Raw genomic sequence first — 144,179 nt, 5'->3', positions numbered from 1 at the left:
TCCAAAAGACTTCTCAACAGCTTCTACCCCCAAGCCATAAGACTCCTGAACAGCTAATCATGGCTCCCCAGACTATTTGCACTGCCCCCCCACCCCACACCAAGCTGCTGCTACTCTGTTAATTATTTATGCATAGTCACTTTAACTCTACCCACATGTACAGTGAGGGAAAAAAGTATTTGATCGCCTACTGATTTTGTACGTTTGCCCACTGACAAAGAAATGATCAGTCTATAATTTTAATAGTAGGTTTATTTGAGCAGTGAGAGACAGAATAACAACAACAAAATCCAGAAAAATGCATGTCAAAAATGTTATAAATTGATTTGCATTTTAATGAGAGAAATAAGTATTTGACCCCCTTTCAATCAGAAAGATTTCTGGCTCCCAGGTGTCTTTTATACAGGTAACGAGCTGAGATTAGGAGCACGCTCTTAAAGGAATGGGCTACAAGACCATCGCCAAGCAGCTTGGTGAGAAGGTGACAACAGTTGGTGCGATTATTCGCAAATGGAAGAAACACAAAAGACTGTCAATCTCCCTCGGCATGGGGCTCCATGTAAGATCTCACCTCGTGGAGTTGCAATGATCATGAGGACGGTGAGGAATCAGCCCAGAACTACACAGGAGGATCTAGTCAATGATCTCAAGGCAGCTGGGACCATAGTCACCAAGAAAACAATTGGTAACACACTACGCCGTGAAGGACTGAAATCCTGCAGCGCCCGCAAGGTCCCCCTGCACAAGAAAGCACATATACAGGACCGTCTGAAGTTTGCCAATGAACATCTGAAAGATTCAGAGGAGAACTGGGTGAAAGTGTTGTGGTCAGATGAGACCAAAATGGAGCTCTTTGGCATCAACTCAACTCACCATGTTTGGAGGAGGAGGAATGCTGCCTATGACCCCAAGAACACCATCCCCACCGTCAAACATGGAGATGGAAACATTATGCTTTGGGGGTGTTTTTCTGCTAAGGGGACAGGACAACTTCACTGCATCAAAGGGACGATGGACGGGGCCATGTACCATCAAATCTTGGGTGAGAACCTCCTTCCCTCAGCCAGGGCATTGAAAATGGGTCGTGGATGGGTATTCCAGCATGACAATGACCCAAAACACACGGCCAAGGCAACAAAGGAGTGGCTCAAGAAGAAGCACATTAAGGTCCTGGAGTGGCCTAGCCAGTCTCCAGACCTTAATCCCATGGAAAATCTGTGGAGGGAGCTGAAGGTTCGAGTTGCCAAACATCAGCCTCGAAACCTTAATGACTTGGAGAAGATCTGCAAAGAGGAGTGGGACAAAATCCCTCCTGAGATGTGTGCAAACCTGGTGGCCAACTACAAGAAACGTCTGACCTCTGTGATTGCCAACAAGGGTTTTGCCTCCAAGTACTAAGTCATGTTTTGCAGAGGGGTCAAATACTTATTTCCCTCATTAAAATGCAAATCAATTTATAACATTTTTGACATGCGTTTTTCTGGATTTTTTTGTTGTTATTCTGTCTCTCACTGTTCAAATAATCCTACCATTAAAAGTATAGACTGATCATGTCTTTGTCAGTGGGCAAACGTACAAAATCAGCAGGGGATCAAATACTTTTTTCCCTCACTGTACATATTACTTCAACTACCTCAACTAGCCGGTGCCCCCGCACATTGACTCTGCACCGGTACCCCCCTGTATATATAGCCTCCCTACTGTTATTTTATTTTACTTCTGCTCTTTTTTTCTCAACACTTTTTTTGTTGTTTTATTTTACTTTTTTATTTAAAATAAATGCACTGTTGGTTAAGGGCTGTAAGTAAGCATTTCACTGTAATGTCTGCACCGGTTGTATTTGGCGCATGTGGCCAATAAAATTTGATTTGATTTGATTTGAATCCAATTGAGAATCCGTGCTATGACTTAAAGATTGCTGTACACCAGTGGAACCCATCCAACTTGAAGGAGCTGGAGCAGTTTTGCCTTGAAGAATGGGCAAAAATCCCAGTGGCTAGATGTGCCAAGCGTATAGAGACATACCCCAAGAGACTTGCAGCTGTAATTGCTGCAAAAGGTGGCTCTACAAAGTATTGACTTTGGGGGGGGTGAATAGTTATGTACGCTCAAGTTTTCTGTTTTTTTGTCTTATTTCTTGTTTGTTTCACAACAACAATAAAAATGTTGCATCTTTAAAGTAGTATGCATGTTGTGTAAATCAAATGATACAACCCCCCCAAAAAAATCAATTTTAATTCCAGGTTGTAAGGCAACAAAATAGGAAAAATACCAAGGGGGTGAATACTTTCGCAACCCACTGTAGGTTGGAGGACGTCCTCCGGATGTTGTCATCATCTAAAAAGGATAACTTTTTTAATGTTTCACTATTTTTATTTTGTATTAAATTCACTGAGGAGGATGGTCCATTGATGTCTGCATAGCATTTTGTCTTCATTTTCTGAATATGAACTCATGTTTTTGCTCATTTTATATTCTTCTCTGAAACCAGTCAGGCAACAACACATACTGTATTGGTGGTAGGTATCCCAGCGGCTAAGGAGTTGGACCTGTGTCTGAAAGGTGGCCAGTTCGAATCCTGGGTCTGGGCATGTGCTCGTCTCAACTGTATGTGTGAGGTCTGCTGTTTGGGGGGTTGAGAATGGAGCAGAAGACACATTTTTGTTGTTCACTGTAACTAATGGACAAAAGTTGTTTTCATTGTATTGTATTGTATTGTATTGTATTGTATTGTATTGTAAAGAAGTCAGCCAGAGTTGACGTGGGCCATCATTCAAACAAAGACATGCCTTCCTGCCCACCAGTACATATTTCAAAACTATTTTTGCATATAATGACAATACATTCTAAAAACTATGCTGGTATTCTATTATCCATTATTTAAATTGTTTATTCAATTATATTGTTAGCAAAACATATTACTATTTAATAGTAGTAGCCATAATTCATAAATGGCACCATGCAGGGTTCTGTATGGAACCATTTTGGTTTAGTGAAAAATAACATCTAGGGTTCTGATCCATATATGAAGCAAGCAATATAACCCTTTTGGGTTCTTTAAGGAACTTTTTTTTCTAAGAGTGTAGGACACAAAAACAGACAACACCAACCTGCCCTTCAAGAACCTCACTTCTCATAGGTCCTCATTTTGGACCATAGCAGCAGAAAACAAGTGCTATCACCTATCATAACATTTAGCACTTTAGGGCTGGCTATACATAGTGTCAATCTAGTTACAGCTTTAAATGCTGTATCTGAAAAAAAAATGTACCCACTGTTTATAATCAGTCGATACAGAATGTGGATGGAAGCCTAAATTCAAGGTTGAACTACAAAGTTTCTATGTCAGTATCCACAAAAAAAAACAACCCCCGTGGTAGGTTATTGATTTGGTATCAATTTACCAGTAGGCTATATCAGGTTCCTGACCTGCTGCGTAAAGGGAGCATGGTGGAAGATAATTAACATTCCTACCACACCGTGTACACATGTTCAACCAAGCGTGTCCTCGGGACTTTGAGCAAATCTACACAAACAAACCTAAGATCATCAATGCTATTTCGACAAATTAGACAAATTAGAATAGTATAAGTGGCCTATATTAGCCTATGCTAGAAGAGGTTTTGAGGCGTCCCACGCGGGGATCAAAGCGCCAGAGAGATTACGCCCTGCCTCTCCTGCTCCTGGCGCGCTTCCATAGTGGTGCTGATGTTGGGAAGCACCGAAGGAGAGAAAGAAGGGGGAAGAGAGGAGGGGGTGGGGAAGGGGCGCCGCACTGCTCTGCTACAAGTTCAACCCAGTGGCTCTGTTGCTGCAGCGTGAGAAACAGCCTTGACACACGGCCGGTTGCGGAACAACACATAGGACACAAACTCACTTTCTCTGTTTTTGGGGGTATATTTGAGAGAAACTCATCTGTATTCCGTCCTTCTTTATTATTTTGAATGAAAAATAAACGTTTATTTAAGTGAGATATAAAGCTGGTAATAATAGAGCATCGCGGTGGGATTGAAAAGGCAGGCGACAGGCGCTTCACTGAGTGATTTGTTCTTTGGCTCTGGCGTTATAGATGGAGAGAGGGAGTGCATATCTCAGAGATCGCTTTCTGATAGCGCGTGTGGATTGAGTGGAACTGCGGAATTGAGACGGAAGGCATTATTGTTGATTCTAGAGGAAGAATGATGCGCAAATCCAACGGGGAAATACTACTAAATGTTTTATCTCTAATTGAAAGGGGTTGACATAGCCTACCTAAATGGTGCATTAGTATACATATCAACTTGCCACGCAATTGGTTACATTGGGTAGTCTTAGTCTTAGTTTATTGTAAAATCGAAAGAAATTGAATAATTAATCTTGGCACGATTAAAATAAAACAAATGTATCAGGTCAAATAATGGGAATTTAGCACCACTATAACCAGTCTTAGTACTTTACACGAGTAGGCATTTATTTATCCTCTATTGGAAACTAATTTAAATATTTGGGATTTTGAAGAAATGGCAATAAACACTGACACTGAATTCGAGAAATCTAACCTGGGAGAGAGCGGCGGCGCGCCCGCCAACGAGTCTCAGGAGACCGAGAAACTTCTCAGCCCCATGACCACCGAGCCTGCTGGCAGCAACCGTATGAAAATGTCCTCCTCCTTCACCATCAACGTGGGGAGCGAAAAGAACCTGGATGCGGACCAGAACGGCCACAGTGTGCCCTTTAGGTCGGGTTCTGCAGGGCACCTGGCCGCTGCACCCCCCTCCCCATCACGGGTCAGTTTGAGTCGCAGTTGCACCTCTTCCATCGGGAACGCCGCGGTCCAAGAGGCGCAAAAGCCCAAAGACTATCTCATACTGGTCATATTATCCTGCTTCTGCCCTGTCTGGCCCGTCAGCATTGTTGCTTTGGTATATTCAATTATGGTAAGTGGATATCCATCGTCTGTCTAGGAAAGTGGGGTCTAAAAACACCTGTCGTTTCTTGTCAATTCACTGTTCATCATTGTCCATGCTGTATTAATATAGAAAACATTGGGGGATAAGGGAATCATTATTTGCAATTTCATAATAAAATAGATTTAGGATATTAACAATAGTAATAATCTCAAACAGCATAAAGTCTACGACCTTTTGCCACTAAATCGTAGCCCTATAGCACAGTTGAATTCGAAAGCACCTTTCCCATTCCTGATCAAGTGTAGGCATAAGGGCTCTATTCAATCTGTATCAGTGAAGCGCTAGAAATGCAAAGGTTATTTCCGATTTTGCCAACATATGCAGTGTTTACCTTGAATGCAGTCTCCGCTAACACGGGAACATTGCCTTTAAATTTCAATCATGCTGTAACGCTGAATTTCCGCGATATGGATTGAATAGAGCCCTAAATCTACAACACTGGTCAACAAATAATGTTATGATAAAGGGAAAAGGACAGTATATCAATCACATTTCTGTTCCCAGTATTTTTTCAACTGTCTTTAGCCTACCTAGTGGGAAGGGAGGGATGGGGGTGAGCGCCCACTCAATTACAGCCCTCCCTGCTGGTTCATTCAGAAAAGATCTGCAGCATACCTGCACTTCCTGTACCGGGTGCCATGCAAGTGCCATGATGTCCCAGCTAGACAATAATATGGCCAGTGTTGGCAAGTTGATGTAGCCTTTGTTGCAGCAGATTTATCAATGAGGATGCTAACCAGAATGATATTGTTTTTAAGCATCAGTGTTTCTGGTGCCACATTTTTCAAACTGTGCGCAAAGGGGGCGATTTACAGGCCATTTACACTAGGAAGCGGCATCGTGCGGTGAACCATCGGAAGCCATTTGCTTTCAATGGAAGCAAAGCGAAATATCGTGACCAGAGTGACTAATCGAAGCTCACCATAGCTTCCAACCCCTACTGGATTGGCTGACAATGGCTGTTGATACATAGCACTACCTAGCTTTCTTGCTAACTTGTTACCACCCACATGAGGGCGAGGCTAGCGTGAGTAGGCGAGTGCTGCTTGTAAAGTGTAAATGACCGGTTAAGTCCTGACTTGGCAAATATTGGAAGGATAAAAACGAGCTCACAGAAAAAGTGGTTGTAAACAAAAAATAGCAATATTCTTACCTCAATTGATATCCAAGGACAATGTATTCTGTAGCAACATACATGGACAACAACATCATTTGGTGTTCTAACGCAAGCACAACAATAACCGCATCCAGTCTGCTTAAATTCTGAGGGATCCCGAAAACTGGCATCACCTGACATATCCATCCCCCTCCAATTAATTACATTCCAAAGTGGGTCACAAATATGACAACTGAGGAATGTTTTTTGTCTTTTTTTTTTCTCCAATTAATTAAATAGCACATGAAAAGAGGCTAGGGCTGTTGCGGTGACCGTATTACTGCCACACCAGCAGTCATGAATCATGACCACAGTGAAATTATGTTACCGTTGAGTCATGGTAATCTCCTCTTATGCACTCTGGACATGTATTAGTACCCAACTCGCTAATGATTATCAGGTAACTATTGTCCCTTAACCACTCTGACATCAATGCAAATGCAATCGAAAATCACATCAAATACGTATCATCAAAACAGTATGTGCTTTTAAAACTCACTTCACTGTGATTGATCCAACCCAGTATCACATAAATAAACACGAATTGCTTATTAGAAATTTGTGACAGGCACATATATTTTCGTGTGCAGTCCACGATTTTGTATACAGTGCATTTCAATCACAGATAAAGATAGTAGGTTACTTAAGACAGAAAGGATAGGAAGGAAGTTGGTCTTGGAGGATGGGGGGGGGGGGGGCATATAAAACGAATGATGGGAGGGAGGTTGGTCGGGGAGGATGGGAGGGAGGTTGGTCGGGGAGGATGGGTAGGTGTATAACATTCCAAAGTGGGTCACATAACATGAACATCTAGCAACCCAAAGGATGTGTGTTCGAATCTCATCATGGATAACGTTAGCATTTTCGCTAATGACTTTTGAGCTACTTTGCAACTACTTAGCATGTTAGCTAAACCTCCCCCTTCCCCTAACCCTAACCCTTTAACCTAAATAACATTCCAAAGTGGGTCACATAACATGAACATCTAGCAACCCAAAGGATGTGTGTTCGAATCTCATCATGGATAACGTTAGCATTTTCGCTAATGACTTTTGAGCTACTTTGCAACTACTTAGCATGTTAGCTAAACCTCCCCCTTCCCCTAACCCTAACCCTTTAACCTAAATCCTAAACCTAACTCTTTAACTACTTAGCTAGCATGTTAACTAGCCATAACCTTAACCCCTAACCCCCAAACCTAACCTTAACCCTAATCTTAACCCCTAGCCTAGCTAACGTTAGCCACCCAGCTAGCCTAGCTAACTTTAGCCACAACAAAGTGGAATTAGTGTAATGTATATGAATGCATTATGAAGAAAGAAATTGTGTAATACACACGAAATGCGCTGTGATGAAAATTGTGTAATAATGTGTTGGATTGATCAATTTGAAGAAAGAAGTTCAACAACAGGTTGAAACTGAGTGGAACACATGGTGTTGTAGATTTTGTTTCAAAGCCTAACACAGCCAAATGGACAGTGCTTTCTAAGGTGATGATTAATTCAAAACACCCATATGCATATTAGAGCTTATGCATATGCATAGACCTATATATGAGCCCAAGCCCGAAAAAACCCTGAATTAAAATAATTATTGGGTTTTATACAATACATAGGCTACCCCATATTACACATGGCAGAATTACATTTAAAAAATACTGATTTAAGAGATCTTTGGTACATAATTGGTCTAGCGTGAGTTAGCATACAATTATAGTGAATTTGATTTTGAATAGCCTAGTAATAGGGCTTTTTAATAGGCTGACACATTACCTTTAGCTACAGAATATCTCACCACGCTAACAGAGTGGAAGTGACCTTCCACAGAGCTGCATTATTTTCAAGGGGAACACATAGAGCACCGAGTTGATTATCTCTTTTATACCATGGCTATAATTTAACACATTTGCCACTAGAAATGTGTTCATTTGCCGGTAGAAATGTGTTCAACATCCACTGAAGTATCAAGCAAGTTTACTAGATAGCTATAGTGGTTGCCATGGTAACCAAGCAAACAGACTTGCTAGTTTAGCTAACCAAACTATCAGTCCTAGCTTGCTATTATGAAAATCTAATTCAACAATACCAATACTGTTTTCAATTAGACTTTGCTTTCAAAAGCAGCTCAAACAAAACTTGTAAAAATGAACCATAGCCATTGAATTCTACCGTGCAAATATACCGTGCGTTAGAATCCCTTTCAAGCCAAACAGAAAGGACTATTCAACAATGCCATTGTATAATTAAGGGATAAACACAGACGTTCAGTACATTACCTTGGAAATAATGGACGAGGCATCTGCACGAGGCGGAGCTGAGTCCCTTTGCAGAGTTCATTTTTCCAAGGTAATGTACAGAACGGAGGCGTTTATCCCGCTTATACCACATTGGCAAAGAAAACAATATGAAAGCACACATTTACCGGTATTAATACTTTTTGTTGTTGTTATTTTTACAAGTAACTTCATAGTTTCTCATCTTTTGGTTGCTAGAGATGCGACCCATTCGTTCGATTAGTTCGATATTTATGTTTCTTTAGACCTGCCTAAAAAATATAATGGTATTATTGTTATGGTGTATATTCACTTGATTTATTCGAGTTTGTATGCGTGGATGTCTGGAGATGCTAAACATGTTTATGTTAATTACGGGTCAATTACCGTGAGACCGGCAGGATTTTGCATGACAATAACCGGCTGACAAAATGTCATGACTGCCACAGCCCTAAGTGAGGCACAGTGTAGGTAGGCTAAGGTGTTAAGCCTCGTGCACACCGATTGTGTCAAACTGTATGCGTTCTGGCGGAAGTCCATTCTTTTCAATGGGAGGCAGTCCGCACTGCTGTGACTCTTCTGTCGGAGTTACAGTGTGTGGCACTGCGTGCAGTGTGCCGCATGCATTGGATTTTCAACTTGTGTGTGTTGCTTTGCCGTGCGGTATCAGACACGGAAGTAGATCAACCACCGAAGAAATTGCTAATATGTAGTGTGATTCTTTTTGTTGTGATACACCGCTTGGATTTGTGAATACTAGTAAAATATACCATACAGCAATGTAATGATGCAACCTGTGTAAACACTGCGTTAGGGTGGCCAGCCTCTTATGCTGGACACAATCAATGCTGCAGTCATGTGGTCAAAATTCAAAGCATTTAAAATCTATACTTATAGAGTTCATAGAGACCTTTGAGAACGGGAATAATAACAAACCTCATAAGCAACAGAATGACAAAAGTCTTACCAGACTTATAATAATATGCCATTTAGCAGACGCTTTGCGACTTACAGTCATGCCTGCATACATTTTTACGTATGGGTGGTTCCGGGGATCGAACCCACTACCCTGGCGTTATAAGCGCCATGCTCTACCAATTGAGCTACAGAGGACCTCATACATGTCAATCAAACATGGTTTATTAAAAATAGACACTTACAAACAAATACAAGAACATGTTTCAGTTTAATACATTATGATAAAAAACAAAATAATAATGGCTGTTGATGCCAGAGACTTTCGACCGTCTTGAATGGCCTGTTCTATTCAAAATTTTGGAAGCTTTCAACTTTCCAGCTGAAATAATACATTTAATAAAAATATTACGTAAATGTCTTCAAGCAAAAATATACACAAATAATACATTATCTAACGAAATTTCTTTAGAAAGGGGCACAAGACAGGGATGTCCTCTCTCCTCCCTCATATTTGCACTGGTAATTGAACTACTTGCAGAAAGAATTAGACAGGACCCAAACCCAAAAGGTATCAGTATTGGTAAACATGAATATAAACTAAACTTATTTGCAGATGATCACCTGATATACGTGACCAATATCGAAAACTCAATGCCCACCTTGCTAAAAATATTTTCAGAATACTCTTAAAACCCTGGGAAATAAAATAAATAATGTCAATAGGAAAAAATATAAATAATACTCATGATCTACAGAAATCCTTTAAGTGAACCACAAAAAATATGAACTACTTAGGATGCTTAATAAGTGAGAACAAACAACAAATATGTAAAGATAACTTTATCGCATTACTCAACAATATGAAAGCAGATCTAATTAAATGGAACAATATTCCCATAAATCTTACAGGTAAAATAAACCTATTCAGAATGGCATGGCTCCCAAAGTTTTTATATTTATTCTCGGTAATACCAATTTCCCCACCGAAGACATTCTTTAAATAAGTATACTCATTCTTAAAATACTTTATATAGGCAAATAAAACTCATAGAATAAAACTGAAGGTTTTACATCTTCCTAAGTCTGAGGGTGGTTTTAATCTTCCAGACTTGGAATTGTATCAACTCGCCACCCAAGGCTTTTACTTGCGACATATAGTTAATTTTACTGCAGTGGGCTAAATCAGGGTCACACAGAGTGATTATTGGTAGTTTTAAACAAGTCTACTTTGAAACAAAAGTATAAACCTCACTCACATGGTTATGGGCTTAAAACAAAGAAGACACCTGTACCATGTCAGATATAGATTGATTACATTTTGAGTTTGCATTCCAATATTACACTTTATATACATCACAGAAGACTGAAATATAACAAAATTTAACAAAAATTATGAAAAATATTAATATCATTCCACCCATGAGACCAAGGAGGGCGCTTTTGGTCATTGACTGCAGGAAAAGGCTACATGCACTAAAGAGGAACAATGGGTACATATTGAAGATGTGCATGCTCATACCCAGAATCTTTTCACGTGTCTATTTTCAAAGGATAAAGCTAAGAACATGAACAACTTCATAGCTATAACAATATGGAAGAAAATGTAACGTATTCTACAAGAACCAATATCACACCCTAAAAACACAACCCTATGGAACAATCCTTGGATAGCTTTTCAGAATTCACAGATAAATTGGTCCACATGGAAAACTAAAGGCATAGAAACTGTAAATGACTTGGTAATAGGACATGTATTTATTTCCATTACAGAATTAAAAAGCAATTTTGGACTGATCAATGTAGATATTTTCAAGTACAGTGGGGGAAAAAAGTATTTAGTCAGCCACCAATTGTGCAAATTCTCCCACTTAAAAAGATGAGAGAGGCCTGTAATTTTCATCATAGGTACACGTCAACTATGACAGACAAATTGAGATTTTTCTTTCCAGAAAATCACATTGTAGGATTTTTAATGAATTTATTTGCAAATTATGGTGGAAAATAAGTATTTGGTCACCTACAAACAAGCAAGATTTCTGGCTCTCACAGACCTGTAACTTCTTCTTTAAGAGGCTCCTCTGTCCTCCACTCGTTACCTGTATTAATGGCACCTGTTTGAACTTGTTATCAGTATAAAAGACACCTGTCCACAACCTCAAACAGTCACACTCCAAACTCCACTATGGCCAAGACCAAAGAGCTGTCAAAGGACACCAGAAACAAAATTGTACACCTGCACCAGGCTGGGAAGACTGCATCTGCAATAGGTAAGCAGCTTGGTTTGAAGAAATCAACTGTGGGAGCAATTATTAGGAAATGGAAGACATACAAGACCACTGATAATCTCCCTCGATCTGGGGCTCCACGCAAGATCTCACCCCGTGGGGTCAAAATGATCACAAGAACGGTGAGCAAAAATCCCAGAACCACACGGGGGGACCTAGTGACTGACCTGCAGAGAGCTGGGACCAAAGTAACAAAGCCTACCACCAGTAACACACTACGCCGCCAGGGACTCAAATCCTGCAGTGCCAGATGTGTCCCCCTGCTTAAGCCAGTACATGTCCAGGCCCGTCTGAAGTTTGCTAGAATGCATTTGGATGATCCAGAAGAGGATTGGGAGAATGTCATATGGTCAGATGAAACCAAAATATAACTTTTTGGTAAAAACTCAACTTGTCGTGTTTGGAGGACAAAGAATGCTGAGTTGCATCCAAAGAACACCATACCTACTGTGAAGCATGGGGGTGGAAACATCATGCTTTGGGGCTGTTTTTCTGCAAAGGGACCAGGACGACTGATCCGTGTAAAGGAAATAATGAATGGGGACATGTATCGTGAGATTTTGAGTGAAAACCTCCTTCCATCAGCAAGGGCATTGAAGATGAAACGTGGCTGGGTCTTTCGGCATGACAATGATCCCAAACACACCGCCTGGGCAACGAAGGAGTGGCTTCGTAAGAAGCATTTCAAGGTCCTGGAGTGGCCTAGCCAGTCTCCAGATCTCAACCCCATAGAACATCTTTGGAGGGAGTTGAAAGTCCGTGTTGCCCAGCGACAGCCCCAAAACATCACTGCTCTAGAGGAGATATGCATGGAGGAATGGGCCAAAATACCAGCAACAGTGTGTGAAAACCTTGTGAAGACTTACAGAAAACGTTTGACCTGTGTCTTTGCCAACAAAGGGTATATAACAAAGTATTGAGAAACTTTTGTTATTGACCAAATACTTACTTTCCACCATAATTTGCAAATAAATTCATAAAAAATCCTACAAAGTGATTTTCTGGATTTCTATTTCTCATTTTGTCTGTCGTAGTTGACGTGTACCTATGATGAAAATTACAGGCCTCTCTCATCTTTTTAAGTGGGAGAACTTGCACAATTGGTGGCTGACTAAATACTTTTTTCCCCACTGTACATGCAACTTAAAAGTTTCACATCACAAAATTTTGTTTTGAAATCTTTTGGACATAAAAAGCAATCTTGAGGGAATCCTATTTGAGTCAGAAAATAATATTCATATGATAGGTAAGATATACAAAACCTTGCAGAGAGCCTATCCAACGGACAATCTCTTAAAAATATATATAAACTATTGGACCAAGACTTAAAAATAACTGATATTGGCACAAGATGGAGGGAATGTTGGAACATAACTAATGAAATTACAGTTAACGTAAATTTACGCTAAGTCCAGCATAAACTAATGTATAGAATTTATTATACAAGAGACCAAATTCACAAATTCTACAGCACAACAGCAGAGTCATGTCTTAAGTGTAAAACTAACAATGACTCAATAATCCATGCCTTCTGGGAATGCTATAAAGTCCAGAAGTTATGGGTGGAGTGTCAGAAGCATTACAATGTAAATGTACTTTTAATCCGTCTGTCTGCATATTTCAAGACATGGCATATGAGGGTGCAGTGAGATACCCAATGGGTTGGAAGATACTTTTCTCATCAATCATCTTGAAAAAGCATATACTTAAAAACTGGAAATCAACCAATCCTCCATCGTTAACACAATGGAAAGGTCAAATGCTTTATTATGTTGAAAGTGCGTGGGCGACTGAGAGAAACAAACTGTTGCAGTTTGAGGCCATGTGGCGGAGAGTGATGTGGGCGCTGGAGATGGGAGTGTGAGCAGGTGGGTCTGGGCAGGTGTGATATCGTTGATGTTTGTGTGAGTCTGTATGCTGTCGTTTGTATGTGTATGTTTTGTATTGTAAAAAAAAAAAATATATATACATGTACACTACCAGTCAAAAGTTTGGACACACCTACTCATTCAAGCGTTTTTATTTATTTTTACTATTTTTTACATTGTAGAATAACAGTGAAGACATCAAAACTTTGAAATAACACATATGGAACCATGTAGTAACCAAAAAAGTGTTAAACAAATCAAAATATATTTTCTATTTGAGATTCTTCAAATAGCCACCCTTTGCCTTGATGACAGCTTTGCACACTCTTGGCATTCTCTCAACCAGCTTCACCTGGAATGCTTTTCCAACAGTCTTCAAGGAGTTCCCACATATGCTGAGCTGTGTGTGTGTGTGTGTGTGTGTGTCTGTGTGCTCATATCCATACAGTAGCTGTTTCTTATCAGTGGTACATGTTTGATGGTGCTTTATGTGACTGTCTACATTTGAATGTGATGCACGTGTATATCTCCATATAGGCTATATACAGTTGAAGTCGGAAGTTTACATACACCTTAGCCAAATACATTTAAACTCAGTTTTTCACAATTCCTGACATTTAATCCTAGTAAAAAGTCCCTGTCTTAGGTCAGTTAGGATCACCACTTTAGTTCAAGTCCGGGCTCTGGCTGGGTCACTCAAGGACATTCAGAGACTTGTCCCGAAGGCACTCCTGCGTTGTCTTGGCTGTGTGCTTAGGATTGTTGTCCTGTTGTAAGGTGATCCTTCAACACAGTCTGAGGTCCTGAGTGCTCTGGAGCAGGTTTTCATCAAGGATCTCTCTGTACTTTGCTCCATTCATCTTTCCCTCGATCCTGACTAGTCTCCCAGTCCCTGCCGCTGAAAAACATCCCCACAGCATGATGCTGCCACCACCATTCTACACCATAGGGATGGTGCCAGGTTTCCTCCAGATGTGACGCTTGTCATTCAGGCCAGAGAGTTCAATCTTGGTTTCATCAAACCAAATAATCTTGTTTCTCATGGTCTGAGAGTCCTTTAGGTGTCTCCAAGTGGGCTGTCATGTGCCTTTTACTGAGGAGTAGCTTCCGTCTGGCCACTCTACCATAAAGGCCTAATTGGTGGAGTGCTGCAGAGATGGTTGTCCTTCTGGAAGGTTCTCCCATCTCCACAGAGGAACTCTGGAGCTCTGTCAGAGTGACCATCGGGTTCTAGGTCACCTCCATGACCAAGGCCCTTCTCCCCCGATTGCTCAGTTTAGCCGGGAGGCCAGCTCTAGGAAGAGTCTTGGTGGTTCCAAACTTCTTCCATTCTTCCAACAAAATGTGGAAAAAGTGAAGGGGTCTGAATACTTTCCGAATGCACTGTATCTTTTATGACCACCAATGGCCAACTCATGCTGATCTGTAGGTAGAAAAGCAAGGTAGGCTTAACAGATGTAAATCAGATGTGTGGATGGATATTGGTATTGAGACACAGAAGACGTGGAGTCAATTATGTGCAGTGGAGAGACAGAGAGAGGCAGGGTTATAGGCTTTTATTGGTCGTGCAGATCTCTCCAGGTAATGGGACTGACTACTAAGACCAAACTGCTACTGCACGCACGGCACATTCACTGGTGAAATATGGGCTTCAGGCTTCAGCCCAATGGATATTTTTCTCTTTCTGTTCAGGTGTGGGAAGGGGGAGCCTTGTGTGTTTGTGTGTGTGTGTGTGTTTGTGTGTGTGTGTGTGTGTGTGTGTCTAAATGGCTTATTAGTAATCTTGTGCAGCTGCTACGTTGGGTAGTTTTGAAGTCAGTGTTCCCTCTGAAAGCTTGGAAAGGACACCTGATGTTAACAGATGGGGTGTGATACTGAATGTAGAACAATGGACATATGGTAAATGCACAGAGGAATCAAAACAATGACAGTGCATATACAGGAAAATGGGTATTCAGTGCTTAGGCAAAGCTTGATAGCAGTTACAGGACTTAGGCATTAGATAATTTTGTATAGATATACTCATAACATGCTGCAGCATTGTAGCAGCAATTTAGCTTTACTGAAGTAGGCCTGCTGATAGTGTTCTACACCCTACTACATCGTACTACATTTTTCAACAACATTTAACATTTAACCTGGACATTTAACCTGGACTAAAAAGCATTTTCAATGGTGATTTTCCATTGAGCTTTCTTTTTAGTCCTGAACCTGGCTTAATCTGTCCCCTGGAAACAGCCCCTTAATGTTGTATGTTAAGGATAAAGCAATCTACCATTGTCATTTATGTTTCCTCGAATACATGACAGTGGGTTTATTGGATTCCCATTTAATTACCTTTCACTAAGAGAGTGTTAAACTATGTGAATCATCAGTCTATCTCTGGAATAGAAAAATTGAATACTCTCTCCAGCTCTTCTCTTCCTTAGAGATACAGTCTAGCCTCATGCAAGCCTTCTACGCACCATCCAACTTACTGTTCACATGCACCACCTCCCAGCTCTTTCACAATTTGCCCTGGGGGAAGACAACCATTGATGAGGATTCATGATGCCCTATGTGAATACTTCAAAGTTGTATCTATCCATCCTTGAGGAGATATCTGATTTGACATAATGAGGTATTGTAAGCAGAAGGGTAGAAATATTGTTTTCACCGATCCAACTCGGTCAGATCAGTGATGTCTTAACATGGCATCCTATAAGTTCAGGTACCAATCACAAACAATGTGAATATGTGAATAGTAAATTCATTGCAAAAATCAAACCAATTGTTTTTAGACATAGACTGACCAATAGAATGTGGTTAAGATCAGTGATATTTTCATGGACATAACATACAACTGATGAAGGTGTGAAGTTGTTGAATCAGGTGTTTCAGTGAACTCTTACACACCAGGGTTTCCTACCCCTGCCCTGCCCTTGGGCTCCGTTCCAATACTGTAGAAATGTGTCCTACTGTCCTTCCTCCCTTAAAGTGGTCACTGATCTGATGTGACTGGATTTCTAGAAGTTAGGTTGTAATGGAACTCTTGATCTCGAACTCTCGCCTATCAGATCATGTTAGATCAGCGATTACTTCAAGGGGGGAGGAAAGGAAAGGAGATATTCTAGAGTTATCTGAATACACACGGGCATACACGCACACACACACCAGGGTTGGGCTCAATTCGAATTGAAGGCAGTCAATTCAGGAAGTGATTTGAATAAAACAATTCAGACGTAAAAACGTTTGAAATAAATAGCTTCTACATTTCAGTTTATTGAGAAGTCATTGAAAATAAATGCCATGTATTTGATTATTTAATTGTAATTTTAGTTTACTGCCTTCAATTCGAATTGAGCCCAACCCTGACGTAAGCACACACACACACACACACACACACACACACACACACACACACACACACACACACACACACACACACACACACACACACACACACACACACACACACACACACACACACACACACACACACACACACACACACACACACACACACACACACACACACACACACACACAGACACACACACACTGTCCTGGCAGGCCCTCCCTACAGTACAGTAGCTCTCCTCCAGGCTACTCCCATCCCTGGGACCACACTCTTCATTATTAATGACAGCAGCAGGCTGGAGGGAGGGAGAGCACTTTTTTAGAGACTCACAGCTCTTCATCTCCTCCTTCTTTCTCTCTTTCTCCCTCTCTCTCTTGCCCTATCCTCCCTCTTTCTTTCTCTTTCTCTCTCTCTTCCTCCATCTCTCTCTCCATCTATCTGTGTGTCTCTCTTTGTGTCTCTCTACCTCCATCTTCCTCTCCATCTCTTTCTTTCCATCTCCAATTCTCTCTCACTCTCTCTCTCTCCAGCCTCAACTGCAGTGGGAACAACCGCAGGGCTGGGGAGGGGATGTGATGTTTGTGTGTTTGTCGTGTGGGCTTGCCGGGTTGTACTGCAGAATGACAATCACATAGGTGGGACGAGAGGCCAGGTTTTTGCTGAATTTCACATTCATAAGAAAAATATGAGCAGGTCTCCCTCTCCCTGTAAATCAATACAACCATTTATCACCTAGACTGAAGGCTCCCTCACACCTACCCCCAGCTACTAACACATACACATACATACATACACACACACCAGAACCTAAGCTAATTATTCTTGACTCTTTCTGAGAATACAGCCGATTGGCTGGTGGTCTCTGACCCAGACTGTTCTGACTACCAGTGCACTGTGTGAGTTCCCGCCGCACTAGAGACAGCGTGGAGACTCATGGGTAGAGGGGGAGGGGGAGGGGGGAAGGACAGGGGAGGGGGAGAGGGAGGGAGGTAGAGGAATGAAGGGAGCGATACACAGAGGGTAAGAGGGATTGAGAGGGAGAGAGAGGGAGGGAGGGGGAAGGGCGGGAGTGTTGCTCCCTGCAGTGATAAAAGTGTAATCTCATCCATCCCCCATGGAGGGAGTCTCTCCCAGCGCTCCATCCCTCCCCCTCCTGTCTCCCTCTCCCCCTCCCTCCCTGTCCCTCCTCCCTCTATCCTCCCAGCCCTGAGCATACACACCTGTCATCCAGGGAGCTCTCCCCTCACACACACATAATAGAGAATAACCAGGGAAACACAATGGTTTAAAGCTCTATTTCACAGAAACAATGTCTCACTCACACAATGCTCTACAGTACCTCCGAACAACAATTATGTTCTACCTGTGAACTACAATGAGAACATTTCATGTTTGTGTCAAAGGCTCCAGCTTCATGAAGATGCTCTATTGTGTTTAGTGACATTTTTTTTAGTGATCCAATTGACATTTTAGTCATTTAGCAGACGCTCTTATCCAGAGCGACTTCCAATTAGTGAGTGCATACATTGTTCATACTGACTCAGCACTATAACTCTATTCTGAATAGAATACCCGTTTCATTTAGTTTTGCATACAATTTCAAACGTGTTTGACTTGCTTCGTGTATCAGCAAAGTTGCTTGAGATTATGTCATTTGCAACCTGCAACTGCAACAAAAATTGTGTCCAAATTGCTTCGTTAGAAAATTTGAATATCTACATGAAACTGCCAAAATAAAGGAAACACTTGAGTAAATGAGGGATACAAAGTATATTGAAAGCAGGTGCTTCCACACAGGTGTGGTCCCTGAGTTTATTAAGCAATAAACATCCCATCATGTTTAGGGCCATGTATAAAAATGCCCAGTTGTCCATTATTATGGCTACAAGAAGAGATCTGTGACTTTGAAAGAGGGGTCTCAAAGGAGCATAGGGGGTTTAAAGTGTGTGTGTGTGTGTGTGTGTGTGTATGTGTGTGTGTGTGTCAGTCACCAGATCTCAACCCAATTAAACACTTATGGGAGATTCTGGAGTGGCGCCTGAGACAGCGTTTTCCACCACCATCAACAAAACACCAAATTATGGAATTTCTCGTGGAAGAATGGTGTCGCATCCCTCCAATAATGTTCCAGACAATTGTAGAATCTATGCCAAGGCGCATTACATTTTTTTACATTTTACATTTGCATTGAAGCTGTTCTGACGGCTCCTAGTGACCCAATGCCCTATTAAGACACTTTTTGTTTTGGCAGTTACCTGTATATTATACATTTACATTTGGGGTGTGCTATTTGCACATATACTGTTGTGTATATGCCTTTTTGATGTATTAGTCAACCCTTGCAGATTTGTTACTCATACCACCCAGCATATTGAAACAGTAGACTATGTTACTGTACCAGACAGTAAATAGAGTATCACTGGTCTAAGCAGAAGTAATGGGTTAATTTGAAGGGTTCTGTGCCGGATCAGTCCTGATGAAGACCTACAGTATCAGAGGACGTTTTAAAATTCATAACTGAAATAATGACAGTGTTCTGTTTAAGATTATGATTTGTATTCCTCCCTGCCCGCTCATAAACATAACTATCACCGCCAGTTCTGAATTTCAATGAGGCTGCCGCTACGCACACAACACAGCTACTAGCATAGCTAGTAGCTGCTCTAACAGCAAGCATTGAATCACATCTGGATGTCCCGCCTTGTTAAGACACACAGACACACATAAATGCACTTATGCACACAAGTGCACAGGTACACATGCGCACACACACACACACACACACACACACACACACACACACACACATGCACTCAAGTACCGGTGCCATATACACACAACAGCAAATGAAGAATCCTAAGACACACACGCACGCAAGTGCGTGCACACACACACACACACACACACACACACACACACGCATCACTAGCTAAGAGTGAGTTTTTCTTCAAATGTAATATCGTTTTCATCATCCATAGAGAAAAATGAAGGGGTATTATCAAGGAGATGGGGAAGAAAGTGTCTAGAAATGGGATCACCATTACGGCAGAGCCTCCAGTCATCTACTCAGGCATCATGGTTTAACCTCTTAAGGATCTGACCTTTTTTTCAATTTTCGCCTACCCAAATCTAACTGCCTGTAGCTCAGGACATGAACCAATGAAATGCATATTCTTGATATCATTTGAAAGGAAGAACTTTGAAGTTTGTGGAAATGTGAAATTAATGTAGGAGAATTTAACACATTAGATCTGGTAAAAGATAATCAAATAAAAAAACATGTGTTTTCTATTATTGTTTTTGTTGCATCATCTTTGAAATGCAAGAGAAAGGCCAGACAGTGATGTAGGATTCTAGATGTAATTTAGATGTTGTCCACCAGATGGCAGGTGTGTGTGCAAAGTTTTAGACTGATCCAGTGAAGAATTACATCACTACACAATATTTTGTCACAAGTCTGCCAGGAGTTTTCCCAAATGTGCCGAATTGGTTTTCAATTACATAACTATAGAGAACATACAAAAATGCTATGGTAATACAACATTTAAGTTTGCACACTCCCAGGAATGTCATAAATGATGGATCATTAGCTTCCCTACATCGGTGCCTCCAGTGATGCTATCTCTTTCACTGTTACCCAACGCTTAGGTTTACCTCCACTGTACTCATATCCTTCCATATCCTTGTCTGTACATAATGCCCTGAATCTTTTCTACATGCCCGGTTCTTAAAGCCTTTAGCCGTATCCTTATTCTAGTCCTCCTCTGTTCCTCTGGTGATGTAGAGGCTAACCCAGGCCCTGCAGCCCCCAGTATCACTCCTACTCCCCAGGAGCTATCATTTGTTGACTTCTGTAACCGTAAAAGCCTTGGTTTTCTGCATGTTAACATCAGAAGCCTCCTTCCTAAGTTTGAGTTATTCACTGCGTTAGCACACTCCGCCAACCCTGATGTTCTAGCAGTGTCTGAATCCTGGCTTAGGAAGGCCACCAAAAATTCTGAAATTTCCATCCCCAACTACAACATTTTCCGTCTAGATAGAACTGCCAAAGGGGGTGGAGTTGCAATCTACTGTAGAGATAGCCTGCAGAGCTCTATCATACTATCCAGGTCTGTGCCCAAACAGTTTGAGCTTCTACTTCTAAAAATCCACCTTTCCAGAAATAAGTCTCACACTGTTGCCGCTTGCTACAGACCCCCCTCAGCCCCCAGCTGTGCCCTGGACACCATATGTGAATTGATTGCCCACCATTTATCCTCAGAGTTCGTACTGCTTGGTGACCTAAATTGGGATATGCTTAACACCCCGGCCATCCTACAATCCAAACTAGATGCCCTCAATCTCACACAAATTATCAACGAACCTACCAGGTACAACCCTAAATCCGTAAACATGGGTACCCTCATAGATATCATCCTGACTAACTTACCCTCTAAATACACCTCCGCTGTCTTCAACCAGGATCTCAGCGATCACTGCCTTATTGCCTGCGTCCGTAACGGGTCTGCGGTAAAACGACCACCCCTCATCACTGTCAAACGCTCCCTAAAACACTTTAGCGAGCAGGTCTTCCTAATTGACCTGGCCCAGGTATCCTGGATGGATATTGATCTCATTCCGTCAGTAGAGGATGCCTGGTTGTTCTTTAAAAGTAATTTCCTCTCAATCTTAAATAAACATGCCCCATTCAAAAAATACAGAACTAAGAACAGATATAGCCCCTGGTTCTCCTCAGACTTGACTGCCCTTGACCAGCACAAAAACATCCTGTGGCGTACTGCATTAGCATCAAATAGCCCCCGCGATATGCAACTTTTCAGGGAAGTTAGCAACCAATATACACAAGCAGTTAGGAAAGCAAAGGCTAGCTTTTTCAAACAGAAATGTGCATCCTGTAGCACTAACTCCAAAAGGTTTTGGGACACTGTAATGTCCATGGAGAATAAAAGCACCTCCTCCCAGCTGCCCACTGCACTGAGGCTAGGAAACACTATCACCACCGATAAATCTACAATAATCGAGAATTTCAACAAGCATTTTGCTACGGCTGGCCATGCTTTCCACCTGGCTACCACTACCCCGGCCACCAGCTCTGCACCCTCCGCTGCAACTTGCCCATGCTCCCCACCCCCGCTTCTCCTTCACACAAATTCAGACAGCTGATGTTCTGAAAGAGCTGCAAAATCTGGACCCCTACAAATCATCTGGGCTAGACAATCTGGACCCTTTCTTTCTAAAACTAGCCGCCGAAATTGTCGCAACCCCTATTACTAGCCTGTTCAACTTCTCTTTCGTAACGTCTGAGATCCCCAGAGATTGCAAAGCTGCCGCGGTCATCCCCCTCTTCAAAGGGGGTGACACTCTAGATCCAAACTGTTACAGACCTATATCCATCCTGCCCTGCCTTTCGGAAGTTTTTGAAAGCCAAGTTAACAAACAGATCACCGACCATTTCGAATCCCACCGTACCTTCTCCGCTATGCAATCCGGTTTCCGAGCTGGTCATGGGTGCACCTCAGCCACGCTCAAGGTCCTGAACGATATTATAACCGCGATCGATAATAGACAGTACTGTGCAGCCGTCTTCATCGACCTGGCCAAGGCTTTCGACTCTGTCAACCACCGCATTCTTATTGGCAGTAGCCTTGGTTTCTCAAATGACTGCCTCGCCTGGTTCACCAACTACTTCTCAGATAGAGTTCAATGTGTCAAATCGGAGGGCCTGTTGTCTGGACCTATGGCAGTTTCTATGGGGGTGCCACAGGGTTCAATTCTTGGGCCAACTCTTTTCTCTGTGTATATCAATGATGTCGCTCTTGCTGCTGGTGACTCTCAGATCCACCTCTACGCAGACGACACCATTTTGTATACATCTGGCCCTTCATTGGACACTGTGTTAACAAACCTCCAAACGAGCTTCAATGCCATACAACACTCCTTTAGTAGCCTCCAACTGCTCTTAAACTAAATGCATGCTTTTCAATCGAACGCTGCTGGCAGCCGCCCACTCGACTAGAATCACTACTCTCGACGGGTCTGACCTAGAGTATGTGGACAACTACAAATACCTAGGTGTCTGGTTAGACTGTAAACTCTCCTTCCAGACTCACATTAAGCATCTCCAATCAAAAGTTAGATCTAGAATCGGCTTCCTATTTCACAACAAAGCCTCCTTCACTCATGCTGCCAAACATGCCCTCGTAAAACTGACTATCCTACCGATCCTTGACTTCGGCGATGTTATTTACAAAATAGCCTCCAACACTCTACTCAGCAAATTGGATGTAGTCTATCACAGAGCCATCCGTTTTGTCACCAAAGCCCCATATACTACCCACCACTGTGACCTGTACGCTCTTGTTGGCTGGTCCTCACTACATATTCGTCGCCAAACCCACTGGCTCCAGGCAATCCATAAATCACTGCTAGGCAAATCCCTGCCTTATCTTAGCTCATTGGTCACCATAGCAACACCCACCCGTAGTATGCGCTCCAGCAGGTATATCTCACTGGTCATCCCCAAAGCCAACACCTCCTTTGGCCGCCATTTCTTCCAGTTCTCTGCTGCCAATGACTGGAACGAATTGCAAAAATCTCTGAAGCTGGAGACTCTTATCTCCCTCACTAACTTTAAGCATCAGTTGTCAGAGCACCTTACCGATCACTGCACCTGTACACAGCCCATCTGAAATTAGCCCACCCAACTACCTCATCCCCATATTGTTATTTATTTTGCTAATTTGCACCCCAGTATCTCTATTTGCACATCATCTCTTGCACATCTATCATTCCAGTGTTAATACTAATTGTAATTATTTTACACTATTGCCTATTTATTGCCTTACCTCCATAACTTGCTACATTTGCACACACTGTATATATATTTTCTGTTGTATTTTTGACTTTATGTTTTGTTTTACCCCATATGTAACTCTGTGTTGTTGTTTTTATCGCACTGCTTTGCTTTATCTTGGCCAGGTCGCTTACCTGGTTAAATAAAGGTGAAATAAAAAATTAAATTAAAAAAAGACACTAACCTTCCCATCGTGTGTGGTGTCAGAGGTCAAACTGTAGAACCCAGTTCCTACATTTGAATATAAAAATAGATTTTTCAAACAAAACTACACTACATTTTATCTCTGGGACCCTCAGGATGACAAATCAGAGCAAGATTACTGAATGTAAGTACACTATTTACCTTCAGAGGTGAATGTACCAAACCAGTTTGTTTTGTTGCTGTGCACTATCCTCAAACAATAGTATGCCATTTTTTAGCTGTAATAGCTACTGTAAATTGGACACTGCAGTTAGATTAACAAGAATGTAACTTTCTGCCCATATAAGACATGTCTATGTCCCGGGAAAGTTGTCTGTTGTTTACAAAACCATTCTAGTCACATCGCATATTGAGCAACAACCGTCCCGTATAAGGGACACCGATCCCGTAGAGGTTATGAATTCAGTTATATGTAATTTCCCCCCAGTTAAAATAGTTTGAAACTGTGTCCTTCTTTCATTCCTCCATTATGTGAAGTTATAACTGATCTGACTTTGATATAAATGAAAGCAATGCAGTATGGTCTCATAGAGCCTCATAGAGGCCAGTTCAGTTCAACACCATGGACAGCACCCACATGCTTCTTGAAGTGCTTTTGTTTCATGTTAAAATACACAATTTGCTATATGCATTTTGTAGTCTTCCTATATATTTTTTGAGATGATTGGTTACATTTTGGTTTACAAGCTGTTGCATGTGGTAGAGTTCTGTTTGCAGCTATTGAACTCCGTAATGCAGTGGAGTGGAGTGGGGGTTGTGAGTGTGCGTGTGTGTGTGTGTGTGTGTGTGTGTAGGCTAGAGTTGTATCCGTGGGAGCACTGAGGGGTTAATGGGAAAATGCGGTGTACTAGGGAAGCCTGGGTAATTGCAACCTGGTGACATCATCAGAGGTTAGTTGTCTTTTGTGTCTCTTGGTCAGTCAGGATGGCAGCGAATCAGGTCTCACCTCTGGGATTTCTACTAGACACTTGTCACGATCATCCAAGGAGAAAAATGGGGGTGTATTATCAAGAAGATGGAGAAGAAAGTGTCTAGGAGTGGGATCACCATTACAGCAGAGCCTCTAGTCATCTCCTCAGACATCATGGTTTAATAAAGGCTAATAAAGGCTAATAAAGGCTAATAAAGGCCTATGTGGTCCTCTGTAGCTCAGCTGGTAGAGCACGGCGCTTGTAACGCCAAGGTAGTGGGTTCGATCCCCGGGACCACCCATACACAAAAATGTATGCACGCATGACTGTAAGTCGCTTTGGATAAAAGCGTCTGCTAAATGGCATATTATTATATTATTATTATAATTGAATTCTGTTATATGTAATTTCCCCCCAGTTAGAATACTTTGAAACTGTGTTCTTTCATTCCTCCATTGTGTGGTTAAACCGATCTGACTTTGATATAAATGAAAACATAAACCCTCATAGAGGCCAGTCCAACACCATGGACAGCATCCACATGCTTCTTGAAGTGCTTTCGTTTCATGCTAAAATATTACTGTACAGTGGGGGAAAAAAGTATTTAGTCAGCCACCAATTGTGCAAGTTCTCCCACTTAAAAAGATGAGAGAGGCCTGTAATTTTCATCATAGGTACACGTCAACTATGACAGACAAAATAAGAAAAAAAAATCCAGAAAATCACATTGTAGGATTTTTAATGAATTTATTTGCAAATTATGGTGGAAAATAAGTATTTGGTCAATAACAAAAGTTTCTCAATACTTTGTTATATACCCTTTGTTGGCAATGACACAGGTCAAACGTTTTCTGTAAGTCTTCACAAGGTTTTCACACACTGTTGCTGGTATTTTGGCCCATTCCTCCATGCAGATCTCCTCTAGAGCAGTGATGTTTTGGGGCTGTCGCTGGGCAACAAGGACTTTCAACTCCCTCCAAAGATTTTCTATGGGGTTGAGATCTGGAGACTGGCTAGGCCACTCCAGGACCTTGACATGCTTCTTACGAAGCCACTCCTTCGTTGCCCGGGCGGTGTGTTTGGGATCATTGTCATGCTGAAAGACCCAGCCACGTTTCATCTTCAATGCCCTTGCTGATGGAAGGAGGTTTTCACTCAAAATCTCACGATACATGGCCCCATTCATTCTTTCCTTTACACGGATCCGTCGTCCTGGTCCTTTTGCAGAAAAACAGCCCCAAAGCATGATGTTTCCACCCCCATGCTTCACAGTAGGTATGGTGTTCTTTGGATGCAACTCAGCATTCTTTGTCCTCCAAACACGACGAGTTGAGTTTTTACCAAAAAGTTATATTTTGGTTTCATCTGACCATATGACATTCTCCCAATCCTCTTCTGGATCATCCAAATGCACTCTAGCAAACTTCAGACGGGCCTGGACATGTACTGGCTTAAGCAGGGGGACACGTCTCGCACTGCAGGATTTGAGTCCCTGGCGGCGTAGTGTGTTACTGATGGTAGGCTTTGTTACTTTGGTCCCAGCTCTCTGCAGGTCATTCACTAGGTCCCCCCGTGTGGTTCTGGGATTTTTGCTCACCGTTCTTGTGATCATTTTGACCCCACGGGGTGAGATCTTGCGTGGAGCCCCAGATCGAGGGAGATTATCAGTGGTCTTGTATGTCTTCCATTTCCTAATAATTGCTCCCACAGTTGATTTCTTCAAACCAAGCTGCTTACCTATTGCAGATTCAGTCTTCCCAGCCTGGTGCAGGTCTACAATTTTGTTTCTGGTGTCCTTTGAAGGCTCTTTGGTCTTGGCCATAGTGGAGTTTGGAGTGTGACTGTTTGAGGTTGTGGACAGGTATCTTTTATACTGATAACAAGTTCAAACAGGTGCCATTAATACAGGTAACGAGTGGAGGACAGAGGAGCCTCTTAAAGAAGAAGTTACAGGTCTGTGAGAGCCAGAAATCTTGCTTGTTTGTAGGTGACCAAATACTTATTTTCCACCATAATTTGTAAATAAATTCATTAAAAATCCTACAATGTGATTTTCTGGATTTTTTTCTTCTCAATTTGTCTGTCATAGTTGACGTGTACCTATGATGAAAATTACAGGCCTCTCTCATCTTTTTAAGTGGAGAACTTGCACAATTGGTGGCTGACTAAATACTTTTTTTCCCCACTGTATATCTGCGGTTAGCATTTTGTTGTTTTCCTATATCTTTTTTGAGATGATTGGTTAGATTTTGGTTTATAAGCTGTTGGATGTGGTGATGACAGAAACAGATAATACACGACCCTACCCCAGTCTAAGAGGCTGAGGTTGGCCACTGAGTGTCGAGGAGTGTTTTTTGGGTCATTTGGAGAGATGCCTGTTGAGTAGCGATCTGTTTGTAGCTATTGATCTCCATAATGCAGTGGAGTGGAGTGGGGGTTGTGTGTTTGTGTGTGTGTGTGTGCTAGAGTTGCATCCGTGGGAGCAGTGAGGGGTTAATGGGAAAATGTGGTGTACCAGGGAAGCCTGGGTAATTGCAACCTGGTGACATCATCAGAGGTTAGTTGTCTTTTGTGTCTTGGTCAGTCAGGATGGCAGTGAATCAGGTCTCACCTCTGGGATTTCTACTAGTCACTTGTCAGGATTATCCAAAGAGAAAAATGAAGGGCTATAACAAGGAGATGGGGAAGAAAGCGTCTAGATAGATGGGGAAGTTCTACGGAAGCCTGGGTAATTGCAACCCGGTGACATAATCTGAGGTATTTGTCTTTTGTGTCTCTCAGTCACCTCCTGTGGTCACGTGTCACGTCACACACACTGTCACGAGTGTCAGTGTAATGCGGTGGATCGAAGTCAGGCGCAGGACACAGAACTCAATGAAAACATACTTTACTAACAAGTAAAGAAACAAATACAAAATACCTCCACACAGGGAGGAGTAAACCCGCTCACCAAACGACACACGAAACGAATAACAAACATGCACAAAACACAATGGGAGCCACCGGGTAAATAGGGAAGGAGTAATTGCCTGATGGGAAACAGGTGTGTGACAATCAGACAACAACAGGTAGAACATAGAAACATAGAACATAGATCGGCAGCAGCTAGTACTCCGGTGATGACGAACGCCGAAGCCTGCCCGAGCAAGGAGGAGGGGCAGCCTCGGCAGAATCCGTGACACACACACAATATATAGTACAGGAAGGCCCTCACTACACTATTCATCAACTTCAACCAATAACAACCTATAGGCTTGGCAGACAAACTTTCTCAATCAATAAATAGGCCTAACTGTCATTTTCAAATATTGGATATACTTTATACAACATGATAACCTCTTGGTCAAGTCGTTATCGTAAAATGTTTACTAAAGTACCTGGCAAAAGGTTAAATAAATAAAAGGTCTGCAATGAAATTGTCCCAAATTTTGTCGAGCTGTAGGAAATCTCTCAGTTAGTGTTCGTGTTCATTTCTCTGTGGATTAATGGACTAGCAGCTGATAAATATTTCACAGTGAAACACTTAGTGAGACTGAGTGAAATTCAAACAAGTCCAGGTATGTTTGAGAAAAAGTTTAAAGCTGTAAATTGCGGTTAAACCGTGTTCCCGTGAATCTCTATATGGATTTAAGGGTTTCAGTTGTTGTAAGATTCAGTTGTCCAACAAGGGCACAAGTCATACAGATAGGAAATAAGACATCAGACAGTTTGACTATAAGATAACTAAAAGATGACATGAGAAAGGCAAATGAGATTCAAGATTTGAGTTCAAGTTCATAACTTGATCATCATTCTGACTGTAAGTTGCTCTGGATAAGATTGTCTGCTAAATTACCAAATTGTGTCATGACTGTTGTGTGTCTCTGTGAGGGTGTAAATGCGCCTGGCCTTATGTTGTGTGTCCTCTCCTCTTCAGTCCAGAAACAGCCTGCAGTCGGGAGACATGGACGGAGCTAAGAGACTGGGTAAACTGGCTCGACTTCTCAGTGTCACTTCCATAATCCTGGGTGTGCTCATCATAGTTGTCTACATAACAGTCTCTAGTAAGTAACACACGCACACACACACATACACACACACTGCTGCAATGCATAACCACATGCACATACACACACACATGTGGTCCTCTGTAGCTCAGCTGGTAGAGCACGGCGCTTATAACGCCAAGGTAGTGGGTTCGATCCCCGGGACCACCCATACACAAAAAAAATGTATGCACGCATGACTGTAAGTCGCTTTGGATAAAAGCGTCTGCTAAATGGCATATTACATACTGCATAACAATTCCAAGGTAATATTTTAACATACATAAACATACACCAGTCTGTCATCAATCACGTTGATGCCTGGAAAGTGTGCGTGTCCGTGTGTGTGTCTGTCTGTGTGTGTGTGTGTGTGTGTGTCAGCTCAGCAGATTTCTGAGCTCTGTGTGGATTGATTAAAGACTGCAGCTATAGCAGGCTGGCTGTGTGGCAAGGAGTGTATCCCTCCTGCGGTTTCAGCTACAGACCAGTCTGCCATACTGTAGGAATGACTGGACCTTAACCTTTCTCTCTCTCTCGCTCTCTCTTCCCTAACAGCAACCAAGTGACCAGTGTATAGACCATGAAACAAGAGCACTGCTGCAAGCCAAGCAGAGGATGCAGCATGGAAAAAATCATAAATTCCGTTGATTCCGAGATGAAAAATAGAAAATCATCATCACCTGCTCCACACTGTAATTAGGATCAAGGCAAACAATTAAGAAGTTTAAAGAAGAGTAGGAAATACAGTAGCAAATGAATCAAACAAACAAAAAAGATCCAGATATGCATGCGTTAGATTCCAGTAACATTTGCTTGACGAAGAAAAATAAAATCTTTGATATAAAAAGTGTATTTTAAAAGAACGTTGGACGATTGACTTTAGGTTTGAGGGATTCTCATTGGATTCTCTGTGGAATAAAAATACTCTTAAGATGAAGAAGAGAGGGATGAACAAAGGAATAAAGTGATACAAACTTTTCTGTATCAAGAATGGAAGGAGACCTTGAAAATGGACTCCAAGCTTTGGACTACAAACATCAAGACAGCTGAATAATAACCTGAATATATACCTGGTTGACCTGACCTCCTGCATTGAAAGCATATACAACAATACAGATATATTTGCAATATAAATATATATAGATGAATATATCCATTTACATTTTATAAAAATTGTGTATGTTGGGCTGAGCTGCGATGATTGAGACTTAAGTTAAGATGGCTGCCAGACCGGCAGTGGCTGTCGCCTGATATAGTTTCCCGAAGAGTGTAGTATTTGACCAGGGAACACAATTCAGAGAAGATGTTTTTGAATTTATGTTGTTTATTTTGTAGATTTTTTTTACAAAAAACAGAGACCACTTGCATGCAACCTTTTTCATTTTGTTTGTGAATTCCTATTTGTTTGTCTGTGTTTTTACATTGGGATCAAACGAGCAAGTTGCTTAGAGACTTTGGAGAGTGAATTGTACATAATGTGAGCGTTTCGGCCCCATGTGGGTTGACCGTGGGTAAGGACTCCATAGAAACAGAAAACCCCCTCCCCCTTTCTTCTACCCCCCTCTCCAACCCTCCTTTCCCCTGCCTTGCTGTGGGAGGGGTCTGACTATATTGATGTGCATGCCTACCCTCCCCATCCCCACAACCTCTCTCCAAACATCCATGCCAGAGGATGGGCATAAGTCTGAAGATATGCAATTTGTCAGAACCATCACTCTCCCCTTACCCACTGCCCCCCTAGCTCCCACTCCAACTCCAACCTACCCTACCGCAGTACCTTGCCTCATTACCTGGACTGTTAATGTAACTTGTTTCACAGAATTTATTTTGTAGTACTACAGAGAACAACACAAATCCTTAACCTATTGCCACCCTGCTGTATCGGTATGACGTATTTATATGAAGAATATATATGCAATATTATATAGGCATGCTTTGGGCTAAACAGTACCCAGGTTTGTGTATGTCCCGCTGTAATGTTAAAGGAACATTGTTTTGAGGTTTGATTAATTGATTGGCAGCAGTTATCTCTGTACATGTACTGTAGCACACCAATTTGTCTGTATTCAAATGTGCCTCCATGCCATCTGGAATAAGTCACACAGTTAGTTCAGATCCAACTATGGTAACACAACAAAGGACTGTTATATTGACACACTTCAGATGTTTACTGCAAGGTCATAACACCTCTTATAAAACCTTCATAACCACTACATAATATCTGGCCTCAATTTAAAATCTTCAAAGAGATATGAAGTGATTGATAAAGCACCTGTAATTGGTGAAATGGGTCATCATATTAACATTTTCTAGGTCTCCTTTAGAGGATTAAAACTATGAACACCTACTGGTTAATTCCTTGCTGAATAAAAACCAATACTTCCCCTGTATAAGCATGCAAAGCACTTGATCAATCCAGATCTAACCCAAAGCGAGCATTGACAAACCATTTCCAATCAGAAAGTCACAGCAATTAAAACCTAAAAATTCTGACAATATAATGTTAACATTTTTGGCATCTGTACTGTATTTCTAGAAACAACAAATATAGCAAATAGAAATAGGACCACAGCTGGTGAATGACTCAACATGGTCACGATGTTTAAAGGCACTGAACTCAAGACAGCCTTACAGTACATATTTGGGTATGATAACCAAAAGGACAGCAAGTTTAAGTTGTTATACAAGTTATATTGTACAGTAGGAAGCTCCTGCAGCCACAATGTGCTTCACTGGACAGATGGGCTGAAGAGACATCCCTGTCTAAAGAGCTCTAATGTCTATCTCTGGGCAACAGGCATGGCTCAGTCTGGAAACTTCTCACACAAACTAACTTCCCACACACACCTAAAGGGCTTTTAGAAACCTGATTTAGGGGAGAAAGTAGATGGCTGTTCTTATTTCATACAGTAAGAGCAAATGGCAGAGAGAGAGAGAGAGAGAGGGTGACCGAAATAGAGCAGGGGAGATTCACTGACTCAGTCTGCCATTGAAGAGCCAAAATTCAACTTGATTCCCATAAGACACATTTTAATGGTAATTTCTCTGTTATCACTTGAAGTATCACACTCACCTTCCACACTGTTCTATCACATACTTCACCTGACCATATTTCTTCTGCGAGATGCATACGTGATGTTCTGTGTCAGTAAAACAGTGACTTTCTATTCATGTCCTGATTTTTTCCCCTTTGGATAGCATATGTATATGCTGGTTTCCATCTCTCTGTTGTGAACATTCTGCATGTCTGGAATAAACGTTACCATGCATGGTCTACAGTGAGTTGGACTGATTTATGCTGGTTGGTTTGGCATTGATGGATGTGTATGTGTGCTTGTGGATGGACAGTGTGTATGCCATAGAGGAATGGTCTAGGGGGGAACTGCTGAGTAGTGTGTGAGGGGGGCGTAAAGGGTCAGACAACTCCGCCTTTAAAGTGATGTCTGGAGTAAAGCAGCAGCAGCTCCACTGACATAATGATCAAAGTTAATGTTTCTGTCTGGAACAGGGAAAGGTGTGGAGCTAAACCCTCATGTCAGCACACACACACCCTTTGACAACCTCACTCCTTTTTTCTCTCACACATAACGTATAACAGAACACTCAAAGCACAGGGCTTACAAACACGCACGCACCGACACACACACCTCCAGTTCTCTCATAAAACCCAAAATGCAGTCCGCACAAATGACTACACGGAATGAACATTTTTTGTAGTATTTTTTATTGATTATTAAAGAATAAGATTGGGTCTCTTTACAGCAGTAGCCCCTTGGTATGTCCTGCTGCACTGGAAAACTTACCATGGGGATGAAACCAGAAATAGATTGAGACTCGCAAGTCAAGTGTGCTTGAAAGGTCTATGGACCCACAAAAACAAAATGTTTGCTTTATTTCTCAAATAGTCGTCTTCTGTTTTTTGGTGTCGCCACCTTTACTTCTTTCTTGTTTGTGGTTCTCCTATACGCCATTAGACTCCCTCCTGTGTCTTGCATCTGTGTGCTGTGCTACAATCAGCTGACTTTTTACTTCTTTGTGGAAGAACTTGAGTTACAGTGAAAGTACACAATACTTAGTTCTACCCCAGTGATCTTCAAACCAGACAAAAGGATCTGAAATATTCAGAAGCTCTACACTGTAGCACCAGAGTAGGCTAGCTGTGTTAACTGTATGGATGTTTGTTGAACCAGTTATAGACCGATAGCAGTACTGCACTCAGATGACAACATACAGTCCTCCATTTGCCCTCCAGAGAAGAGAGAAACCTGAAAATAGAGATAAAGGAATAAAGTGGACAGTGACACATCACATGAAAAAGGGGAAAATGGGTGTACTTAGAATGGTTTAAGATATTTCCACTTCATGTACCTATACCAATATACCAAACTTCAATATTTCACCGTCCACTGATAAAATGTAATCAACTTAGTGACTAAAACATCCCTGTCTAGTTACCAGATGATAAATGGTGAGATGTAAGGTTTGACAAGACAGAAAGACAAGGTAATTCATGTAAAACTCAGTAGTTGACTATGGAGGTGACAGGGGAGTGATGACAGGTTCCTGTAGAGTCCTGGGGGGAAGCCGTCACCCCCCGCAGACTGCAGTTACATCTCCCGTGCAGTGTGGCTGTCACGACACATACACTTGTGCACTTACGTACGTACGCACGCTCACAAGCAGGCAGGTGCATTCAGTTTTACAAAACAGACGTCTGAGGGAGTGTGTGGAGGTGACTCTCATCCGATTGTCAGAGTGAATTAATGTCAGAGCACCTGATTTCCCCATTAAACAGTAATCTAGCTGCTGCAGCCTTGTTTACTGTAACATCTGCAGCCTCTTCCACTGTAAAACCACTTAAAATGCCACTGACAATTTCAAGTTAAAAAAACAAAACTCCTTCCAACTGTAGCATCTTTCAAATCAACGTTCATATTAGGGATGTTAAATGTTAGTCGAATAACCAATTATTCAGCTCAGAACTGGGGGGGATTACTGGGAATGAACCAGAATGATCAAATGATTTGGCAAAGACTACTGAACAGAAGCTTTCCTTTGTTAAGACTGATCTCAATAGGGTTTCTACTACAGCCACTTACACTGTGAGACACAAACAGACTGGTGTTTCTCACAGCACGCTGAGCTACAGTAGGATAGGCTTCTATCCAAAACTACAGCCAAGCCTTTGGTGGTTAGATTAGTTAGCACTTAGCTTAGTTCTGCTCAGTGTCTACCTCCCTGCTCACACAAACAGCCTTCATCTCCAGTGAGCTCCTTTCAGTTCGTATTATCAAACACTGGCTGGGAGTTCCCTGTGAACTCATGCTTCACTTTATCTTCTCCAGGAGGCAGAATAGGGTGAGGCAGAATGGGAGACAGAGGTTTGAGGCTCTGTATCATGATGGGCACATAGGGTAGAATAGAATCACAACTTTTAAAATCTGTTTGGAAATTAAATTTGAGCACAGATTTCCAGTTGACATCCATGTATGATTTAAGGTTTGTTGACTTCTGCCTATCTCAAGGTAGGACTTAGTAGGTCCTAGATCATGAAGAAGCACAGACACAGACTGCTGGTGAATCTCAGATCCACCTCTACGAAGACGACACCATTTTGTATACATCTGGCCCTTCATTGGACACTGTGTTAACAAACTTCAATGCCATACAACACTCCTTCAGTAGCCTCCAACTGCTCTTAAACACTAGTAAAACTAAATGCATGCTCTTCAATCGAACGCTGCTGGCACCCGCCCACCCGACTAGAATCACTACTCTCGACAGGTCTGACCTAGAGTATGTGGACAACTACAAATACCTAGGTGTCTGGTTAGACTGTAAACTCTCCTTCCAGACTCACATTAAGAATCTCCAATCCAAAGTTAAATCTAGAATCGGCTTCCTATTTCGCAACAAAGCCTCCTTCACTCATGCTGCCAAACATGCCCTCGTAAAACTGACTATCCTACCGATCCTTGACTTCGGCGATGTCGTTTACAAAATAGCCTCCAACACTCTACTCAGCAAATTGGATGTAGTCTATCACAGTGCCATCCGTTTTGTCTCCAAAGCCCCATACACTACCCACCACTGTGACCTGTACGGTCGTTGGCTGGTCCTCACTACATGTTCATCATCAAACCCACTGGCTCCAGGCCATCTATAAATCATTGCTAGGCAAATCCCCGCCTTATCTTAGCTCATTGGTCACCATAGCAGCACCCACCCGTAGTCTGCGCTCCAGCAGGTATATCTCACTGGTCATCCCCAAAGCCAACACCTCCTTTGGCCGCCATTCCTTCCAGTTCTCTGCTGCCAATGACTGGAACGAATTGCAAAAATCTCTGAAGCTGGAGACTTATCACCCTCACTAACTTTAAGCATCAGTTGTCAGAGCACCTTACCGATCACTGCACCTGTACACAGCCCATCTGAAATTAGCCCACCCAACTACCTCATCCCTATATTGTTATTTATTTTGCTCTTTTGCACCCCAGTATCTCTATTTGCACATAATCTCTTGCACATCTAGCATTCCAGTGTTAATACTAATTGTAACTATTTTGCACTATGGCCTATTTATTGCCATAACTTGCTACATTTGCACACACTGTATATATACAGTGGGGAAAAAAAGTATTTAGTCAGCCACCAATTGTGCAAGTTCTCCCACTTAAAAAGATGAGAGGCCTGTAATTCTCATCATAGGTACACGTCAATTATGACAGACAAAATTAGAAAAAAAAATCCAGAAAATCACATTGTAGGATTTTTAATGAATTTATTTGCAAATTATGGTGGAAAATAAGTATTTGGTCACCTACAAACAAGCAAGATTTCTGGCTCTCACAGACCTGTAACTTCTTCTTTAAGAGGCTCCTCTGTCCTCCACTCGTTACCTGTATTAATGGCACCTGTTTGAACTTGTTATCAGTATAAAAGACACCTGTCCACAACCTCAAACAGTCACACTCCAAACTCCACTATGGCCAAGACCAAAGAGCTGTCAAAGGACACCAGAAACAAAATTGTAGACCTGCACCAGGCTGGGAAGACTGAATCTGCAATAGGTAAGCAGCTTGGTTTGAAGAAATCAACTGTGGGAGCAATTATTAGGAAATGGAAGACATACAAGACCACTGATAATCTCCCTCGATCTGGGGCTCCACGCAAGATCTCACCCCGTGGGGTCAAAATGATCACAAGAACGGTGAGCAAAAATCCCAGAACCACACGGGGGAACCTAGTGAATGACCTGCAGAGAGCTGGGACCAAAGTAACAAAGCCTACCATCAGTAAAACACTACGCCGCCAGGGACTCAAATCCTGCAGTGCTAGACGTGTCCCCCTGCTTAAGCCAGTCATTGTCCAGGCCCGTCTGAAGTTTGCTAGAGTGCATTTGGATGATCCAGAATAGGATTGGGAGAATGTCATATGGTCAGATGAAACCAAAATAGAACTTTTTGGTAAAAACTCAACTCGTCGTGTTTGGAGGACAAAGAATGCTGAGTTGCATCCAAAGAACACCATACCTACTGTGAAGCATGGGGGGGAAACATCATGCTTTGGGGCTGTTTTTCTGCAATGGGACCAGGACGACTGATCCGTGTAAAGGAAAGAATGAATGGGGCCATGTATCGTGAGATTTTGAGTGAAAACCTCCTTCCATCAGCAAGGGCATTGAAGATGAAACATGGCTGGGTCTTTCAGCATGACAATGATCCCAAACACACCGCCCGGGCAACGAAGGAGTGGCTTCGTAAGAAGCATTTCAAGGTCCTGGAGTGGCCTAGCCAGTCTCCAGATCTCAACCCCATAGAAAATCTTTGGAGGGAGTTGAAAGTCTGTGTTGCCCAGCGACAGCCCCAAAACATCACTGCTCTAGAGGAGATCTGCATGGAGGAATGGGCCAAAATACCAGCAACAGTGTGTGAAAACCTTGTGAAGACTTACAGAAAACGTTTGACCTGTGTCATTGCCAACGAAGGGTATATAACAAAGTATTGAGAAACTTTTGTTATTGACCAAATACTTATTTTCCACCATCATTTGCAAATAAATTCATTAAAAATCCTACAATGTGATTTTCTGGATTTTTTTTCCTCATTTTCTCTGTCATAGTTGACATGTACCTATGATGAAAATTACAGGCCTCTATCATCTTTTTAAGTGGGAGAACTTGCACAATTGGTGGCTGACTAAATACTTTTTTTCCCCACTGTATTTTCTGTTGTATTCTTTTGACTTTGTTTTTTTACCCCATATGTAACTCTGTGTTGTTGTTTTTATCGCACTGCTTTGCTTTATCTTGGCCAGGTCGCAGTTGTAAATGAGAACTTGTTCTCAACTGGCTTACCTGGTTAAATAAAGGTGAAATAAAAAATAAATTAAAAAAGGGCTAAAGGCTGATCACTCTTACAGATCTCTGGACTTCAAGCGATCTTGTGTGGCTCAGTTGGTGAGAGCGTGGTGCTAGCAACACCAAGGTCGTGGGTCCGATTACCACAGGGAAACACATACACACACTAAAAATGTATGCATGCACTCACTGTACTGCAAGTTACTTTGGATAAGTGTCTGCTAAGTGGCATATTAAGTAAGTTGAGGGAAACACGTAATGAAAGAAGTCAGAGACTTTCAGAGTTTTGGTTTAACCATACACCTGTATGTGGCCATTGTTTAAAGTACTACAGTGATTATGAAGTCATCCATGCAGCACAACAGAATTTGCAGCACTAGAGTTCCATCAATGGTCTTCAATGAAAAATACAATTTCTCAATACATGTCGAAGTTCAAAAAAATATATATTGAAAAATAAAATGTTAAGTGCCTAGTATCACATACTGTATATGAATAATTTATTAATAATGCACATTGTACAGGCCATGATGATGATGATGAACATCCTGAATCTCCCGTCACTAAAAAAGGACCATTCAACTAAAAATCCTTCCACCTCAGAAATCTACAACATCGACAGCAAACAGTCCCCCTCTTTCGTTTCCGCAGTCTGTCTTCAGAGCCTTTAACTCCTTCTTGAAGCAAGTGTTCTTTATATATAATTCTTTAAAATCTAGTCATATTAGTACATTTGGTCTCCGTTCCCTTAACCAGAGTTGAACAGCACATTCACTTTTGATAGGAAAAAAAAAAAAAAAAGATGCTGCTCCATCTCCCCATCTCCTTCTCCCCTCCCACTGCTAAATACAAATCAGGAAGTCCATGCTGGCTTTGATCAATCCTGTTAACTGATTGGGCCAAGAGGATGTCTGTCTGTCCGTCCGTCAGTCCGTCCGTCCGTCCAGCGGCCTCCAATCACTCAAGCCCATTCTCCAGAGTTCTGATTCCGATGTTACAAACGCAGAGTACCGATTGTACGACCGGTCTGTCCGTCATCAGTGAAAGGCGTAGAGCAGCAGGAGGATGGTGCAGACGCCGATGACTCCGCCCAGGATTAGGGAGTCCCGCCTCTTCCGCAGGTTGATTCGCTGGATGAGGTTGTTGATGGCTGGGAAACGATCTGGAGGAGGAAGTTAAGGGAAACAGTGAACCACCTCTTATTACAAGTAATGTTCAGATAATCATTACATTGGAATTATAAACTGGGTGGTTCGAGCCCTGAATGATGATTGGCTGAAAGCTGTTGTATATAAGACCGTATAGAACAAAACCTTTATTTTTACTGCTCTAATTACATTGGTAACCAGTTTATAATAGCAATAAGGCACCTCAGGGTTTGTGGTATATGGCCAATATACCACGGCTAAGGGCTGTATCCGTGTTGCGTCGTACCTAAGAACAGCCCTTAGACGTGGTATATTGGCCATATACCACACCCCCTCTGGCCTTAATCCTTCATTACAATCTAAAAAAGCTAAACTGCCTGCTTTTCTGGTGTCATTGCTAATTATTTTGTCTGTTCTGAAATCTCTGAAACAGGCAACTGATCTTCTCTTTTGACAGCAAAGTGAAATATTATCCTATATGTTGTTCACAGAACCCTAGCAGGAGTGAGGAATGGAGCAATTTAAGCCTCTCAATCCCCCCAGTCAGTTAAATGGACCAGAATGGATCAAATTGCTCAGCATGCTCAGATATTTCCTTAGAGGCTGGTGTTGGTGCCCCGTGTGAGGAAGATATCGAATCGCCCGGCCGGAAGGCCTGAAAACAATGCTCTGAGCAAAGAGAAGATGCCAGGCAGAAGAGAAGTGACGTGTACTACACTATATTTATACTTGGGATATCACTTTTCAACAGGAAAAGTTCGAAAACCACTGAAGGACGTCTTTAAAGCTGGCTGGGATGGATACATTTTGGATACACCCACAAACTGAAATTGGAGCCTCACACTGAGATAAAACGTTCTAACTGAAACATGCCCAGTGTGCCTTTTAAGCAGTTAGGATGTGTAATGTGTACCGACAGGCACTCTGGCATTCATTGTTTAAGGGACTCTATTGCTGTCTGGTTTCAGCTCACATGAGGTAATAGTATGTTAAATAGAGGACCTAACGAGTAAGAGAATTGCACCAACAATGCCAAGGTCGTGGGTTCAGTTCCTGCGGAGATCACTTAACATGTACACTCTGTAAATTGCTTTGGATAAAAATGTATACTAAGTGGCATTAAAAGACAATTATGATCTAATAAAAGTTGTTAAAAACACATGATACCTGGACAATTTCCAGAATGTATTGTCTGGTTAAAACGCAAAATAAGTATATTTGTGAATATTTTTTTCATGTGAATTTGTTCTTTCTCACACATATATGAACATAGGGTTGGCTTCCCAGACACAGATTAAGGCTAGTCCTGGACTAAACAACATGATGTTTAATGTAGAACCTCCAATATTCATAAGGTTTGCTGGGTGTTGTAAAGGATACTGGCCAAAGTGTTGACCCTGCTCTGTATGGACTTCAACAGCCCTCTCTGGGATGTCATGTTCTCCTTGGTCACCATGGCAATACTGCAGGGAGAGAAGAAGAGGAAGAAGACAGTGACATACACAGGTTAAATCAGGGGAGAGGTGACCCACCCTACAATATCACCCTGTAAGACTTCCGCTTTGTAATAAAACATATTTCCTCCAACCGAGAATATAGGCAACCCTACAATATCACACCTGTAAGACTTGTTATCAAACAGCTTTTCTCTAGCAGAGTACGAGGCACGATAGTGTGTGTGTGTGTGTGTCCCCCAGGTGCAACTACCGTGACAAACAGAAGGCAGGTGGAGGCGGAGACACCCATTAGGGGGGGGGGGACCTTCACATTAATTTAGAATGCAGAGAGAGAGAGCGAGAAATAAAGGGGGAGCTGAGTCGCTCTGAGGCCCTGTGGATATTAGCGCACAGACACACTGAGGCGTGTAATGCTAACACACAGAGTTTACCAGAGGATTTATTTCAGGAGTGGTGGCAAGGGTAGCCGTGGTGTGGGCCCACAGCCACGCATACATCGAAGCGAGAGCGCACACACACACACACACATACACATATACAAATACACACATACGTATACAGTACCAGCCAAAGTTTTTTCTTTATTTTACTATTTTCTACATTGTAGAAAAATTGTGAAGACATCAAAACTATGAAATAACACATATGGAATCATGTAGTAACCAAAAAAGCGTTAAACAAATAATATATTTTATATTTGAGATTCTTCAAAGAAGCCACCCTTTGCCTTGACAGTTTTGCACACTCTTGGCATTTTCTCAACCAGCTTCATGAGGTATTCACCTGGAATGCATTTCAATTAACAGGTGTGCCTTCATAAAAATTCATGTGGAATTTCTTTCCTTCTTAATGCGTTTGAGCCAGTCAGTTGTGTTGTGACAAGGTGGTGGTTGGGGGGGATATATACAGAAGACAGCCCTACTTGGTAAAAGACCAAGTCCATATTATGGCAAAAACAGCTCAAATAAGCAAAGAGAAACGACAGTCCATCATTACTTTAAGACATGAAGGTCAGTCAATACGGAACATTTCAAGAACTTTGAACGTTTCTTCAAGTGAACTCGCAAAAAACATCAAGAGCTATGATGAAACTGGCTCGCCACACGAAAGAAGACCCAGAGTTACCTCTGCTGCAGAGGATAAGTTCATTAGAGTTACCAGCCTCAGAAATTGCAGCCCAAATAAATGCTTCACAGAGTTCAAGTCACAGACGCATTTCAAATTCAACTGTTCAGAGGAGACTGCGTGAATCAGGACTTCATGGTCGAATTACTGCAAAGAAACCACTACTAAAGGACACCAATAATAAGAAGAGACTTGCTTGGGCCAAAAAACACGAGCAAAGGACATTAGACCGGTGGAAATCTGTCCTTTGGTCTGATTAGGCCAAATTTGAGATTTTTTGGTTCCAACCGCCGTGTATTTCTGAGACGCAGAGTAGGTGAACGGATGATCTCTGCATGTGTGGTTCCCACCATGAAGCATGGAGGAAGATGTGTGATGGTGTGGGGGTGCTTTGCTGGGTACGCTATCAGTGATTTATTTAGAATTCAAGGCACACTTAACCAGCATGGCTACCACAGCATTCTGCAGCGATAAGCCATCCCATCTGGTTTGTGATTAATGGGACTATCATTTGTTTTTCAACAGGACAATGACCCAACACACCTCCAGGCTGTTTAAGGACTATTTGACCAAGAAGGAGAGTGATGGAGTGCTGCATCAGATGACCTGGCCTCCACAATCACCCGACCTCAACCAAATTGAGATGGTTTGGGATGAGTTGGACCGCAGAGTGAAGGAAAAGCAGCCAACAAGTACTCAGCATGTGAGAACTCCTTCCAGACTGTTGGAAAAGCATTCCTCATTAAGCTGGTTGAGAGAATGCCAAGAGTGTGCAAAGCTGTCATCAAGGCAAAGGGTGGCTACTTTGAAGAATCTCAAATATAAAATATATTTCGATTTGTTTAACACTTTTTTGGTTACTACATGATTCCATATGTGTTATTTCATAGTTTTGATGTCTTCACTATTATTCTACAATTTAGAAAATAGTAAAAATAAAGAAAAACCCTTGAATGAGTAGGTGTGACCAAACTTTTGACTGGTACTGTATGAATTTACAGTCATGGTCAAAAGAGAATGACACAAATATTAATTTTCATAAAGTCTACTGCCTCAGTTTTTATGATGGCAATTTGCATATACTCCAGAATGTTATGAGGAGTGATCAGATGAATTGCAATTAATTGCAAAGTCCCTCTTTGCCATGAAAATGAACTTAATCCCCCAAAAACATTTCCACTGGATTTCAGCCCTGCCACAAAAGGACCAGCTGACATCATGTCAGTGATTGTCTCGTTAACACAGGTGAGAGTGTTGACGAGGACAAGGCTGGAGATCACTCTGTCATGCTGATTGAGTTAGAATAACAGACTGGAAGCTTTAAAAGGAGGGTGGTGCTTTAAATCATTGTTCATCCTCTGTTAACCATGGTTACCTGCAAGGAAACACTTGCCGTCATCATTGCTTTGCACAAAAAGGGCTTCACAGGCAAGGATATTGCTGCTAGTAAGATTGCACCTAAATCAACCATTTATCAGATCATCAAGAACTTCAAGGAGAGAGGTTCAATTGTTGTGAAGAAGGCTTCAGGGCGCCCAGGAAAGTCCAGCAAGCGCCAGGACCGTCTCCTAAAGTTGATTCAGCTGTGGGATCGGGGCACCACCAGTGCAGAGCTTTCTCAGGAATGGCAGCATGCAGGTGTGAGTGCATCTGCACGCACAGTGAGGCGAAGACTTTTGGAGGATGGCCTGGTGTCAAGAAGGGCAGCGAGGAAGCCACTTCTCTCCAGGAAAAGCATCAGGGACAGACTGATATTCTGCAAAAGGTACAGGGATTGGACTGCTGAGGACTGGGGTAAAGTCATTTTCTCTGATGAATCCCCTTTCTGATTGTTTGGGGCATCCGGAAAAAAGCTTTTCCGGAGAAGACAAGGTGAGCGCTACCATTAGTCCTGTGTCATGCCAACAGTAAAGCATCCTGAGACCATTCATGTGTGGGGTTGCTTCTCAGCCAAGGGAGTGGGCTCACTCACAATTTTGCCTAAAAACACAGCCATGAATAAAGAATGGTACCAACACATCCTCCGAGAGCAACTTCTCCCAACCATCCAAGAACAGTTTGGTGACGAACAATGCCTTTTCCAGCATGATGGAGCACCTTGCCATAAGGCAAAAGTGATAACTAAGTGGCTCGGGGAACAAAACATCGACATTTTGGGTCCATGGCCAGGAAACTCCCCAGACCATAATCCCATTGAGAATTTGTGGTCAATCCTCAAGAGGCGGGTGGAAAAACAAAACCCCACAAATTCGGACAAACTCCAAGCATTGATTATGCAAGAATGGGCTGCCATCAGTCAGGATGTGGCCCAGAAGTTAATTGACGGCATGCCAGGGCGGATTGCAGAGGTCTTGAAAAAGAAGGGTCAACACTGCAAATATTGACTCTTTGCATAAACTTAATGTAATTGTCAATAAAAGCCTTTGACACTTATGGAATGTTTGTAATTATAATTCAGTATACCATAGTAACATCTGACAAAAATATCTCAAAAACACTGAAGCAGCAAACTTTGTGAAGACCAATACTTGTGTCATTCTCAAAACTTTTGACCACGACTGTACAGTTGAAGTCGGAAGTTAACATACACTTAGGTTGGAGTCATTAAAACTCATTTTTCAACCACTCCACAAATTTCTTGTTAACAAACAATAGTTTTGGCAAGTCGGTTAGGACCAGAGCATATGAGCGGAGTGGAGCGGTGAGAATCTCAGCTCCTCGCTCACGGAGCTGTTCACCCCTCCGCTCCCCCCGCTCAAAGCCACATCAGGCCAGTCCGCTCATTATCGCTCAGCGCTCAACGCAGTTTGCATCGCGCTCCACTCAAATCGCCCCCCGCTCACTCCAAAAAAGGAACGAAATCTGCATGTATTTCACTTTTAGCTTAAACCACAGCCTTACTTTATCTCCCCGAATTTGTTGCATACAGACTCATCTCGGATTATCCATTCTGTCTTGAAACGGGGATCTAACACTGACGCTAAAATGAGATGTTAATCAGTATAGTATATTCCATAGCGAATTGACACGTTGTTTGCCAATGTTTCTGCAAAAGCAGCGATGCCCATTGGAAGTGCAGCGTGAGTGTAATCGGTGAGCAGGGATTTGATTTCTGTGACAGCAGGGAGGATCATCCCCAGGTTCCCCAGCTCCTTCTGCATTTTGTCTGTGAGGTCTGCTAGTGGTGTCAGCACACTGACAAGGTGCGTCAGCTGCCGTACTTGATTCAGGGTGATGTTAGCAACATTAGACTTGAGTTTGTTTTACCATAACGGGTCTTTTTGGAACAACCGGATGAACGACTGAATCATCCGCAGCTGGCTGCTCCATCGAATGGCGCAGGCATTTGTGGGGCGGACACCTAATTGGTCGGTTTCCTCTGTGCTCTTGCGTACACTTTTCACCAGGTGCCCGACTTTCACTAACAGCCTATTAATGTTGTCGTGCTTGTTAACGGCGTTTTTGATCGCCAGCTGAAGCATGTGAATGGGGCATCTCAGATGTAAATTTGACAAAGTAAAGTACTGATTTATCATAGTTTCTTGGGGGAGTGTAGCCCGGTTGAGCTGCGCTGGCGAAGTGTTGCATCCCTTCGCGTTCTCCTTTCCTCAGCGGTTCATAGTCCATGAAAATCATTTCAAAAAATGCTACATCCAGCTCTCTTTTTCTCTCCCTTGTTATGGTTGGGCCTTTGCGTGCAGTGAATAAACTTTTGAATTCCTCAACCCTTTTCTCTTGTTGCTGCTGCTGCTCCTCTCGCTCTATAAAATACAAATTAATGGACGACACAAATTAAATTAAACAGATGGATTCTGGGTCAGGCTTGAGCATGCTTCAGACTCGTGGTGTGAGCGAGCGAAATTGGAGCGGGACATAGGGCGACGCTCCGTCCTTTTAAAAATGCCGCTCTGCGCTCTGTTCAAAATCCGTCCGCTCACGCTCCACGCTCGCTCCCGCTCCACTCCGCTCATATGCTCTGGTTAGGACATCTACTTTGTGAATGACACGTAATTTTTCCAACAATTGTTTACAGACAGATTATTTCACTTATAATTCACTGTATCACAATTCCAGTGGGTCAGAAGTTTACATACACTAAGTTGACTGTGCCTTTAAACAGCTTGGAAAATTCCAGAAAATGATGTCATGCCTTTAGAAGCTTCTGATAGGCTAATTGACATAATTTCAAATCACTTGGAGGTGTACCTGTGGATGTATTTCAAGGCCTACCTTCAAACTCAGTGCCTCTTTGCTTGACATCATGGGAAAATCAAAAGAAATCAGCCAAGACCTGAGAAAAAAAATGGTAGACCTCCACAAGACTGGTTCATCCTTAGGAGCAATTTCCAAACGCCTGAAGGTACCACGTTCATCTGTACAAACAATAGTATGCAAGTATAAACACCATGGGACCACGCAGCCGTCATACCGCTCAGGAAGGAGACGCGTTCATCTGTTCCTAGAGATGAACGTACTTTGGTGCGAAAAGTGCAAATCAATCCCAGAACAACAGCAAAGGACCTTGTGAAGATGCTGGAGGAAACAGGTACAAAAAGATCTATATCCACAGTAAAACGAGTCGTATATCGACATAACCTGAAAGGCCGCTCAGCAAGGAAGAAGCCACTGCTCCAAAACCGCCAAAACTGTGTGTGTGTATATATATGCACCTCAGTACCGTCAGACGGTCCCATTCAGTTAGAGTCCATTTCCTTCAAAGGCGTAAAGCCTGGAACAAAGCCTGAGGGCTTTAGCTAATTTGAGGTCTTGTGGTGTTCTTCGGTGTACATGGACATCCAGCACTTCATGTTCGCCCTTCTCCTTCAGCTGAGTGCTGCCTTGCCATTATTGGAAGATTAAATGGCAGTGATATCGAAACTTCCGCATTCAAACATAGGCCTCGGCAGCTTTGGGGAAGTGAACTACATCTTGGCAGTTAGCACCCAACTCCTTTTAACCCCGCACTGGCATCTGATATAGTTAACCCTGCACCGTCATCCACAGCCCAAAACCCCTCTCCTAATTACTTCCCTTATAATGTGATAAGCCCTCATATAAGACAGTATTTGGCAACATACTGATAGATTTTTGTTTTTCATTGGAAAAATACAGGTGTATTAAAATGTATTCCCTGGCATCGTGCTCTGGATACAGGCAGCCTCTTTTTTTGGGCAGCGAGGTGAAAAAAGTCTGGGATCAAGCCGATGTAAACATAATTTAGCTCTGGTTGCAAATATGGGAACAGATCTGGTGACACTAATTGCCTAGCTGCAGGTAGGATTACGCAACAGTCAGCCCTGGCCTCAGAGACTGTAACAAGGTAACAACAGTAAAACATGAAAGGGTCCCCTGGGGGCCACCTAGGAGAAAAAATAAGCTTTATTATCTTCTGGCTTTAGGCGTGTTCAAGACGGGCAGAGAACCGGTAATGATCGTGGCTTTCTCATCCAGTGTAATTTTCTGATTGACTTTAACAAGAGGGAGGAGAGTGGGAGAGGGAGGGAAAGGGTGAAGTCCACTTAATGAAGCACTTGTGCCAGTAGCCTCCCCTACGGGCAGCGATCTGTGGGTGGGCTGTGGCAGGGAGAGAAGATGGATGGGAGGGATAGAGGCAACAGGGAGGCTGAGACGGTGGGAGGGATAGAGGCAACAGGGAGGCTGAGACGGTGGGAGGGATAGAGGCAACAGGGAGGCTGAGACGGTGGGAGGGATAGAGGCAACAGGGAGGCTGAGACGGTGGGAGGGATAGAGGCAACCGGGAGGCTGAGACGGTGGGAGGGATAGAGGCAACCGGGAGGCTGAGACGGTGGGAGGGATAGAGGCAACAGGGAGGCTGAGACGGTGGGAGGGATAGAGGCAACAGGGAGGCTGAGACGGTGGGAGGGATAGAGGCAACAGGGAGGCTGAGACGGTGGGAGGGATAGAGGCAACAGGGAGGCTGAGACGGTGGGAGGGATAGAGGCAACAGGGAGGCTGAGACGGTGGGAGGGATAGAGGCAACAGGGAGGCTGAGACGGTGGGAGGGATAGAGGCAACAGGGAGGCTGAGACGGTGGGAGGGATAGAGGCAACAGGGAGGCTGAGACGGTGGGAGGGATAGAGGCAACAGGGAGGCTGAGACGGTGGGAGGGATAGAGGCAACAGGGAGGCTGAGACGGTGGGAGGGATAGAGGCAACAGGGAGGCTGAGACGGTGGGAGGGATAGAGGCAACCGGGAGGCTGAGACGGTGGGAAGGATAGAGGCAACAGGGAGGCTGAGACGGTGGGAGGGATAGAGACAACCGGGAGGCTGAGACGGTGGGAGGGATAGAGGCAACCGGGAGGCTGAGACGGTGGGAGGGATAGAGGCAACAGGGAGGCTGAGACGGTGGGAAGGATAGAGACAACAGGGAGGCTGAGACGGTGGGAGGGATAGAGACAACCGGGAGGCTGAGACGGTGGGAGGGATAGAGGCAACCGGGAGGCTGAGACGGTGGGAGGGATAGAGGCAACAGGGAGGCTGAGACGGTGGGAGGGATAGAGACAACAGGGAGGCTGAGACGGTGGGAGGGATAGAGACAACAGGGAGGCTGAGACGGTGGGAGGGATAGAGGCAACAGGGAGGCTGAGACGGTGGGAGGGATAGAGACAACAGGGAGGCTGAGACGGTGGGAGGGATAGAGACAACAGGGAGGCTGAGACGGTGGGAGGGATAGAGGCAACAGGGAGGCTGAGACGGTGGGAGGGATAGAGGCAACAGGGAGGCTGAGACGGTGGGAGGGATAGAGACAACAGGGAGGCTGAGACGGTGGGAGGGATAGAGGCAACAGGGAGGCTGAGACGGTGGGAGGGATAGAGGCAACAGGGAGGCTGAGACGGTGGGAGGGATAGAGACAACAGGGAGGCTGAGACGGTGGGAGGGATAGAGGCAACAGGGAGGCTGAGACGGTGGGAGGGATAGAGGCAACAGGGAGGCTGAGACGGTGGGAGGGATAGAGACAACAGGGAGGCTGAGACGGTGGGAGGGATAGAGGCAACAGGGAGGCTGAGACGGTGGGAGGGATAGAGGCAACAGGGAGGCTGAGACGGTGGGAGGGATAGAGGCAACAGGGAGGCTGAGACGGTGGGAGGGTTAGAGGCAACAGGGAGGCTGAGACGGTGGGAGGGATAGAGGCAACAGGGAGGCTGAGACGGTGGGAGGGATAGAGGCATAGTCCAGTTCCTCTCTCTTCAAACTGTGCTTGACCACATCAGCCCACTTAGGCCTGAAAGCTGGTCTCTATCTCTGGGTTAATGGTGTAATCTCCTCATCTAATGGTGTCACAGAAAAGAGGTGGGGTCAGAGGCAAGGAGCTCCACACAGACCAAGGTCACCATCTAATTTGTCAGGATCACTATTGTCCCTGTACTGGACTCTTTAGACATCACCTCATGCCCATGGAGATGTCTAACGTCCAGTGTAGCAACTAGCTACCACCCTCTCGCCACACCAGCCCCCCAAAATCAAATCAAATTTTATTGGTCATACACACATATTTAGCAGATGTTATTGTAGGTGTAGCGAAATGCTTGTGTTCCTAGCTCCAACAGTGCAGTAGTATCTAACAATTCACAACAATACACACAAATCTAAAAGTAAAAGAACGTGAATTAAGAAATATATAAATATTAGGACGAGCAATGTTGGAGTGGCATTGACTAAAATACAGCAGAATAGAATACAGTATATACCAGTGCATTCGGAAAGTATTCAGACCCTTTGACATTTTGTTACGTTACAAAACATTTCTAAAAACCTGTTTTCGCTTTGTCATTATGGGTTATTGTGTGTAGATTGATGAGGGAAAAAATTATTTAAGCAATTTTAGAATAAGGCTGTAATGTAACAAAATGTGGGAAATATTCAAGGGGTCTGAATACTTTCCCAATTCACTGAACATATGAAATGACCAAAGCAGTATGTAAACATTATTAAAGTGACCAGTGATTCCATGTCTATGTATATAGGGCAGCAGCCTCTAAGGTGCAGGGTTGAGTAACCGGGTGGAAGCCGGCTAGTGATGGCTGTTTAACAGTCTGATGGCCTTGAGATAGAAGCTGTTTTTCAGTCTCTCGGTCCCAGCTTTGATGCACCTGTACTGACCTCACCTTTGGATAGTATCAATCAATCAATTTTATTTTATATAGCCCTTCGTACATCAGCTAATATCTCGAAGTGCTGTACAGAAACCCAGCCTAAAACCCCAAACAGCTAGTAATGCAGGTGTAGAAGCGGGGTGAACAGGCCGTGGCTCAGGTGGTTGATGTCCTTGATGATCTTTTTGGCCTTCCTGTGACATCGGGTGCTGTAGGTGTCCTGGAGGGCAGGCAGTGTGCCCCCGGTGATGCGTTGGGCAGACCGCACCACCCTCTGGAGAGCCCTGTGGTTGCGGGCGGTGCAGTTGCCGTACCAGGCGGTGATATAGCCCGACAGGATGCTCTCAATTGTGCATCTGTAAATGTTGGTGAGGGTCTTTGGGGCCAAGCAGAATTTATTCAGCCTCCTGAGGTTGAAGAGGCGCTGTTGCACCTTCTTCACCACACTGTTTGTGTGGGGTGGACCATTTCAGATTGTTAATGTTGTGTACGGCGAGGAACTTGACGCTATTCACCTTCTCCACTGCAGTCCCGTCGATGTGGATAGGGGCGTGCTCCCTCTGCTGTTTCCTGAAGTTCACGATAAGCTCCTTCGTTTTGTTGACGTTGAGGGAGAGGTTATTTTCCTGGCACCACTCCGCCAGGGCCCTCACCTCCTCCCTGTAGGCAGTCTCGTCATTTTTGGTATTCAAGCCTACTACTGTTGTGTTGTCTGCAAACCTAATGATTGAGTTGGAGGCTTGCGTGGCCACGCAGTCATGGGTGAACAGGGAGTACAGGAGGGTGCTGAGCACACACCATTGTGGGGCCCTTGTGTTGAGGATCAGTGAAGTGGAGGTCTTGTTTCCTACCTTCACCACCTGGGGGCGGCCCGTCAGGAAGTCCAGGACCCAGTTGCACAGGGTGGGGTTCAGACCCAGGGCCCCGAGCTTAATGATGAACTTGGAGGGTACTATGGTGTTGAAGGCTGAGCTACAGTCAATGAACAGCACTCTTACATAGGTATTCCTCTTGTCCAGATGGGATAGGGCAGTGTGCAGTGCGATGGCGATTGCATCATCTGTTGATCTATTGGGGTGGTATGCAAATTGAGGTGCGTGTCAAGTAAGGTACAGGTGATATGATCCTTAACTAACCTCTCAAAGCACTTCATGATGACAGAAGTGAGTGCTACGGGGCGATAGTCATTTAGTTCAGTTACCTTTGCTTTCTTGGGTACAGGAACAACGGGGGCGGCCCATCAGGAAGTCCAGGACCCAGTTGCACAGGGTGGGGTTCAGATCAAGGGCCCCGAGCTTAATGATGAACTTGGAGGGTACTATGGTGTTGAAGGCTAAGCTATAGTCAATGAACAGCATTCTTACATAGGTATTCCTCTTGTCCAGATGGTATAGGGCAGTGTGCAGTGCCTCAAAGCACTTCATGATGACAGAAGTGAGTGCTACGAGGCGACAGTCATTAATTCAGTTACCTTTGCTTTCCTGGGTACAGGAACAATGGTGGACATCTTGAAGCAAGTGGGGACAGCAGACTGGGATAGGGAGAGATTGAATATGTCTGTAAACACTCCAGCCAGCTGGTTGACGCATGCTCGGAGGAAGGGGCTAGGGATTCCGTCTGGGCTGGCAGCCAAGCGAGGGTTAACACGCTTAAATGTCTTACTCACGTCGGCCACGGAGAACGAGAGCCCACAGTCCTTGGGAGCGGGCCACGTCGATGGCACTGTGTTATCCTTAAATCCCCCATACACTTTCTGATGAACTCAGTCACCTTGTCCGTGTATACATCAATGTTATTCTCAGGGGCTACCCAGAACATATCCCAGTCCATGTGATCAAAACAAACTTGAAGCATGGATTCCAATTGGTCAGACCAGCGTTGAATAGACCTTAGCACGGGTACTTCCTATTTGAGGAGCAAAATGGAGTCATGATCTGATTTGCCGAAGGGAGGGCATGGGAGGGCCTTGTAGGCATCCCGGAAGGGGGAATAAAAGTGGTCGAGCATTTTAGCAGCGCGAGTACAACAGTCAAGGTGTTGATAGAACTTCGGTAGCGTTTTCCTCAAATTTGCTTTGTTAAAATCCCCAGCTACAACAAATGCGGCCTCATTTCTGGAGACAGTTTAAAGACAACAAAAAAGTCCACACTAGGGAGTAGTGAGTGTGTGTGTGACTATCCCCAAAGTCCCAACAAGGATAGTAAAACAAGAAAAGTTATCTCGTGGGGACACGAGGACAAAAGCTATTTTAGGCTTAGGGGTTAGGTTTAAGGTTAGGGAAAATAGGATTTTGAATGGATTTCAATTTTAGGTCACCACAAGGATAGTAAAACATGTGCTGTGTGTCTGTGTGTGTGTGTGTGTGTGTGTGTGTGTGTGTGTGTGTGAGAGAGAGATAATGTCTGTCTGCATTAGGCTTACCTTATTGTGTCATCCATCAGCCGGTCAGAGCTGCAAGGAGAGGGAGAGAGATGGTTAGTTTCTGTGTTGAGGCAGCAGCAGTGTGGTGATATGGGGAGATTGAATGACTTGAGCTCCTCCACATCTCTCTGGGAGTCAGGGTGGCATCAATCTATGCCAAGCTGCCCAGAATCCTGAACAGGTCCCTGGGCGGGCTGGGCTGGGCCGGGATAACCGTAAAAGAGCGTAAAAGAGGGGGATGGGGTGGGGGGGCAGTGCAAATAGTCCGGGTAGCCATGATTAGCTGTTCAGGAGTCGTATGGCTTGGGGGTTGAAGCTGTTAAGAAGCCTTTTGGACCTAGACTTGGCGCTCCGATACCGCTTGCCGTGCGATAGCAGAGAGAACAGTCTATGACTAGGGTGGCTGGAGTCTTTTACACATTTTTAGGGCCTTCCTCTGACACCGCCTGGTATAGAGGTCCTGGATGGCAGGAAGCTTGGCCCCAGTGTTCTGGGCCGTACGCACTACCCTCTGCATTCTCCCGTAGGTGTTCCTTTTGTCCAGGTGGGAAAGGGCAGTGTGGAGTGCAATAGAGATTGCATAATCTGTGGATCTGTTGGGGCGGTATGCAAATTGTAGTGGGTCTAGGGTTTCTGGGATAATGGTGTTGATGTGAGCCATGACCAGCCTTTCAAAGCACTTCATGGCTACAGGCGTGAGTACTACGAGTCTGTAGTCATTTAGGCAGGTTACCTTAGTGTTCTTGGGCACAGGGACTATGGTGGCCTGCTTGAAACATGTTGGTATTACAGACTCAGTCAGGGACAGGTTGAAAATGTCAGTGAAGACACAATTTGGTCAGAGCATGCTCGGAGTACACGTCCTGTTAATCCAGCTGGCCCTGCGGCCTTGTGAATGTTGACCTGTTTAAAGGTCTTACTCACATTGGCTACGGAGAGCGTGATCACACAGTCGTCCGGAACAGCTGATGCTCTCTTACATGCTTCAGTCTTCCTTGCCTCGAAGTGAGCATAGAAGTAATTTAGCTCGTCTGGTAGGCTCGTGTCACTGGGCAGCTCGCGGCTGTGCTTCCCTTTGTAGTCTGTAATAGTTTGCAAGCCCTGCCACATCCGACGAGCGTCGGAGCCGGTGTAGTACGACTCAATCTTAGTCCTGTATTGACTCTTTGCCTGTTTGATGGTTCGTCGGAGGGCATAGCGGGATTTCTTATAAGCGTCTGGGTTAGAGTCCCGCTCCTTGAAAGCGGCATCGCTACCCTTTAGCTCAGTGCGGATCTTGCCTGTAATCCATGGCTTCTGGTATGTACGTACGGTCACTGTGGGGACGACGTCATCGATGCACTTATTGATGAAGGCAGTGACTGATGTGGTGTACTCCTCAATGCTATCGGAAGAATCCCGGAACATATTCCAGTCTGTGCTAGCAAAACAGTCCTGTAGCTTAGCATCTGCGTCATCTGTCCACTTTTTTAATTAACCGAGTCACTAGTGCTTCCTGCTTTAGTTTTTGCTTATAAGCAGGAATCAGGAGGATAGAGTTATGGTCAGATTTGCCAAATGGAGGGTGAGGGAGAGCTCTGCACGCATCTCTGTGTGTGGAGTAAAGGTGGTCTAGACTTTTTTTCCCCCTGGTTGCACATTTAACATGCTGGTAGAAATTAGGTAGAACAGATTTAAGTTTGCCTGCATTAAAGTCCCCGGCCACTAGGAGCACTGCCTCTGGATGAGCGTTTTCCTGTTTACTTATGGCCTTATTGAGTGCAATCTTAGTGCCAGCATCGGTTTCTGGTGGTAAATAGAAAGCTACGAAAAATATAGATGAAAACTCTTGGTAAATAGTGTGGTCTACAGCTTATCATGAGATACTCTACTCAGACCCTTTACTCAGTACTTTGGGAGAAACTCCCCAAATACAGGTGTGCCAAGCTTGTAGTGTCATACCCAAGAAGACTCGATGCTGTAATCACTGCCAAAGAGCCCGGAATTGAACCCGATCTAACATCTCTGGAGAGAGACCCAAGAAAACTCGATGCTGTAATCGCTGCCATGTATTCAAGGCACCTTTGGCAGCGATTACAGCATTGAGTCTTCTTGAGTATGACACTACAAGCTTGGCACACCTGTATTTGGAGAGTTTCTCCCATTCTTCTCTGCAGATCCTCTCAAGCTCTGTCAGGTTGGATGGGGAGTGTTGCTGCACCGCTATTTTCAGGTATCAACAGAGATGTTCGATCGCGTTCAATTCCGAGCTCTGGCTGGGCCACTCAGAGACTTGTCCCGAAGCCACTCCTGCGTCATCTTGGCTGTGTGCTTAGGGTTGTTGTCCTGTTGGAAGGTGAACCTTCTCCCCAGTCTGAGCTCCTGAGTGCTCTGGAGCAGGTTTTCATCAAGGATCTCTCTGTACTTCGCTTCGTTCATCTTTCCCTCAATCCTGACTAGTCTCCCAGTCCCTGCCACTGAAAACATCCCCACAGCATGATGCTGCCACCACCATGCTTCACCGTAGGGGTGGTGCCAGGTTTCCTCCAGACGTGACGCTTGGCATTCAGGCCAAAAGTTCAATCTTGGTTTCATCAGACCAGAGAATCTTGTTTGTCATGGTCTGAGAGTCTTTAGGTGCTTTTTGGCAAACTCCAAGCGGGCAGTCATGTGCCTTTTACTGAGGAGTGGCTTCCGTCTGGCCACTCTACCATAAAGGCCTGATTGGTGGAGTGCTGCAGAGACGGTTGTCCTTCTGGAAGGTTCTCCCATCTCCATAGAGGAACTCTGGAGCTCTAGATCAATGAAAACTGGACGCACCTGAGCTCAATCTCGAGTCTCATAGCAAAGGGTCTGAATACTTATGTAAGTAAGGTATTTCGGTTTTGTATTTTAATACATTTGCAACAATTTAAAAAAAGAACTGTTTTTGTTTTGTCATTATGGGGTATTGCTTGTAGATTACTGAGTTTTTTTTTTTTTAAGTAATCCATTTTAGAATAAGGCTGTAACGTAACAAAATGTGGAAAAAGTCAAGATGTCTGAATACTTTCCGAAGGCACAGTATGTCATCCATTTGCAATAAATAAAAAAAATAAAAATAAAAAATAAAAAACTTCTCATAGGCGCATAAAACAGTGTTGAATAAATCTTAATTCTTTAGAAAGTCATTGTCAGGTGGTTTCAGGGGAGCTGAGGCAGACGTGTAGCTATACTGTGATCTTATCATAAATCTCCATCTCATAAAAAGGAGGGATGACTGTCTGGCAGACTCCAGCTCCATTACATGTATAGTATGTAGGAGCAAGAAGAAGGCTGCACTTAGCTCCTGAAGTGCTTTTCCTTCGCTCTCCCTCCATCCCTCGCTCTCAACTAGCCTAGTGCTAACACCACAGCTAACACCTTGCATGCTAATGCTGCATGACCAGACAGGAGGGAAGGAAGGAAGGAGGGAGTGAGGGACCCTCTCCTGAATGTATATCTGAAATCATCTGACAGATGTGTCTTATGTCCTTTTCACTGTCAGTCAAAGTCAGGCTTACATCATAGCTTTCACCTAGATTCACCTGGTCAGTCTGTCATGGAAAGTCTGCCTCAGTTTTTATGATGGCAATTTCCATATACTCCAGAATGTTATGAATGAGTGATCAGATGAATTGCAATTAATTGCAAAGTCACTCTTTGCCATGAAAATGAACTTAATCCCCCCCAAAAAATTCCACTGCATTTCAGCCTTGCCACAAAAGAACCAGCTGACATCATCTCAGTGATTCTCTCGTTAACACAGGTGAGAGTGTTGACGAGGACAAGGCCGGAGATCACTCTGTCATGCTGATTGAGTTAGAATAACAGACTGGAAGCTTTAAAAGGAGGGTGGTGCTTGAAATCATTGTTCTTCCTCTGTTAACCATGGTTACCTGCAAGGAAACACGTGCCATCATCATAGCTTTGCACAAAAAGGGCTTCACAGGCAAGGATATTGCTGCTAGTAAGATTGCACCTAAATCAACCATTTATCGGATCATCAAGAACTTCAAGGAGAGAGGTTCAATTGTTGTGAAGAAGGCTTCAGGGCGCCCAAGAAAGTCCAGCAAGCGCCAGGACCGTCTCCTAAAGTTGATTAAGCTGCGGGATCGGGGCACCACCAGTGCAGAGCTTTCTCAGGAATGGCAGCAGGCAGGTTTGAGTGCATCTGCACCCACAGTGAGGCGAAGACTTTTGGAGGATGGCCTGGTGTCAAGAAGGGCAGCGAGGAAGCCTCTTCTCTCCAGGAAAAACATCAGGGACAGACTGATATTCTGCAAAAGGTACAGGGATTGGACTGCTAAGGACTGGGGTAAAGTCATTTTCTCTGATGAATCCCCTTTCTGATTGTTTGGGGCATCTGGAAAAAAGCTTGTCCGGAGAAGACAAGGTGAGCGCTACCATCAGTCCTGTGTCATGCCAACAGTAAAGCATCCTGAGACCATTCATGTGTGGGGTTGCTTCTCAGCCAAGGGAGTGGGCTCACTCACAATTTTGCCTAAAAACACAGCCATGAATAAAGAATGGTACCAACACATCCTCCGAGAGCAACTTCTCCCAACCATCCAAGAACAGTTTGGTGACGAACAATGCCTTTTCCAGCATGATGGAGCACCTTGCCATAAGGCAAAAGTGATAACTAAGTGACTCGGAGAACAAAACATCGACATTTTGGGTCCATGGCCAGGAAACTCCCCAGACCTTAATCCCATTGAGAACTTGTGGTCAATCCTCAACAGGCAGGTGGACAAAAAAACCCCCACAAATTCTGACAAACTTGCATTGATTATACAAGAATGGGCTGCTATCAGTCAGGATGTGGCCCAGAAGTTAATTGACAGCATGCCAGGGCGGATTGCAGAGGTCTTGAAAAAGAAGGGTCAACACTGCAAATATTGACTCTTTGTATAAACTTAATGTAATTGTCAATAAAAGCCTTTGACACTTATGGAATGCTTGTAATTATACTTCAGTATACCATAGTAACATCTGACAAAAATATCTAAAAACACTGAAGCAGCAAACTTTGTGAAGACCAATACTTGTGTCATTCTCTAAACTTTTGACCACGACTGTACACCTGACTTGAATACGAACACACAGACAAAATAGTACCACTCCTAACTTCCTACTGCCCACGGTACCCCAACCTATTCTTCAAACAAATAGCCTTGCTATCGTCCCTAGTCCCCTTCTCTCAGACACAGTACCAATCACCTCAGAGCTCGTCTCTTCACACACAGCTAATAAGTAGCCTGTTGTTTAGCTGGTGTGTAATCTCACTGTGTCAGTGCAGTGGCAGACCTGGCCCTTTATTCATCTGCAGCCTGAAGCCAACCTGTCGATGAAAATATATTAAGCCTGTGAGATTAGCACTGTTAGCAATGTGCGGCTAATCATTATAAATGGCCTCAGTTGCTGCTGACGAGGCCCTTTACGTCCCTCCCTCTTCCGTCTCTCTTTCTGTCCTATAGCAATTAGCAATAGTATCTTATGGCTGTGCAGAGCCTTACACACACACACACACACACACACACAGGGTTTTCCATACGGTATGGAGCTTAAAGAAACGGAAACATTACTACTAGCTTACCCTAGACTCATTCATCTACATTAAGCCAAAGGGATAAAAGGATAGGCTAGCCTCTCGCATAGGGTGGGAGTTCTGTAACCAAGTATGTATTGATGAGCCAAACGCAACAAACAAAAGTCTTTATTGCTATTATCAAAAAATGTTGTTACAGAGCCCTCTTTAGGCAACAGCATGAAAATGGCCAACTCCCTCTTTTCCCATTAGATCCTCTCTGTTATTTGATTGCTGCTTATTGCCTTCTCTCTCTCCTCAGTTTAACTTGAACACATTTTCCGGATGGCTGTCCTTCCAGTGTAGGTGTGACGAGATGGTGATTATAAATGGCTAACGTGGTGAAGTGATTGAACAGACAGAAATAATAATGTTGTGAATCTGAACTACAGTGAATGCAACACTTAGCCAGCTGCACACAGAGACCAGGCACTGCATCACAGTATGTCTCAAATGTGACCCTATTCCCTGTATAGACAGTGAACTACTTTTGACGGGCCCTGGTCAAAAGTAGTGCACTACATAGGGAATAGGGTGCCATTTCATCATAGTGGAAGAGAGGAGAAAAGCCAGGAAGCATCTGCACTTCCTATATACTGTTGAAGTCGGAAGTTTACATACACTTAGGTTGGAGTCATTAAAACTTGTTTTTCAACCACTCCACACATTTCTTGTTAACAAACAATAGTTTTTGCAAGTCGGTTAGGACATCTACTTTGTTCATGATACAAGTAATTTTTCCAACAATTGTTTACAGACAGATTATTTCACTTATAATTCACTGTATCACAATTCCAGTGGGTCAGAAGTTTACATACACTAAACTGACTGTGCCTTTAAACAGCTTGGAAAATTCCAGAAAATGATGTCATGGCTTTAGAAGCTTCTGATAGGCTAATTGACATCATTTGAGTCAATTGGAGGTGTAACTGTGGATGTATTTCAAGGCCTACCTTCAAACTCAGTACCACTTTGCTTGACATCATGGGAAAATCAAAAGAAATCAGCCAAGATCTCAGAAAATAAATTGTAGACCTCCACAAGTCTGGTTCATCCTTGGGAGCAATTTCCAAATGCCTGAAGGTACCACGTTCATCTGTACAAACAATAGTACGCAAGTATAAACACCATGGGACCACGCAGCCGTCATACCGCTCAGGAAGGAGACGCGTTCTGTCTCCTAGAGATGAACGTACTTTGGTGCGAAAAGTGCAAATCAATCCCAGAACAACAGCAAAGGACCTTGTGAAGATGCTGGAGGAAACAGGTACAAAAGTATCTATATCCACAGTAAAACAAGTCCTATATCGACATAACCTGAAAGGCCGCTCAGCAAGGAAGAAGCCACTGCTCCAAAACCGCCATAAAAAAGCCAGACTACGGTTTGCAACTGCACATGGGGACAAAGATCGTACTTTTTGGAGAATTGTCCTTTGGTCTAATGAATCAAAAATAGAACTGTTTGGCCATAATGACCATCTTTATGTTTGGAGGAAAAAGGGGGTGCTTGCAAGCTGCAGAACACCATCCCAACCGTGAAGCACAGGGGGTGGCAGCATCATGCTGTGGGGGTGCTTTGCTGCAGGAGGGACTGGTGCACTTCACAAAATAGATGGCATCATGAGGAAGGAAAATTATGTGGATATATTGAAGCAACATCTCAAGACATGAGTCAGGAAGTTAAAGCTTGGTCTCAAATGGGTCTTCCAAATGGACAATGACCCCAAGCATACTTCCAAAGTTGTGGCAATATGGCTTAAGGACAACAAAGTCAAGGTATTGGAGTGGCCATCACAAAGCCCTGACCTCAATCCTATGGACAATTTGTGGGCAGAACTGAAAAAGCGTGTGCGAGCAAGGAGGCTTACAAATCTGACTCAGTTACACCAGCTCTGTCAGGAGGAATGGGCCAAAACTCACCCAACTTATTGTGGGAAGGCTACCTGAAACGTTTGACCCAAGTTAAACAATTTAAAGGCAATGCTACCAAATACTAATTGAGTGTATGTAAACTTCTGACCCACTGGGAATGTGATGAAAGAAATAAAAGCTGAAATAATTCATTCTCTCTACTATTATTCTGACATTTCACATTCTTAAAATAAAGTGGTGATCCTAACTTACCTAAGACAGGGAATTTTTACTAGGATTAAATGTCAGGAATTGTGAAAAACTGAGTTTAAATGTATTTGGCTAAGGTGTATTTAAACTCCCGACTTCAACTGTATATTACAGCATTATGGATGCTAACTAATTAGAACGGAGCTAATGGTGTGGAATGGTGGTGGGATGGGATGACTGTTACAGTATATGGGCACTGGGCAGCATCTTACATGAAATAATGATATGATGGAAATACTGTACGCATACTGAAGACAAGGCAATCTGCTACTCCTGTAGCTCTGTGTGGCTTTTAAAGGAGCACCCCCACTCCACCATTTTCCTGAACAGACAGAGAGAGAGTGTGTGTGTATGTATGTGTTGACAGGTTAATTAAACCCGAGGTGTTGTTGTTGTGATGTTGATGAAACCAGGCAGTAACATCTAAGCTGGAGATAATGAGGTTTAGCTGCAGTCAGTCAGTCGGAGTAAATAATTTGTTTGGTCTTTAAGGGGGAAGCTGGGCTCAGGAGACCTAGGAGCCTGCTCCCCTGAGTGGAGGAGTCCCCAGAGTCTACCGCCCTAACCTGGAGGGAGAGGACATGGCGAGGACAACTCTCCTCCATCTAGTCCCACAGAGCCTAATAACCTCACAGCACATACGCATACTCTCCTAGTGTCACGATCTGCTTATGCGGCTCAAGTTGCTCATCAAAAACAACGGTCTCAGCACTTTATTTCCTAATTAGAATCAATACAGATAATGTTTCAGAGAAAAGGAGGAAAAAACAAAACAAAGTAGCAGTCAGTAGTGAGTTCAGTCCTCCCTTCAGGGATCAGGACACCAGAGAGTAGAGCTAGGTCATTGGTGGACAAATCTGGAACATAATTTCCAAATCTCTATTGTTGAAAAAATTATGATTTTATATTCTGCCAGACAGGACGTGATTGTGATAGTCAAGCCAATTTGAATCATGTCGTACACAACAGTACTATACAACGGTGTCTCGGCGTAGCGCACACACACACGGATACCCACGGACACACACACTTCATCCCCTATCCCCCCCCAGTGATTAAAATCCTCTGGGGGGCAGTAGGGGACGCGGGCGCGGCCATCCTTCCATCTTGTGCCACCTAGCTTTACTGAGAGAGACAGATATATGACTGGCAAGGTCCTCTTGTTACTAATGGGCTGACCAGTGCCTGGAAAACACATATTTTATGGTTAGGACAGGAGGGAACAGCATGACTCACGGAGAGGCAGAGGAGGGGAGAGTGAGAGAGGAGGGGGGTGGACAAAGGAGGGAGAGAAAGAGTGGGGGGGGTGGGTGGACAAAGGAGGGAGAGAAAGAGAGTAGGGGGGGGGGGGGGGGGCAGCACGACAGAGGAGGCCAGGGGGGAGGGGCAGCACGACTCAAAGAGAGAGGGAGAGAGAGAGGAGGGGAGGTGAGAACAGAGCTGTGCTGGCACTTTAAGTTGGTCTGGCCCGTGTCCATGGGGAAGAAATATGGAGGTCTTCAAAAATGATGTATCAAAAGAGGGCTTGATAATCAGGGTGGAGAGAGTGAGTTGACAATACAGTAGGAGGGGAAATAGTGTTATTTAGTGAGGTGTTTTAAACTAACATCATCCTCCTTTCATATTTTTTATCACTTCCAAAAAAGTACTTCTGTAGCTGTGTGTTCCCAAAGGAAACAGTTGTATCTGCTTATCAAACCATTACGGGTACAACTGCATTTAGTGAGATGGTTCAACTAACCATGGTTTCGTCTTTTCATCGATTCAGAAAATAACATGTCCATTATGATGTCTTGATTCCTGTTTGTATGATTTGTGTTCCTGTTTCAAACTTACTAGAAAATAAAAAAGGGGTTGTTTTGGGACATTGGCTGCGTTCCGATTCTCTACCCTTCTCCTGAAGTGTGCACTTATACACTCCCCCTCATGGATTTAAAAAGGAATGGACTGGTGTGAGGAATACGGTGGAAACTCCTTCAGGCCATGCTTGCCCCAATCCAATGCTTTCATTGCACCAATCCAATGCATGATTGGGAGTGAACGAGTGCACACCTCTGAAGAAGGGTAGAGAATAGGAACGAAGCTAAGGTGTCCATGTGAAGGGGCCATCTGGACATTAGGTGTCAGGACAGGAGGACCAATAGGAATGCATCTTATGAATGAGGAGGAGGAAGATAGTGGGTTACTCTGGCAGTCATTGGTGGAGGGACACATAGACAAAAGGCTTTGTCCTCATATGGGACCTGACCACAGTCACACCTCTGAAGACCAGATGGGTCACACACACACACACACACACATACACACACACACACACAGGTGTTCCATTCCCAATAGAAACTGTTCCTAACCTCGCACTATTACAACAGCCAAAGCAGCACATATGTAACTCCAAGACATAGCCCATGGTACAAAAAGTCTGGATACTGCATTATGAATGAACCATATTATATGCGGTATTTACCCCTATGTTCATACAGTTTTCACATTTTGTCATGAAAATATAAATGTTGCCACAAGAGGAGATAAAACATTTTTTAAAGCTTTGAAAAACAACAAAACGTCCGCCCGTCACTTGTTTTGGTAAAAGCCTGACGGATGGGGCTGGAGAACTACTCTCACATTCATAAACTGGGTTTCTGTATTGCACTGCTGATGTAAAAAGGGCTTTATAAATATATTTGATTGATTAATTGATTGATTGATTGATTGATAGACCGAGCTATGGATGTAAAGACTGACCATCCATGAATTCAAATTGGTATTTTCACCATGTTTTGAAGAGTTCTGATTGGGTAAGAAAGTTTAACTAAGCTCATGTGGCATAAGTTATATTCTTCAAGAATAGGGCTGTGGTGGTCACAACGTTTTTCTCCTGGCTTCCACACATAGCCTACAAGCCACTGATGCAGACCTTTGGAACATCTACATTAAACAATTTCTAATAAATCCATGTAATATAGCCAACACCTTCACAATAAATCCATTATTTATTTTAGACAGGTCTAAAGAAACATGATATGAATAAAATGTAGTCTATTAGCATACTCTGAGTTGTCCTTATGTTATTTCCTGATGTGGCTATGCCATTTGGCTGTGGGCTACACTAGTTCATTTTGCAGACAAGATTTGCTTAGAATTCCGTGGCATTATTTTATATAATTTTATAGTATGAAGAATACAATTGAACAAAGCTGAATAAAATAGAAAGGATATTTTCTCCAAATGATTTGAGGGAGTGCGCAAATGCGGCTATTCTGTGTTGAGCGGTTAACAAAGAAATAGGTTTACATATACCTTAGCCAAATACATTTAAACTCAGTTTTTCACAATTCCTGACATTTAATCCTAGTAAAAATTCCCTGTCTTAGGTCAGTTAGGCTCACCACTTTATTTTAAGAATGTGAAATGTCAGAATAATAGTAGAGAGAATGAATTATTTCAGCTTTTATTTCTTTCATCACATTCCCAGTGGGTCAGAAGTACTTGGTAGCATTTCCTTTAAATTGTTTAAAAGCACTAGCCTATGTCAATCTACTATCCCCCATAGTACAAAAGTTGACCTATTATATTCTGTGCCATCAATAAATATTCCAAACATAGTCTGGGACAGTTGTGGGATTTGATAGATCCCAGATGAGTACATTTAACTTAAAATGTTGATAAACTATTAGGCTATTTCTTCATATTATAAGCGCAGCAATGCGCACACAGCAGTAGGCTATAAGCGCGAATGTTCCATTAGCGGGAAAACACAATTATCAAAAGTGACCACAAATGCGATTATGCATGTAATGCTTTAATTATAAAGGTGCATTTTTATGGTGAAAATTATCTTCCCCAAACTTGAAACTCACGCACTGCTTATGTATGCCAGTTAGACTCTACACCCCTTGTAATGCGGATTAATGTGCTTAATTTTAAGAAGTTATTTGGACACTTTAGTTGTGATACAAACCTTATCAAAACATATAGGCCTATGGGCTAGGCTACATGAGGTGTGCGACTATGATTCAAAAATAAAAAAACAAGGCATTGTTTCCTGCCTTAAGCTGGGCATCATTCACAAGTGATAAGCTAATATTGTCACCCATCAGACTATTCTTGATTTAATCTTGTCTTTACATATACTAAATAATATGTGTGAAATTCGTTTTCATTTAGAATGGACCATTATCATGCACCAGTCTCGAAACAGGGGCATGAAAAAAAATTGCGAATGGAGGACGCTTTTCCTGTGGTTCATTTTCATGACAGCCAGGTAAAGATAAGCAATGTGCTTAACATTTGCTTATTTTATGAAAGTTGAGAAATAAATATAGTAGGCCTAGCCTATAGAAAGCTGATGGGAACCTCCTTTTTAATAGAGGCCATCACTGTTTTCTTGCGCAATTTCATAGCCTATAGAAATGTTGTGCAACATGAGCTCTAAGTGTTTGATTTGATTTCCGATTACATTTGCATTGATGTCAGAGTGATTAGAGGGACAAGAGTGCTGATAACCAGGCAGTTAGCAAGTTTGGTAGGCTACTAATGACCATCAGCCTAATTACCGTGACTAAACGGTCACGTGGCATTTGACTGCAGTCATGACCCGTGACCGCCGGTGTGGCAGTAATACGGTCACCGCAACAGCCCTATTCAAGAATCAATGGCTATATATCAGAAAAGTCCCAAAAATGATGTACCAATCACAGACTGTAGCTTTAAAAGTTGCTACGACCAAATGCTTCCCGGGTTTAAGGCAACAAAATTGTGAAACATTTGCAAATCCACCTACATTCAATATCAAATTGTAAATCTGTTTTTATAAATCTTAGCATGCACATGTTGGTTCACTCCAAAATGCAGTACTGGTACCTTGACATCACTGAACACACAGCTACAACATTTCCACCAAGTCAGCAGAAAAAGTATATTGCACAGTTGTTAACTCCATATAACCATAATGTTGATCACATGTTATTTTGGGGTCATCACAGGCATAAAAGAGTCAGAGTCGAGCAGAAAAACCATCAGACAGAAAACGAGACGACACAAATCCACGTGAAACAGCTCTCTCTCAGGTAGTGTTGCTCTTGGCTCCTGTGGCCGTCCACTCTCAGTAAAACCTGCCTTTAGACTGTGCTGACATCTACAACTATGACAACACCCAACCCAGCAGCATCTACCCAATTGGCCCAACGTCCGGCGTGCAGGTGTGCTGTGACATGGCCACTGACAGCAGGATGGACAGCACGGTGAACTTCTACAGGCGATGGGATCACTACAAGAGAGGGTTTGGCAATGCAGATGGAGAGTACTGGCTGGGGCTGGAGAACATCTTCCATCTCACCCTGAGGAGGAAGTATGAGCCGAGGGTGGACATGGAGGACTTCGGAGGGAAACAGAGCGTTTGCCAAGTACTCCTCCTCCTCTGTGGGTCCAGGAATCGAACGGCTACAAATGAAATCAATTTATAAAGCCCTTTTTAGCAGATGTCACAAAGTGCTTATACTGTACATCGCTAAATTCACCAATGGTGGAGCAGATGACTCGATGTCCTATCACAGCGGTAAAAAATTATCCACTTTTGACAGAGATCAAGATAAGACTAGTGATTTAAATTGCGCTAGAGAGTTAATGGGGGCGTTCTGGTATAACATTTGTGCTCTGACAAGCCCTGATGGTGTGTATGTATGGGGAGTTGATGATTACTTCCTTCCAGTTGGTGTTAACTGGCGTTCCTGGAAAGATGACTACTCTTTTAAATCTATTAGCATGAAAATCAGACCTGCTGTCTCTCTGGCCACTCTAGAGGAGTAGTCTTACAGGGTCTTCCCATCGGCCCAACACCTGTTAATGACCTAAAGCCTAATTTATACCCTACACAAGTACTCAATGAAAGATCGCAATTAGCTACTCTGTGGAGCGTTAAAGCTTGAGTAAAGCTCCAAATCAACTATAATATAATCACCCAAATCAAACATCATGAGCTTGGAAACTATTTAGGACTAAGTATTTGGCTAGAGACAAAGACATATAGGATGTAAGCCATATACAGGTGCCAAAATCAACATAAGTGTCTTAATAGGGCGTTGGGCAACCACGAGCCGCCAGAACAGCTTCAATGCGCCTTGGCATAGATTCTACAAGTGTCTGGAACTCTATTGGAGGGATGCAATTTTTTTTATTAAAATCACACAAAATGACGGTGAGACATTTTAAGGAATCTGAAAAACGACATCGTAGTGCAACATGGGTAAAATGAATGAGCCAATGAAAAGGTTTCATTTAAAGGTCCAATGCAGAAGTTTTTTTTATCAATATCAAATCATTTCTGGGTAACAATTAAGTACCTTACTGTAATTGAGTTCCATTCAAATGGGCAAAAATAGCTTTTTAGCAAAACTTTCTCAAGCAAGAATTTTCCAAGGACTGTCTGGGAGTGGTCCTAGTGGGGAGGGGAAAACTGAAAACTATGCGGTTATTGGCAGAGAGGTTTGGAATTATTTGTTATTGGTCTATTAACCATGGTGACAGCGGGGTGAGGAAAGGGGTGAGGGGGTAAGGAGGACAGCTGGGTGAGGGGTAAGGAGGGGATGAGGGGTTGACAGCCATCTGACACAGCTGTTATGAGAGATTGGGTGAATGAATAAAAGGCAAGGTGGCAGATGGAGGAATGGAAGGGAGGAAAGGATGACTGCTCAGCTAGTAAATCATCAGGTGCAGAAGAACTGTTGAGAGCTGCAGCGGGAGCTGATTCATGGCATTTTTATATGCGCCAATGAGACGGGGGATGGATTTATGTGTTGCGCACTCATTCTCAGGCTTTATGGTTCTGTTGTAGAGGGGGCGGAGGGGAGCTAGGACAAGGTAGGGATGTGTGTATCCTCGCGGCGGCAACAGCTACGACTAGGGTGTTCTCCATCCTGCCTCTTAGCTCAGTGCTGTGTTGTTGAGGTCATTAAAAGCCATCAGAACAAAACTAATTCCCTGTGGTATTGTGATTTATCCTCTAGAAACCTACCTTTTCTAGGAGCAAAACTTCACAGCAAGTGCAGAGATCAATGACTCAGTGAAGAACTAACGTAAAGTAACAACTGCATTGTGGAAGGCATCCACACTACTGCATACTGTCACACACTACTGCCTCCTAAATCAGAAAGAAACTACTGGGGTTAACCATAACTTTTCAGATAGAAACTACTGTACTGTCTTCATAACTTTTCTGAGACAATGGGGGTGAGTGAGAGGATCGATGCCAGATTAGAAAATTAGATAGCTAATTAACAGGCATAGCTCCAAGGATCAGTGGAGCTGTCAATCACCTCTGTAGCTCAATTGGTAGAGCATGGCGCTTGTAACGCCAGGGTAGTGGGTTCGATCCCCGGGACCACCCGTACGTAAAAATTAATAAATAATTAACACATTCATGCTGCATCATCACATGTAGTAAGTTGTAAGAGTACTAACGAATATAATGTTACCAGTTATGTTATAATTTGTGTGATATTATAAGCCAAAAGCTTTAGCAAAAACAAGTGCTCTGCTATGAAAGGCAAGCCTGGTTAACATCAATATCAACATTATAACTGGAGCGACACTGTCGAGGTGTACGTGCAGAATCTGCCAAGGCCATCACGCAAACACATACACAGGTGTGTATGCATGCAAACATCAGCAAAAACATACAAGGACACCTTGCCCTCCCCTCCCACAAATTAACACCTACACAGCCATACCCAACACACACATTTAAAACAGTCACGCCCATGTACAATCTCACCCATAAGCACAAGGCAAGCACCTATGCTGAGCAATATAATGCATTATGAATTGGATCTAAGGAATTATAAAGTGCTATTAATGCATTATGAAGAGAGTATCCACAGTTAAAACATGTTTAATTCTGAACATTATGCCATAGTGGCAGGTAGATTCTCAGCACAGAGAATCTGGGTATGGGGGGGGGTGACGATGATGCTATTGCTAACTCCAGTACAGGGTGGGACTGGCTCTTTCTCTACCCGCTCCTGAGCTGTTCCTGGGCAGAGAGGAGGAGCAGCTGTCACTCCCTCTCTGGTTCCCCAGGGCTCTCCCCACTCATGCTGAACACATTAGCATATCTGGAGCTAGCATAACGTGCACCAGGACAGCCACAGGAAGTGCAGGAGAGAGAGAGAGAGCGAGAGAGCGAGAGAGAGCGAGATTAAGCAATATAAAAGGAAAGAGAGCACCAGTGGAAGACAGAGTGTATGAGCTTGCGTGTGTGAGTGAGAGAGACACAGAGATAAAGAGGGTGAGGGAGAAAGGGAGCAGGACAGAAGATAACAGAGCAGAGTGAGAGAGAAAAAGAGAGTGTGAGTGGAGGGAGATACAGAAAGAGATAGAAGCGGGAGGGGAAAATGGAGTGAGAGAGAGGGAGAGGAAGAGCATGGAGAAAGAGAATATACAGATAATGAGATGGGATAGGTTGACGGAGAGAGAGAGAGGAAGAAAGGGAGAGGAAGAGAAACATCTGAGCCATATGTCTGTTTAGCCCTGAGTCGATACCGCAGACATTCATTCACCAGTGAGAGAGAGAGCATCAATGACAGAAAGAGAACAAGAGAGAGGGAAGGAGAATCTCTCATTGCTAGTCTCTACTTTCATTGAAAAACTGAGTGCTGAGTCATTGGCCTGCAGGCCCCCAGCTAGGGCTGTTACGGTGACTGTATTACTGCCACACCGGCGGTCACGAGTCATGACGGCAGTCAAATGCCACGTGACCGTTTAGTCACGGTAATTAGGCTTCTCCAAGCTCTGATGCTGCTGATGGTCATTAGTAGCCTACCAAACTTGCTAACTGCCTGGTACTCAGCACTCGATTGTCCCTCTAATCACTCTGACATCAATGCAAATGTAATCGAAAATCTAATCAAACCCTTACATTTTACATTTTAGCAGACGCTCTAATCCAGAGCGATTTACATGAGCAATTATTATTATTTATTTTTTAAATGAGCAATTAGGGTTAAGTGTCTTGCTGAAGGGCACAGACAGATTTTTCACCTAGTCGGCTCAGGGATTAGAACCAGCGACCTTTCGGTTACTGGCACAACGCTCTTAACCGCTAAACTACCTGCCGCCCCACAATAATCAAACACTTCATGAGAGCCCATGTGCTCATGTTGCGCAACATTTCTATAGGCTATGCAATTGCGTGAGAAAACAGCGTTTTGATGGCCTCTATTAAAAACAGGATCCCATCAGCTTTCTATAGGCTTACTATATTTATTTCTCAACTTTCCTAATATTAAGCACATTGCTTCTCTTTACAACAGGAGTATAGCCTACCTGGCTGGCATGAAAATGAACCAAGGGAAAAGCGTCCTCCATTCGCTATTTAAATGCATAGATTACATGTATTTTTTCCCACTACCCCCATTTCGAGACAGGTGCATGATAATGGTCTATTCTAAATCAAAACAAATTTCACACATATATTATTTAGTATATGTAAAGACAAGATTAAATCAAGAATAGTCTGATGGGTGACAATATTAGCCTATCACTTGTGAATTATATATTATCATTTGTGAATGATGCCCAGCTTAAGCGCATGCTTTTTTTTGCGACTTTTTAAAAATTATAGTCGCACACCTAGCCCATAGGCTTAAAGTGCATCCGGAAAGTATTCAAACCCCTTAACTCTTTCCACATTTTGTTATGTTACAGCCTTATTCTAAAAAGTATTGAATAATGTTTCCCCCTTATCAATCTATACACAATACCCCATAATGACAAAGCGAAAACAGGTTTTTAGAAACTTTTGAAAATGTATAAAGATAAAACAGAAATATCTTATTTACATAAGTATTCAGACCCTTTGCTATGAGACTCAAAATTGAGCTCAGTTGCATCCTGTTTCCATTGATCATCCTTGAGATGTTTCTACAACTTGATTGGAGTCCACCTGTGGTAAATTCAATTAATTGGACATGATTTGGAAAGGCACACACCTGTCTATATAAGGTCCCACAGTTGACAGTGCATGTCAGAGCAAAAACCAAGCCATGAGGTCGAAGGAATTATCCGTTGAGCTCTGAGACAGGATTGCGTGCACAGATCTGGGGAAGGGTACCAGAAATGTCTGCAGCATTGAAGGTCCAAGAACACAGTGGCCTCCATCATTCTTAAATGGAAGAAGTTTGGAACCACCAAGACTCTTCCTAGAGCTGGCCGCCCAGCCAAACTGAGCAATCGGGGGAGAAGGGTCTTCGTCAGGGAGGTGACCAAGAACCCGATGGTCACTCTGACAGAGTTCCAGAGTTCCTCTGTGGAGATGGGAGAACCTTCCAGAAGGACAACCATCTCTGCAGCACTCCACCAAATCAGGCCTTAAAAGGTAGAGTGGCCAGACGGAAGCCACTCCTCAGTAAAAGGCACATGACAGCCCTCTGCTGCACACTGCACCATACACGTAACCTTCCCTGACAACCCTGTAGTTTCCCAGTGTAAGGCGCTGGTCGAGTCAGGTACAGCTGGGAACTTTATGGACAGGTCGTTAGCGCTAAGTCTAGGTATTCCATTGGTTCCCCTATCCACTCCACTGCCCATCAAAGCACTTGACAGTCGACCATTAGGGTCAGGGTTCGTTAGGGAAGTTACAGCACCAGTCACGATGGTTACCCAAAGGACCCATAGAGAGCACGTCACATTTTTTATTATTTTGTCCCACGATTTCCCTGTTGTGTTGGGTCTTCCCTGGTTAGCACTATACAACCCAACTTTTTCATGGCCGCAGAGGGTTCACACGGGGTGGTCGCGAGAGTGTCAGGGTAGGTGCCTAGCTGTTTCCGTTGGTGCAACCACGGTGGAAAGTCCAGACACTTCCTCCACCGTGCGCATCCCCCCCCGAATACCTCGATTTGGTGCACGCGTTTTCCAAAACGCAGGCGACCAAATTACCACCTCATCGGGACAGGGGGGATTGCGCGATAAACCTACGAGTAGACGCTGTGCCTCCCAGGAGTCATGTACATCCCCTGTCGCAGGCTGAAACGGAGGCGACGGAGACATACATCTCCGAGTCCCTGCGCCAGGGGTTCATACATCCCTCCATTTCGCCCGCCTCCTCGAGTTTCATTTTTGTGAAGAAGAAAGATGGAGGTCTGCGCCCGTGCATTGATAACCGAGCATTGAACAAGGGGACAATACGTTATAGTTATCCTCTGCCCATCATCCCATCTGTGATCGAGTCAATGCATGGGGCGTGCTTTTTCACAAAATTAGATCTATGGAGTGCGTATAACCTGGTGCGTGTCCGAAAGGGGGACGAATGGAAGACAGCATTCAGCACAACCACGGGGCATTATGAATACCTGGTGATGCCGTACGGTTTGATGAATGCTCCATCCGTTTTCCAGTCCTTTGTGAACAAGGTGTTTCGGGACATGCTTGGTCACGGTGTAGTGGTCTACATCGATGACATTCTGGTGTATTCCGCTACGCGCGCCGAGCATGTGTCCCTGGTTCGCAAAGTGCTGGGCCGACTGTTGGAAAATGACCTTCATGCCAAGGCAGAGAAGTGTCTGTTTTTCCAGCAGTCAGTCTCCTTCCTCGGATACCGCATTACCACCTCAGGTGTGGAGATGGAGGGAGATCGCATTTCAGCCGTGCGTAATTGGTCGACTCCAACCACGGTAAAGGAGGTGCAGCGCTTCTTTGGTTTTTCCAACTACTATCTGAGGTTTATCCGGGGCTTTGACAAGGTCGCAGCTACAATCCCATCTCTGTTGAAGGGTGGGCTGTCCCGGCTCCGCTGGTCTGCTGAGGCTAACAGGGCCTTCAGTAACATGAGGGTTCTGTTCACCTCAGCCCCGGTACTGGCCCATCCCGATCCATCACTACCATTCATAGTGGAGGTGGAATACATCCGAGGTAGGGATAGGCGCTGTCCTGTCTCAACGCTCGGGCACGCCACCCAAGCTCCGCCCCTGTGCCTTCTTCTCCAAGAAGCTCAGCCCGGCGGAGCAGAACTACGACGTTGGTGATCGGGAGCTGTTGGCTGTAGTCAGAGCCCTGACAGTGTGGAGGCACTTGCTCGAGGGGGCGAAACACCCTTTCCTCATCTGGACGGACCACCGTAACCTGGAGTACATCCGGGCAGCGAGGAGGCTGAACCCTCACCAGGCCAGGTGGGCCCTATTCTTCACCCGGTTTGAGTTTACTCTGTCAAACATCCCTGGTATGAAGAACATGAAGGCAGACGCGCTGTCACCACTGTACGACACAGAGGAGGCCCATAGACAACACTGCCATACTCCCGGCCTCCTGCATTGTGGCGCCGGTAGCATGGGCTATGGACGCGGACATAGAGCAGGTGGTACACACAGAGCCATTTCCACCTAAGTGTCCAGCTGGGCTGCAGTACGTGCCGTCTCGTCCGTGACCGTCTGATCTATTGGGCCAACACGTCTTACCAGTTCCACAACGGCCATGGTCCCACCTGTGTATTGACTTTCTAACTGATCTTCCCCTCTCTCAGGGTAACACCACCATCCTGGTCGTTGTGGACCGCTTTTCAAAAGCCTGCCGCCTCCTTCCTCTGCCCGGTCTCCCCACGGCCCTGCAGATGGCGGAGGCCCTGTTTACTCACGTCTTCCGGCACAACGGGGTGCCAGAGGACATAGCGTCTGACCGGGGTCCCCAGTTCACATCCAGGGTCTGGAAGGCGTTCATGGAACATCTCGGGGTCCTGGTCAGCCTGAATTCTGGGTTTCACCACGAGTCTAATGGGCAGGTGGAACGGGTGAATCAAGATGTGGGTAGGTTCCTACGGTCATACTGCCAGGACCGGCCGGGGGAGTGGTCGGTGTTCTTGCCATGGGCCGAATATGCCCAGAACTCTCTTCGCCACTCCTCCACTAACCTAACTCCCTTTCAATGGGTCTTAGGTTATCAGCCGGTTCTGGCACCGTGGCATCCGAGCCAGACCGAAGCGCCTGCGGTGGATGACTGGTTTCGGCGCGTGGAGGAGATGTGGAATGCTTCTCACGTTCACCTCTAGCGTGCCGTGCGTCGCCAGAAATCCAACCGCAGTGAGGCCCCCGGTTGTTGTACCGGGTGATCGGGTCTGGCTCTCGACCCGGAATCTGCCCCTCCGCCTGCCCTGCCGGAAGCTGAGCCCGCGGTTTGTGGGGCCGTTCAAGGTCCTGAGGAGATTACCGTATTAACCCCTCGTTTCATGTGTCTCTCCTCAGGCTGGTGGTGGCTGTTCTGCTCCAGGAGTCTGAGGTGCGGGAGGTCCCTCCACCCCCTCTGGACATCGAGGTGGCCCTGGCGTACTCCGTCCGTTCCATCCTGGATTCGAGGCGTCAGGTGGGGGCCTTCAGTACCTCAAGGAGTGGGAGGGGTACGGTCCGGAGGAGTGGTGTTGGGTCCCGGTGAGGGATATCCTCGATCCCACCCTGTTGCGGGATTTCCACCGTCGCCATCTGGCTTGCCCTGCTCCACGTCCTCCTGGCCGTCGTCGGCGCGCTGCTGGAGCTGTGCGTTAGGGGGGGGGGGGGGGGGGGGTACTGTCACGACTTCCTCCGAAGCTGCCTCCTCTCTTTGTTCGGGCAGGCTTCGGCGTTCATCGTCACTGGCCTTCTAGCCACTGCCGCTCCTCATCTAATCATTCCATTTGTTTTGTCTTGTTTATTACACACACCTGGTTTCAATTCCCCTCATCAGTACCTGTGTATTTGTTCCCACTGCCCCCTTGTCTTTGTGTGTGATTGTTTATTGTGGAGGTTATATGAGCTCGGTGGAGCTCCTTGTACTTTGTATCGACATATATACGGAATAAACCTTTATTCTGTGATTTACCCTCCTGCGCCTGACTCCGTCCAAATCACACGTCACAGTAGGCTGTGTGTGGAAGCCAGGAGATGCTAAATGTGTTTATGTTCATTAACGGTCAATTACCATGAGACCGGCAGTTATTTGCTTGACAATCACCGGCTGATGAAATTTCACGGCCGCCACAGTCCTACTCCCAGCCATCTTTGTTTCTTCTGTCCCCAGCCGCTACAGATTGACAGACACTGATTTTAGTGGGGGAAATTACCTCAACATTTTCCAACCCTGAAAAGGTATTTCCCAATAGAAAAGACGACTGGATCCCTTGCCTCCTTCCTGTCTTGAACAGCACATAACTAATAGGAAAATGTTATGCCTTTAAGCAGTACAGGATTCTGCTGGAGGCTAGACTGAAATGGCCAGGGATGGAAGATTACCTGGCTGGAAACAGAGAATGAGAGAACAGCAGAGAAAGAAATCAGGAGAACAGGAAAGGAGTAGAGGGAGGGAGAACAGTGAGAAAGCTAAAAATGTCTAAGGGAGCTGCAATTAGCAGAGCCCCAACCAACATCAGTTCCAGTCACTCTGGACTGATTGGTGCTGCTGCCTGCTCCTCCCTTCTTCCTCTCATTTAATCATGACCAGACTTCTTTACAGATGAAGAGAGGGAGGGGAGAGGCTATGTAATGGAAAGAGCGCATGAATGGGAGACAGTAAGAGCATGTGTGTGTGTCGGCGAGAGACAGAAAGACATGGGCCTAAACAGTACGGCACAACACACTTCAAGGCCCGAGCCATACCTGATAAGACAAGTGTTCTCTTTGGGGACAACAAACAGACTTACACCCCCCCCCCCCTCCCCGAGAGAGAGGGAACAAGGGAGTAGCGTAGCGGGGAACAAAACACGTCACAGTTGTTCCCCTAACCATTTTGGTACACAGTGAAGTCTACTCTCCAACTTCACACAGCCAGAAACCTATCAGAGCTGATTACAACATGGATATGTTTTAATTAGGGCTGTCAAATGATTAAAATTTTTAATCAAATTAATCAGAATTTTCAGTGGATTAATCATGATTAATCACTATTTGCAATTACACCTGAATCCTAACCATTTTTTTTCTGAAATGCATACCAAAAGATAAATAACAGGACACAGATACATAATTTTCATATTATGTCTGTTTATTAACACAGCCAAATAATGGTGTTTTAAATCAAGCTGAAACATGCTACACACCATAATATTTGTCTTTGGCTGTGGCTCTTGACGGTGGCTTATAGAATGAGTCTTGAGACGCCACTTGCAAAACATCAAGGAAACCTGAGTCTTCTACAATGCTAATGGGTCTACAATCCTTTGCAATCCATTTTGCTATTGTGTTGGTCAAATTATCTGAGGTTGATTTTGTTAATTGCCTGCAAACATTCAGCGTGGTCTGGCGCAAACCACTTGCTGAATCTGACGGCCCAGCAAACGCATGTTTGGCGTTGACATGGTACTTCAAGCTTGAACAGCTCCGGTGAAATTGAAACTCCTTCTTACAAATCTTGCAAATAACCTTGTACTTGTTAACTGTACCATCATCATTCTTTTTATATTTGAATCCGTCAATAGGCCCACTTTGCTCACCTTGCTCCATCTCGCCTCTAGCTCCCAACCACTTTCCTGACCTGAATAATTTGTCACACTGCGCATGCGTGAAATGCGTTAAAAAAATTGACGTAATTAACAGCAAACAACTAATTAACGTCGTTAACGCGCTATTTTTGACAGCCCTAGTTTTAATAGATATTACATGACTTTAACATAGGTTGTAGCATATACAACTTCGATATAGGCCTATAGTGCTTTCAGATCCCCTTTCAATCAATGAGTATCCACATTCAACAATACAACCTGAACCTCGGAAAACGGAGCTGCTCTTCCTCCCGGGGAAGGACTGCCCGCTCCATGATCTCGCCATCACGGTTGACAACTCCATTGTGTCCTCCTCCCAGAGTGCAAAGAACCTTGGCGTGACCCTGGACAACACCCTGTCGTTCTCCGCTAACATCAAAGCGGTGACCCGATCCTGCAGGTTCATGCTCTACAACATTCGCAGAGTACGACCCTACCTTACACAGAAAGCGGCACAGGTCCTAATCCAGGCACTTGTCCTCTCCCGTCTAGATTACTGCAACTCGCTGTTGGCTGGGCTCCCTGCCTGTGCCATTAAACCTCTACAACTTATCCAGAACGCTGCAGCCCGTCTGGTGTTCAACCTTCCCAAGTTCTCTCATGTCACCCCGCTCCTCCGCATACTCCACTGGCTTCCAGTTGAGGCTCGCATCTACTACAAGACCATTGTGCTTGCCTACGGAGCTGTGAGGGGAACGGCACCTCCGTACCTTCAGGCTCTGATCAGACCCTACACCCAAACGAGGGCACTACGTTCATCCACCTCTGGCCTTCTAGCTCCCCTACCTCTACGGAAGCACAGTTCCCGCTCAGCCCAGTCAAAGCTATTTGCTGCTCTGGCACCCCAATGGTGGAACAAGCTCCCCCACGACGCCAGGACAGCGGAGTCACTGGCCACCTTCCGGAGACACTTGAAACCCTACCTCTTTAAGGAATACCTGGAATAGTATAAAGTAATCCTTCTACCTCCCCCACCCACCCCATAAAAAAATAAATAAAAAATAAGTGGTTGTCCCACTGGCTATCATAAGTTGAATGCACCAATTTGTAAGTCGCTCTGGATAAGAGTGTCTGCTAAATGATGTAAATGTAAATCCAAAACTAGGCTTCTTCACCATTCACAAATACTATGGTTTCAGATGGGACAGCGGATAATTATGTTTATAATATTTCTCACAGTGACACCAGACTGCACCAAGATGGGTTCCAGGAAGTATTTAATGTTCTGTGTGGTTTCATATGGTACCCATTCATTTAGTCTGTTCCTCAATAAAACATCCTTTTGAACTTTTAACTGGCTACGAGACTATTGCAGCTCTGTGGGTGTAACATTTATTGACAATTGTGATACCTTCTGGAAACAAAGCTCATATTATAAGGAGGATGGGATCCACCCAAATCATTTGGGTTCCTGGATCCTTTCTCAGCATTATAAGGCTGCGTTGAGACAATGACTTATCAATGACCCAAGCCCAGCTCATTTAATCCCTACCATTGTGTCGCTGAGTTGTCATAATGCTTCAGCAAAATGTACATTATCCCAGGGGCATTGGAAGACAATCTAAGTAACCTAATTAATGTCCCTCTTACTGCCCTGAATGCCTCTGCTGATCCCACAGCTATTGTATTCAATAATCATGTGCCTATGAACCAGAGTGATACTGTTAGCACTAAGGCAGTGTACCGAAGTAGGAAGTCCACTGTGTGCAGCTCACCCTGCACAAACATAAATAACATGAACATGTCTACCTCTGCTAAGCTTCCCCGTAAAGCAATAAAAACAATCAAGCATCCCAGAAAAGCGCTAAAAACAGCCCATGTTAACATTTGTAGCTTAAGAAACAAGGTTCATGAAATCAATAATTTGCTAGTAACAGAAAACATTCATATTCTGACAATCTCTGAAACTCACTTAGATAATACCTTTGATGATACAGTGGTAGCAATACATGGTTATAAGATCTACAGAAAAGACAGAAATGCCAAATGTGGAGGTGTGGCCGTTTATATTGAGAACCACATTTCTGTAAAGCTTAGAGAGGATCTCATGTTAAATACTGTTGAAGTAATATGGCTACAGGTTCATCTGCCTCACCTAAAGTCCATTCTGGTGGGAAGCTGCTATAGACAACCAAGTGCTAACAGTCAGTATCTGGATAATGTGTGAAATGCTTGATAATGTATGTGATATCAACAGAGGTATATTTTCTGGATGATTTAAATATTGACTGGCTTTCATCAGGCTGCCCACTCAAGAGAAAGCTTTAAACTGTAACTAGTGCCTGCAACCTGGTTCAGGTTATCAGTCAACCTACCAGGGTAGTTACAAACAGCACAGGAATTAGAATCAACATGTATTGATCACATCTTTACTAATGCTGCAGAAATGTGCTTAAAAGCAGTATCCAAATCCATTGAATGCCGTAATCACAATATAGTAGCCATATCTAGGAAAACCAAAGTTCCAAAGGCTGGGCCTAATATAGTGTATAAGAGGTCATACAATAAATTTAGTAGTGATTCCTATGTTGTTGATGTAAAGAATATTTGTTGGTCCGTGGTGTGTAATGACATGCAACCAGATGCTGCACTTGACACATTTATGAAATTGCTTATCGCAGTTACTAATAAGCATGCACCCACTAAGAAAATGACTGTAAAAACTGTTAAATCCCCTAGGATTGATGAGGAATTGAAAATGTTTATGGTTGAGAGGGATGAGGCAAAAGGAATGGCAAATAAGTCTGACTGCACAACAGATTGGCAAATGTACTGCAAATTGAGAAATCATGAGACTAAACTGAATAAAAATTACAAACTACACTATGAAACAAAGATAAATGACAAAGAATGATAGTAAAAAAAACTTTGGAGCACCTTAAATGAAATTTTGGGCAAAAAGGCAAACTCATTCATTGAATCAGATGACTCATTCATCACAAAACCCACTGATATTGCCAACTTCTTTAATTATTTTTTCATTGGCAAGATTAGCAAACTTAGGCATGACATGCCAGCAACAAACGCTGACACTACACATCCAAGTATATCTGACCAAATTATGAAAGACAAGCATTGTAATTTTGAATTCCGTAAAGTGTGAAAGAGGTGAGAACATTATTGTTGTCTATCACCGGGGTCTGACAACTTGGATGGAAAATTACTAAGGATAATAGCGGACGATATTGCCATTCCTAGTTGCCATATCTTCAATTTAATCCTACTCGAAAGTGTGTGGGCCTGGAGGGAAGGAAAAGTCACTCCGCTACCTAAGAATAGTAAAGCCCCCTTTACTGACTCAAATAACCGACCAATCAGCCTGTTACCAACCCTTAGTAAACTTTGAGACAAAAATGGTGTTTGACCAGATACAATGCTATTTTACAGTAAACTAATTGACAGACTTTCAGCACACTTATAGAGAAGGCCATTCAACAAGCACAGCACTTACACAAATGACTGATGATTGGCTGAGAGAAATCATCAATCATAGTCTGCTGCTGGAAAAAACGTGTTATTGCTGTATACCCCCTGCTATATCGTGGCTAAAGAGTTACCTTTCTAACAGAACACAGAGGGTGTTCTTTAATGGAAGCTTCTCCAACCTAATCCAGGTAGGGCAGCTTTCTAGGCCCCTTACTTTTTAAAATCTTTACTAATGACATGCCACTGGCTTTGAGTAAAACCAGTGTGTATGTATGCGGATGACTCAACACTATATACATCAGCTAATAAAGCGACTGAAATGACTGCAACACTTAACAAAGAGCTACAGTTAGTTTCAGAATGGGTGGCAAGGAATAGGTTCATCCTAAATATTTATAAAACTAAAAGCATTGCATTTGGGACAAATCATTCACTAAACCTCAACTAAATCTAGTAACGAATAATGTGGAAATTGAGCAAGTTGAGGTGACTAACCCTGGATTGTAAACTGTCATGGTCAAAATATATTGATACAACAGTAGCTAAGATGGGGAGAAGTCTGTCCATAATAAAGCGCTGCTCTGCCTTCTTAACAGCACTAACAACAAGGCAGGTCCTACAAGCCCTAGTTTTGTCGCACCTGGACTACTGTTCAGTCGTGTGGTCAGGTGCCACAAAGAGGGACTTGCAATGAGCTCAGAACAGGGCAGCACGGCTGGCCCTTGGATGTACATAGAGCGCTAACATTAATAATATGCATGTCAATCTCTCCTGGATCAAAGTGGAGGAGAGATTAACTTCATCACTACTTGTATTTGTGAGAGGTATTGACATGTTGAATGCACAGAGCTGTCTGTTTGAACTACTGGCACAAAGCTCGGACACTCATGCATACCCCACAAGACATGCCACGAGAGGTCTCTTCAGAGTCCCCAAGTCCAGAACAGACTATGGGAGGCACACAGTACTACATAGAGCCATGACTACATAGAACTCTATTCCACATCAAGTAACTGATGCAAGCAGTAAAATTAGATTTACAAAGAAAAACATAAAAATACACCTTATGGAACAGCGGGGACTGTGAAGCAACACATAGGCACAGACATGCATACACACACGATAACATACACATGGATTTTGTGTTGTAGATATGTGGTAGTAGAGTAGGGGCCTGAGGGTACACACTTAGTGTGTTTTGAAATCTGTGTGTTTTGAAATCTGTTGTGAAAGTATTGTAATGTTTTTAAAATGGTATAGCAGTCTTAATTTTGCTGGACCCCAGGAAGAGTAGATGCTGCCTTGGCAGCAGCTAATGGGGATCCATAATAAATACAAACAGTGTATGTGCCTACAGGTCAACAAGAGAATATTGAATTTGGAGTTACTGGAGTAATGAATAAATAAAGAAATTCACCTCCTGTAGGGACAGTGCTCTTCAAAGTGCTCTTCAAAACACTGCCTCTGCATGTCTGGCATGGGGATTATGTGTGTCCTGACAGCCTATCATTTTCATCTGCCAAGGTAAGGTTCACCTCCTGTAGGGTAGTGTACTTAGGGCAAGGAGTTTTTCCTGACCACGGGAAACTGGGCGCGCGCACACACCCTACCTCCCTCCCAAACATTTCCACTGCTCTACGCAGCAGAGCTGAAAATCTTGATAGAGGCCGAAGGAAGAAATGCTTCCCATTTGTTTGTCTCTAAACCTCTTTAGGCCATTACCACAGCAGCCAGTAACACATTTCATCCCTTCTTTCTTCCATCACTCTTTCCTGCCCTCTATATAATACAATAGATATAAGGTAATAGAATCAAGCCCACTAAGCTACAGCTCTCTCCCCTCTCCTCCTTATCAGTCATTGGTATAGTAGGGGAAAGTCCTCTCTGGTATTTCCTGTGGTTAACATCATATTATGCTGCTCCCAGCTTGCTGTGTGGTTGAGGCTGTGTACCGGTACAGCAAATATGACCACATTTTCCAAGATTGTATTGTGTTTGATTGTATGTCTGAGCTGGTATAGATATGGCTCAGATACTACTAATGACATAGATAGTCTCCGCTCTTCACAGACAGGCTCTGGGGACTGGTCTAGGATCAGGTTTCGAAACCAACCAAGGTCCTCCACAAAAGCATGGTGAGATTGAGAACTTGACCCAGATCAGCTCTATGTGCCATCTTTTCTCAATGTAATGAGGGCAACAATAATATATGCACTATGCAGCTGTGACATTAACAATGGATATTAGAAATTATAAACTGGGTGGTTCGAGCCCTGAATGCTGATTGGCTGACAATTACGTTAGTAACCAGTTTATAATAGCAATAAGGCAATTCGGAGGTTTGTGGTATATGGCCAATATACCACGGCTAAGGGCTGTGTCCAGGCACTCCGCGTTGCGTCGCGCATAAGAACAGCCCTTAGCCGTGGTATATTTGCCATATACCACACCTCCTCGGGCCTTATTGCTTAATTATATCTCGCATCAGTAGCATTTCAAATAAGTGCTATTTCAAGTGCTGCAGTTCTGCCTTTCTTATAATTTTTACATTTACGTCATTTAGCAGACACTCTTATCCAGAGCGACTTACAGTTAGTGCATACATTATTCTTTTTAATTTTCATACCCCATGGGAATCGAACCCACAACCCTGGCGTTGCTAACGCCATGCTCTACCAACTGAGCTACCTCCCTGCCGGCCATTCCCTCCCCTACCCTGGACGACGCTGGGCCAATTGTGCGCCGCCCCATTGGTCTCCCGGTTGCGGCCGGCTACAGCAGAGCCTGGATTCGAACCAGGATCTCTAGTGGCACAGCTAGCACTGCGATGCAGTGCCTTAGACCACTGCGCCACTCGGGAGACTACAAATCCAGACTGAGCAGCTGTCCCCATGCCCTACTTATTGTCACGCATTGTTAAATCACATTAAATGTACACTACAATAGGCTGCTAGTACAGGATAATGTGTATGTAGAGGTTTTGTTTGGATTCTTTACTCTAATGTTCTGCACAGGCAGTTATTTTCCTGGCCAGTCTCTTTCATTCACAGAGAGGGAAACTGGCTGCTTCACAAACAGAACCTGAATCGGCAGCACCGGAATAAATAAAACTCAGTCAAACAGGTCTTCCACCAACACAGCACAGCATTTTGTAAGGATTCCTTTGGTACTAAAGTAAACAGCACACATAATGTAATGCTGGTGATATCAATGCTGAGAAGTGGGTCCTACCGTCCGAGGCAACTGCTGAGAGACACACAGACACAAAAACCCTTACACCACCTTTACTATGAAATTACACACAGCGAGGTACACTATATATACAAAAGTATGTGGACAACCCTTAAAATTAGTGGACTCAGCTATTTCAGCCACAACCGTTGCTGACGGGTGTATAAAATCGACCACACCGCCATGCAATCTCCATAGACAAACAGTGTCAGTAGAATGGCCTTACTGAAGAGCTCAGTGACTTTCAATGTGGCACCGTCATAGGATGCCACCTTTCCAGCAAGTCAGTTGGTCAAATTTCTGCCCTGCTAGAGCTGTCACGGTCAACTGTATGTGCTGTTATTGTGAAGTGGAAACGTCTAGGAGCAACAACTGCTCAGATCCCATGGCATAGTGTTTATGAACTGATACGCAAAACGATACCGGATTCAAAACTTAGAATCTTTCAATTTAAATTATTATATACAATTCTTGCTACCAATAGAATGTTATTTATATGTGGGATACAATCTTCCCAGCTCTGCAGATTTTGCTGCGAAGAGACAGAAACATTAGATCATTTGTTTTGGTACTGTCCATTTGTAGCTTGTTTTTGGACACAGGTCCAGGAATGGCTAAAGGATTGCAATATTTACCTGGAGCTAACCTTGCAGATAGCATTACTGGGTGATCTGAAAAGTCATAGTCAATCGATCAATAATATAATAATACTTTTAGCAAAAATGTTTATTTTCAATTTACAATCTGTAGAAACAATGAGAATAGAAAGGTTCAGAACTTTTGTAAAACATCACAGTACAGTTGGCAAATAGAAATCCTATATGGATGGTGTTAAGAGATAGATGGGAGGTGTTGAATGGAGTTTAAGGATGGGACTAATAACAACATAACTAATAATGTAAGCATACTGTGTCCATAATAAGTATGTAGGTTTGGAGCTTTTGTGAAAGAGCACAGTTAGAAAGATATGGCATATAGAAGCAAACCAGATGGACATCATGAAAATGATCGGAGAGGTTGAGAGTAGTAGAAGTTCAGGAGAAAAAAAATATATATATATAATTATTGTAAAATTGACTGTCCATAAAATGTATATAGTAAGTATAAGCTGGAAGTAGAGGCCTAAGCATTGTTGTTCACTAGCTTACTCCAATTAGGGAAAGGGTGGTGGGGTTGGAAAGTAATAAAGGGGAATATATATTTTTTTAAATTATATTTTACATTTCAGTGATTTAGCAGACGCTCTTATCCAGAGCGACTTACAGTTAGTGAGTGCATATATATATATTATACTGGTCCCCTGTGGGAAAGGAACCCACAACCCTGGCCTTGCAAACGCCATGCTCTACCAACTGAGCGACACAGGCAAGTTCTCCCACTTAAAAAGATGAGAGAGGCCTGTAATTTTCATCATAGGTACACGTCAACTATGACAGACAAATTGAGAAGAAAAAAAATCCAGAAAATCACATTGTAGGATTTTTTATGAATTTATTTGCAAATTATGGTGGAAAATAAGTATTTGGTCACCTACAAACAAGCAAGATTTCTGGCTCTCACAGACCTGTAACTTCTTCTTTAAGAGGCTCCTCTGTCCTCCACTCATGACCTGTATTAATGGCACCTGTTTGAACTTGTTATCAGTATAAAAGACACCTGTCCACAACCTCAAACAGTCACACTCCAAACTCCACTATGGCCAAGACCAAAGAGCTGTCAAAGGACACCAGAAACAAAATTGTAGACCTGCACCAGGCTGGGAAGACTGAATCTGCAATAGGTAAGCAGCTTGGTTTGAAGAAATCAACTGTGGGAGCAATTATTAGGAAATGGAAGACATACAAGACTACTGATAATCTCCCTCGATCTGGGGCTCCACGCAAGATCTCACCCCGTGGGGTCAAAATGATCACAAGAACGATGAGCAAAAATCCCAGAACCACACGGGGGGACCTAGTGAATGACCTGCAGAGAGCTGGGACCAAAGTAACAAAGCCTACCATCAGTAACACACTACGCCGCCAGGGACTCAAATCCTGCAGTGCCAGACGTGTCCCCCTGCTTAAGCCAGTACATGTCCAAGCCCGTCTGAAGTTTGCTAGAGTGCATTTGGATGATCCAGAAGAGGATTGGGAGAATGTCATATGGTCAGATGAAACCAAAATAGAACTTTTTGGTAAAAACTCAACTCGTCGTGTTTGGAGGACAAAGAATGCTGAGTTGCATCCAAAGAACACCATACCTACTGTGAAGCATGGGGGTGGAAACATCATGCTTTGGGGCTGTTTTTCTGCAAAGGGACCAGGACGACTGATCCGTGTAAAGGAAAGAATGAATGGGGCCATGTATCGTGAGATTTTGAGTGAAAACCTCCTTCCATCAGCAAGGGCATTGAAGATGAAACGTGGCTGGGTCTTTCAGCATGACAATGATCCCAAACACACCGCCCGGGCAACGAAGGAGTGGCTTCGTAAGAAGCATTTCAAGGTCCTGGAGTGGCCTAGCCAGTCTCCAGATCTCAACCCCATAGAACATCTTTGGAGGGAGTTGAAAGTCCGTGTTGCCCAGCGACAGCCCCAAAACATCACTGCTCTAGAGGAGATATGCATGGAGGAATGGGCCAAAATACCAGCAACAGTGTGTGAAAACCTTGTGAAGACTTACAGAAAACGTTTGACCTGTGTCTTTGCCAACAAAGGGTATATAACAAAGTATTGAGAAACTTTTGTTATTGACCAAATACTTACTTTCCACCATAATTTTCAAATAAATTCATAAAAAATCCTACAAAGTGATTTTCTGGAGAAAAGAAAATCTCATTTTGTCTGTCATAGTTGACGTGTACCTATGATGGAAATTACAGGCCTCTCTCATCTTTTTAAGTGGGAGAACTGGCTGACTAAATACTTTTTTTCCCCCACTGTAGAGGTCTGTAATTTGTATCATAGGTACACTTCAACTGTGAGACGGAATCTAAAACAAAAATCCAGAAAATCACATTGTATGATTTTTAAGTAATTAATTAGTGGAGTTTAGACCAAAAAGCTCTATTTTTTGTCTCATCAGACCACATGACCTTCTCCCATTCCTCCTCTGGATCATCCAGATGGTCATTGGCAAACTTCAGACGGGCCTGGACATGCGCTGGCTTGAGCAGGGGGACCTTGTGTGCGCTGCAGGATTTTAATCCATGACGGCGTAGTGTGTTAATGGTTTTCTTTGAGACTGTGGTCCCAGCTCTCTTCAGGTCATTGACCAGGTCCTGCCGTGTAGTTCTGGGCTGATCCCTCACCTTCCTCATGATCATTGATGCCCCACGAGGTGAGATCTTGCATGGAGCCCCAGACCGAGGGTGATTGACCGTCATCTTGAACTTCTTCCATTTTCTAATAATTGCTCCAACAGTTGTTGCCTTCTCACCAAGCTGCTTGCCTATTGTCCTGTAGCCCATCCCAGCCTTGTGCAGGTCTACCATTTTATCCCTGATGTCCTTACACAGCTCTCTGGTCTTGGCCATTGTGGAGAGGTTGGAGTCTGTTTGATTGAGTGTGTGGACAGGTGTCTTTTATACAGGTAACGAGTTCAAACAAGGTGCAGCTAATACAGGTAATGAGTGGAGAACCGGAGGGCTTCTTAAAGAAAAACTAACAGGTCTGTGAGAGCCGGAATTCTTACTGGTTGGTAGGTGATCAAATACTTATGTCATGCAATAAAATGCAAATTAATTACTTAAAAATCATACAAATGTAATTTTCTGGATTTTTGTTTTAGATTCCGTCTCTCACAGTTGAAGTGTACCTATGATAAAAATTACAGACCTCTACATGTTTTGTAAGTAGGAAAACCTGCAAAATCAGCAGTGTATCAAATACTTGTTCTCCCCACCCTGTGTGTGTGTGTGTGTGTGTGTGTGTGTATATATATATACATACACACACACATATATACACACACACACACACACACAGGGGATTGGAAGTGATGCAGACAATTACATTGATGGAAGTTACAATCTATCTGCAATATTAAACTGATCTACCCCCTAAACATTTTTTTACAAAATAAAACTACGGCTCAGCCGCGAAGAGGTAGGCCACATAAGCTCAAAGAACAGGACCACCAAGTGCTGAAGCACGTAGCGTGTAAAAATCGTCTGTCCTCGGTTGCAACACTCACTACCGAGTTCCAAACTGCCTCTGGAAGCAACGTCAACACAAGAACTGTTCGTCAGGAGCTTCATGAAATGGGTTTCCATGGCCGAGCAGCCGCACACAAGCCTAAGATCACCACGCGCAATGCCAAGCGTCGGCTGGAGTGGTGTAAAGCTCACTGCCATTGGACTCTGGAGTGTCACCATCTGGCAGTCCGACGGACTAATCTGGGTTTGGCGGATGCCAGGAGAACGCTACCAGCCCGAATGCATAGTGCCAACTGTAAAGTTTGGTAGAGGAGGAATAATGGTCTGGGGCTGTTTTTCATGCTTCAGGCTACGCCTCTTAGTTCCAGTGGAGGGAAATCTTAACGCTACAGCATACAATGACATTCTAGACGATTCTGTGCTTGTAAATTTGTGGCAACAGTTTGGGGAAGGCCCTTTCCTGTTTCAGCATGGCAATGCCCCCGTGCACAAAGCGGGGTCCATACAGAAATGGTTTGTCGAGATCAGTGTGGAAGAACTTGACTGGCCTGCACAGAGCCCTGACCACAACCCCACTGAACACCTTTGGGAGGAATTGGAACGCCGACTGCGAGCCAGGCCTAATCGCCCAACACCAGCGCCCGACCTCACTAATGCTCGTGGCTGAATGGAACCAAGTCCCCGCAGCAATGTTCCAACATCTAGTGGAAAGCCTTCCCAGAACAGTGGAGGCTGTTATAGCAGCAAAGGGGGCACCAACTCCATATTAATGCCCATGATCTTGGAATGAGATGTTCGACGAGCAAGTGTCCACATACTTTTGGTCATGTACTGTACTTGAATGAGCACATTCAGTGCAGTGACTGGAAAAATACCATTCAGCCATTTTGTGACAGAACAGTCAAACGGTTTCTTCTAATGAATGGAGGTTTGGGTGCATCTGGAGCAACTGCTATTTGGGGCCAATCCTTCAGTGTAGCCAGGACACACCGGGGTTAGTAGAAGAGAGTAGACCAATCAGAGTTCTTTGTAGTTCTCCGTTACGCCTAATTTGTCTCCTCAGTCAGATGAAGGTTTGCAAGGCCTCCCTCCTGACACTGGCCGTGACACATGCAACTCTGTAGTTAATGTGTGTGTGTGTTTGTCAAGTGCCCCATGCCAGTCCATTCAAGTTGAGATAAATGATACAATGACAGTTCTATTGCTGTGTTGCACTGTGTGGTGTTTATGGTCTGACTTTCTACAGTATGTCCACACTGAATGGGAGTAACCTTCCTGAACTCAAATGTATAGTTGTGCTATGACTGTGTGTGTGTTGTGGGGTTTGACCTTTAGGAGTTATTGCCTTGCTATTTTAATGGGAGAATAATACATAGTGTGAAGTTATGTTTTTATGAATTAGTCTGAATTAATTCATTTGCATGCATAGCCAATTAGGCCTAAATTACCCTTTACCTTAAATCTCTTTTTTTATCTTACATTTAATTTAAACAGATCTTAACTTAAGCAGCCAAGTTGCTGTCTACGAAAAAAAACTAGCCAGAAATGCCTCTGAATCAAGATGACACTCGCTGATTTATACATCAAAACATCCTTACCCTGAGCTCTACCTTTAAAATGAAAAACCCAAACAGCTTCCCATCGGTCTTGTTGGGGGCAGAACTGCTTAAGCAGTGCTTAGCAAGCAAACAGCAAGAGCAGGGAGATCATTTTAGAGTTATTCAAAATGGCTGACTGGGCCCATCAACATGTGTTATCCCAGCACAGTGCTGCTCTGCAGACTGCTATTGGCCTGGTTACTGGGAAGTAGCAGCTCCTCTGAGAACTGCTCTGGGAACAGCAGATACACTGTACTTGGAATTGCCAGAAGCAAAATGGCAACTTGCTTATAAGAACTTCAGAAAAAGCTTGAGAGAATAATTGTGATATGATAGTATAGGTACTTGGAAAATATTGCGAGATGATATTGCGAAGTAATCTGGTGATTTAGGGGCACAAAAAGTCATGAGCAGTGTGTGTGTATTCGTTCAGGATCTTACTTTCTCAGGTGTTCATGCTCCTTCAGAAACAGTTCTGTTCTTCTGTTGTTCACTCCTGAGCCACTCTTGTATGTCCTGTTGGACAGAAAGAGAGAATGGGTTTAATTCATATAACATATAGTAGTGCATATAAATGAATCAGACACAAACTCAAGATGACAATCACTGCTATGACCATATGAAATATTTACTGAGAAATTGCTCCTGATTAATCTAAGGTATTACCAAATTTAGCCACGATTGTATCAAACACAACATCTATTGATTCATCATTGTGACCATTTGAAACAAGGTTAGTCTGAAACAAGGTTAGTCTATGCAGCTACAGTCCAAGCAGACGGGCACAGTTGGTAAAAGGACGAGTTCATTTATAACAGGAGGACAGCCATGCTGTGGAGGTGGTTTAAAGAGACAACTATAGGACTGCAGTAGATGTAGAGCTCTTAAAGCAGCCTGGCCTGAATGGAAAACACTGAGGAGGATTTCTCCTGCTGTCAACATCACTATGTAGGCTAATGGGCAGGGCTTTGCAGCTCGCCCCTCTCCCTACCACTGCTGGGGGGAGGGGGAGGAGATGGGAGACCTAAGACATAAATGTTAATCCATTGGATGTACAGTAAGCGTTGTCTGCCTTGAGGCATCATACTGTATGGGTGGCTGGCCCTGCATTAAGGCCTCGTACTGCAGGGGTGGCCAGCCCAGTCCTAGCACCCCCAGACCCAGCCCAGTTGGCATCCCAGGCATTGAGAGTCTGTTTAATCATTCCAACAAGGCTTTTAAAAGGGCATGGCAGTAAAACAGCCATAAAACATTTTATGGTCCCGTGTGGCTCAGTTGGTAGAGCATGGCGTCGCCAGGGTTGTGGATGCGTTTCCCACAGGGGGACCAGTACGGAAAAGCACAATAAAATTCACTCACTACTGTAAGTCACTCTGGATAAGAGAGTCTGCTAAATTACTAAAATATACAAATGTTTTGTCGCAGTGAGGAAGGTGCCAGGGCGCTACTGTGCTGGCTAGGGCTGGGAATTGCCAGGGGCCTCACGATACGATATTATCACGATACTTAGGTGCCGATACGATATGTATTACAATACTATATGTATTATGATTAGATACTGCGATTGTATTGCGATTTGATGTTCCAAACATATTGCTCAATATACTGTATGTCTGCTGCAGAGAGACAAGAGAAAATTAGTTTTTGTTGGCTCACTATTTTAAAAGAAGATGGAAAGAAAGCAATAGGATGAAAAATACCAGAGTTTTTGCACAGGTTCAGCAGACTAGCGCTAGCTGACGCTACCTAGCTATACTTGGACACAAATCGATACTTGGAGTCAAAGTATTGATATAATATCATCCAAAATAATATTGTGATATGTAACTATCGATTTTCCCCCCCATCACTAGTGCTGCTCCGTGCTGGACAGAGCTTGGTGTGTGTTGGCCAGAGTAGTCTATTGACACGGCTAGTGCCACACTTCAAATCAAATCTAATTTTATTTGCCACATGCGCTGAATACAACGTGCAGACCTTACAGTGAAATGCTTACTTACAAGCCCTTAACCAACAACGCAGTTAAGAAAAATAAGTGAAGTGAAAAATAAAAAACAACAAATAATTAAAGAGCAGCAGTAAAATAAAATAACAGTAGGGAGGCTATTTACAGGGGGTACCGGTACAGAGTCAATGTGCGGGGGCACAGGTTAGTCGATGTAATTGAGGTAATATGTACATGTGGGTAGAGTTAAAGTGGGTAGTGTTAAATACTTGTGGGAGAAGTACAATGAAAATGGACGTGAAGAGGTAGTAATGGAATGGTCCACATCTCAGAGGGATTGGCTGGTCATTGCTACAGTAAAAACCTTAGTGGTCCTGCTGGTCATTGCGCTAACGCTAGTTAGCATTAGCTTGCGAAACTGCCTACAACTTCCTTCATAATGTCACATTAATAATGTTTACATATCTTGCATTACCTATCTCATATGTATATTCTGTATTCTATACTATCTATTGCATCTTAGCCTATGCCACTGATAATGACATTGCTCACCCATATATTTATATATTCTTATTCCATTCCTTTACCTAGATATTTATTTACATTTATATATATATATATATTATATATATATAGTGTTATTGACTGTACGTTTTGTTTATTCCATATGTAACTCTGTGTTGTTGTTTTTTCCGCACTGCTTTGCTTTATCTTGACCAGGTCGCAGTTGTAAATGAGAACTTGTTCTCAACTGGCTTACCTGGTTAAATAAAAGGTTAAATAAATACACAATTTTTTTTTTGTTGTGGAACTGTTAGATATTACTTGCTAGATATTGTTGCACTGTCTGAACTAGAAGCACAAGCATTTCGCTACACTCGCAATAACCATCTGTATGTGACCAATACATTTGATTTGATTTGATACTGGACACCGATACATAAAAATGATATCCACTAGTTCATCTGACTCTGGGGAAGTAGATACCATTGCCCAAATCCCTAAGTATCCCTTTAAGATGGCTGGAGCCATGTGTGTGTGTGGTTTGGTTGTAAACAGACAGAGCCCTCATCTTCTGACTACTGAAGCAGCCACACACCCAGTCAGCTCTGTTGCAGAAGATGGGTGTACTGCTACCTGGTGGGCAACAGGGGAATGTGTGCTGCATTTCCATAACAACGGTTTATAGTTACACAAGAAAGACACCACTCAGCCCCACACTTCAGGGTTTCTAGACCCATTTCAATTATGCTTAATTAAAGTTTGAGCTGAAATGGTAAAACATCACAAAATATGCAAAGACGCTATCAAAATCCCATCAGTTTTACAGGATTGACTTTCCCAAACCATATATACACTATAATAAACTAGGAGGTTTGATCCCTGAATGCTGATTGGCTGAAAGCCATATACCACGGGTATGACCACCAAACATTTTTTACTGTTCTAATTACGTTGGTAACCAGTTTATAATAGCAATAAGGCACCTTGGGGGTTTGTGGTATATGCCCAATATACTACGGCTAATGCATCGTCGTCAAGTTACGTCATGCCTAAGAACAGCCATTAGCCGTGGTACCACACCTCCTCGGGCCTTATTGCTTAAGTCTATACTGTTCACCAAGTAGCCTATACAAATGGCACACTGTTGATTAGGCCACTCACAGAGTGGATATGAGCACCCAGCAACCCCTGTCGAAAGCTCCTTAGCGCTACTCTCAATTCCCACTGCAGTGGCTGCTGGACTAGCTATAGGCTGTAAGCCCATAAGCACTTTATTGATGCTCTCCTTCCTCTCCACTGACCTGGGATGAATGCATAGAATTAGGAATTAGAATACTAATTGTAATTTTAAAAGATCTCAATGATCGAATGTCTCTGCTGTAACCAAGAAGCTTGACCTTGACATCTAGCCACTTAGCTAGCAAACCAAATGTATAGCTGGAACCCTGAGCTAGACATTATTTATTTGACACATCTTAGATTTTACAGTTATAATTAACTTCTAGTTATAAGCAGTGGCGTAGCACGGTATTGAAAATCATAGTGTCGGTATTTCGAAATATCCCGGTATACATTACATCGCCCAAGCCTACTAGAGAGGGAACATCCATGGTGGATAATGTGTTATTATGTCATGCTGGCAGGGATCTTTTAAAATATACTTATTGGGGGGATTTGGCATTGTCTGGTTACAGGATGTAATACATCACTTAAGAATTATTGCAAACAGTACTGATAAGAGTATGCATGATTGTATGGTGATCTTATAAACAGCGCAATATACTATATCGATTCAAAGAAGCCCAACAACGGTAGGCGACATTACAGTGGACTTTGACATATAAGCTAAGTAACTAGGATGGCCGCCAAACTAACAGCTGCAAGCTGCCATAATATTGATCGACACATAACATGGATTTATATATGAGAAGGCTCAAAAGGAGACCATTGGATGACATAAGAGGCTGAAAACGTGCATGATCGGGTTGCCATGATGATTTTTCAATAGAGTCCAAAGTCTGCATGAAGCTTGAATATACTGTACAATAAATAGGTAGAAAGAACAAGAGGATACAACAGTTTTCTTGTACTTGAAGAGATGCCAAATTATTTTTATAGTCAGGTCAGTCAAGTAGCAGAGGAGTGACGACAAAATGACTATAGGTCTATTTCATAATGACTGTATAGTATCATGTATAGGTGTATCAGCTAAACTGAAATGGCTTTAGAACCTGTGGACCTTGACACAATGGACAACTGTTAAAGAATAGTGGTGAAGCATCCCAGTGGTGCCCTGACAGACTACCACCTCTACCATCTCCCTCTCTGTGTCTCTCTCCCTCTCTATATCTGTCCATCTCGCTCTCTCTTCTTTCCCTCACTTTCGGTCTTTCTGGCTCAGTTTCCCTATTTCTCTGAGTTTCCTGGAAATGGAAGCTCTGAGTCTCTGTATATGCATGACTGCCTGTGTCTCTTCTCCAGTGGCGCGGTGTGAGACAAGGACTGCAGCTACAACCACGAGCTGTCAGCACAGCCTAAGGTTCTCTCACCAGTCTAGTGCTCACGGCTCACTGCAGCGCTGTAGCCTCCAGGCATCCATCCACCTCACCGCCCTCCCAGGAGGAGTTCCAATATGATGCCAACTCAATGCTTGATAGTACAAACAATAGGGGTTCTTGTTAGCTTAGCGCTGTTGTACACTGCTCAAAAAATAAAGGGAACACTTAAACAACACAATGTAACTCCAAGTCAATCACACTTCTGTGAAATCAAACTGTCCACTTAGGAAGCAACACTGATTGACAATTAATGTCACATGCTGTTGTGCAAATGGAATAGACAACAGGTGGAAATTATAGGCAATTAGCAAGACACCCCCAATAAAGAAGTGGTTCTGCAGGTGGTGACCACAGACCACTTCTCAGTTCCTATGCTTCCTGGCTGATGTTTTGGTCACTTTTGAATGCTGGTGGTGCTTTCACTCTAGTGGTAGCATGAGACGGAGTCTACAACCCACACAAGTGGCTCAGGTAGTGCAGCTCATCCAGGATGGCACATCAATGCGAGCTGTGGCAAGAAGGTTTGCTGTGTCTGTCAGCATAGTGTCCAGAGCATGGAGGCGCTACCAGGAGACAGCCCAGTACATCAGGAGAAGTGGAGGAGGCCAACAACCCAGCAGCAAGACCGCTACCTCCACCTTTGTGCAAGGAGGAGCAGGAGGAGCACTGCCAGAGCCCTGCAAAATGACCTCCAGCAGGCCACAAATGTGCATGTGTCTGCTCAAACGGTCAGAAACAGACTCCATGAAGGTGGTATGAGGGCCCGACGTCCACAGGTGGGGGTTGTGCTTACAGCCCAACACCGTGCAGGACGTTTGGCATTTGCCAGAGAACACCAAGATTGGCAAATTCGCCATTATACCTTTTTTCAACATTTTATCAAAAAATTAAGGTTTTTTGTCAATGAGTATATTTGAATTTAACCACCATATTTGTTGCATTATTTGTTCTGTCGTTTCTGGAGGATTAAATTGAAATTGCAACCAACTTTCTATGGCTTGTTTTAGAAATAGTGATATTTGGGAGATGATTTCCTTTTCAAATAACTGAAAATGAGTGGTTGTAATCTGAATAAAGGGAAAAAGGCCATTCTTGAACATTGGGTGAGACAATCTTACTAATTTGCTTGAGAACCAGTTCGGATTTAAGTATAACTTTTGTATGACTGAAGCTTTTAGTGATAGGTCTAATGCTTTAATATTTAATAATTTCTGTCCTCCGAATTCATATTCATTATATAAATAGGCCCTTTTAATTTTGTCTGGCTTGCCGTTCCAAATAAAATTGAATATTTTTTTCTCATATAATTTTAAAAAGCTGTTTGCTAGGCGTAGGCAAGACCATATGCAAATAGGTAAACTGGGATAATACTAAAGAGTTAAATCAGGGTGATTTTTCCACAAATTGACAGGTATTTACCTTTCCATGGTAGCAAGATCTTATCTATTTTTGCTAACTTTCTATTAAAATGTATTGAAGTGAGATCATTTATTTCCTTTGGGATATGTATTCCGAGTATATCCACATCACCATCAGACCATTTTATTGGTAAACTACATGGTAATGTAAAATTTTTATTTTTTAGTGATCCAATACGGAATATAGTACATTTGTCATAATTTGGTTGTAATCCAGAGAGATTAGAAAATGTATCTAGATCCTCTATGAGGCTGTGGAGGGATTCTAGTTGTGGATTTAAAAGAAAACATGAATCATCAGCATACAATGACACCTTTGTTTTTAAGCCCTGGATTTCTATTCCTCTGATATTATTATTGGATCTGATTTTAATAGCTAACATCTCGATGGCCACAATAAATAGATATGCCGATAGTGGACAACCTTGTTTCACTCCTCTTGACAGTTTAAAACTTTCTGAGAAATAGCCATTATTTACTATTTTACACCTAGGGTTACTACTATAAATGATTTTGACCCATTTTATAAGAGATTCTCCAAAATTGAAATGCTCCAGGCATTTATATATAAACCCCAGTTGCACTTTATCAAATGCCTTTTCGAAGTCTACTATGAATAGCAGGCCTGGTTTCCCATATTTTCCATAGTGTTCTATTGTTTCCAATACTTGCCTTATATCATCTCCAATGTATCTTCCATGTAAAAAACCTGTCTGATTAGAATGAATAATATCCGACAATACCTTTTTAATTCTATGTGCTATACATTTTGCTAGAATTCTTGCATCACAACACTTAAGTGTAAGGGGCCTCCAATTTTTTTAATGGACTGGATCTTTATATTTTCCACTTGTATCCTGTTTCAGTAATAATGAGATCAGACCTTCTTCTTGAGTGTCAGATAATCTACCATTTACATAGGAGTGATTAAAACATGCTAATAACGGTGCTTTTAGTATATAAAAAAGGTTTGGTATACCTCGACTGGTATGCCATCCAACCCTGGAGTTTTCCCAGACTTAAAGTCTTTAATTGCATCCAGAGGTTCCTCCTCTGTAATTTCACCTTCACATGAGTCTTTCTGTATGGCTGTTAATTTTACATTATCAATAGAAAAAAAATCTCTACAATTAGCTTCAGTTAGAGGAGATGGAGGCGACTGAAAAGAAAACATATGCTTAAAGTACCTTCTATCCTCCTTCAAAATATCATTTGGTGAACCATGGGTGACTCCGTCAATTGTAACCAGTTTCATAAAATTATTTTTGGTAGCATTCCTATGTTGAAGATTAAAAAAGAATTTTGTGCATTTTTCCCCATATTCCATCCAGTTTGCTTTATTTTTATAATATATTACACTTGATCTTTCTTGAATAAGTTTCTCCATTTCTTTTTGTTTTTCCTCTAATTTATTCTGAGCCTCTATGTTACAGTTTTTATTGCCATCTATCTGTTCTGTTAGACTTTCTATTTCCTTTGTTAGTATAAACTCTTTTGACCTAAATTGCTTTTGTTTTCGAGATGAGTACTGAATTGCATGGCCTCTAAAGGCACATTTAAAGGTGTCCCATACAATAAGGGGATTTACTGTACCTGTTATGTCGGAAAAAGTCAGTTATAAATTCCTTTGTTCTAATTATAAATACATTATCATCCAATAGGCTTTGATTAAATTTCCAATATCCTCGCCCACGTGGAAATTCAGTAAGAGTAATGTATATGCCAATTATATGATGGTCCGACTGCATTCTGTCCCCTATCATCACTTTTTTAACTTTTGGTGCCAACGAGAATGAGATAAGAAAGAAGTCAAGACGACTAGCTTGATTGAGTCTCCGCCATGTATACAGTGGGGGAAAAAAGTATTTAGTCAGCCACCAATTGTGCAAGTTCTCCCACTTAAAAAGATGAGAGAGGCCTGTAATTTTCATCATAGGTACACGTCAACTATGACAGACAAATTGAGGGAAAAAAAATCCAGAAAATCACATTGTAGGATTTTTTATGAATTTATTTGCAAATTATGAAGGAAATTAGTATTTGGTCACCTACAAACAAACAAGATTTCTGGCTCTCACAGACCTGTAACTTCTTCTTTAAGAGGCTCCTCTGTCCTCCACTCGTTACCTGTATTAATGGCACCTGTTTGAACTTGTTATCAGTATAAAAGACACCTGTCCACAACCTCAAACAGTCACACTCCAAACTCCACTATGGCCAAGACCAAAGAGCTGTCAAAGGACATCAGAAACAAAATTGTAGACCTGCACCAGGCTGGGAAGACTGAATCTGCAATAGGTAAGCAGCTTGGTTTGAATAAATCAACTGTGGGAGCAATTATTAGGAAATGGAAGACATACAAGACCACTGATAATCTCCCTCGATCTGGGGCTCCACGCAAGATCTCACCCCGTGGGGTCAAAATGATCACAAGAACGGTGAGCAAAAATCCCAGAACCACACGGGGGGACCTAGTGAATGACCTGCAGAGAGCTGGGACCAAAGTAACAAAGCCTACCATCAGTAACACACTACGCCACCAGGGACTCAAATCCTGCAGTGCCAGACGTGTCCCCCTGCTTAAGCCAGTACATGTCCAGGCCCGTCTGAAGTTTGCTAGAGTGCATTTGGATGATCCAGAAGAGGATTGGGAGAATGTCATATGGTCAGATGAAACCAAAATAGAACTTTTTGGTAAAAACTCAACTTGTCGTGTTTGGAGGACAAAGAATGCTGAGTTGCATCCAAAGAACACCATACCTACTGTGAAGCATGGGGGTGGAAACATCATGCTTTGGGGCTGTTTTTCTGCAAAGGGACCAGGACGACTGATCCGTGTAAAGGAAAGAATGAATGGGGCCATGTATCGTGAGATTTTGAGTGAAAACCTCCTTCCATCAGCAAGGGCATTGAAGATGAAACGTGGCTGGGTCTTTCAGCATGACAATGATCCCAAACACACCGCCCGGGCAACGAAGGAGTGGCTTCGTAAGAAGCATTTCAAGGTCCTGGAGTGGCCTAGCCAGTCTCCAGATCTCAACCCCATAGAAAATCTTTGGAGGGAGTTGAAAGTCCGTGTTGCCCAGCGACAGCACCAAAACATCACTGCTCTAGAGGAGATCTGCATGGAGGAATGGGCCAAAATACCAGCAACAGTGTGTGAAAACCTTGTGAAGACTTACAGAAAACGTTTGACCTGTGTCATTTCCAACAAAGGGTATAACAAAGTATTGAGAAACTTTTGTTATTGACCAAATACTTATTTTCCACCATAATTTGCAAATAAATTCATAAAAAATCCTACAATGTGATTTTCTGGATTTTTCTTCTCATTTTGTCTGTCATAGTTGACGTGTACCTATGATGAAAATTACAGGTCTCTCTCATCTTTTTAAGTGGGAGAACTTGCTACAATTGGTGGCTGACTAAATCATTTTTTCCCCCACTGTATCTCACTAGATCAGGATATTTAAGTCTACTAGTTCTAATGTATCCATGACATTCACAATTTCCTTAAGAGCATGTGGGTGATTGATTGTGGTGTGATTTCCTTTACGGTCCATTGAGCTATTTAAAACAGTATTATAATCCCCCACCATAATAATATTGTCTTGAATTGCTTGCAGCGTTGATAATTTATTATATATATTGTCAAAGAAGTGTGGATCATCATTATTTGGTCCGTAAAGGTTAAATGAGCCATATCTGTTTATGGTCCAATAAAATATTTAAAATAATCCACCTACCTTGCGTATCTATTTGGACAATTTGCACATTCGGATCGAAATTACTATTAATTAATATCATCACCCCTTTTGAATTACTTTGCCCATGGGAGAAGTATATTCCCCTCCCCCCCAAATTTCTTTTTCCACGCAACTTCATCTCGAATTGTTGACTGAGTTTCCTGTATACAATAGATATTATATTCCTTCTCTTTGAGCCATGTAAATATTGATATTCTTTTGTTATTATCAGCTAAGCCATTGCAATTATAACTGGCTATACTTATTTCACCATACACCATAATGAGATACAAGTTTCAAGTCTATTTATCATTATATATTTTCGTAAATGTACCAATAAAAAAATACCGTAATGATTGAGTGTCCATATAGCTGTACCGTGATATTTGCATTGCTACTGAGTAACCCTTCAATTGTTCTCCACTAATTCCCCCGCTAAAGCCCCTTCCCATCCCAAGTTGAGCCGTCATCCCAGTGATCGGCATCCCACCCACGTCCCTCCGGATCCCTAAGGCCCCGAGAGGCCAGGACCCATCCATCGAAAACAGCACCCAGTGCCACCCACAAAACAGAAGCAGATTAACCGCCAAAAGCATTTCCAATGCTGTCCCCTCTCTCTCTCTCTCTCTCTCTCTCTCTCTCTCATATATATAACTATTTTTAAAAAATGCATATCCTATTTTCCATCATTATCAATTAATATGTGTAATAATGTCAGCAGTTCATGCGTAGGATTTTAACATATAACCCGGATTGCCATTGTATTACATTTAATTTATTGACAAGCAATTATTATCCTAGCAAATAACTACCGTGGTCCATCCCATACCCCCAACATCCCCACCCCCCCCCACAACAGATGCCGGACAAACACGCACGCACACTCACATACTCCAACACACTCAACCCCCCTCCTCCACAATCCACCATAAAATCGGATACTCAACGGCTGTTATATCCCAGAGCCCAACTCAAGAAAGGACCTGATTTACGAGTGCACATACAGTTACAGCTGATTGAGAAAGCATGCAGATTGAGCAGAAATTGACAACAATGTGAGATTTGATTAATCTACTTAATCTATGTCAAGTCCTAGGTGATGGAGATCAGATCCACCCTCTTCACCTGAGACACAAACACTCTGATCCCGTTGTAACCTTTTTTCCCAAGCATCTCCGTGCAGTCAGACCTTTGATTATTTTGTGCCACCTGGGCCACAATGATAAACCCCCTCTCTGATTGTCCGAGTGTGACCCCCTCCCCATGGGTCACTGCAGCCAGTGTTGCCAGCACTGCCACTACCTGGGTGGGGGTACCCCACCGGAATCCCCACCGGCTAGGTAAAAGGTCATCAAGGTTCTCATTAGCAGCTTTGAGAATTTCCTTGTATATTATGCTCTCCCATCAGGGGGCTCTGGCTTTGTAGGACCAACCCTGCCAGGCAGGCTCAGAATCTTGAGGGGGCGGTGCTACTCAAGTAGGTCTCTGACCGCATTTATTTATCTGTTTAGGCTGCATACTCACAGCAGGTCCATAAAAGAGATGGGAACTTCTCTTTGGTGTATGGGTCACTCAGGTGAGTGTCTAGGATATAGGGTTAGGGATCTTACCATCATGATAGGACAATAAAACATTAGATTAGATGTATACTATATTTAAAAATGTATATCCCTCATCTACACAAAATTGAAAGCTCTCTCACTACCCCTGCTCATAGACCCCCGTCGGCTCTGGGATATGCAACCATTTCCCCTCTCACTCACTTAACGCCGCACCTTTCCAAACACAAAAATGCACACCACATGGTTGACTGCGGAAGAAATGGGCCGAGTGTGCAAACGCACCTGCATCCACACCTGCCGCAAGGGGGAAAGGACGCCAGAGAGAACACAGGACCAACCACAACAACCATCCGCCAAAACAACAACCGCCCGCCAAAAAAGCCATGTTCTAATTAGTTATATTTGAAGATGTATTATTCTGCTTGTTCTCTATTCTTGTTATATCGTTTTATCCTTTTATAAAATACTATACTTACTATAAATGTTCTTTAATATTACAATCCCTATCATTGCTAGTATTGGGTGTTCCATTATTCGACTCCTCTATTACAACTTTTAGAATAGCCATGGAGTAGTCTTTGTGTCTCTGAACATTTGGTTGTCGATATACAGTTTATCCACCACGAGTGCAACACGTTTCCCTTTTAATCTGTTTTCCTTGAAAATTGGATACAGAACTTTGCGCCTTTGTGCAATCTCCCTCGGGAACTGATCATTCATGCCTATTTTCATGCCAGCAAGTCTCTTCCCTAGGCTTTTAACCATTGCTTTATCCTTAAAAAATGCAAATTTGGCGCTCATATTTCTGTCCTCTTTTTCCGAAACGGTGTACACGTTCGAGTTGGATTTTATCGACAGCCTCGAGTGGGATTTGAAGCCTTCATAATATTCTCTGTTATTTCTCCCTCCTTTTCCTGAATACCCGTAAGTCCTAGATTTTCTCTCATCGATCTAGTTTGGATGTCTAGTAAGGCTTCTCAGAAGGTTGTTCTCCTTTTTAAGTTCCCTAACGTCCGTTTCCATCTTAGAGACTGTCACTTTTAATTTTTTGGTTTCTTTCTCACTCATTTGAAAACTCGCTTTCAACTCTACGTCCTAACTGACCAATTTTAGTATGCCCAATTTGTCATTTATCGACTTCAACAGGTCGCTTTCCACACCTATCAGACCCAGTGGTGAAAAGCATATATTATCTGTATCAGTCGATGAGTCGCGTTTCCTCTTGGGGATCAGTTCTCCTCGCTTATCTTCCGCCATGTTTGGGTGTTGCATGTTGTTGTAATAGTTGTCGATATATTTCTCTAGCCTTATGATTTGTTTTGTGTTATTATCCAGATTGAATTTTATTAACTGCGAATATATGAAATGCTAATATTTAGTCTAACTTCCTGATTTTGAATATGTTTTTATCTTGAGGTGGTTTGTACGGCTTTCTATTCAATACGCCATCTTGTCTACGTGCGCGTCATGTGCCTGCGTCTGTTGTATTGATTATTAGCACTGTCGTTAGCTTCAGTAGCTTGGCTATTAGTGTGTGTGTTAGTTCAGCCTTAGCACGCAACAAGATTCAAGCATGTGGGCTTTGAAAGCATTACAACACCAGTCTAAATCCTTGAGGAGCAGCATGTATGTAGTTTGTCATTTCCCCATGTGTAAGTTAACGCTTACATTACATCATACACCATGTAGGCTACCTGGATCAGAATGCACACAATCATAAAAATGGTTCTTTGGGGACTTTAGTTTTTTGAAAACCGTGATGACTAAGACAGGACAGGAATACCACTAAAATAAAGCTCACTTTTCCCATCACATTGTGTGGGTGGGCAGTAATGTCCTTTTCTCAAGCAGAACAATTTTAAATTCAGTCCACTGCAAACAGAACAGTGAAAGGTTCATTCCCAGGCACCATGATGTATGGTTAATGTGGAGCACATGGAGAACACACGACTGCATGGAACAACAGCGAGCACTGATCTGAATATATAAGGAGGGGTGTGTGCTGTGTATGTGCTCAATATGAATCCTGCAGTGGTCTCGTGGTGCGGCCTGCTGCATCTTACAAAGATCAATAAGCCATTAAAACACAGACAAGAGTCATGGTCTGGTTGCCTAGCCCTCATTTCAATCTCCTCATTCACTACCAAGCCAATCAGTGGAGCACTGAGCACCTTCTCTCTCATTACAGAGGCCCATGGAGGTAGGGCTTGGCGGTAAACCATAAAAAACTATTGGAATTAATTCACGGACTGGTTTGGATTTTTACTTTATGTGGCGTACCGCGGACAAGCCACCAGGGGGAGACTCGTCGAGGCCTGGTGACAGCCAGTCTACATCACACGGCGGTGGCTCCCTCTGCTGGACTTGCCAGGTCTCGACGGGTCCTCCGACCAGGACTAAATTGGGGCTGATTGAGGCTGGTGAGTAATCAAGGGGCTGATTGCTCACCAGCCATACGGGGCCCATAAAGATGCCAGGAGGGCAGCACAGGGGAGAGGTCGGAGGTAGTGAGAGGTTGCTACCGGATAGTCATCCTCACGGTCTGCTAGAACCGAGGGGCTTGGTGTTCTACCCCAGAGGAGACAGCATTTCCCGGAGCCCAGAAGACTAACCCTGTTTCTTTTCCTTATTGTTTTAAATAAACACCCTTGAAACTGAGGTATCACACTTGTGTCTGATCTGTGTAAAAGTTTAGATCAAACCCCCTGGTCTGCCACATTTACCTTCTATTAAAAAGGTATTTTAATGTTTGATTTGTTACATTAAATCATAGCAATCACCCGTTTTTATTGGCAGTAAGAAAACCGCTAAAAGCTGAGAACTGCTAGCCAACTTTCTAGCACAACAAGTCAACAACTTCGTGAAGGCAAGCTTGGCAGTTCTTATTTGTGACTATGCACAAATAAGAACTGCAATTGAAGCCAAAAACAGTCAAAGATCATCATATTTATTCTCATAAAGGAGACTTGACGAAATACAGGCATACTAAGACAAAAGTGACAGTGTGTAAATTGATAACAAATTAGCGCAGGAAATGAAGAGATTTATGAAAAAGCAGTTAGTGAATGCTGGAATTTAACAAATAACTATGGAAATGAGAACCATTGGATTTTCATTCCTACGCAATGTTCTACAAATAGGACTACTTCACTGTCAGTTTTGTACTATTATTTTTGGTTGAAGTTTATTTGAATAGCATAAAGCAATCAGAATGGAGAAAGTCCAATAAAACCACATATAATTAATTTGTTGCCATGTACTACCCCTAAGCATACTTAGAACTTTTATTATTCAGAAACAAATACCGTCCAAAATTTGAAAACTACAGTGATATGATCATTTTGGCCATATCGCCCAGCCCTATATGGAGGATATGATTCCTGAAGGTTTTACAGGTCTAAAATAACATGGCTATCTACAGGGTGTACCAGTACCGAGTTGATGTGCATCGGTACGAGGTCATTAAGGTAGCTATGTACATATAAGTTGAGGTAAAGTGACTAGGCAACAGGATAGATCGATAGTAGCAGCAGCGTATGTGGCGAGTGTGAAAGTGCCTATAAAGAAAGGTTCAACGCAGTGTTTTACCCTTTCATTGTATATGCTTTTGTCACCCCATCCGGCCAGTGGCATCTGGTCAGATGAGGTAATCTGGTCAGATGAGACTAAAATGTAGCTTTTTGGCCATCAAGGAAAACGCTATATCTGTCGCAAACCCAGCAACTCTCATCACCCCGAGAACACCATCCCCACAGTGAAGCATGGTGGTGGCAGCATCATGCTGTGGGGATGTTTTTCATCTGCAGGGACTGGGAAACTGGTCAGAATTGAAGGAATGATGGATGGCGCTAAATACAGGGAAATTCTTGAGGGAAACCTGTTTCAGTCTTCCAGAGATTTGAGACTGGGACGGAGGTTCACCTTCCAGCAGGACAATGACCCTAAGCATACTGCTAAAGCAACACTTGAGTGGTTTAAGGGGAAACATTTAAATGTCTTGGAATGGCCTAGTCAAAGCCCAGACCTCAATCCAATTGAGAATCTGTGGTATGACTTCAAGATTGCTGTACACCAGCAGAACCCATCCAACTTGAAGGAGCTGGAGCAGTTTTGCCTTGAAGAATGGGCAAAGATCCCAGTGGCTAAATGTGCCAAGCTTATAGACATACCTCAAGAGACTTGCAGCTGTAATTGCTGCAAAAGGTGGCTCTACAAAGTATTGACGTTGGGGGGGGGGTGAATAGTTATGCATGCTCAAGTTCTGTTTTTTTGTCTCATTTCTTGTTTGTTTCACAAGACAAAATATTTTGGATCTTCAAAGTGGTATGCATGTTGTGTAAATCAAATGATACAAACCTCCAAAAAATCAATTTTAATTCCAGGTTGTAAGGCAACAAAATAGGAAAAATGCCAAGGGGGGTAAATACTTTCGCAAGCCACTGTATATACTGACATCATGTGACAGATCATGTGACACAGATTGCACACAGGTGGACTTTATTTAACTAATTATGTGACTTCTGAAGGTAACTGGTTGCAGCAGATCTTATTTAGGGGCTTCATAGCAAAGGGGGTGAATACATACGCACGCTTTTCCGTTATTTCTTTTTTTCAAGTTTTTGAAACAAGTTATTTTTTTCATTTCACTTCACCAATTTGGACTATTTTGTGTACGTCCATTACATGAAATCCAAATAAAAATCCATTTAAATTACAGATTGTAATGCAACAAAATAGGAAAAACGCCAAGCGGGATGAATACTTTTGCAAGGCACTGTAGAGAACCATAATAATCAATATAATCATATGCTTTATCAATCGCCCCTTTCAGTTGAAATAGTCAACACAACCTGTTGTTTCAAGTCAGTACTTGTTTCAAGTCAAATGGAGGGAGGGATACTCACTCAATGTCTTTTCGGACAGACCCCAGCAAATCTTCTCTCTCCCGGATGGCAAGGAAGTTGGCTTTGGTTTTGTGGAATTCGTGAGTGTAGTCCTAGGGTACAGCAACAAAAAACAGGAGTTAAGGGAATGAAAAACGATTAACCCCATGGGAGTTAAGTGAAAATTCAAACGATGCATGCAGAGCTCAAGTTAGGACTAAGTTCTAAGAGAGGAATAGGCGAAAGATGAGGGGGAGTGAAAGAGAGGGAGGGAGGGAGAAAGAGAGAGAAACATTTAGAAAGAGTAAGAGACAGACAGACCTGCAGGATGTCTCTGTGTCTCTGGAGCGTGTGCATCAGGGCTGCGTTGAGGGACGTCACCCCCGGGGTGCTGGTGTACTCCACCATCTTGTCATTCACACCCGTGAGCTGAGAGACACAGCACCGTCAGTACACATACACACAACAATGCAGGATTCAACCATGTTGGCATGCCTATGATAGTGAAGCTGAATACTACTTGAGAACAAAAATACATTCTGAAATTTCATATAAACTTCATTTAATTAGAATTATTTGCTGTGAAGTCTTACTTTGGCCAGCAGCTGTTCAATCTCCACAGACATGGTCTCAAACATTCTGTCCTGTGTGGAGTTGTTGAGGAGGGGAGTAGTATCTGAGTTGCTATAGGGCAAAGAGGAAGACAAGGAGGGAGAGAAAGACTATTAGGACTCCCAACATGTGGGCTTGGTAGAGGCACTGTATCACCATATTTGTAACACCTATCAGTTCTTTCATCCATAAACACCAAGAAAAGGCATGTTTAAAGGAGAATCTCCATTGAAAGTGCTTTTTAGTCCAGGAGAAGGCTTAATCTCTGTCCGGGAAACTGGCCCTGAAGGTGTAGAAGGCTAGGAGCTAGAAACCTGAATGGGACTGGGCACTAGTATCACCTGTAATGTAGGAACTAGGCCCTAGGGGAAGGGGTTGGGGACCTAAATGGAACTGGTCTTAGACTTACCTGTCTCCTCGACGGCCATCTCTGGAGCTGCTGTAGCTGGTACACAGTTTACTGAAGGACACCAGCTTCAGGTCCAGCTCATTCTCCAGCTGCCTGGCCTGCTTTCGCAAATCTGGGATGTGCAACACACATAGCAGACACACACACCGTTTGGAATTGAGAAACAGGGTTGGCATTAACGTAAGCCTACAGAAAGATTGTAATCCAAATAGCTAAATCAGTCATATCAGTCATATTAATTAGATGTTGTCTTGCTGTCTTTTCCATATAGGTAGTTAAACATCAGAATTGTTTTCTGAACATAAGTATTTTACTGTATTCAACTAACGTTAGTTATCTATACAATAGTGGTAGGTAGATAACTTTAGCTAAGTGGAAACAAAAAAACTACCAGGCAGTCCTCTAACGTAATCATCTTGCTGCTGTTGACAAGAACTTGACTGGCTAGCTAGCTAGCACACAAACATAATTTTCCTAACGTTGGCTGAACATATTGATAGCTACATTACTAACGTTAGCTAGCTAGGTGAAACTGAAATCACATAGCTAGTTAATCAACTCGACAGCAATCTAGCTAGTTAGCTAACTACTGTATACAACTAATCTAAAATAGCTAGCTACAACCTAAAGTTTGTATAGATATGTATTTGAAACTAGCTTGCTAGGCTAACCAACATTAGCAAGCTAGCTAGCTGACGTTAACGTTACATCCGTAAACGCTTCACTTGCTAGTAAAGCTTGTTTTGCTAGCTAGCTGTCTCGTGGACAGGCCACCCAACGGCGTGTCGATTTGCTCCAAATTTGACAACACCTTTGGCCTGTAAACCCCCTTATAATTTACCAAACATCGTTGTAAATGTATCCAATGGCTCTGTCTGATCGCACCCTAGTTGCGCCAGTTTGCCACCTCACCTTCCCAGTAGTTGCTGCTTCCTCCTGCCATTTTTGTTGTCCAACGTCATCAGCTGACGCACGGCCCACCTGCTGTACATGGAACTTGAAAACTCCAACCACAACTGTACACTACAACAGCGCCTCCCCGTGCCGCTAACTAGTCATGTGCAGCATCTATTGACAAACTGGTCAGAATATTGGGAACAAAAAAAGCAGTGTATGTATAACCTCATTGACAGTAATTGATAGCGGAATTATTGTATGAGAAAGACAACTACAGACCACACCTGCCAGCAGAAGAGAATAGGATGTTGCCTTTATAGCCTTCTTTTCAGATAAGCTGTGTCCACATTCCTCTTCCCCTCCCCCATAAAAATAAAATGGCAAATGGTAGTAGTCTGCACACAAACAACTGCATTTTGACATCCCAAAATCCAGCCTATTAACTGACTAAACTAAATCTGCGGTAACACATTTTTCACCTCTCATAGCAGCCACCATGCAAGTTGTCTTCATTCAAAACATGAATTCATTGGCTGTCCACTAGTGGCAATAGTGGGTCAATAGAAGATGCTAAAATTGTGATTCTAATTTATATCAACATTTTGCTGCTATGTTGCTGCTGAATGACAGATACAGTATAATTTGGCTGAGAAGAGATGAGAGCAGAGTCAAACCAAAGCAACGAATTAGGACATAATTCATTTTCTTTCCATATTGTTTTATTTCATCAATGTCTTGAAGAGTGTTCATGTTAGCATGTCTGTCATATCACCAAATACAAAGTAACAGGTAGGTTTGTTATGAAATGTGTGTTGTGTTGTATAGTCAGGGTTAACTTGAATTGCACTTATTTTTCTCATTCAAATACACTTGGCAACAGTTCATTACCTACAATCAATTCAGTTTCATATAAAAAAAGAAACAAAATAACCATTTACAAAACCCCAACATCCATTCAGAAAACACACTCTCTCCATCTCTCTCTCACACACACACAAAGAAAGTAAAACAAACAGAAAAATAACTTAATTTCTCCCCCTCCCCTAAGATTAGCTGGCATCGCTACAATATTGATTATGTGCAACTGAGATGATAGCTAGGAGTCAGACACCCCTGTAGACTAGTGGTACTCCACCCTGGTCCTGAAGAACTACATGGTGTACAGGGTTTTGTTCCAGGTAAGCACTAACACACCTGATTCAACTAACCAGTTACTCAATAAGACTTCAATGAGAGTAGAATTGGGAGGGTTAGTGTTGGGATGGAACAAAAGTCTGCAGACCTTATACTCCTCATAACCAGGGTTGGTGACCACTGTTGTAGAGGAAGATGCCCTCCTCTCTAAACACTCTCCTGCCACTGTTGGATGCTTCTAGAGCAGAAGTTCTGCACCTTTTCAGTAATGTAGGGTTGCCATCTACCATAAGGATTTGATAGAATTATATCAGATGTACAAATAAATCACTAATGAATGCATGAAAAAAATTAACAGCAAAAATAGAGAAATAAAAGTAAATTACAACAAAATATACATCTATATGTTGCGGCCAATTATTAAAGCATGGGTAAGTAAGTTGCCATCTTAAAGGTCATTTTGAGATATGAAACATTTTAAACAAGCTGGTATGTGTGTAGAAAGTAAAAAGCATACATATTCTCTTTAAAATGGAAAAACATTTTAAGAAAACCATACATTTGTAATCTACAGTATTTGCATCTATTTCAATGTGCTTTCCCTGAACAATTAAATGGGGAATCATGTATTTGTAATTAACATACAGTGCTTGTAGTACAATGCATAGAGGGCCTTGTGCTGTATGTCCAAGATGGCACATGAACAAGCAGAGGGCAATAGAAGTGAAAACACATGCAGCCTGTGAACCTGGGCCCATTGTAAGTCTTCTGCTCTGAAAGAGTGCATCACTTAAAATACTCAAGACCCCTGGATGAATCCTGGAAGACTATTATGTCTTCCATACCACCTGAGTATTTAATGGATCACAGATTATAATCTGTACTAGACCATAATCTGGACGAGATTCCAGTATATTTACTATGCTTCTACTACAGCCCTAAAAGAGAGTGGCGTGTCTACCTCCACAGCAGCCAAGGCACTGTGTTTGATGCTCCCTCTGAAAGATTGGGTAACTGTACTGTGACATCATTGACAAAAACCTTGAGAAATTGACATTTCTTGAATCATTTCAAATTACTGTAGTTAGTATATTCATTGGTACTAGTTCTAAACATAAGTATCAAATAAATATATGGACAGGTTGATGAGTGGTTAGCTGCATAAGTGTGCATGTGTGTGTTGCGTGCATGAAAGAAAAAAAGGTTGCCCAGCTCCACTTGGCCTTTAGTGTGCACCCGTGAACAGAGCTAAGCAGGTGCTGATTTGGATGATTCGGCTTGGACACCAGCCATAGAGGACAGTTGTAGTCTCTGATGGGCTAGAGGAGGACAGGCGAATAGGACATGGGGAATCTTATAGGGACGGACAAGAACAAGTCCTCCCTGCTCCACCTCTTCCTCCCTTTCCCTCCAGTAAGGCAGAGCCACAGAGCACAATACCGGCCAACTCAACAGTCATAGGGAGGGGCAGTAGTAGTAGAGCAATTCAACAGTAACAGAGTGATGCTGAGACTCAGATTTGTCACTTTAAAATGTATGTCAAACAAAAACTTTACAACTCTATGCACTCTAACTATTACAATTTCCACTGAACATTTTACGAAAACACATTTACTTGAAGAACAGTGCAGATGCACATTTTGGTAAAAGAATGACGGCACAAACCGTAATTATTACTAAACTTTGCATCTGCATTGTTCTTCAAGTAAATGTGTTTTTGTAAAATGTTCTATGGAAATGGTTAAAAGTAGTCCTTGTGTATAGAGTTTTATGGTGTATTCAACTTTGCAATCATTGGTTTTTGAGTCTCAGCATCACTCTGTTAATGTGGAATTGCCCAGTACTAACAGGGTCGTATTCATTAGGGCACACCGTAGCAAAACGTTTTTAAACAAAAGAAAGCAAAAATAAGCGTTTCTTGACGTCCCCTGTTTCCGTTCGTTTGGTGCCTAATGAATACGACCCAGGTTGGCCGTGTATGTATGTATGTATGTATGTATGTGGGATCTCAGAGTTTGTCGGCGTTGGCGTAGAGTGTGTCCTCATCGCTCTCGCTCTCATCCTGGAACTCATTGGAGAGCAGGGACTTCTTGGAGCCCATGGAGGTGAGGCGTATCTCGTCCTCGTAATCGTCACGGTGCTGCCGCAGCCGGTGGAAACCATCCTTCTGCTGGTTGGACTTAGCAGCGCACACGCACCAGATGATACAGGCTGTCACCACCAGGGCCGTCATGGAGGCCGCTGCAGGGAAGGACAGACAAGCATATACAGTGAGGGAAAAAAGTATTTGATCCCCTGCTGATTTTGTACGTTTGCCCACTGACAAAGAAACGATCAGTCTATAATTTTAATGGTAGGTTTATTTGAACAGTGAGAGACAGAATAACAACAAAAAAATCCAGAAAAACGCATGTCAAAAATGTTATAAATTGATTTGCATTTTAATTAGGGAAATAAGTATTTGACCCCCTCTCAATCAGAAAGATTTCTGGCTCCTAGGCGTCTTTTATACAGGTAACGAGCTGAGATTAGGAGCACACTCTTAAAGGCAGTGCCCCTGATCTCAGCTTGTTACCTGTATAAAAGACACCTGTCCACAGAAGCAATCAATCTATTAGATTCCAAACTCTCCACCATGGCCAAGACCAAAAGAGCTCTCCAAGGATGTTAAGGACAAGATTGTAGACCTACACAAGGCTGGAATGGGCTACAAGACCATTGCCAAGCAGCTTGGTGAGAAGGTGACAACAGTTGGTGTGATTATTCGCAAATGGAAGAAACACAAAAGACTGTCAATCTCCCTCGGCCTGGGGCTCCATGCAAGATCTCACCTCGTGGAGTTGCAATGATAATGAGAACGGTGAGGAATCAGCCCAGAACTACATGGGAGGATCTTGTCAATGATCTCAAGGCAGCTGGGACCATAGTCACCAAGAAAACAATTGGTAACACACTACGCCGTGAAGGACTGAAATTCTGCAGCGCCCGCAAGGTCCCCCTGCTCAAGAAAGTACATATACATGCCATCTGAAGTTTGCCAATGAACATCTGAATGATTCAGAGGAGAACTGGGTGAAAGTGTTGTGGTCAGATGAGACCAAAATCGAGCTCTTTGGCATCAACTCAACTCGCCGTGTTTGGAGGAGGAGGAATGCTGCCTATGACCCCAAGAACACCATCCCCACCGTCAAACATTGAGGTGGAAACATTATACTTTGGGGGTGTTTTTCTGCTAAGGGGACAGGACAACTTCACCGCATCAAAGGGACGATGGACGGGGCCATGTACCGTCAAATCTTGGGTGAGAACCTCCTTCCCTCAGCCAGGGCATTGAAAATGGGTCGTGGATTGGTATTCCAGCATGACAATGACCCAAAACACACGGCCAAGGCAACAAAGGAGTGGCTCAAGAAGAAGCACATTAAGGTCCTGGAGTGGCCTAGCCAGTCTCCAGACCTTAATCCCATTGAAAATATGTGGAGGGAGCTGAAGGTTCGAGTTGCCAAACGTCAGCCTCGAAATCTTAATGACTTGGAGAAGATCTGCAAAGAGGAGTGGGACAAAATCCCTCCTGAGATGTGTGCAAACCTGGTGGCCAACTACAAGAAATGTCTGACCTCTGTGATTGCCAACAAGGGTTTTGCCAACAAGTACTAAGTCATGTTTTGCAGAGGGGTCAAATACTTATTTCCAAATCAATTTATAACATTTTTGACATGCGTTTTTCTGGATTTTGTTGTTGTTATTCTGTCTCTCACTGTTCAAATAAACCTACCATTAAAATTATAGACTGACCATGTCTTTGTCAGTGGGCAAACGTACAAAATCAGCAGGGGATCAAATACTTTTTTCCCTCACTGTCTACAGTGCATTTTGAAAGTATTCTGACCTCTTCCCTTTTTCCACATGTTGTTACGTTACAGCATTATTCTAAAATGGATTAAATAAATACAAAAATCTCAATCTACATACAATACCCCATAATGACAAAGAGAAACAGGTTTTTAGAAATTTCAGCAAATGTATTAAAAATTAAAAAACTAAAATACCTTATTTACATAAGTATTCAGACCCTTTGCTATGAGACTCAAAATTGAGCTCAGGTACATCCTGTTTCCATTTATCATCCTTGAGATGTTTCTACAACTTGATTGGAGTCCACCTGTGGGAAATTGAATTGATTGGACAAGGTACACACCTGTCTATATAAGGTCCCACAGTTGACAGTGCATGTCAGAGCAATAACCAAGCCATGAGGTCGAAGGAATTGTCCGTAGAGCTCAAAGACAGGATTTTGTCGAGGCACAGATCTGGGGAACGGTACCCAAAAAATTCTGCAGCATTGAAGGTCCCCAAGAACACAGTGGCCTCCATCATTCTTAAATGGAAGAAGTTTGGAACCACCAAGACTCTTCCTAGAGCTGGCCGCCCGGCCAAACTGAGCAATCGGGGGAGAAGGGCCTTGGTCAGGGAGGTTACCAAGAATTCGATGGTCACTCTGACAGAGCTCCAGAGTTCCTCTGTGGAGATGGGAAAACCTCCCAGAAGGACAACCATCTCTGCAGCATTCCACCAATCAGGCCTTTATGGTAGAGTGGCCCGACGGAAGCCACTCCTCAGTAAAAGGCACATGACAGTCCACTTGGAGTTTGCCAAAAGGCACCTAAAGGACTCTTGGACCATGAGAAACAAGATTTTCTGGTCTGATGAACTATTTGGCCTGAATGCCAAGCGTCACATCAGGAGGAAACCTGGCACCATCCCTACGGTCAAGCATGGTGGTGACAGCATCATGCTGTGGGGATGTTTTTCAGCGGCAGGGACTGGGAGACTAGTCAGGATCGAGGGAAAGATGAACAGAGCAAAGTACAGACAGATCCTTGATGAAAACCTGCTCCAGAGCGCTCAAGGCCTCAGTCTGGGGTGAAGGTTCACCTTCCAACAGGACAACGACCCTAAGCACACAGCCAAAACAACAGAGGTGTGGCTTCAGGACAAGTCTCTTAATGTACTTGAGTGGCCCAGTCAGAGCCCGGACTTGAACCCAATCTAACATCTCTGGAGAGACCTGAAAATAGCTGTGCAGCGACACTCCACATCCAACCTGACAGAGCTTGAGAGGATCTGCAGAGAAGAATGGGAGAAACTCCCCAAATACAGGTGTGCCAAGCTTGTAGCATCATATACCCAAGAAGACTCAAAGCTGTAATCGCTGCCAAAGGTGCTTCAAGAAGGTACTGAGTAAAAAGTCTGACTACTTATGTAAATGTGATATTTCAAATTTGAACAACCAGTTTTTATTTGGCATTATGGGGTAATGTGTGTAGATTGAAGAGGGGGAAAAAAAACATTTAATCAATGTTAGAATACGGCTGTAAGGTAACAAAATGTGGAAAACGTAAATGGGTCTGAATACTTTCCGAATGCACTGTACATGAGGCAGAGGCACAAAACAAACATATGTCCTAAAGACCTACAGCATTTAACTTATTCACCTTGTCATACTCCCTACAATAGTCCCTGGGCCGACTAGGTGAAAAATCTGTCGATGTGCCCTTGAGCAAAGCACTTTACCCTAATTGCTCCTGTAAATCGGTCTGGATAAGAGCATCTTATTTTTTTAAGTCATTGTCTGCAATCATCTGGCAACATTACACAAAAGGTAACATCTCCACAAAACACATTTCTCCTCATGCTTACCTGCAGTAGCCACAACAAACTCCCGGGGCAGGCCAAAAATGCGGTTGTCCATGTCAAACTCAATGATGATGGACGTGGCGGCTTCATATGACGACACAACCACCTCCTGCCGTTGTTGCTGGTAGCCATCAGCCACAGCCTCTATGTTGTGGTTTCCTGGTGCCAGCAGAGCATGGAAGTAGCCTCCCTCTGCAGTGAACACCCTCACACCCCCGTTCAACACTATCATGGCCCCCACGATGGGCTTCCCACTCTTATCCTTCACCATGCCACGCACACCTTTATGGACCTGAGAGAGAGACAGAAACACAGATTGAATGTAAAGTACACAGAACAAAAAGTAAGTAGCCTTGTCCGAGCCAGAACGGCCGATAGGGCAGGAGCCTATATCCTGTTACTGTAGCGTAAGACAGCTTGATGTACAGTACAAGTACACACCCTGAACAGGACGCTAGCAAAGATTTGTATAACTAAACCCAGATAGACCACAGCCCGTCGTTTAAAATGGGAACAAATGAGTCAAAGTGGGTGAAATCAGTCTCATTGTTCTATCTGTGACGTTAGTCTATCGCAGGAAGACAGACTATCACTAGTCTATTACATTAAGTAATATTATTTTAATTAAATCTGCGGTGGCAATATTGACACATGTATGCCATGTACGCATTCAATAATGTATCAAACAAATGCGTTTGATAAGTAACCAATCAGAGTGCCAAAATGCATGAATTAATTATTATCAAACACACTCAATAACTCTTATCAACGTGTTTGTGAACTTATTTCATGCATTTGTATCACATGACCCCAGATCAGAGGTCAAGGGTATTACTGACCTCCACCAGCATGCTGAGCAGTGCCTTCCTGTTCTCAGCCCACAGCGTGGCCAGCTGCTCGGCCGGGGGGAACAGACAGCAGCCTGTATACACCGTGATCTCTGGACAGTGGCCAAAGTCCACACTGAAGTCCTGGAACACACAGACAGACAGACATACACACAGATCAGAAGAGGCATATTGATGACCAATAAATATAGTCCTGTCCTTCCAGATGCCTCTTTGGGCCCGGGTTGACAGAACAACCCTCCTCCTGTGAGAGGTATAGCATTAGAACGCAGGGGTTGATGAAACATACCTTCATGCTGCCCATGTGACTTTGTCTCTCTGCTGCCCTGAGTACTCCATCTGGGATGTTACCCACTGGGGAGAGAGGAGGAGAAGAGGAGGCTGAAACAGAGGAGTCAATAGATATATAGAAGCTATCTTCTTTTCCAATTCAAAACTTCATTTTAATTCAGTCTATAGGTCACAATGGTCTATTTGTGGTGCTGTTGGTACATACTTTGGCCATTGCTTGGACATCCTGTATCCCCCAGGTGCATCTTGGGATGGTTTCTGGCGTACACATTGGCCAGGTACTTCAAAGTTTCCTCATTTTCAACTGAAAAAAAGTACACGATTAGTTAACTATTAATTTTCCCACTAAAATATTCTATTTGGAGCTCCATGCTCCTACCTGGCTGTACAGGCTTGTCGTAGGGGTAAGTAGCCAACAGGGAGCCTCCATCCAGGGCTACAGAGAGTGTGAAGCCCCTCTCTAAGATCAGGTCCATCACTGCCCTGGTCTCTGGCTGAGCCATCACCACGCGCTGGGAGGCATTACCTACAGCAGCAGCACACACAGACACGATACCATCAGACATGTAAGGGCATGCAAATACACACACACACACAACACACAAACATCTCCGTCTATCCAACAACAGCAGGTACTGACCGAAGAAGTCAGTGTCCAGATCTTTCCCGTGTGCGTTGGTCATGCCCACAGTAGAGGTGCACTGTTTCTCTCTGGCCAGCTCTCGTCCATCTGGGTTGATGGAGGGAAGGATGACGATCCGCGTCTCGTTTATCAACTGTGGAGAGGAGAAGAGGGAGAAGGATAAAGAGGAATGCTGGATAAACAGGACAGCAGTGATATTTAATGGGAGCTTTTTTATTTTACAACGTCTCTAAACTGTTTAGAAAGTGTGGTAGATCACAAAATCCACATTTTATGAATATTTAGCCATTTCAAGGCAACACAACTGTGCAAGGGTGTGAATAATTTCACTAGGCACTGTAGTTATGATTGGAGTAGTAAAACCATCTCAGTTAAAACATCTCACCCTGGTAATGGTGGGGTTCTTGCCATAGTTGATGCAGAGGAAGGCAGCGAACTCCAGCAGGAGCTCTGTGCCCACGGGGGCGTTGCCATGGATACCTCCCACCAAGCGGATCTTGGGCTCGGCCGTTTCAGGCTCGTCTGGTTTGTTGGAGATCTCCAAGGCCCAGATGGTCCTGTACTCCACACTCTGGCCCAAACTAGACACAAAAATGTATTTTATTATCAGTTCCACTGTAGATAATATGGAATATGGTTACCTAGCAGACTCTTCTGCATAGAGATGTAGACCATAATTCAAACCATTTGGAGGAGAGGTTTTGAGGTTAGCCATTAGGGGTACAGGGGGGCAGGTAGCCTAGCGGTTAGAGCGTTGGGCCAGTAACCGGAAGGTCGCTGGTTCGAATACCTGAGCCAACAAGGTGAAAAATCTGTCGATGTGCCCTTGAACAAGGCACTTAACCCTAATTTGCTCCATGGACGCCGTACTACTATGGCAGACCCTGTAAAACAATACATTTATCTGGTGTATGTGATAATATATATACCTTTTTTTTTTTACATGACAAGTAAAATTATTTTGATGAAGGGCAGTTACACTAGGGGTTAGAGGTCAGTGTTTACCTGTGCAGGGCGTGACATTTGATGAGTTTAGCTAGGAGGTCATAACTCAGGCCTACCTATGTAGGGAGGTGATCTTGGGGAAGTTGAGCGTCAAACCCCTCAGGAACTCAGACAGCTCCTTGTAGCGTCTGTATCTGAAGCTGCTCTCTGTGGCAGTACTCTGAACCAGCTGCTCCAGCCCCTGGCCCAGAGACAGGTCCTTAATGAAGCTCTGGAACACCTCCTCTGCAGGGTCCTGGGTGGCCCTGGGGTCCTTGGGGGCCTGGCCTTTGGGCTCCGAACGCACCCGTGTCAGCCGGAAGTCTACCAGCTCCACCCCCTCCTCTGGCACTGTGGCGTAGATCTTTACCGAGTTGTACCTGAGAAGACGGGGAGGGAGGGTTAGGGTATAGAAGGTTGTTCATTCTAGCTGTTCTGTTTCTGTGGGTTAGGGTGTGGTTACCCTGCAGATAAATAGGGTTTTTTGGACCGGTCTTGGGTCTACATTTTAAACAAACCCTCTAATTTATCTCAGTTACTACTATGGTCCTGTCGCTCACCCCCGTGCGGAGGCTGTGAGGTGGTACGTTCCAGGGACCAGAAGTCTCCAGTATTCTCCATCTAGGTTGGTTGTGATTGGATGATCAATCTCCTCCACCGTGATGGTGGCATTAGGGATGCCTGTACCATCTTTAATGTCTATCACCATGCCCTTCACTCCTCTGTGGACCTGCAGAGGCACACACACACACAGGATGATTACCTCAAATTGAAGTTGGTGCATTTGAGACAAAATAAGTAGGTAAGACAAAGGGAAAGAGAGAAATTATATGTAAAAAATAAATACAATTGAGTTAGTGAGAGAGTGTGATTAAGAGAGAGAGTGAGTGAGAGTGAGTGAGGGTGATGAATGAATGAGAGCGTAGTGAAGGACAGCATGTAAGTATGCTGACCTGGTGGATGTACTGCAGTAAGGCTCTGCGGTTCTGGTCCCAGTACAAAGGCAGGTGCTGGGCTTTAGGGTACTTCACACAGCCCAACTCTATGGTCACCTCAAAACAGTTAGTGTTCAGGTAGTTCCAGTCCTGCATCCCACCTGGCGAGAGAACACAAAGAGAAGTCAGATACACACGCACAGGTGCGCACAGACACACAAATTCTTCCTCTCAGTGTGTGTATTGGCATGGGAGGGCACGTACCGGGAACATTGTACCAGTTGGCGCCGTTGGTGATGCCGTCCTCAAAGAACTCCGATGGGTAAAGGTCCTCACAAGGGTGCCCTTTGTGCATCAGAGCATTTTCCTGGACACACATCAAAAAGGGCAAATGCAATGCAATACAAACAGCAGAATTGAAACAGTAAACGTATCTTCAACTGTCCAGTGGTTCTATTAACAGAATAAAAATAATTTACAACTGTATAAATATATTCATTAAAAAGTGACATTAATGGACTGATATAATGACCGAAATTGTTTGTTGAAGTCCACTGACCTGAGAGTAGGCTCTGGCCACCAGTTTAAAGACCTTGTCATCAGGACACTTGCTGTACTCCGTACGTCCCTGCTTGTCATCATCATATGGGTAGTTGACCACCAATGACCCTGTAGTGGGCAGAGAGGAAATATGCAATGAGAATACAGTATATTACTAAAATAATAAAGCTGTCTTCCAAAGTGGGCCAATATGTCGGTGGCAGGCCAATATACAATTTTTATAAACATTGGAAAATGGGGGCGCTTAGGGCTTACCCCCATGTAGGTTGGCTGAGAGCACGAAGGGATTATTCTTGAGCCACTTCATCACAGCGATGGTCTCTGGCTGCCTGGGTTCAGTGATGGTAGTAAACTGGTCAGGGAAGTTACGGTTCAGGTCAAAGTTGTTACTGTTGTTGCGTCCTGTGTACCCTCTGACATCACCTGCGAGAGAAAATGAACAGAAAACAATACAAATACATTGCACCCTAAATACATTATATCTATATCTCAATTAATTATACAAAGACAACTGAAATGGATAATTCTGATGTCACAGTACCAAAACACATATTTCCAGGGCTTATTTTAATAATAGGGTAGTTACACCTTAAATATTTCCCCTGTTGATCAACTTCCTGTTTATAAAGCGCTGGGGAAAACAGCAGCACAACTGCCTGAGCTAAAACTAGACCTATGTAAGAGGAAGTGTGAGAAAATCTACAGGGCAAATAAGGAAGCTAGGCAGCAAAAGAGAAGAAATTCCATTCAGAATTATTTCAAGGTCTCAGTCTGACAATTGACATACAGATAGTTTCTGCTAGCATATTCAAGTTATTTGAATCGGACACTTGTTTTTGTTCACAGCCAGACAGTTACTTACCGCTAATCATGTTAAATGCCTTATTTTAGGGCTACACTGCATTTTTCTTCACCTGGCATGTGTACAGGCAACATTTTCACAAATAGACCCCCCCCCCCACACACACACACACACACACACACACACAAACACTTCCCTCTCTTACCCTCCCTGGCGATCTCATAACCATCTGGGTTCATGGAAGGCATGATGTGTATCCGGGTCGTGTTGACCAGCTGGGTGACCTCAGGGTCGCTGCCATAGTTACGGCACAGGTACTCAATGAGGTTGAGGAGCAGCTCGCGTCCCACCACCTCGTTCCCGTGCATGTTAGCTATGTACTTGAACTCTGGTTCACCTGAAGGAAAGGGGAGAAAAGAGGCGGAAAAATAAAGAAAAAAGTGTTAGACTGCTATTAAAAAATAGTGCAGAGTCGGCTGAGAGAGAATGAGGGCGGCAGCCTCCTGAACAAATTCACACTCAATTAAACTAAAGCACTCCATTCATTCCTTATCCTTGCAGTGCCATTTCAAGGCCACCAAAATATTGAAAAAACACAACGCTGTAATGGACCTGCTGATACGAGTGAGTACCCCACATTCAAAAGGATATGAAGCTACTAGATCATTGAGCTGAAGCAATAATATCAGGATCTTTTTAAGGAAGAAAACAGCAGAACTGCTATTTTTCTAGACTATGAATTTCAGTGTTTGAACACAATCCAGTTACTGTAAGAAGTTAGATCATCATAAACCAAACAACCATAGATTGAAGGCCTCAATTTAGAGCTAATAGTCTCTTCTGGAGCTCCAGTCACACCAAATCACATCCATACCTGGCTCGTGGACGGTGGGGTTGTCTGATATCACCATGACGTAGAGCTCACGGTCCTCTGCTGACTTCCCAATGGAGTAGAGATGAGCGATGGAACGGAACCCGTTGCTGTACCTGTTGTGTTGAAAGAACAAGGCTTTTTCACATTTTATTCAAGCTCTCACATCCTAACATTACTTGCTAGCTTAATATTTTAAATGCTTCACTGCAAAGGCTATAACACAAACATAACAGTACCTGCGCAGGAACAGCTCCATGTCATTGTAGTGGTGATGGCGGAAGTCCTGTGGCTGGATGGGCTGGTGCTCAGGCTGGGCTGGGGGCTGAGCCTCCTGGGGAGTGGAGCTCTCGTTGGCCACAGAGGTCCCCATCTCAGAGGTGGTGCTGGAGGTCTCGATGGTGGTGGAGTCAGGGTCAGAGGTTGTGGTAGGGACGGTGGTAGTGGTGATGGTGGGGGTAAAGGGTACGGTTATGCCAACTGTGGGTTCATTTCCCAGTGGTGCCAGGGTGAAGTTGAGCTCGGTGGCCTTGCCCTCCACCACTTGAACCCCAACTACTGTCATGGACATGTACCTATGAAGACCGAGACATTGAATATGTTTATTTTGTTGCAGTTAAAATAAAATAAAACAAAACATTTCGTAATGCAAAAAACTAAGTGAAACCCCTGTGCACAGCAGTGCGTCTACATCCAGGTGATATATTTGAAATGTATTTCACCAGGAAGTGTCAGGTAACATGGGAAAGTACCAGTAACAGGGGAAAATATCTTAGAGGAAATTAAGCTCTAAGATGTACATTTACTTCCTGTAAGAAAACACCACACAAATCAGTTCCAAGAAAAACAGACAGGAACTAAAATCAGGAGTAGAGTATGCTTCTTTCGTTAAATACTTTATTTTCTGTACACTGTGCCTGCAAGTTACTGTAGCAACAATAGAGGAGCTCATTCCTCCAGCAGTACTTACCCCGTGGCTATAGCTGAGACGTTGTATGTCCCAGGGAGCAGCAGGCGGTAGTAGTCACCAAACTGGGCCGTGGTCAGGTTATGGTTGATGCCTGCCACCACGATCCTGACATCAGGCAGCGCTGTCCCATTGGCAGCGTCCTTCACATAGCCTCTCACTCCAATGTGAACCTGGGAGAGAACAGGATAAAGTCAGAAGAGATCTCAAACACTGTTCCTATTGCCTCAGTAGCTGGGAACAAAAGAAGCTCAAATCACTAAGTGCTGCCTAGAACTAATTAACTACTGCAAACGGATGTCAAGACGGAACAATCTCTTCAATTAAAATAAATAAATAAATAAATAAATAAATAAATAAATAAATAGAGTGCAGTAGTAAGAACCGGAGAGTAATACTACGGATATTCATATGTGCAATGAAATTATGTGTATGATAGTTTGAAAGTTTGAGTGTGACACTGTCTTGTGAAAGCCTACCTGCTCCAGGTAGGCAATGAGTGACTCCCTGTTGTAGTCCCACTCTTTCTTTAACTCGGAGGCCGGGGGAAATTTACAGCAGCTCAGTTCTATGGTGATCTCCAGGCAATTTCCATTCAGGTAGTTATAGTCCTGCATGCCTCCTGAACAGGGATTACAAATTGTAGTTTATGTCAATAATTTTTCATGCAAACATTTCAATGTCTCTCTGCTTCAAAACCACTCAAGAAGACATCCATATCACTTTTGGAAGCACAAACTAAAGAAAGTGGGCAAGCATACAAAATAAACTGTCAAAAGAAAGTGTTGACTCAATCTCTTCTGTTTAGGTCATGAAAGCAACAGCATGAACACAGGCCTAATGCTTTGGATCAGGAATGTCCTTAAAATCTACACCAAACCCAGGATATAGGTGAAAGGTGTAGATCAATCCAAAGTGCCTCTGGCAAAGGAGAGCAGAGCAGGCTGTGGCCAGCACTAGCCTTTCCTCCAGTCCAGGGCTGCCTGGTGGAGGAATGTTTTTGATGTGGCCTGGTGCCACCTGCCACCCAGACAGCGTTCCCAGGTTGCACTCAGCACAGAGCCAGACAGCAGGCCGGCAGTAGGCCTCTGGAGAGTGGCCATGACTGGGTGGGCGCTGTAACCCAATAAGGGTTTCCGTTTGGAAAATGTGGTGCCGGACATTTAACCGACAGCATTTTAAATGTACCGGACATTTGAGAAATGTACTGGACCCATATGCATTGGGTGTGTAACCGTATTATGGCGTCCATTCACGGTGCTCAGAATGACAGAAATCACATTTTGATTATGGTAATTAATATTAACAGAACATGCAAGACGAGGATGCAACGATGTGTGGTCCATCTTATTGAAATATGATGCACACTTTGAAGATGTTAGAATAACTGTCCACATTTACTTTTCCTCTACCAACAAGATAAGTAAGGAACAGCAAAATTACTAGCCAACGTCAATCTACCATAGTACCCATAGTAGAAAAGTTTACCTAGGCCTATTGTATTGGTCAGCTTGTCGAGAAAGAAATAGTCTATTCCAAACTGACTCTGGGACAGTTGTGGGACGATAGAGCCCAAACTCATCCAACCAGTAGGCCTAGGCTACATAAACAACACGTTAAAAAGCAATGAGTCTGATGCAACAGATCAGAACATTTAGCTGAACATTTTGATAAACTATTATTTCTTCACATTATAAGCACAGCAATGCGCACAAGGCAGTAGTGCAAATGTTAGTTCCATAATGCAATTAGCGGGACAACTGTTGTCAAAATTGCACCGCACACGCGAGCAGTTTCATGTGACAGATGAAAATATCAGTTAGAAATGTAGAAAGAGGGGAGATCTAATATGCAACAACTAGCATGGGATGCTAATATGACTAGGATTGCGCCTTTGGCTACTGGATAACGAAAGAAAGTTGATGTAAAATAATTGCCTCCACGGATATGGTCAGATTTTGTCTAGGCAACTTTGAAGCAAGGTAAGAGATGCCTCATAATATGTAGTAAAACTTTCAGGTTTCAAACAATTAAGAATATGTTTTCAAAATGCATAGTGGTGTGTGACGTGCTGATGAAGCCTGCCTTCCATTGCCTATGCATTTGCTGTTTGAGATGATGTAGTAGCAGCTCTCGCGCTGTCTGACAGATTCTGCACTCAAAAGCTTTGTATCTCTCTATGCTTTGCGAGTGTGATAAATAAGATACAGTGCATTCTGAAAGTATTCAGACCCCTTGACTTTTTCCACATTTTGTTACGTTACAGCCTTAATCTAAAATGTATTAAATACGTTTATTTCCTCATCAATCTACCCACAATACCCCTAATGACAAAGCAAAAACAGGTTTTTAGAAATTTTTGCAAATGTATTAAAAATTTAAAACTGAAATACCTTATTTACATAAGTAATCAGACCCTTTGCTTTCAGACTCGAAATTAAGCGTTGATCATTGATCATGCTTGAGATGTTTCTACAACTTGATTGGAGTCCACCTGTGGTAAATTCAATTGATTGGATATGATTTGGAAAGGCACACACCTGTCTATATAAAAGGTCCCACAGTTGACAGTGCATGTCAAGAGTAAAAATCAAGCCATGAGGTCAAAAGGAATTGTCCATAGAGATCCAAGACAGGATTGTGTCAAGGCACAAATCTGAGGAAGGGTAAAATGTGAATTCATATTTTTTTATGTGCACCGCACCGCTCGCAAGTGCGGTGCACTTTTGACAACAGTTTTCCCGCTAATTGCATTATGGAACAAACATTTGCACTACTGCCTTATGCGCATTGCTGCGCTTATAATGTGAATAAATAATAGTTTATCAAAATGTTCAGCTAAATGTTCTGATCTGTTGCATCAGACTCATTGCTTTTTAACGTTTTTTTTTTTAATGTAGCCTATGCCTACTGGTCAAAAGTTTGGACACACCTCATTCCAGGGTTTTTCTTAATTATTTACTATTTTCTACATTGTAGAAAAATAGTGAAGAGATCAAAACTATGAAATAACACATATGGAATCATGTTGTAACCAAAAAAGTGTTAAACAAATCAAAATATATTTTATATTTGAGATTCGTCACATAGCCAACCTTTGTTTTGATGACAGCTTGGCACACTCTTGGCATTCTCTGAACCAGCATCACCTGGAATGCTTTTCCAAAAGTCTTGAAGGAGTTCCCACATATACTGAGCACTTGTTGGCTGCTTTTCCTTCACTCTACGGTGGGAAATACACATGCAGAGATCATCCGTTCACCCACACCGCATCTCACAAAGCCACGGCGGTTGGAACCAAAAATCTCAAATTTGGACTCTAGACAAAAGGACACATTTCCACCGGTCTAACGTCCATTGCTCGTGTTTCTTGGCCCAAGCAAGTCTCTTCTTCTTATTGGTGTCCTTTAGTAGTGGTTTCTTTGTAGCAATTCGACCATGAAGGCCTGATTCACACAGTCTCCTCTGAACAGTTGCTGTAGAGATGTGTCTGTTACTTGAACTTTGGGCTGCAATTTCTGAGGGTGGTAACTTTAACTTATCCTCTGCAGCAGAGGTAACTCTGGTTCTTCCATACCTGTGGCGGTCCTCATGAGAGCCAGTTTCATCATAGCACTTGATGGTTTTTGCGACTGCACTTGAAGAAACTTTCAAAGTTCTTGACATTTTCCGTATTGACTGACCTTCATGTCTTAAAGTAATGATGGACTGTTGTTTTTCTTTGCTTATTTGAGGTGTTCTTGCCATAATATGGACTTGGTCTTTTACCAAATAGGGCCATTTTCTGTATACCCTCTCCCCCTTGTCACAACACAACTGATTGGCTCAAAACACATTAAGAAGGAAAGATGTCATCAAGACAAAGGTTGGCTACTTTGAAGAATCTCAAATATTTGTTTAACACTTTTTTGGTTACTACATGATTCCATATGTGTTATTTCATAGTTTATGTCTTCACTATTATTCTACAATGTAAAAATTAGTACAAATAAAGAAAAACCCTTGAATGAGTAGGTGTGTCCAAACTTTTGACTGGTAATATATATACACACACAGTTGAAGTCGGAAGTTTACATACAGTTAGGTTGGAATCATTAAAACTCGTTTTTCAACCACTCCACAAATTTCTTGTCAACAAACTATAGTTTTGGTAAGTCGGTTAGGACATCTACTTTGTGTATGACACAAGTCATTTTTCCAACAATTGTTTACAGATTATTTCACTGTATCACAATTCCAGTGGGTCAGAAGTTTACATACACTAAGTTGACTGTGCCTTTTGTAGACCTCCACAAGTCTGATTCATCCTTGGGAGCAATTTCCAAATGCCTGAAGGTACCATGTTAATCTGTACAAACACTAGTACGCAAGTATAAACACCATGGGACCACGCAGCCATCATACCGCTCAGGAAGGAGACACGTTCTGTATCCTAGAGATGAACGTACTTTGATGTGAAAAGTGCAAATCAATCCCTGAACAACAGCAAAGGACATTGTTAAATCAAGATGGCGTAGTAGTGCGGTCGTGTTTGTGTTGTGTCGTCGTGTAAATAGCCAGTTTTTTTGGTCTTTTATTCATTATATATATATATATATATATATATATATATATATATATATATATATATATATATATATATATATATAGACACACACAAACATCTCACTTTCTATCCTTTAACTAAATATACTTTCCTGCACCCCGCCTCACCCAATGTGGAACGGATTCTATTATTTCTTTATTTTTATCAAGAACCTACGGCTGAAACTAGCCAGCTAACTAGCGGGCCGGACCTAGCGGGCCGGGGCTAGCTGAAGTGGTTTCAACAGGCTTCCCGTTGCGACGACCACGAAGATCCATCTGCTAGCCCCGGCCCGCTAGCACGCCCAATCAACAGCCGTGCCTCCTGCTCGCCTGTGTTTTAGCAGCCTACGATCTGCTCCCGGACTTACTTAGTGCTGTTCACTGAACCTTATGATCACTCAGCTACACAGCTAATGCCTGCTGGACTGTTCCTTTACACGGTACCCCATCCTGTTTATCTGTTTAGCCTCAGCCCAAACTTTCGTCGCCATTACCAGTTGTTGTCTTAGCCCTCTCGAATAACACCTATGATTGCGTTATGCCTCTCTCCTATGTCAATATGCCTAGCCTATTGCTGTTTGGGTTAGTTCTTATTATACAATTTCACTGTAGAGCCCCAAGTTCAGCTCAACCAGCCTCAGAGAGCTCCTTTGTCCCACACCCCATACACACGGAGACCGGCTCAATCGGTCTCCCATGGGGCGGCGCACAATTGGCCCAGCGTCGTCCAGGGTAGGGGAGGGAATGGCCGGCAGGGATGTAGCTCAGTTGGTAGAGCATGGCGTTTGCAACGCCAGGGTTGTGGGTTCGATTCCCACGGGGGGGCAGTATGAAAGAAAATAAATAATTATGTATGCACTCACTAACTGTAAGTCGCTCTGGATAAGAGCGTCTGCTAAATGACTAAAATGTAAATGTAAAATGTACCTCCAGTGATGCTCTCTCTTTCATAGTTACCCAATGCTTAGGTGTACCTCCACTGTACTCATATCCTTGTCTGTCCATAATGCCCTGAATCTATTCTACAACCCCGGAAATCTCCCCCTTTTATTCTCTGTACCAAACGCACTAGAAGACCAGTTCTTAAAGCCTTTAGCCGTATACTTATTATATTCCTCCTCTGTTCCTCTGGTGATGTAGAGGTTAACCCAGGCCCTGTAGCCCCCAGTATCACTCCTACCCCCCAGGCACTATCATTTGTTGACTTCTGTAACTGTAAACGCCTTGGTTTCTTGCATGTTAACATCAGAAGCCTCCTCCCCAAGTTTCAGTTATTCACTGCGTTAGCACACTCTGCCAACCCTGATGTTCTAGCAGTGTCTGAATCTTGGCTTAGGAAGGCCACCAAAAATTCAGATATTTCCATCCCGAACTACAACATTTTCCGTCGAGATAGAACTGCCAAAGGGGGGCGGAGTTGCAATCTACTGTAGAGATAGCCTGCAGAGCTCTATCATACTATCCAGGTCTGTGCCCAAACAGTTTGAACTTCTACTTCTAAAAATCCACCTTTCCAGAAATAAGTCTCTCACTGTTGCCGCTTGCTACAGACCCCCCTCAGCCCCCAGTTGTGCCCTGGACACCATATGTGAATTGCTTGCCCCCCATCTATCCTCAGAGTTCGTACTGCTTGGTGACCTAAACTGGGATATGCTTTACACCCCGGCCGTCCTACAATCTAAACTAGATGCCCTCAATCTCACACAAATTATCAAGGAACCTACCAGGTACAACCCTAAATCCGTATACATGTGCACCCTCATAGATATCATCCTGACTAATTTACCCTCTAAATACACCTCCGCTGTCTTCAACCAGGATCTCAGCGATCACTGCCTCATTGCTATATGATGTCAAGCAAAGCGGCACTGAGTTTGAAGGTAGGCCTTGAAATACATCCACAGGTACACCTCCAATTGACTCAAATGATGTCAATTAGCCTATTAGAAGGTTCTAAAGCCATGACATCATTTTCTGGAATTTTCCAAGCTGTTTAAAGGCACAGTCAACTTAGTGTATGTAAACTTCTGACCCACTGGAATTGTGATACAGTGAATTATAAGTGAAATAATCTGTCTGTAAACATTTGTTGGAAAAATTACTTGTGTCATGCACAAAGTAGATGTCCTAACCGACTTGCCAAAACTATAGTTTGTTAACAAGAAATTTGTGGAGTGGTTGAAAAACGAGTTTTAATGACTCCACCCTAAGTGTATGTAAACTTCAGACTTCAACTATATATATATATATATATATATATATATATATATATATATATATATATATATATATATATATATATATATATATATATAGTTGAAGTCTGAAGTTTACATACACTTAGGGTGGAGTCATTATACATACATACAGTGGGGAAAATAAGTATTTAGTCAGCCACCAATTGTGCAAGTTCTCCCACTTAAAAAGATGAGAGAGGCCTGTAATTTTTAGGTACACGTCAACTATGACAGACAAAATGAGGAAAAAAAAAATCCAGAAAATCACATTGTAGGATTTTTAATGAATTTATTTGCAAATTATGGTGGAAAATAAGTATTTGGTCAATAACAAAAGTTTCTCAATACTTTGTTATATACCCTTTGTTGGCAATGACACAGGCCAAACGTTTTCTGTAAGTCTTCACAAGGTTTTCACACTGTTGCTGGTATTTTGGCCCATTCCTCCATGCAGATCTCCTCTAGAGCAGTGATGTTTTGGGGCTGTCGCTGGGCAACACGGACTTTCAACTCCCTCCAAAGATTTTCTATGGGGTTGAGATCTGGAGACTGGCTAGGCCACTCCAGGACCTTGAAATGCTTCTTACAAAGCCACTCCTTAGTTGCCCTGGCTGTGTGTTTCGGGGCGTTGTCATGCTGGAAGATCCAGCCACGACCCATCTTCAATGCTCTTACTGAGGAAAGGAGGTTGTTGGCCAAGATCTCACGATACATGGCCCCATCCATCCTCCCATCCTCCATGCTTCACAGTTGGGATGGTGTTCTTGGGGTTGTATTCATCCTTCTTCTTCCTCCAAACGAGTGGAGTTTAGACCAAAAAGCTCTATTTTTGTCTCATCAGACCACATAACCTTCTCCCATTCCTCCTCTGGATCATCCAGATGGTCATTGGCAAACTTCAGACGGGCCTGGACATGCGCTGGCTTGAGCAGGGGGACCTTGCGTGCGCTGCAGGATTTTAATCCATGACGGCGTAGTGTGTTACTAATGGTTTTCTTTGAGACTGTGGTCCCAGCTCTCTTCAGGTCATTGACCAGGTCCTGCCGTGTAGTTCTGGGCTGATCCGTCATCTTCCTCATGATCATTGATGCCCCACGAGGTGAGATCTTGCATGGAGCCCCAGACCGAGGGTGATTGACCATCATCTTGAACTTCTTCCATTTTCTAATAATTGCGCCAACAGTTGTTGCCTTCTCACCAAGTTGCTTGCCTATTGACCTGTAGCCCATCCCAGCCTTGTGCAGGTCTACAATTTTATCCCTGATGTCCTTACACAGCTCTCTGGTCTTGGCCATTGTGGAGAGGTTGGAGTCTGTTTGATTGATTGAGTGTGTGGACAGGTGTCTTTTATACAGGTAACGAGTTCAAACAGGTGCAGTTAATACAGGTAATGAGAGGAGAACAGGAGGGCTTCTTAAAGAAAAACTAACAGGTCTGTGAGAGCCGGAATTCTTACTGGTTGGTAGGTGATCAAATACTTATGTCATGCAATAAAATGCAAATTAATTACATAAAAATTACATGTGATTTTCTGGATGTTTGTTTTAGATTCCGTCTCTCACTGTTGAGGTGTACCTAGGATAAAAATTACAGACCTCTACATGCTTTGTAAGTAGGAAAACCTGCAAAATCGGCAGTGTATCAAATACTTGTTCTCCCCACTGTATATATCTCATATTTTTTTTTTTTTATTGGCCAAAAGCCGGCTATTACTGGCTAACGGAACCCAATAGAAGTAGGAAACTCAACTCTCTTCCTCACACACACACAAACAAACAAGGCTAAGTCACTCTGCAGCCTCTACACAGACACAATCCAGCGTGCAAATGCATGCTAGTGCGCATAATCGCGCGCACGCACAAACCCACCCACACACGAGACAAACATCACAAACAACAAGACCAGCTCTTTTATGTGAATGTGTGAGGCCTACCAGCCTCAGGTTAGAAATGCTGCTGTGTGCATATTATATCAGACAGCACGATGTGGGCAAGATACAACACAGCCGATTCAGCATTTACATAATCAAACGACACACACACACACACACACACACACAGCAGAGACAGCTAGCGTGGCTGATAGTGATTTAGCCAACTACATGACGTGGCTCTAATACAGGAATCTTCAGAAGGTATTTGACACAGACAGGAAGAGGAGGGGAACAGGAGGGGGAGAAACGGAGGGGAGAGGAAGCGAGTGTCCATCCATCCATCCTCAGTGAGTGGCTGTAATCACTTACCATGCACCAGATAAAAAAGTAATCTCCAGTAAGGCGGCTGTTTAATCCACACACATCAGGGTTGAATCTGTGCTTGTTAGGCTAGTTCTCACTGCGAGAGGAAAGGTATCAGAAAGCACTGAGTAAGCCCTTACTAACACAGTACTGAGTCAGCCTCGGACAAGCCAGAATACAAGCCAGAGTGGTACATGCAGCTGTTAAACATCGTCTCAAATGGCTGCATCACTGTGACTGCCTGAACTGCAGATTGATTCTGGGTTCTGTGGTTTTGGTTGACTGGTAAAGAGTTTAGAAACCACAAGACAGTTGTTTGGCGGGTTATTTTAAATCTATTTGATGCCAGGCCTAATGGTGGCAGCATAGCACAATTTATATTTCTACCTTTTTAAAATGGGGTTAATGGAGTTCTCATAGTATTTTGCTTGGGTCATGGTAGGGGCAATATTACTACACTTGTTGGACTGCCTTGCATGGCTGTTAATTGGCAGGGTGTGTGTCAGCACCAGTCTAGTTGTGCTAAACTGACAGCTGTGGTAAAACAGATCAACAGGGCAGTGCCCTTTGTGAGCCTGTACTTTAGGGATGTTAGTTAGGGCGGTTCCCAAGGGCTAAGTTCCATATGGTGACACCAGCAGGGTGCAACAGGCCTAGTCTAGGTCTCTGACAGTGACTATGGACACTGGCAAATAACATTAGCATGAAAAAGACTATACATTTACATTTTACATTTTTAGTCATTTAGCAGACGCTCTTCTCCAGAGCGACTTACAGTTAGTGCATACATTATTTTTTATTTTTCATACAGTGTGCATTGTAACAATGCTCGAATAATAGTAATCTTAGTGACTTTTTCGTGTTTAACAATTTGCCCGGCAGCACCTTTGATGTGTGTTTCATATGACAACGTCATATTAGACAATATCTGACAATAACAGGGTGGTGTACATAATAAACTGGCCAGAGTGAACAAACAAGATATTTGGTTTACTTGTCCCAATGCGATACCATGGACATAACTATGTTGTATGATTTAGGGATGTAGCTCAGTTGGTAGAGCATGGCGTTTGCAACGCCAGGGTTGTGGGTTCGATTCCCATGGGGGGCCAGTATGAAAAATAAAAATGTATGCACTCACTAACTGTAAGTCGCTCTGGATAAGAGCGTCTGCTAAATGACTAAAATGTAAATGTAAAATGTAAGAATAAGAAAGGGATATAGAAGATTGACTTTATTTAGTGATTTTGACACCTTTTAGAGACTAGTCAACATTTGCTGTTCGGTCACCAATCAAAGCAAAGTAAATAGCCTATTCGCCCGACTCCATGGCTGGCTATATGAAAGCTGAAACACGCAAAATAAAATAAATTAAAAATGTGCCACAAAACAGTAATTAAGTGGATTTCAACTCATCGTTACCACTTACAATACATGGGACGTGTTCACTCACAGGAGATGATGAAGGCGCATCATGCCCTCCCTCCTCCGTGAAAAGAAATTCAACTGCAGCCAACCACAGCACACAAAAATAACACAGGTACGAAGAGGAGGGACAGAAAGCAGACTGACAAATCAGCAGTTTCCAGTTCATCGCTCGTTTGTGACTGACAGGCTTTGTGACTGACATCCTGTTGTTTTTACAGTAATTTACTGGCAGCCAGTTAAATTCTAAAGAAACTTAGGTTTAGAACTACATTACTGTAAACTCCCAGGGAATTTTTGTGCAGTTGATTTCCATGTAAAAGGGCCCATGAGCACCAAGTTTATAGGAGCATGTCAAATTGGGTGTCAAATGAAAGCGAAGAGTAAAACAATGTTTTTAATTAAGGCAAAGTTTGGACAAACCTCCTCATTCCAGGTTTTATGTAATTTTTTTTACTATTTTCTACATTGTAGAATAATAGTGAAGACATCAAAACTATGAAATAACACCCAAAAAGTGTTAAATCAAAATTTATTTTATATTTGTGATTCTTGAAAGTAGCCACCCTTTACCTTGATGACAGCTTTGTACACTCTTGGCATTCTCTCAACCAGCTTCATGAGGTAGTCACCTGGAATGCATTTCAATTAACAGGTGTGCCTTGTTAAAAGTCATTTTTTGGAATTTCTTTCCTTCTTAATGCGTTTGAGCCAATTAGTTGAGTTGTGACAAGGTAGGGGTGGTATACAGAAGACAGCCCTATTTGGTAAAAGACCAAGTCCATATTATGGCAAGAACAGCTCAAATAAGCAAAGAGAAAATGACAGTCCATCATTACATTAAGACATGAAGGTCTGTCAATCTGGAACATTTCAAGAACTTTGAAAGTTTCTTCAAGTGCAGGCACAAAAAACATCAAGCACTATGATGAAACTGGCTCTCATGAGGACCGCCACAGGAATGGAAGACCCAGAGTTACCTCTGCTGCAGAGGATAAGGTCATTAGAGTTAACTGCACCTCAGATTGCAGCCCAAATAAATGCTTCACAGAGTTCAAGTAACAGACACATATCAACATCAACTGTTCAGAGGAGACTGCGTGAATCAGGCCTTCATGGTCGAATTACTGCAAAGAAAGCACTACTAAAGGACACCAATAAGAAGAAGAGACTTGCTTGGGCCATGAAACAGGAGCAATGGACATTAGACCGGTGGAAATCTGTCCTTTGGTCTGATGAGTCCAAATTTGAGATTTTTGGTTCCAACCGCTGTGTCTTTGTGAGACGCAGAGTAGGTGAACGGATGATCTCTGCATGTGTGGTTCCCACCGTGAAGCATGGAGGAGATGGTGTGGGGGTGCTTTGCTGGTGACACGGTCAGTGGTTTATTTAGAATTCAAGGCACACTTAACCAGCATGGCTACCACAGCATTCTGCAGCGATACGCCATCCCATCTGGTTTGCACTTAGTGGGACAATACAATATTTTCAACAGGACAATGACCCAAAACACACCTCCAGGATGTGTAAGGGCTATTTGACCAAGAAGGAGAGTGATGGAGTGCTGCATCATATGACCTTGGCCTCCCCAATCACCCGACCTCAACCCAATTGAGATGGTTTGGGATGAGTTGGACCGCAGAGTGAAGGAAAAGCAGCTAACAAGTGCTCAGCATATGCGGGAACTTCCTCATGAAGCTGGTTGAGAGAATTCCAAGAGTGTGCAAAGCTGTCATCAAGGCAAAGGGTGGCTACTTTGAAAAATCTGAAATATATTTTTATTTATTTAACACTTTTTTGGTTACTACATGATTCCATATGTGTTATTTCATAGTTTCGATGTCTTCACTATTATTCTACAATGTAGAAAATAGTAAAAATAAAGAAAGATGAGTAGGTGTGTCCAGACTTTTGACTGGTACTGCATACATGTTCAATCCTAAAAATGTGGAATAAGCAAAGGATTTGATTTCTTGTCAAACAAATTGAAAACGGGTCTTAGAAAAAGTCTACCAGAAAGTCTTTAAAAAATGTTTTAGAAATACATCAAACATTATAATGTTGAAGTAAAGACCCCTGCCAACTAATATCAACACATAATAAGTCAGGAAAAAAATATTCTGCCTTGTGTAAGTGTTTTTACTGATATTTTGTTTATGAATTAGTAAGTGATTCAAACTTGAAATTCTGTTACCAAATCGGTAACAGAAGTTCAGATTGTAAAAAAACATGGTAACGGAATTTCTGCTATTGAATTGGCCACAATGCGAAATCATAGTAGTCACAAACTACGGTTGGGTCACCTGCTTCTGTCCTCACCTGCTACTGTTATGTTCAGCTGATAACTGTTTTCTTTCTCTTTTTGTCATCTGGTGGTCAAAACAAGAGTGTGAAAAGTCTGGACTACCCCTCCCTTTCTCTCTCTCTATCTCCAATTAATGTCACCTCTCCCGGCTCTTACACCTACCCATGAGACCACTCTCTTTCCATTTACTGTAACCAGCATCCTCACCCACTGAGCAACACCGGACGTCGATGGACGTTGAAATTTGGTCAGTCCGCCCTGGCCTTGATTTCAACGTCCAGAGCCATCATTTTTTGGTCTGGTCCGACCAGCCTTGATTTCAACTTCCACAGACATCTGGACCGGCCTTCATTTGGCCCAAACATAGACGTCCATGATTGGTTCAGATTTGGTCTGGATCAAATCTGAATGAAGCATAGACGTCTATGTTTCACAAGTTTGGACAGAACAGTACCGTACAGAAGAGCACAGTAGAGTACGGTAAAGAAAAGTATAGTTCAGTACAGTAGAGTAGAATAGTGGAGTACAGTACACAGTTGAGCACACTAGAGTTGAGTACACTATAACGTACTGAAGTATACTCTATTGAACTGAACTCTACTGCTCTGTGCTGTGCTATACTGCACTGGACTCTACTTTGATGTCCAAACTTGTGAAACATAGAAGTCTATGATTGATTCAGATTTGGTCCGGTCCGGACCAACCAAATTTGGTCTTGTTTGGGTGGCGGAGCTCATTAAAATAAGCCAGTGTGTAGAATAATACCCAAATATGCAATCTTCCAGTAAATATGTTTCTGTAAAATGTTCTGTGTAAATTGTTAAGAACAGTCCTTACGCATAGAGTTGTATGGTTTGTTGAACTTTGAAATCAATGGTTTTTGTTTGGCATACATTTTAAGTGAAAAATCTGAGTCTCAGCATAATTCCGTTACCTTGGAATTGCCCTACATTAACCTCACAGCCAAAGACAAGTAGATCCCTGACTGACTTTGATAATCACAAGAAGACAGACTTTCGACAAGACAAGTGGGAGTCTTTTGGCAATAGACTTTTAAACAGAGAAATTCCCCAGAACTAGCCTTGTCATCCCTACAATCACCATAATGTCTGTTGTTCTGTCTGTTTGCAGTGATGAATGTTTGTAGCATTAGGCCTACTAATCCTGCAATACTGTTTGAATTGGGTTTCCACCCAGACCACAGGGACCTATTTATTGCCTTGCTCAACCAGCCCTGTTCTCATCCCCCAGTAAAGAATTGATTCATTCCATAATCCAGACAAAAGCTACAAACACATAAAGCTGCTAGGCCTATGAATACAGGGTACCTAATCCGGCTAGTAGGAAAACAACCCCGTTTGAATAACATTTAGTGCAGAGCTGGAGCAACCAGGCCTTCAGTATTTTAACTGTAAATGAGGCCACATATGTTCTTTAATATAGTTCTCTACTACAGCATAATGATTTGTCCTGATGGCTGTTAAAAAGGTTAGCTGTGAAGTCAGTGAGTTAGGCTGTTGTTTTCTATCTATGAGATTATTATCAGTTATGAAAAACAAATAACAGACCTATAGTAGGTAGGGATGTGCATCTTTCCCTTTCAAGACGATTCGTACATATCACGGATCCCATACAATACGTTTTAGTTTGAAATGATTCGATGCAATCCGGTTTGATTAGACAAATGAATTGATGCGAATCAGTGCACTAACATTTGGTGAATAAACATACATTTCCCATTCTAAATTAAAATCTGCTGCTGATGGAACTCATGAGCTAGGCCTCTCTGAGCTGGGCCTCTCTGAGCTGGGCCTCTCTGAGCTGGGCCTCTCTGAGCTGGGCCTCTCTGAGCTGGGCCTCTCTGAGCTGGGCCTCTCTGAGCTGGGCCTCTCTGAGCTGGGCCTCTCTGAGCTGGATCGGTCTGAGCTGCTGTCTGATACAGGGGCTCAACTTTGATTTTAGAAGTGGGGGGGAACATAATTATTTTATATATTTTTGGTCGGATAAACACTCCAAGGGATACTAGTGGGCTTCTACCACCCCACTATTAGATTAGTAGGAGGCAATGTACGTTTTTATATTTCTCCACCCACTTTTGATCTGAAATCACCATCACCCACTAAAAATGGTTTGAGCTAGTAATGTATAAATATTTATCTTTACAAATTAGCCATGACATAGCCAATGAATATATATAGCACAACTTCTCCCGTTTCGACCATGCAGTGCCGCTTCGCTCGCAAAAGTGATGATGGCTGTCATCATTTTGAAATTATCAACTTGTCCCTGTATATCTAAAAATGACCATATACAGTGGTTGTATAAAGCAAAACTACCAAAACTATCGCTGATGGTGAACCTGATCAAAATAGGACATTTACTATTTTTTCAACAATTGTTTACAGACAGATTATTTCACTGTATCACAATTCCAGTGGGTCAGAAGTTTACATACACTAAGTTGACTGTGCCTTTAAACAGCTTAGAAAATTCCAGAAAATGATGTCATGGCTTTAGAAGCTTCTGATAGGCTAATTGACATCATTTGAGTCAATTGGAGGTGTACCTGTGGATGTATTTCTAGGCCTACCTTCAAACTCAGTGCCTCTCTGCTTGACATCACGGGAAAATCAAAAGAAATCAGCCAAGACCTCAGAAAATAAATTGTAGACCTCCACAAGTCTGGTTCATCCTTGGGAGCAATTTCCAAACGCCTGAAGGTACCACGTTCATCTGTACAAACAATAGTACGCAAGTATAAACACCATGGGACCATGCAGCAGTCACACCACTCAGGAAGGAGACGCATTCTGTCTCCTAGAGATGAACGTACTTTGGTGCGAAAAGTGCAAATCAATCCCAGAACAACAGCAAAGGACCTTGTGAAGATGCTGGAGGAAACAGGTACAAATGTATCTATATCCACAGTAAAACGAGTCCAATATCGACATAACCGGGAAAGGCCGCTCAGCAAGGAAGAAGCCACTGCTCCAAAACCGACATAAAAAAGCCAGACTACGGTTTGCAACTGCAGATAGCGATAAAGATCGTACTTTTTGGAGAAATGTCCTCTGGCCTGAAGAAACAAAAATAGAACTGTTTGGCCATAATGACCATCGTCATGTTTGGAGGAAAAAGGGATAGCCGAAGAACACCATCCCAACCGTGAAGCACGGGGGTGGCAGCATCATGCTGTGGGGGTGCTTTGCTGCAGGAGGGACTGGTGTACTTCACAAAATAGATGGCATCATGAGGAAGGAAAATGATGTGAATATATTGAAGCAACATCTCAAGACATCAGTCAGGAAGTTAAAGCTTGGTCGCAAATGGGTCTTCCAAATGGACAATGACCCCAAGCATACTTCCAAAGTTGTGGCAAAATGGTTTAAGGACAACAAAGTCAAGGTATTGGAGTGGCCATCACAAAGCCCTGATCTCAATCCTATAGAACATTTGTGGGCAGAACTGAAAAAGCGTGTGCGAGCAAGGAGGCCTACAAACCTGACTCAGTTACACCAGCTCTGTCAGGAGGAATGGGCCAGAATTCACCCAACTTATTGTGGGAAGCTTGTGGAAGGCTACCTGAAATGTTTGACCCAAGTTAAACAATTTAAAGGCAATGCTACCAAATACGAATTGAGTGTATGTAAACTTCTGATCCACTGGGAATGTGATGAAAGAAATAAAAGCTGAAATAAATAATTATCTTCTATTATTCTGACATTTCACATTCTTAAAATAAAGTGAGGATCCTAACTGACCTAAAACATAATTTTTACTAGGATTAAATGTCAGGGATTGTGAAAATCTGAGTTTAAATTTATTTGGCTAAGATGTATGTAAACCTCCGACCTCAATTGTAGGTCCAGCGGTTCTCATTTCAGCCTTGTAAAAACAGCCAGCTCATCTCCTTTCCAAGACCCCAACTTTCTTTTGGTTTTCCTATTGGAATAAGGTCACACCAATCATCATAATTGTATTAGCCAATCAGCAGCCTTTTCCCCAGGGACTTAGTGTAATACCCGACCAGGCAGGGCCTCAGGCAGTCTGTAGTTTCCATTCTGATGACCAACCTGTTTGCAAAAATCTTGATGTCTTGTTGTTTTGAGCTAAATAGTGTATGTTGTAAATATGTACCATTTGTGTTAAACTTGTTAGCTAGCTAGCTTGCATACTCCCGCTAGCGTTAGTTTTAGCATCCGGAATGCATTACTATTTAGCATGCTTATTAACCATTAGCATTTGTTAGCATTTGTCTGTGGTGCTAGGCTATTTTCGGTTGTAGATCACTCATGCTTATTATGTTGTTTTATAATGTGTAGTTATTTCTACATTGCTCTATTGTTCTTTGTGCATCTATCATCTGTTTGGGTCCACATAGCCTGTTTAGTTGTTGACATGCAAATAGGCATATTTTGCCCATACTGTGCTATAGCCTAAGTTCTCCTCTTTTCTTTACAGAACCACAATTAGTATCAGAGAGAGTGGTGTTGTATGTGTATGTGTGGATCTTCATTAAACCTTGAACTGGAACTACTGCTTCCTCGTGTTCTGAACGGACACCCTGTGGTGGCTGCTACCGGCCTAAAATCAAGCACCTACATTTTTTATCCCTTTTTATTGGTCCTTCAAATTCATAAACAACCCATATTTTTCAAGCCTCATGCTAAGTCATGATAACAAACACTAAACCGGACATAAGAGATACCACAGGGTACCAAGAACAACGGAACTGACTGTTGTCATCCAAGTATGAACAGTCAGAAACAGAGCACTGGGTATTGCTAGTGAGTAAAAGGACTAGGCTAGTTAAAATGATTTAGGCTATAAATAGCCTATAGGCCCAAGTAGTTTATAAACTGTTCATGAATTATCAGTTTATCAATTCGTCGGGGCATGGATTCTACAAGGTGTCGAAAGCGTTCCACAGGGATGCTGCCCATGTTGACTCCAATGCTTCCCACTGTTGTGTGAAGTTGGCTGATGTCCTTTGGGTGGTGGATCATTCTTGATACATATGGGAAACTGTTGAGCGTGAAAAACTCAGCAGTGTAGCAGTTCTTGACACAAACCTGTGCACCTGGCACCTACTACCATACACCGTTCAAAGGCAGTTAAATCTTTTGTCTTGCCCATTCACCCTCTGAATGGCACACATCCACAATCTATGTCTCAATTGTCTCAAGGCTTAAAAATCCTTCATCTACACTGATTGAAGTGGATTTAACAAGTGACATCAATAAGGGATCATAGCTTTCACCTGGATTCACCTGGTCAGTCTATGGCATGGAAAGAGCAGGTGTTCTTCATGTTTTGTACACTCAGTGTACATCCAGTTGATTCAAGGCTTTTTCCCTAGGAGTAGCCTATATGCCTGTGTAAACTACAGGTATGTCAAATATAGTAGACAATAGCATAGAGCACGTGTCAAACTCATTCCATGGAGGGCAGAGTGTCTGCAGCTTTTTCTCCTTGTACTTGATTGACGAATTAAGGTCACATTAGTATAGGAACTCCCCTCACCTGGTTGTCTAGGTCTTAATTGAAAGGAAAAACCAGCAGACACTAGGCCAGGGTTTCCCAAACTCTGTCCTTGGGACCCAAAGGGATGCACATTTTGGTTTTTGCCCTAGTACTATACAGCTGATTCAAATAATAAACTAATTATCAAGCTTTGATCATCTGAATCAGCTGTGTATTGTTAGGGCAAAAACCAAAACGTGCACCGAGTTTGGGAAATGCTGCACTAGGCCCTCCATGGAATGAGTTTCACACCCCTGGCATAGAGGAAAGAGGTAAATTAGCTATAAAATGAGTCTACAAAAAAAGCTTGTCAAAAGGTTATCAGTGATCTATTGCAATTATCCAAGTCAACCCACACTGCCAAGTACCTAAACGTTCCTTCTCTCCCCATTTTCTCTACCTCTCCCTCCCTCCCTATAATTCTCTCTCTCCTCTCTTTCTCTCTCAGTCACCTCTCAGAAGGTCATAATGACAATTAGCTAGATTCTAAACTCACATTCTTAATGTTCTAATAAGATCTTACGATATCGTTGGGTACAATTCCCTCCTGTCATTTCCTCATTAAGCATTGTGTAAATCTATTCTCAAATTCATTACTTGTTAAGACACCTAAACTTTACACCTCCTAGTTTCACCTTTAAATGACACCTCTGCTGTTCCTTTGATCGTGCTTATAGAACACAGATTTCCTCTGATGATATCTATCCCCTGCAGTCTCCATTAACTACAAGAGGCAGTCAATTTAGATTCAGGTGAGTTATGATGAAGAAACCAGAATTAGTCTTCTGCCAAGTCATAATTTACAACTGAAGCAGAGGCAGTCTGTTAGAGCAGATTCAGGTATTATTGAGGAATGGCTGAGAATATACCTGGAACTCACAACCCCCTATTACACTCCCACACAGACACATGATAAACAGTCACACACACACACACATAGGGTGATGACAACACACGTTTATACAGGAAAAGCCTGAAACCTTCAGACTCAGATTAGAGTATCATCTCATCGCCCCTCGTCTGGCTCTCTTTCCAAACCCCTGACCTGACCTGCCAGCAGCCACACAGCACAACACAGAGACTGGGGGTCCAGTTACTGCCTGTGGAACACAGACACTGGTATTCCTGAACATTAAGGGGGGGGGGGTAGTGGGGGGACAGCAAGCTGCATGGACAGGTGGTGTCACACACACAGACAGCTGGTAAAAGACGGATAGGATAACCTGAGACCAGTCGGGCTTTCTGTGAGGAGAGAACAGCGAGCAGGTCTGCCCTGCAGGGGTGAATAGTACAATACTAGCTAGCTGGGTGTGTTGTCCCCTGCCACAGCTGCTCTGCTAGATAGTGAAGTCAGCGCAATGGAACACCTGTATGTTAAAAGCCGTACTCTGATTTAATAGCCTAAATAGTGGGGTTTTAAACTAAGACTAGACAGACAATCACAGCTGTGGTTTGGTTCTCAAATAGACCCAAAATTAGTTGAGGGAAATATATTAAGTGAAAATTGGGCCATGGAAAATGTACAGTAGCAAAGACAGAGGATACAATCACACTAATTAATTAACCCCTTTTCATGGCAACCCATAGCCTAGACATCACACATAAGGCTTTGTCCCAATGACAAAAAGTAAGCCTGTACCATGGCAGTGAAAGCCCACACTATACATGTTATCATATAGATTTTTTCCCTTACTATAGGCCTACATGTCATTCAATATTAATGTTAAGGTGTCTCCATGAACTCATGAAACACTGAGCTGAGTAAAACCTGATATCCAGCTGATTATGAACACCTGAGAGGTAAAATTATCACATGATGTCGTCAGTCTCTGAGAAGAGAGAACATTTTTAAATAGACCCCAATGGACCTAATTGTCAGGGCAACCCAGCACTCCGCTCTCTGTTTCAACAATAATGTGTGATTGTTCTGAGAGAGGTGAGGTGGGATAATGAGTGAAATGATTTTTTAAAAGCCGCTGGAGATATTTTCTCAAGAAATGGAAAGACAAATTATGAAGAAGAGAAGAAAATAAATTACAAAAGGAAAATACTGGAGCTGGTCTAGACTACTTTGTGTGTGAACCATATCCTCTTTTTCAACAAACTAATAAGGAAAAAGAACATGACCTTGGCTCCCCAAAGAGCATCATCAGTGGTCTGATAGTTAAGGAGGAAAAAGTCTTACCGGGTACATCGTACCACTTTGCCCCGTTGACAATGCCATCCTCGAAAGTCTCGTCGGGGGTATCTGGGCACTTGGGCTCCCCGGTCCTCATGACGGGGTGGTTCTTGGCGTAGGTCAGCGCCAGGTGTTTAAACAGGTTGTCGTCCACAGAGCGGCTGTAGTAACCCTGCATCTTGTGGGAGGCTGAGTCATCAAAGGGGTAGCTGGCCACCACAGTGCCACCATGCAGGTTCCCTGACAGGACAAACCTGGAGGGACACAACAACAACACAATGTATCAGGAGGCAGGGGATATATAGTAGGCCTAGTATCTACAGTCTGTCTGTAGCCTACATCTTATGGTCAAGGGGAAGGGAAAGGGGGGAAACCTTTAACTGAGGCTGAGCTGAAGTACACACACGAGCACGCCCCCATTCACATCGACGGGGCTTTAGTGGAGCGGGTCGATAGCTTCAAGTTCTTGGTGTCCACATCACTAAGGACCTATCAAGGTCCAAACACACCAACACAGTCGTGTGGAGGGCACGGCAACGCCTATTCCCCCTCTGGAGGCTGAAAAGATTTGGCATGAGACCTCAGATCCTCAAAAAGTTCTACAGCTGCACCATCGAGAGCATCCTGACTGGTTGCGTCACCGCTTGGTATGGCAACTGCTCGGCATCCGACCGCAAGGCGCTACTGAGGGTAGTGCGCACGGCCCAGTACATCACTGGGGCCTAGCTCCTTGCCATCCAGGACCTCTAAACCAGGCGTTATCAGAGGAAGGCCCTAAAAATTGGCAAAGACTCCAGCCACCCTAGTCATAGACTGTTCTCTCTACTACCGCATGGCAAGCGGTACCGGAGTGCCAAGTCTAGGTCCAAAAGTCTCCTTAACAGCTTCTACCCCCAAGCCATAAGACTCCTGAACAGCTAATCAAATGGCTACCCAGACTATTTGCATTGACCACCTTATTTATTATAATTTTTTTGCACAGGCTCGATGTACACTCCTCACTGGACTCTAACCACACATTCACATATCCCACACTGACACTCTAACACACTGTAACATTCCTTCACACGCTCTGTTTATTATCTATGCATAGTCACTTTCCCCTACCTACATGTACATATTACCTCAACTAACCCATACCCCTGCACATTGAATCAGTACCAGTACCCCTTGTATATAGCCTCATTATTGTTATTTTATAGTGGTACTATTATTCCTTTAGTTAACAAATTTTTCTTACTTCCTTTATTTTATATATTTTTTTGCATTGTTGGTTAATGGCTCGTAAGTAAGCATTTCACGGTAAGGTCGACACCTGTTGTATTCGGCGCATGTGACAAATAAAATGTGATTTGATGTGGGCTATTGTGTTCCCATAGATATCACAGTGATTTAATAAAATTAACTATATGCAATAACAGGACATCATTAGATGTTTTTCAACAGCTGTTTGTTCAGTGACAGCTGGAAGAGGAGGTATAGTGTTTATTTTGACAGGTCTTTAGACAAAGGTGGCCGGCCTAAAGTTGTATGGCAGGCTACTTATGTTGGCCTATTGGAGTCTGATGTTGATCGAGGGCATTCCCAACTGTTAGCTGGCAACAGTAAATGGAGAGATCCTTCAGGGGGAGGGAGGGGGTATTTAGGGTCCATGAGGAGGTGCTTCAGAACAATAGGAACAATGATAGATGCAGGCTGCCAGTAAAGTCCTTGGTTGCAGCAGTTATCATTTGCAGTAAGGGATGTCTGTGTAGCCCAGGGTTCTGGAGTGTCGCAGGCACTTCATATTTTTACAACCTGGAAGATGAGGTGTGTGGCGTGTTGAATGTAGGTAATTAGTGAAGTGATCAATTATCTCAGTTGGTCAGGTGTGGTGCCTATGTCTGAACAAAATGATGCAGTACCTGGGCCACTCCAGGAAACGGATTGCCTACCCATGGTGTAGCCCATACATTTGAGCCCCATCTCACCATCTGCATTTGGTTATAAACAATGTAAACTAAACAAACACACATCATGGTGTATGTAGGTCTATGTAAATAGATCAGAGAAAGAAATACTTACCTTTTCTCCAGGATCCATTTAATGACAGCTGTAACCTCGGGAATATCCTCTTGTTGGACGTTGATGTTGTCAAACTGGTCAGGAAAACTTCGGTTGAGGTCCATTCCCCTGGCGTTGGAACGACCCCCCGCGTCGCCACTGCAGTCCCCCTCTCTGGACCTCTCGAACCCGTCTGGGTTCATACTGGGCATAATGTAAATATCCGTGCTCGTCACCAACTCCGTGATACGCGGGTCCTCTCCATACCTCGTCAATAGGTAGTCCACAAGGTACACCAATACTTGCCTCGAGATAGTTTCGTCCCCGTGCATGTTCCCCACGTATTTACATTTGGGTTTTCCCGGTACGTCAGCGTTGGGGTCCTTTGTGATTCGCATAACCCACAACTCCCTGCCCTGCACGGACTGGCCTATACTGGACAGGTTGGCAATGTGAGGGTATTTCAGGGCCATGAACTTCAGTAGCCGGGTCATTTCCACATAATTGTAGTATTTTGTATAGTCTTCTACCTCCTCTTTCGCGGCGGTGTTGCTTCTGACAAGCCTCGCCTCGCCGACGCTCAGAGCCGTGATGGGGACAACAACAAAAAGGAGGAAGACGAAAAGTGAGACGCATAGTTTCGACGCTGAATGTCGATGCTCCCGCAAATATGTTGCCATGTTTCCGACTCTCCTACCTCTTCAACATCCACTCTTGTGAAATAAAAAGGTAAACGATGAGGACAAAGCTATCTAGCTAACCCAGACTGTATGCATCCAACTTCCCGTTACGCTTTCATAGGGGCGGGGCTTTGGTTGATGTCACTCTCCTTGAGGAGGAGCCTCTTTTTAAAGTGTTTTGCAGAATATATTATTTGAGAATACAGTACAGTATTTTAGTTCTGTACATTGATATCTGTCAATATTAGCCAGTATTGTAATATAAAAAATGCATTGCAATGCATTGTATAAATATTCATGGAGCGTGGTAGGTTGTACATTGCCTTTGTTGTCTCAATATTTCCATAGTCTCAATTTCCCAAACATATTCCTCATACAGAATAGGCTATTAACTACCAAATTGCATTGGATAAGCCTGACAGTTACCATGCATTTAGGCACGATTTGTCCTATAATGCTCAATATTTCAGATGGAGAATGGTACTGAATTGAGACAGACTGTTTTTTTTAGTGTTGCCTGAGAGGGGCAGTGTTGGATAAACTCTTCATGACATCTCAATAGAGCTTGGTTAAATTGAAACATTTTACTTTACACAAAGTATTTCATTTCACTCATGATTGAAGCTTTGTATTTTATTTTGCATTATGGCTAAAATAGTTTAGATTTCTGGGGTTTGTATTTGTGTGCTATAGGGTGTAATATAGTTTGCTTTTGGTATGAAGGTCCACTTAGTAGACGCTTAATATTAATATTTCCTATATTTCTTATAACCAAGGGTGGAAATGGTTTGTTCAAGGAGATGGGACTACTGAGAACTGCTGAGAAAATATACTAGTAGAGAGTAGAGAGAAAAAACTGTTAAAACAAGTAAAGACAATTGACCCCAGAGCAGGTTAATAGCAGACTTTTGTATCGCTGTTTATTTTTGTTGCTCATTCTTTCTTTATTGATCACTGTGGCTGTGAATTCCCCGTGACAACACTGAGAACAGCATCAAAGCCTGAGTCGTACCACCCGAGACCCTTCTCTCCGCTCACTGTGGGGCGTATCCCTCACTTTTCTTTTCTTTCTTATTCTCTCGTTTTCTCGATTTTCTTCTTTCGGCGATGGAACAAAACAAAAGTGCTGTAAACATCTTTGTCGCTGTGGAGCACCAGAAGCGTCAGGAGCCGTTGGTCTTAGAGGTCTGACAGGACTACTGGCCAAGCTTGGAATGATAGGGTGGAGGAAGGATAAGAGGAGGAGGAGGGAGAGGAGGAAGAGGAGGAGGGGTGAAAAAGGGAGGAGGCCGTGGAAGCTCTCACTGCTGGATGCGGCGCAGAGACTGGACCTGGAAGGTCTGAGCGTGGGAGACCCAGCTAAAGGGGGAGAGGGAGAGAGGGAGAAAATATCCACAAACAAGCCCCAGCCCTTAGTCTAGGCACCTGTAGATCAGAAAGAGTTGGCCTCTACAGTACATGTTAGTCATCTTTATAATATCCAGGGACACCATATAATAGCTATTTTTTTTCTAATTTTTCACCATAGTGTCCTTTTAACACATTTGGCAAAGAGAGGTCAGTAAGGTCACAGGACACTCATTTACAGTGCATTTTAATGTATTCAGACCCCTTGACTTTTTCCACATTTTGTCGATGAAATTCCCTGCGGCACCGGAGTCCACTAGAGCTGTAGAGACAACACCTGACGGACAGCCAGCC

General features: G+C 43.1%; 3 protein-coding genes across 7 annotated transcripts; 1 reads left to right on the top strand and 2 right to left on the bottom strand.

Annotated features, from left to right (window-relative positions):
* Nucleotides 1-4,499: 4,499 nt before the first annotated feature.
* Nucleotides 4,500-28,807, top strand: LOC311101576 (trafficking regulator of GLUT4 1-like; the record flags this gene model as incomplete). Its single annotated transcript, XM_084142703.1, has 2 exons — nucleotides 4,500-4,916; nucleotides 28,673-28,807. The coding sequence occupies 2 exons, from the start codon at nucleotides 4,500-4,502 to the stop codon at nucleotides 28,805-28,807; spliced, it is 552 nt and encodes a 183-aa protein (XP_083998829.1).
* An 8,760-nt stretch (nucleotides 28,808-37,567) lies between these two features.
* On the bottom strand, nucleotides 37,568-105,603 carry LOC311101805 (Golgi SNAP receptor complex member 1). Of its 4 annotated transcripts, none has more exons than XM_084142996.1 (9): nucleotides 105,546-105,603; nucleotides 104,634-104,745; nucleotides 104,206-104,296; nucleotides 103,934-104,041; nucleotides 103,634-103,725; nucleotides 87,438-87,512; nucleotides 51,406-51,435; nucleotides 39,669-39,751; nucleotides 37,568-38,302 (listed from the first exon to the last, which is right to left on the bottom strand). In XM_084142996.1, exons 1-9 carry the CDS (start codon nucleotides 105,574-105,576, stop codon nucleotides 38,178-38,180), a joined length of 747 nt encoding a protein of 248 aa, XP_083999122.1. In that variant the 5' UTR covers nucleotides 105,577-105,603; the 3' UTR covers nucleotides 37,568-38,177. The 4 variants fall into 4 exon arrangements, with proteins under 4 accessions (XP_083999122.1, XP_083999123.1, XP_083999124.1 ...); XM_084142997.1 differs by having other exon boundaries at nucleotides 105,475-105,554; XM_084142998.1 differs by lacking the exon at nucleotides 51,406-51,435.
* A 633-nt stretch (nucleotides 105,604-106,236) lies between these two features.
* LOC311101637 (carboxypeptidase D-like) lies at nucleotides 106,237-142,589 on the bottom strand. Of its 2 annotated transcripts, none has more exons than XM_084142773.1 (21): nucleotides 141,820-142,589; nucleotides 139,762-140,009; nucleotides 119,743-119,885; nucleotides 119,267-119,436; nucleotides 118,536-118,871; nucleotides 118,300-118,412; nucleotides 117,631-117,822; nucleotides 116,879-117,046; nucleotides 116,622-116,731; nucleotides 116,327-116,429; nucleotides 116,081-116,223; nucleotides 115,688-115,857; nucleotides 115,205-115,507; nucleotides 114,529-114,724; nucleotides 114,141-114,276; nucleotides 113,880-114,026; nucleotides 113,706-113,804; nucleotides 113,499-113,590; nucleotides 113,201-113,332; nucleotides 112,365-112,653; nucleotides 106,237-108,905 (listed from the first exon to the last, which is right to left on the bottom strand). In XM_084142773.1, exons 1-21 carry the CDS (start codon nucleotides 142,476-142,478, stop codon nucleotides 108,673-108,675), a joined length of 4,182 nt encoding a protein of 1,393 aa, XP_083998899.1. In that variant the 5' UTR covers nucleotides 142,479-142,589; the 3' UTR covers nucleotides 106,237-108,672. The 2 variants fall into 2 exon arrangements, with proteins under 2 accessions (XP_083998899.1, XP_083998898.1); XM_084142772.1 differs by having other exon boundaries at nucleotides 113,499-113,563; nucleotides 141,820-142,574.
* Between the last annotated feature and the right edge of the window lie 1,590 nt (nucleotides 142,590-144,179).

Source organism: Coregonus lavaretus (assembly GCF_964263955.1).
Source record: "Coregonus lavaretus genome assembly, chromosome: 26".
NCBI classification, from domain to species: Eukaryota; Metazoa; Chordata; class Actinopteri; order Salmoniformes; family Salmonidae; genus Coregonus; species Coregonus lavaretus.
This window is presented reverse-complemented; position numbering and strand designations above follow the sequence as displayed.

Excerpts from the sequence above, each read along its gene's own strand:
- LOC311101805 (XM_084142996.1), bottom strand. The coding sequence starts at position 105,576 with ATGGCAGGAGGAAGCAGCAACTACTGGGAAG. Across the intron at positions 104,746-105,545 it reads AAGCAGCAACTACTGGGAAG|ATTTGCGAAAGCAGGCCAGG; the intron begins GTGAGGTGGCAA and ends TGCACATCCCAG. Across the intron at positions 87,513-103,633 it reads TCTGTCCGAAAAGACATTGA|GACATACAAGAGTGGCTCAG; the intron begins GTGAGTATCCCT and ends TCTGTCCAACAG.
- LOC311101637 (XM_084142773.1), bottom strand. The coding sequence starts at position 142,478 with ATGGCAACATATTTGCGGGAGCATCGACATTCAGCGTCGAAACTATGC. Across the intron at positions 116,430-116,621 it reads TGGCCAGAGCCTACTCTCAG|GAAAATGCTCTGATGCACAA; the intron begins GTCAGTGGACTT and ends ATGTGTGTCCAG. Across the intron at positions 115,508-115,687 it reads CTCACAGCCTCCGCACGGGG|GTACAACTCGGTAAAGATCT; the intron begins GTGAGCGACAGG and ends CCGTCTTCTCAG.